Source organism: Pipistrellus kuhlii, unplaced genomic scaffold (genome assembly GCF_014108245.1).
Source record: "Pipistrellus kuhlii isolate mPipKuh1 unplaced genomic scaffold, mPipKuh1.p scaffold_m20_p_2, whole genome shotgun sequence".
Taxonomy (NCBI): Eukaryota; Metazoa; Chordata; class Mammalia; order Chiroptera; family Vespertilionidae; genus Pipistrellus; species Pipistrellus kuhlii.
In genome coordinates this window covers 121,929,897-122,074,075 of record NW_023425515.1, presented here as the reverse complement: position 1 = coordinate 122,074,075, position 144,179 = coordinate 121,929,897, and the positions used below count along the sequence as shown (strand labels likewise).

Below are 144,179 nucleotides of genomic sequence, written 5' to 3'. Positions count from 1 at the left end.
CTCCAAGTACAGTAGCATAAACTACAAAAATGTCCCCATAGCCCAGCCAGCGTGACTCAGTGGTTTAGCATCAACCTCTGAATCAGGAGGTCTTGGTTCAAATCCGGGCCAGGATATATCCCAATGTGGAGCCTGCAGGAGGCAGGCAATCAATGACTCTCTCTCATTATTGATGTTTCTATCTCTCTCCCTCTCCCTTCCTCTATGATATGAATAAAAATATATTTTTTAATGTCCTATAAGCTAGATGAAGTTAGTCCAGAGGCATTAAAGTCACAGATTTCCTATTTCTGCCCATTATTATTGGTTAATAATACCTTTGTATAATACCTGTATATTAGTTTTACTTTCCTTCTGAAGATTGAATTGTTTACTATAGTTTAGTAGGGATTTTATCCAATACTGGGAATTTATTGGAATGAGGGTGAAGGCTTCTGGGCAGGAGAGAAATTTTAAAGAACAAAAAAATGAAGAAAAAGAATGCAAACTTTGCTAAGTTTATGATTTGACCTAGGGCTGGATGTGGATGCAGACCTCGTGCCATCTGGCAAATACCATTGTCTAAAGATGCTTTCTAAAACTGGTGTTATTTTTATTTTTTTAAATATATTTTTATTGATTTTTTACAGAGAAAAAGAGAGAGGGATAGAGAGTTAGAAACATCGATGAGAGAGAATCATTGATCAGCTGCCTCTTGCACACCCCCTACTGGGGATGTGCCCGCAACCAAGGTACATGCCCTGGATCGGAATTGAACCTGGGACCTGTCAGTTCGCAGGCCAAAGCTCTATCCACTGAGCCAAACTGGCTTCGGCACTGGTGTTGTTTTTAAATAAAAGTTAACACAGCGCAATGCCAATATAGAATAAAAATGGTTTCATGGAGTTCATTATTAAAATATTTGTACTTGTTTTGGGTTTGTTTTTCTTTGGGAAGCAGGGGAGGCAAAAGTTATACTTAGTGTCTTTGCCATCAGTTTATTTAGCAGAGGTTCATGGTGGAAATTACAACAATTTCACAAGCCAATAGCATACAAGATAACTTTACTAAGATAACTTTACTTAATATCTTTACTAAGCCAAATACAGAAATAACATACTCCAAATAAATGACATATTAATCACACTATTTTTTCAGGCAAAAGGCGATGAGAGAAATAAAGTCCAAATTTAATACCTTTTTAAACTCAGGACAATCGATGATTAACCAAGAGCTGATTTCCAACTGTCAGGGCAGAAGTAAAAGTCCCTAGTTGCTAGAGCATGTTGCTAGGGAATGAAGACTCTAATGTTGGTAGGAGGTCTGACCCCTTTCACAGGGCCATGTGTGGTTTGTCACCACTGTCTGAAGAGTGTCTTGTCAAGAGGTATCCAGAGAGCTTTTAGGTTAAGTCACCTCACCCAAACCAAAACTCTCCAATAGTCCTCACAAACTCTCAATATCTGTAGTTTAAATGTCCCCTTGCTTTAGTTACTCTCCATGGGTTCTCTATTAATAAGCTGCTGACTGCTTATCAAAGAGCAGAAGTAGAATGATGACATCCTGGTGAGACTTACTTTATACTTGTATCAAAGCAAATTTTGTCTTTGCCCTAAATAAATGGATTAAAACAATTTGAGTCATAAACAAATGAGTTTGAAACAATATTAAACCAATACACAGAACTATATACAAATTGGATTATTTGTACTGTATTTTTTCAGCACATTTGAGCTTCAGAGTTTCAAATCCAATGTCAAAAAATTCTAAATGACAAAACAAAAAAAATGTGTCCTTGGTTGCTTTTCAGGATATGAAAAAGATTGCTGCTTCTGAGTAAGTATATTTTGGAACGCATTGCAATTAGTTCTATTCTTGTTCTGAAAGTGGATAGGGGTGAGGGGCCCCACATAAATGACACTCAGCGACAGCAGCTGATGCAAGCTGGGCACCCATACTTACATAGGAGAACTGGCTCACTCTTGCCCTCAGAGCCCAACAGAGGCAGGCTAGCAGAACATTTACATAAGAATTAGTGTTTCCTTGCTCTTTAATTTGCTTTTATTTTGAAGTGGACAAACTTTTTTTTTCCAAATGCCAAACCCATCTCCTTATGGTATTTAGGGACAGTTACTTAAGTGTGTTGTGAAACCTCTCAAGTGTGAGTGAAAAAAAAAAAAATCTGCACTTAACTCAAAGGAGAAGTAAGTAAGAATATAGCTCATTCCCTTTGTGAACAGTTGCTGAGCTAAGAAGAATCTTATGGGTCTTTTAAGTGAAAGCACAGAGTTGGGACTTTCTAATTATTATCCATTGGACTTGGAGCACATGTGTCAAACACAAGGCCCGCGGGCCAAATCCGTCCCGCCAGGCCTTGCAATGTGGCCCGCACCGCGCTGTCATCACTGCACTCTGCTGCGTTTCCATCACAATGACAGTTGATGACTGTTCAGTAAACCATTCGGCCCGCGATTTAGGCTGGATTTTAGATTTTGGCCCCTTCTCTGATTGAGTTCGACACCCCTAACTTGGAGAAATGGCTATGATTTTAAAAAAATCAAGCAAACAACACTACTTGTTTTTCCTTTTGTTTTGCCTTTGTCAAAGATAAAACTATTTTAGCACAAAGACCTAGAAGCAGAATCAAGGATGGGAGCAACCCACATAATCCAGAAGTCAGAAAATTCTTCATGGCATGTGTAGGAAAAGCAGTCTCCTTTGTACGGCTTTTCAACCTCTGCTCCCTATTAATGCGGACGGATTGTGAGAATTCTCGCTTCATATTACACAGTGTTTTACAAAGTATCATACTTTAAAAAGATATTAGTTTATAAGAACATGTAATAAATAACTTCAAAATACAATGGGTACTTAATTTTAAAGTGTGCCTTTAACATTTATGTAAAATGCTTTTTGTACTCGTTCAATAGAAACTTATCTGGCCACTGGGTAATGCTAGCAATGAAACTACTGGTCCGCAATGTGTTAAGAATGGGGTCAAAACACTACCTGAGACCAAGTGATAAAGAGCCCTCAAGGTCCAGCCTGTGTGGGAATAACTTTTCCTGCTTCAGGCTCAATGTGTACACCTTGGTTCTGTGTGTGTGTGTGTGTGTGTGTGTGTGTGTGTGTGCCAATAGCCCTCAGGCATACCCCCAGTTTAGGAGTGCTTGTAAAGCCAACTGCACCCACTGGCCATGCAAGACAGACTCCCACTACTTGCTCTGTCCCTTTTTAATTTTTATTTTATTTTATTTTTTACTTTTTAATTGAATTTATTAGGGTGACATTAGGCTAAGAAAGAATGTCTAAAATAGCAAGTGTTCTACTGAAAATAGTCATGTAAGTGCACATCTCTCTCATATCACTGAATCTGCACACATTTCGGGACATTCTCTGTGCTGCTGCATTCCATCGGGTTCACACTCCTCACCAATTAAGCCACCCAAGTTGTGACATGTGGAATCTGGCTTAGCTCAGTGGAGTGCTGTGGGCCTGGTGGCACAGAGGAGTCAATAAAATACCTCACCCTGCATACCTCTCATACCTACCCAGAGACCCCAAGACTGTGGTTCTCAAATATACAGGAAGCTCACAGTGCGCTACCTCAGCCCGGGGGCTCACACATTCCTCAGCATTCACTGACATCTGGAGGCACCTACACCTTTTCTAACACTGTGCTCCACTGTGAGTGGCCAACGTTTAAGATTAGGTAAACGTTGAAGATGACAAAACTGTATTGCTAAGATCATCCTTCTTCAACTTTTTAAAGCACTGAATGGCGCTTTCTTACACAAGAGTTTGAGCTCTATGAATTCTTGGAACCGAGTAATGGTTGTATTTGTGTTGTTTTCATTTCTTTGGGTCATTACACTGAAAGTGTCTTTATATTTAAGCTTCAGATGAAAGCAGAAACAAAAATAATGTTATAGAAATACTAAATAAGTAACAGTACTAAAATATCATGTGACTTCTTTCTTAAAAATCAAGTTTTACATTAAAAGTATTTTATTTGCCACTGAATTAACACAAGGTGCTGGGAGTTCAGTGCCATAAGCTTGTATTTTTAGGCAGTTTTTGATTCTTACATGTATATTTTACAGCCAAGAAGAATGACAATCATTATGGGTAACTTTCTCCATCATTAATATATGCCAAAGTAAAAGAATACATGGCCTGGCCAGGTGGCTCAGTTGGTTGGAGGATCATTCTGTACACCACCAGGTTGGGGGTTCAATTCTGGCTAGGGCACATACCTAGCTTGTGGGTTTAATTCCCAGTCAGGAAGCATATGGGAGTAAACTGAATGATGTTTCTCACATCCATGTTTCTCTCTTTCTCTCTCTCTCTCTCTCTCTCTCTCTCTCTCTCTCTCTCTCTCTCTCTCTCTTTCTCTCTCTCTCTCTCCCTCCCTCCCTCCCTCCGTCCCTCAAGTCAAAAAACAACAACATCCTCAGGTGAGGTTTAGAAAAAAATAATACATGCTAACATACAACTATATGTTACAAAAAATAATAAGTAAAAATAAACAATTCAGAACACTGTATAAAAGCAAACAACTGAACTGGTTTTCATAAATTACATAGTCCCTTTACCAACCTATTAGGTAGCAATGAAATTAATATACTTTCAATGGGCACCTACTAAGTAGGGGCTATGGCTCTGTGGCCAGCTTACCTTTGGCTCTGAGAAAGCAGAAATCAAAAGCCAGAGAAAGAAACCTGTGACAATGCATCTGCCATTAAACAGGCACATGGCAACTGATCCTAAAGGCTTTGTCCTTGAGCCTTCTACCCAAATTCACTGCAAACAAAACACTCTGAGGGTTTTATAGCTGAACCTTTAAGTGCAGCCACCACTTCACTTCCGCCAAAAGGACCGGGTGATGCTGAGCCTGCCAACACTTCCCAAGGCCTTAGAGCTCAGGAACAGTGTGGCAAGTTTAGACCAAGTTGGCCAGTCCCTGATAAAGTGTCAAAGATGTTGGCATCCACATCTCTTTAAGAAATTGGAGCCAAAACCGGTTTGGCTCAGTGGATAGAGCGTCGGTCTGCGGACTGAAGGGACCCAGGTTCGATTCCTGTCAAGGGCATGTACATTGGTTGTGGGCACATCCCCGGTGGGAGGTGTGCAGGAGGCAGCTGGTCGATGTATCTCTCTCATCAATGTTTCTAGCTTTCTATCCCTCTCTCTTCCTCTCTGTAAAAAAAATCAATAAAATATATATTTTTTAAAAGAAAGAAAGAAAGAAAGAAAGAAAGAAAGAAAGAAAGAAAGAAAGAAAGAAAGAAAGAAATTGGAGAGATTAAAAAAAAATTAAAAAACAGCCACAACCTGTTTGGCTCAGTGGATAGAGCATTGGTCTGTGGACTGAAGGGACCCAGGTTCGATTCCTGTCAAGGGCATGTACCTTGGTTGTGGCACATCCCCGGTAGGGGGTATGCAGGAGGCACCTGGTCGATGTTTCTCTTTCATCAGTATTTCTAGCTCTCTGTCCCTCTCTCTTCCTCTCTGTAAAAAAATCAATAAAATATATTTTTTAAATAAATAAATAAAATTTCAGTTTGACTTAAAAAAAAAAAAGTTAAATAAAACAACACCGTTCCACTGCATCCATAGGAAACTTTTTTGAAATAGCAAAGTAAAAAAAAAAAAAAAAAGAAGTTCTTAAATACAAAAAAAATAAAATATTTTTAAATGTCAGAAAACCTGGGGTTTTTATAGTTATTATTATTATTTTTGTTAATCCTCACCCACCCAAGAATATTTTGTCTATTGATTTTTAGAGAGAGTGGAAGGGAACAAGGGAGGGAGGGGGGAAGAGAGAGAAAGACAGAGAGAGAGAAACATCAATGTGAGAGACACATTAATTGGTTGCCTCCCACATGTACCCCAATAGATGTACCCCAATAGGGCAGGGATGGAATGTGCAACCCAGGAACGGGCCTTTGACCAGGAAATGAACCCATGACCCTTCAGTGAGTGGGCCAATGTTCCAGGGCTGAAAACTTTTTTTTTTTTAAGCTATGAGTAGCACATTCCAAAGAAATCAGACTCTGAAAGTACAGAATATCATGTTCTGAGACAGTTCATGTTTTAGATTACTTAAGTATCACTTATTCCTTCAACTGTTATACTAACACATACTTCGACCGGGTTCTTATATTTTAAAATTATGTTTAAGATCCCCACCCCCAAAATAGCTAGCAGCATGTGACTCGGATTTCCTGGAATTACAGATCAACAGGGCTAGGAAGATATTCAAGATGATTTGTTTCAACACCTATTTATAGATGTGAGTCCTGAGACCCAGACAGCATGAAGGTCATACCATGGAATATGCAAACTACAACCCTGATTTCTTGGGTTTAATTTACGGAGTCTTGCTTGTGATTTAAAATGACAATAGTTCAAAAAATGCTGAGATTGGTTGCAGCAGTCATTCCATGTGTAGTTGGTCAAGATAATGACACGGAAACAAACCCCCTCTCCCCAAATATTCTCAAACTCTCAATAAGGAGAAACAAACAAACAAACAAACAAAACAAAACAAAAAAAACCACTTATCATTCTTTTTGCCCTAAATTGTCAAAAGTGTTACCTAAATTCTTCATTTTCCTTTAATCCTACAGTCTAAATTAGAAACATTTTCTTCTTTAAAACACCTGGTCATCTGGTCTGTAACCGGAGGTTACAGATAAGCCCCAAATCTCAGTGGCTTAAGACAAAAAGGGCTTCTCATTCATGTTCAGCAGGGGCATTGCATGTCACTATAGTCCAAGAACATAGGCCACTGGAGTAGCTACCATAGACAGAGCCCCACAGGGTCTCCTATCATACATAGGATTAAACACTCCCCTTCAGAAGTGACACAAAATTATGCTCAAAAATCATTGATCAAACTGTTCACATGGTTGCATCTAACCACAGAAGGTCAGGAAAGCCAGAAATATATGAAGAATAGCATTATTGAATATCCTATATTTCTGAAACACAAAAAACTGGATATTGACCTTCTTTGATTAAGTACCTAATTTTTTTTTAATTTTTTTAAATATATTTTATTGATTTTGTACAGAGAGGAAGGGAGAGAGATAGAGAGTTAGAAACATCCATGAGAGAGAGTCATCGATCAGCTGCCTCTTGCACACCCCCTACTGGGGATATGCCCGCAACCAAGGTACATGCCCTTGACCGGAATCGAACCCAGGACCCTTCAGTCCCCAAGCCGACGCTCTATCCATTGAGCCAAACCGGTCTCGGCCTAATTTTTTTTTTTTTATCTTAAGTAGAAAGAAGCAAAAAGAATGTCACTAAAAATTAAGAACCTTCACCAATAGCCTTTGTTCAGCTACTAGATAACCAAATACCCTGGCAAGATTTCTCATTTATCAATAACAGGGGAGGCTGAGCATCATCCTATGAACCAGGAGGTCATGGTTCAATTCCCCGTCAGGGCACATACCTGGGTTGTAGGCTCAATTCCCAGTAGGAGGCATGTAGGAGTCAGCCAATGATTCTCTCTCATCATTGATGCTTCTCTCTCTCTCTCCCTCTCTCAAATCAATAAAAATATATATATTAATTTTTTAAAAAAACAGATGAGAAAGGATGACTACCATATTTTCTGGCATACAAAACGACTTTTGAAACGAAAAAAAGTCAACCGAAAAAAAAATAATAATAATAATAATAATAATCCGGGGATTGTCTTATACGCCGAGTATATCCCGAAAAACATCTCGATATGCTGCTGAACGAATTTTCCAACTCGATCCCGCACCAATCACTGCAAGGCTGCTCGGTCCGCCTCTCTAACTCAGCCAATCCAAGCAGGCTTTTTATGCATGCAAATTATACATGTTCTGTACCCAAAGCTACACTGTGTTCTAGTAAAAAGCCTGCTCAGATTGGCCAGAGTCAGAGAGGCGGTCTGTTATAACCTTTGAACCTTTGCTTATTGTGATTGGCTCACCGTGGTACATACAGTTGCAGCACAGGAACGTTCTGTGTAGCCAAAGCTGCTGTATCAGGACACATACAGTGAGTTAAAAGGTACCGTAATAGAACATTCTGTGTGTAGCTGATGCTACAGTACTGTATAACCCCGGCCTAAAAGATTAGTGGGTGTACAACAAATGGCTGGTAGAAAAGAACCCATCATGGCTCCAGCAAGAAGAAGGAAATTTGAAGCCAGTTTCAAACTGAAAGTTGTAAACTTTGCCAAGGAACACAATAACTGTGCTGCGGCAAGACAATATGGAGTAACAGAAAAGATGGTCCGAGACTGGAAAGCAAATGAAGATGCATTAAAGAGTATGCCAAGGAGTAAGTGTGCATTAAGAAGAGGTACCCCTTATTGGCCAGAACTCGAAAAGCACGTAGCAGATATGGTTCTTGAGCATTGACAAAATGGTTATGTAGTGACAAGAAACAAAATACGTATGTTTGCACTTCAGAGGGCCAAATCTAACCCAGATAACAGCAAAGGATTTAAGGCCACTGTATCCTGGAGTAGTAGGTTCTTGGAAAGGCACAATCTGGTACTGAGGCAAAAGACCAAAATTGCACAAAAATTACCTGCAGATCTTGACGGCAGAGTAAGTCTTTTCCATCGATATGTAATTCAACAGCGCAAGAAACATGGCTATGCATTAAGTCAGATCAGAAATATTGATGAAACTCCTATGAATTTTGATATGGTTGGAAATAAAACTGCTAATCCAAAAGGTGCAAAAACAGTGTTAATTAAAACAACAGGACATGAGAAGTCCAGTTTTACAGTGTTACTAGCACGTACAGCTGATGGTGCCAAACTAAGACCAATGATTATTTTTAAAAGAAAAACAATGCTGAAAATCAAGTTCCCTGTTGGAGTTTTTGTACATGTGAATGAAAAAGGATGGATGGATGAAGAAGGGGTAAAGCTATGGCTTGATAATGTATGGAGTAGGCGACCAGGTGTACTTCGTCAAGAACGTAGCCTACTGGTGTGGGATATGTTCAGGGCTCATTTAACTACCAGCACAAAGAACAGGCTGGCAAGAATAAACACAGATGCGGCACTTATTTCTGGAGGATTGACATTATTGGTACAGCCACTGGATGTGTGCCTAAACAAGCCATTTAAAGATCGCATTAGAGAACAGTGGAATGAGTGGATGGTTAGCGGCAAAAAGTTATTCACAAAAGGAGGAAACATGCGTGCGCCACAATTGGATGTTTTGTGTAACTTTGTCATAAAAGCCTGGAATGATATTACTGAAGAAACAGTAATCAGGTCTTTCAAGAAGTGTGGCATATCAAATTCTTTGGACGGTATGGAGCAGGCGTCCTCAAACTTTTTAAAGTGGGGGCCAGATCACGGTCCCTCAGAGAGCTGGAGGGCCTGACTATATGAACTACTAATTCCTACTGTAACACCTTGGCTGCGCTCACTGCCCAAAAAATCTGGCGGGCCGGATCAGACTCCTCTGCGGGCCGCATGTGGCCCACGGGCCGTAATTTGAAGACGCCTGGTATGGAGGATGACTTCTTGTGGCAAGATGAAGGCGAAGCCAAAGCTGAAGCCACACCATCTGATTCGGAATTTGATCCATATGATGACTGTCTTAAAAATGTACCACAAGAGGTCATTGATGAACTTATGATGTCAGAAGAAGAACATGATGAGGATTTTGAAGGATTTTAAGCTCACAATGCTCCTCTGCCTAGAAAAACCTCTTATCATCCCAGTCAGTCACAAACAAGCGTTTTCTGCAAGTTCATGTAATTTTCTTTCCAAATGATGCCATCATTGTTAATGTTCTCTTTTGGATTTCTTGTTTCTCGGTCAAGTTCATGGCATTGCCATTTGTGAAGAGACTTTCCATTTATCATATCAATGTACAGTATATTACAGTATGTTCGAAAAATGTCATTCATTAAAAATTTAATTAAAAAAAGAACTGGTGTTGCCTTGGAAGTGGGAGGTAGTCTTATACAGTGAATATAGGCCTAAACCTATGTTTTAACTGTAAAATTAGGGGTCGTCTTATACGCCGGAAAATGCGGTAGTTCTAAGGTCCATCAAATCTTATAAAACCTATGATACTAATTTATTGAGTTTCTGAAGTCTTCTCATTGGTTGCATTAGCAATGATAAAATATGGATATAAACTCTTGAAAATGCAACATTCAAATACGGAAATCTTACTCTCAAAAAGACATTGGGGTGTGTGTGTGTGCTTTCTTTGTTATTTTGGTTTGTTTTATTTTTTCCAAAAAGTCATATAAGTAGAAAATTTTACTTTTCCAAGGAATTATGGCATATAGCATGCATAGATAGGGCTTGTTTGAAAACCTTCTATAGCAATATCCAGGAGTAGTTTCTCTAATCAAAGAAAAAGTCTTCTGTTCATTCTGGACCTCTATTTTATAACTTAGGTGTACAATCATTTATTTCTTCTGCTTACTAGTATATTATAGGGTTGAGAATTCTACAAAGAAATAATGTAACATTACACTTCCTCTTACGAAGATCAGCCCATGACATTTTATCTGTACTAAGGTCATTTTGTACAACTAGTTGAAGAGAATGGACACTCATATTACTCCTTATCATTAAGAATAATCGTAATAAAAAATATTTTTGCATACTATGGAATAAGAACAAAATAAGCTCCTCTTTGAGAAAGGAAAATGTGAAACTAGAAATATGCCTCCCTTTAAAAAGCAAACTTGTTTTAATAAAAGGTAGATCATAAAGCAAATCACTTGAATCCAAAACACTTTATTTGTCTTATATGATACTAAATATCTTGATCTGTGCTATTAAGGAAACTGAATTTGGGAGGCGAGGGAGCTAATGAATGAAGACTCCTGGTTAGCTATTTGTCAACTATGGTGAATAGTCTTAACTAAGGTTAAAATTAACTATGTTCTTTTCTCTTCCACAAATGATAGATTACGCCTTGAGTTTCTTTTCCAACTGTCCAATGTAAGGAAAAGACACTCCTGCTTTCCTGCTGTCTCCTCATTTGCCCATCTAAAAAAAGTAAACTTTTATATAGGTATAAACCTCAAAAATTGTGAAATCATGTTCAAAGTCATTAAACATGACCAGAGTTGGAGATGATGCCAAGTCATAAATCACTTCAGAAATATATGAATGTAAAATAAACAGTGAGTTTTAAAAAGTTATTTTCCAGCTTTGAGCTAAGTCTTGGCCTCACAGACACTGTACAAAATCCAGTGTGGCTTCAGCATTGAACCAAACAGCTCTGTCTGCTCTCTCCCTGCTACAGCTGTTTGCAACTAACTTGAATTATTATCATTAAAGCGCTCCTCGCAATTTCTGGACCCAAAACACAGTGCAGAACATTGTTCATTCATCTACATTATAAACAGAGAGAGAGAGAGAGAGAGAGAGAGAGAGAGAGAGAGAGAGAGAGAGAGAGAGAGATATTTGTATTGAAAATAAAGATTTACCTACAGCTCCAAGTCATTAAATCAAAAACTAAATTGCAAGTTGATGGTGGTAAAATACAAGCTCAGAAAGAATTAGAGAAACAGAATCATTAAGGTTTAAATTTTCTAACTACCCAAGCTAACCAAGGCAATCTTAAATTGGAAGCATTTTTGTGCCTTTCAAGAAAAACGCTTTCATCTACACAATTTAAGGAGTTGCACTAGAAATTATTCTAAACCACACCAGATTACCTAGGAAACTTTCCCAAACACACATACCCTTCCACACCCCAAACCTACTAAATCAGAAGGCAGTATGTATATTTTGAAAATGTTCCACAAAAAGGTTTCTGTTATATACCTTCGTTTGTATATTCTACTCTCTGAAGGCCCGTCTGGTTCTCAGCGCTACATTAATAAATGGAGCCAATGAGAAAGAGCTCTACAAGCAATAATGATGTATTGGTTACATGGTGGCATCGTGGTGAAAGAAGAACTGCACGTGGTTCCCATCTTGTGGTACAGCTGCTGATTCAGCTTTAATATTAGGTTTGCATTTCACACATACTCTTGTGTAGAGAAGGGAGATGAATATGCATTGGTCCAAGTGCAAATAATTTCTTCTTCATTAGTATCTGGGTAACTAAGCTCACAAGTAGTTACTAAACTTAAATCTTTTGAGCCTCAGTTTTGCCAAGCATAAAATGAGAAGAAAGGTCCCTCTGTCACCTGCTCACAGAACCTCATGCAGATGTTGACAAAAAAAAAAAAAGGTCTGGGTAAAGTTACTATCAAACCCACCACACTTCCTCCTGCTTCTGCCTCCTCATTTCTCAAAAGTTAAGCCTTTTCCTATGTTTTAAAAAGCTTTTCTCATTATAAAACCAATAAAACACTTTGATTTAAAAAGAGAACTATGAAGTCTTAATTATTCACACCAGTGATGCAAAGGTATGTCACAGATAGATAAAATCGTATACTCCATCTACAAACCTGTTTATTTATTACTAGTATTTCCTAAACCACACACCTCACTATAGGCATTTCTATCTCAGGACAAGTTCTCCACCTTTCCAAATACGGCAGGTCCTGGAATAATGCTGTTCGAAGTTGTTTCATTATAACATTGATGAATTGCATAGGAACTTAACTCTTGTTTATACCAATCACCTATAGCAACGATTTTCAACCTTTTTCATCTTGTGGCACATATAAACTAATCACTAAAATCTGTAGCACACCAAAAATATATATATATTTGCTGATCTAACAAAAAAAATAGGAATAATTTTAATTCATTCCCACCAGACAGCTACTGTTGGTTGTTGTCATTTTTTTAATTTGACAAGCTAAGGGAAAGAGAGGTAAGTGTCCCCTACAAAATAGTCAGGTACTGCATGTTTTAAAAATTCCTGCAGCACACCAGTTGAAAATCACCGATTTATAGAAAAACTGGTTTCTTGCCGAAACCGGTTTAGCTCAGTGGTAGAGCGTCGGTCTGCGGACTAAAAGGTTCCAGGTTCGATTCCGGTCAGGGGCATGTACATTGGTTGCGGGCACATCCCTGGTAGGGAGTGTGCAAGAGGCAGCTGGTTGATGTTTCTCTCTCATTGACATTTCAAGCTTTCTATCTCTCTCCCTTCCTCACTGTAAAAAATCAATAAAATATATTTAAAAAAAAAAAAACCTGGTTTCTTTAAGTTGCAGAACCTATGGAGAATGTTAAGTGAAGATTTACTGTATAAGGCCCTGGGCAAGTGACTTTATCTTGTGGGCTTTCCTTACGTAAAGTACTTTTACTAAAATCTTCACCATTCACCATCTGCTTCACAGGTTGTTGTGAGATCCAAATGAAAACATACATCAAATTTATTTAATGTATATTTAATACTAGAGGCCCGGTGCACAAATTTGTGCATGGGTGGGGTCCGGCCAGCTAGCCCCAAAGAGGCTGATCAGGATAGAGCTGGCCAGGGGGAAGGATTGTAGGAGGTTGGGGGGGGGGGCGCGATTGGAGCCCCAATCGGGCCAGTTGACCACCACAGTGCACATCATAGCAACTGGTCATTCTGGTCATTCTGTCATTTCGATCGCTTGGCTTTTATATATATAGATCAGTGGTCATCAACCTTTCGGACTTCACAGACCACCAGTGGTCCGTGGACCACCTGTTGGTGACCAGTGCTCCAAAGGTTTCCTTAAACCAACTGTCACCAACCTTTCGGACTTCATAGACCAACAGTGGTCCACGGACCACTAGTTGGTGACCACTGATATAGATATGCAAATATAAGGGGCTGATTATGTAGCAACTCTTAGCCTTTCACCAGGCTTCTTAAATGTGACAAGTTTGACTTCCTTTTACTCTCATTTTCTTTCTTCATTCCCATATTGTAAGGGAGATGGTAAAGACAAAAATAACCAAATGTGAAGGTATATTTACCTGATGAATATGTTGATTTAGAACCATAATATCATATACAAGTTCCAACCTCCATAATGGATATCCTACTTGTTTGTCATATATGCATTTCACTTTAGTAAAACACATACTGAGGCATAGTTTCCTATGCCTCCCTAATGTATTCTCTGATGTGTTCTGTGGAATCATAATTAAATATGTATATTTAAGAGTTTATACTTTAAATGTTTTTCCAACAACTGAAAAACAATAAGAAAAATAAATAGCAAAGGTGAAATTTTCTAAAATGAGCAAATTTTAATATAGGGGCAAAGCATACCAGAATTAATAAAGATAACAGAGAATATTGTGGCCCAGAAATACCTAACATATTTGAAGATTTGCCCATTTAGGATTGGTTGATTTGGGGATGCCTCCTTAAATTCTTGTATCACCTGACATGTCATGGCACACATTTAATTTTTTTAATTAAAAGAAATAATGAATTTTCACAATAATTTTGCAAAATCCTTTAAAACTGAGAGTGCATGAAACCAGAGTAGACAGTTATTATGTTGCCAAAAGGGTGTGGTCCCAGAGTTTCCACTGACGCCTCTACAAGGCCTCTTCAGGCACTTAACATTTCTGTTGTGTCTGAGTTGACTTTTACCATATCCTAGCAATGAAACGCACTCAGCTAACTTAATGTCTGCTGCCTAAAGCTCAGATCCCCTGTTTAGCATCAGACCTAGGTTCCACAATAACTTCTTTCAACCAATGATTTTACAAATCTTGAATCCAGCCTGCATCAAGTAATAAAACCATACATTTAATTTAACTTACTGCTCTATTAGTGATTTTATTTTTATTTATACTTCAAAATGTTTTATTTATGTGCATTTTGAGCAACTTTGGAATAGAATATGCAACATCTTTGTTGTATGGGATGATGCTCCAACCAACTGATTGGAGTATCTATTTTTTTCTAAATATACTTTAATGATTTTTTTACAGAAAGGAAGGGAGAGAGATAAAGAGTCAGAAACATCAATGAGAGAGAAACATCAATCAGCTTCCTCCTGCACACCCCCTACTGCAACCAAGGTACATGCCCCTAGCCGGAATCGAACTTGGGACCTTTCAGTCCACAGGTCGACGCTCTATCCACTGAGCCAAACTGGTTTCAGCCTTAATTTTTAATTGCACAATTTCAGTAGGACATTAAAGAGAAGTCTCAATTAATTGTTGAGATATATGTCATATTCATAGAAAGATTCAATATCATAAATACATAAATTTTCTCCAAATTAATCTATACACGCACTGTCATTCCCATAAAAAATAAAATAAAATTTGGGGCTGGAAAAGTTACAAAATGTATTTAAGGACTTCTAGTCAATAAGGCATGTTGAGCTGACTTGGGAGCCCTCCATTCCCATGCCTTGCCACCCTATCCTATACCATTCTCTGCTAGCAAATAAGCTCTACATAAAATATAACAAATTATTTTAAAATAATGGAGTGAAAGCAAGAAAGGAAAACCTCCCAGAAGCAAAAAAGAAACTCTAAACCCACAACGGTGATTAGGAATTGAAGACCTAGTGTAATATAAGAATAGGATATTCATTTTGGAGTGAAGTTGATCCGCCATGTGGAAATAAGCACCTTACATAAACTCTGAAGGGATGCAATACAAAAGCATGCTACTGGCCCTGGGCTAGAGATACAAAAAGAGACACTCATGAGAAATTACTAAGTCTGTTCAAGGCACTGGAAGAAGTTCAAATGCACCCTAACTACACAGGATTGGAAATCAGCTCCCAAACTGAGGAAACATGCAGACCTCAACAAATGAAATGGATACATAGAATTCAAATGCTGAATTCCCAGTGAAAGATGATAAGACACATGAGCAAGCAAACCACCATGAAAAAGGTAAAATTAGTGGATGAATCAAAAAGGAGAATTCACTGCACCTGAAGTACAGATAATAGAGCACTCTTAAGAATTTTAATATTTTTAAGGTGTTTGACAAGATAAAAGATGGAATACAACATATCCATCAAGACTAAGACACTATAAAAGAACAAGGCGAATTCAAAAAGAAACACTTAGCTTTATGATATTGCTTATATATAGTGTTAGGTATGAATAGTTTTAGATCAAGAATTTTTGGGGGCTGAGTAAAATGAAGGACAACCATGTTATATGATTTTAAGAAAAAACTGTACACATATACACATATGGGTATGTTCACCCTTCTTTTCCAATTTGTTTTCTAAACCTTTCTTATACAACTTGTATGTACTTTTGTGTGGCAGTGCTAGGAGATGTATGTTTATTTCCAATTAGCCTAGTTGCAGGCTCCTCAAAGATGTCCTATGTCAAGTTTTCTGTCATTGTAATGTTTTTTAAGAACAACAGAATTAAAAATATTGCTAATGAAAAAACATACCAATTTAATAAAAATTGTATTTGTTGTTTAAGAATTTTCTTCTCCACTGTGTAGATGTACCATAGTTTTCTGATCCAGTCATCTGCTGATGGGTACCTAGGCTGTTTCCAAATCCTAGCTATTCTAAATTGTGCTGCTATGAACATAGAGGTGCATATATACTTTCTGATTGGTGTTTCTAGTTTCTTAGGATATATTCCTAGAAGTGGGATTACTGGGTCAAATGGGAGTTCCATTTTCAGTTTTTTTAGGAAATTCCATACTGTTCTCCACAGTGGCTGCACCAGTTTGCATTTCCACCAGCAGAACACGAGGGTTGAATTCTTACCATTGGCAGTAGCCTGGATGGAACTGGCGAGCATTATGCTAAGTGAAATAAGCCAATCAATGAAAGAAAAATACCACATGATCTCACTCATTTATGGATAATAAAGAACATTATAAATTGATGAACAAAAAGATAGATACAGAGGCAGTAAAGCGTCAAACAGACTGTCAAATTACAGCGGGAAGGTTGGGGAAGGGTGGGAGAGATAAGAGATCACCTGAAGAACTTGTATGTATGCATATAAGCATAACCAATGGATGCAAGACACTGGGGGGTGAGGGCATGTATGGAAGTGGGGTGGGGAAACAATGGGAAGATATGTACACATATGTATTACCTTAATCAATAAAAATAAAAAAATGTTATTCATTGAAAAGAAAAAAAGAATTTTCTTCTCATTTTCCCCTGGTGAACACACTAGTTCTCCACATCATTGATGTCGGGATTGGCCATTGACTTCCAGCTATGAGTAGAGGCTTTAGGAAGCATTACAAGTCTCAGTCAACCCCCTTGAACATCATTTTTTAAAAAAAAGAATCATAAGGGTAGAATAAGAATGTCCAGCATATACTTGTAATAACTCTGAGAGTACAGACTATAGAAAATGGGGAATGTATTAGTTTTCAGCAGTCATGAAATAGCTTACCACAAATTTAGCAACTGCTCTGGGACCTAGTCATGTGGCCTTCTGCCAACGTGGCAGCTTGCTTCTTCGACATCAGCAGGTGAATCTCTCCAGTATTTTATTTTTTTTTAATGTTTTTATTTATTTTAGAGAGAGGAAGGAAGAGGGAGAGACAGATAAAAACATCAATGATGAGAGAGAATCATTGATCGGCTGCCTCCTGCATGCCCCCTACTGGGGATTGAGCCCACAGCCCAGGCATATTCCCTGAGGGGAATTGAACCATGACTTCATGGTTCATGGGTCAACACTCAGCCACTGAGCCACGATGGCCAGGCTCTCCAGTCTTATATAATGTAATGTCATCATGGGAGTGAGTACCTTATTCCATCATCTTCACAGACTCCAGACACTCTCAAAGGAGGGGAATTTGCAGGGCTGTAAACCAAGGGGGAGAATCTTGAGGACAACTTAAAATTTTGTCTACCATCAGGAAATAGCATTTTTAGAAGATATAACATGACCAACCTGGCCAGATAGCTGAGTTGGTTAGAGCATCATCCCAGTATGCCAAAGTTGTGGGTTCAATCCCCAGTTAGAGCACGTACAAGAGTAAACTAATGAATGCATAAATAAGTGGAACAAATTAATGTTTCTCTCTCTCCCTTTTCTCTCTCTCTCAAAATAATAATAAAAAGAAGATATAATATACCCCAGGTCACACCACTTCGATTACTTTGGCTCATTACTACTCTACAGGAAGTCCACATAGTATTTTTAACAGGGCAACACATAATTGCCCTTGGGATCCTAGGGGCACAGCAAGGTTTCCTCATGAGCATGTAAAACTTGGCTGCAAGTTTTGACATGCTTGCTCTAGAGCCGTAGAGGACTGACTGGAGACCCCATGCCAAGTTATCACCTTTCTTCCATGTTTCAGGTCAATCTAATATCCTACTTCTAGATCCAAAATCCCACTTCTGTGGAATAAACTGCACTTGTTCTCCGTCAACATAAATACTTCATGTGTGGCTCAATGTATTTTTCAAATTGTCTTTTCAACCTTTAGAAACACATTACTAGGAATGTTATTTAGACCGTTTCCTCATCACTCTTTCACTATTAAAAGACTTTGATTGAATAACATTGCATATTCTGGAAGATAACATGAAAGCTAATAATTTAAAGCTCTTTTAAAAGTCCCCAAAGCTGATATGAGAAATCCATTAGCATTGTGTTTATTCTAGAGTTTATGGGCTTGTGGGCATCATCTTTATTGTTTTATAGGACCACAAACTTTTTAAAAATTGATCAATGACAGTCTACAAATGGTAAACAATTAATCTTAGCTGTTTTTGTTTCTGTGGTTTTCTGGAAACAGAAGGTGGAAAATGTCTTATGTGCTTATGACATAGAGGCAATATCGCAGCTCATTTCCCAGCTGTGGAACAGATTGCAAACCTCATTGTTAAATTACCTAGTGTATAGTTTAATTGATTAATTAAGATTCTGCTAGGATCATTTTAAGATATGAAAATGGTTGTGACATTTCTGTGAAGAGAATGTTTAATTCCTGTAATAGCCATCTCTGCCCTTCCCTTCTACACTCTTGTCAATTACATAGCACTGAAAAACTGTAGGTGGTTTTGCATGTGTGACCCCTATAATGAACAACCAGGGCTCCTGGGTCATAATCAGAAAGTTGTCTTATCTATTTCCTCCATTGCCTCTTTAAGTTTATGGTGTGGGGATGGTTCTTCCCTTGTCCTTGGATAAAAATCAGAATAGTTGTCAGGGTTTCTAGTCACTCTTAAATAATGAAAACACTCCAAGTCAGTCTAAGTCCAAAACTCAATCCCAATTGTCATCAATGTGGTCGGCCTAATACAGCCCTCAAACTCTTTCAAAAGCATGGAAAGTTAAACTTTTCCCTCCTGCAGCTATGGCCTGCTGAGCACTGGCCACCTGCACTGGGGTAGGTGGACAGGGATAGATTCTTCTCTCTTTAGCCAAATTGCTAATGTGGGTTATCCTATTTTCTGATACAAAGTAAGGATGAGAGAGGGGGAAGAAGGGGCAGCAGCAATGTTTTTCCATGACTAAGACAGATATAATGACCTAATGCTGGTGATCTATGAACTTGGTGGGCATTTAAATCTTACTTTTTCTCTCGAGCCAAGGGTGGGATGGTGATGAGGGCAATAGGGTATGGAGAAGTAGAGAGCCTCCACTCCACCCCCATCAGGAGATCGTCCACCTACAGATGGGAAGATATTTGCAGAAGGTTACTTACAGCTCTTCCCTCAGTTTACTCTGCTAGGGTCCAGGTAGCCCTGTGCACATAACCTGAGCTGATCCCAGGCTAGCTCACTATACACTGTGGTCTACCTTTGGTCCTCTGTGCTACCAAAGTCTGGAGCAATGCAACTATATCTCTTTTGATCCGCCACAGAGGACCTAGCCAGCCAGTCTCTGTCCTTTAGATTTCTCAAACATCAATCTCTGATTCACTGTGCCTCAGAGTCTGGAGGGCAGACACATGAAGCACTTCAAATGGTCTGCATAAAACCCCTTCCTCCAGGCTCAAGATGAAGAGGCAAGTGCCTCATACCTCTCTCTCATGGTGGCAGGAGGGGATACTCAAATCCACTACCAACTCTAATTAATGATTATTTTCATAGTCTCTATTTTCATAGTCTTTTTTAATTAATTTATTTATGTTTAGATAGAGAGGAAGGGAGAGGAAGAGATAGCAACATCGATCAGAGAGACACATCAGCTGCCTCCTGCACACCCCCTACTTGAGATCAAGCCCACAACCCTGGCATGTGCCATGCCCAGGAGTTGAACTGGGACCTCTTGGCCCATGGGACAAAGCTTAATCCAGTGAGCCACACCAGCCGGGCATCTCCAGCCTGTTTTACCAGCTGGAGGTGGCAGATGAGCTAAACTGGTTCTCCTTATTTCTTTTCCAGTCTGCATTGTAGAATTACACCAGACTTTGGAATGTGACCTCTACTGTCTCCAGCCACAGCTAAAACTGAAAACTCAGAAGGTTCCATTTTAACATCCTGTTACATGTGTACTCATATTTCTATCAATTGGTTCATTTTTAATTTTTTTCCAATAGAAAATACAGGTTCAGTTGGTTCACAAACTTCTGCAAGCAGGGTTTGAACTCTCCAGAGTTAAGTAATTGCAGAACTGAGGTTTAAACACCAACCATGGGGATGAAATAGCAATGGCTGGGGAGATGGGGTGTTGGGGTGAGGGGAGGGCCTTGTCAGGAGCAAGAATACAGTCTGAGTTCCCAAACTAGGAAGCCTCCTGCCCATTGAACAGAGTCCTTGAGTATTTCTTCTCCCAGCCCTGTTCCTCCTCTATGACAGCACCCTGGGGGTATCTTAGATTCCTCACTGTCTCTCACCTGCCAGATCTAGTCAGTCACCAAGTCCTATTAATGCTAGGACGTTATAAGATGTCCTTCTTCCTACCCAACCCCTCATCCCACCTCCTCTGCCACTGTTTTCCTGTAGGTCCTCATTAACTCTTACCTATGTTTGTGTGTGTGTGTGTGTGTGTGTGTGTGTGTGTGTGTGTGTGTTTTCTTACCTATGGTTTTAAGATAGGAGGGTGGAACATACCTATATGTTAATAGAAGAGACTATAGAGAAGAATAGATTGAAAATAATTTGAGAGAAAAGACTTCTGGTGAAGCCAGACCCTTAAAGGAGAAGGAGAGATGGAAACTTAAACTCAGGAAAAAAGACAAATCTTGGACAGGAAAAGAAAAGCTTCACTATGTGAGATACTGACTAGCTCACAAAGCTAAATTTATTCAGCTTTTTAATGTTAGTGTTTTCTTTTCTTTTTTTCTGAAACAAGTTACAAATAGATGGTAGTATTTTGTTGTTATTAATCCTCACCCAAGGTTTGTTTCTTTCCCCATTGTTTTTTGTTTGTTTGTTTGTTTGTTTGTTTTTAGAGAGAGTAGAAGGGAAGAGGAGCAGGAAGAGAGAGGGGGGGAGAGAGAGAGAGAGAGAGAGAGAGAGAGAGAGAGAGAGAGAGAGAGAGAGAGAAAAGAGAGAGAGGAGAAAAAAAGAAAGAGAAGAAAGAGAGAGAGAGAGAGAGAGAGAGAGAGAGAGAGAGAGAGAGAGACACAACAATGTGAGAGAAATACATTGATAGTTCCGTCTAGGGCTTGGCATCAAACCTGCAACCCAGATACGTGCCTTTGACCAGGAACTGAATCTGATATTCTCCGGTGTCCTGGATAACTCTCTAACCACTAACCAGGGCAAGATGATAGTATTTTTAATGTTTTTATTTGGGGGGGGGGATTTTTAACTTGACAAATTTTCAGTCTCTAAATATTTTTATTTTACTTTGCTATTTCTTCAAGTCCAAATCCAATTCTGCAATCTTGAGTATCTGCCTATTACTGACTTATGTCTCTCCTATCTTTACCTTTTCTCCTAAGGGCTAAACTTTTTTATCGGCTGTTTATACTTTCCTGTCTCCTTCACTCTCATTAATCATTCCACTGCAGTCTTCTTCTGGCTGCAGTTTCTTCTGAAAATGCCTGTGGTTGAGGTCACACTAATCTAATCACCAAAGCCAATGGTAACTTCCAAACCCAATGGTAATTTCGTTGTCCCTGTGACACTAATGATAGTTCCTTTCATCTTAAATTTCTAAATTCCCTGTGATTCTCCTGTTACTCTCTCCTGATCTTTGCCCTTCATTCTGACCACTCCTTACCAGTCTCTTTTTGTGGGCTTTTCCTCTGTGTCCAGAGTTTCATTGTGAAAGGCCTTGCTCTACCCTTCCCAGGGGCCATCTCATCTTTGCCTTCTACCACCATCTGTGTTCTAACAATTCCTGTATAATTGTCTCATAAAAGGTATAACACTCTATGAGATAAATATTACCTTTTCCCGGTAAAGGAAATGAGGATAAGAAAACTAAATTAAAGTAATTTGCAAAGTTTCCATTAATAGCACTAAGGAATGCATTTAACCCACAACCTTCCCAAACTGAAGCCATGGCCCTTTGATTCAAAAGCAATAGTGTTAAGGATAAAATAAGAGAATGTAAAAACTGAGATAAAGGTTTCTATTTTAATGTATTTTTGGCCTTGTATAATGAAGAACACTTTGTAAAAGTAAACCACAGCACATTTCAACATTTTCCATATCCTTTCACTGACCATGGATTCAGCCAGGTCCACATTGTGTACAGGACACATCTTAAGTCCTGATTTTGGATTAACAGGGATTACTTCTCCAAAGGAGAAAAAAATACTATATATATGAAGAGACTGTATTTCAAAAGGAGACTCTTCTAATAAATTACCATAGATAGAAATTATTTGTATTTAAATAACATTGCTGTACAGTAGCGATTTTCATGGATTTTCTATTTAGTGGATTCAACAAAAAGCAAAAAAAAAAAATCATTACTATGAAGCCAAAGGAGGCAGTCATAAATCAGGAAGGATCTGAGATTAGGAAGGACAACTTGGATACTAAAACTGTCATTGCTACATAAAAAAGTTGCAATGGAGACAGTGAGTAACAGATTGGAAATGAATGAAAATCTAATCAAAGTATATGATAAGCTTAAGAAATTCTGCTAATATTCAGAGAAACAGAGAAAAGGCTACATTTATAAATTAAAAGATTATATAGGAGATTAATACATAAATGTACGCATAACCGCAAAAAGAAAATATCAATAAAGAATCAAAAAAAATAATTGAATGTTGAGATAAAAGAAGATTTAAGTCTTCAAACCAAAACTACTCTCAAAGAGTGTCACGAAAAATTAATAAAACGTATTATCGCCATGATATAGTCTGGTTAAAAAACATTAATGTTAGAGAAAACAAAACAATTTTAAAGCATTCAGGCCAAAAAAAAATAAAAAATAAAAAAAGGTTACCTACAAAAACAACTTCTTTTCTGCAACCCTAATGCTAGAATTCAGTCAAGCAATATCTAGAGTATCGAAGTAACAACTGTGAGCTAAGCATTTTATATAAAGCAAGAAAAACAGAAAAGTATTCTCATCTATATAAAGCTTCCTGAAAACAATTTTTTAAAAACATTCTCAAGTCTATATTGCCTCCTAAAAAATTACTTAAATACATACTTAAATGTGTTGTGATATGAATTTAAGAATGAAGGAACTGTTCTATTATTAAGCTGATATAAACAGTAGAACAACTTAAACAGAGTTAAATCTAAATAAACTTGATCAATATGGGCATGACCCTTAAATGTGAAAAGTAGTTCTTTAAATAGAAAATAAATTATTTCAGCATTTATTAATAATAATAACTTTGATTTTAATAATCCTAGATTATATCAACAAAAAACTAGGAAACAAAAGATCTGGAGAGAGATGGTAAAAGTATCAAATTTCTCATCTTTACAGAAAGAAAGGTCATAAATACCATTACTTCCTTGCACTGATTAGGGAAGACAAGCATAACTAGATAGATAGATAGATAGATAGATAGATAGACAGATAGATAGATACACACATACAAACAAAAACCTTAAATGCAGCAATTGTTAGATTTTTTTAAATATAATTCACATCTTTCAATATATTGGGGGAAAAAGTGAATAAAATATAGCCCAGATCGCTAAGAAAAATGGTGAAAAATATGGGCTATTCTTATAACATTGTTAACATTTTTTTAAGAAAAATAATGCATAGAAAAAAAACCTTAATTTTGTAACAACAGCATTCATACACATAAATGCCTACATGCATAGTTAAAAAACTGGAAAAGTTATGCCAAAATGTCAGATGTGATTGGGTGGTAGGAACAGAGGTGATTCTGATATTTTCCTTTATACTCCTCCGTATTTTCCAAAACCAAAATGTAAAATTAGTCAATTAAAATTTTCCAAAACCAAATGTAAAAAGAGTCACACAAACTCTTTAATCTTTCATAAACCTACTTATAAACGTAAATATACTTATATGCAAATGTTTATGAAAATCCAAACATTCTTATCTCTTACTGCTGATATTGTTTCTCAGAAAACATTTAAATAATTATAAAGTATTGAAGTATACTAGTGGAGAGTATTATTTTAAAAAGAAAAAAGTCTGGACTAATTAATTTTATGAGTAAGAAGTAGTAAGTTATGATAACTTACTTGAAATTCCTTTTCTTTTAAACATTTTTCTCAATTACAATTTACATTTAATATTATTTTGTATTACTTTGAGGTTTACTGCATAGTGGTTAGACAATTGTATACTTTACAAAACATTTCCAATATTTCCAGTAGCCATCTGGCATCATACATAGTTATTATAATACTAGAGGCCCAGTGCACGAATTCATGCATGGGTGGGGTCCCTCAGCCTGGCTAGCAATTGGGGCTGATCGGGGCCAGCCGGCCAGGGAGGGAAGGACTGTGGGAGGTTGGCCAACCGTGGGAGATTAGCTGTGGGAATGCACTGACCACTAGGGGACAGCTCCTGCATTTAGTGTCTTCCCCCTGTTGGTCAGTGTGTGTCATAGCTACCAGCTGGTCATCTGGTCATAACAGTCGCTTTAGCTTTTATATACATAGATTAGTGACTGTATTTCCTATATTGTACTTTAAACCCATAACTATTTTATAATTTCTCAATCCCTTCACCTTTCTCCTCTCCCCCAGTTCCCCAAACTTCTCCCCTCTGGCAACCATAGTCTGTTCTCTATGTTGTTGAGTCTGTTTCTATTTAGTTTGTTCATTTATAAGTCAGAATTTCTTGAGGCACTTTTATTCTCTCCAGGGCTGAGGTGAGGAATGGAGCAAACATTGCCCAAGTTGCTCACAGATACATTCCCAAACTGTAGACTAAAAAACTGGGCTTTGCCAAGGGTGTGGCTAAGGGACAATTGTGTGCACTAGACCTAGCAGTGGAGTCTTTCAAAGAATTGAGAAAGATTTTCTATGAACCAACTAATTCAGAGAATAACCTCTGCCTTTGGGGACATGAAAGAAACTGCAATGGAGAATGGTGATAAAAGAGGAAGGGAGCCTTTTACAGGTGCAAAGACTCTCGCTTGGGGTAGAAGTTTCAAGGAGACAACTCTTTACCTTTTGATGTAAGGCTAATATAAATCAAAAGCCAGAAGAAGCTGATTAAAATATAAGAAACTAAAGGTAAAACATCTACTGCTAAATAGTTATATTTGTGTCAGATTCGGTAAGTAATATTCTTCATAGGACAATGACTCTCTACCCTATCATACTAAAGTTCATTTTATAATGAATATTTTATAAGTTACCCCTTTACTATCTAGAAGTGAAATTCTTAGAAAATATAGCCTAATTACACAATAGTATATACTTTCTAAACCAAGCAAATATAACATCCTAACTATAATATAAAGGAGACATAAAAGAAAGTAAATTTAATAAAGTAATACCCATTTTAACTTACACTTCCACTGACAGGATGACACTGTTAAAGAGGGTTTTTAAAAAGCCTTGAAGGAATTGGTACCATGCATTGGAAAATCACTTGTTGAGAGCAATTTAGAGTGTGCCAAATTAGTCATATTATGGATGTCTTGTGAATCACCAAAATTTCATGGAATTATAAAGAAAATTCTTATATTTTAAAAGACATTCTGATTATTAACCTGTTAACCGGGGAGTTCCCTTTTTAATTACACAACCTGTAACTGGCACGTACTCTTTCACTAGCACTTATCAGTATGTCACACCCAGAGGACGTAATTTCATATTATTATTTTTTTTATTTATACTTAATTAAAATAAATGAAATATATATTTTTTCGTTTATTTATATATAAAGCACAAAGGAAAATACAAAATTACAAACAAATAGAAATAATACCAACAAAAAAATGGAAACATCGAATTAAAAAATTATAAATTTTACAATTATAAAATTACAAAAATATATACCGTCCCTCTCAGGGCACAACATATATTTCAAGGACGTATTCATACGTCCTACCCATTCCCGATATTGTTTACGTTTGACGTATTTATAGATTCCACTCGGTTAACAGGTTAAGGATTAATTTCACATATTTTAAATGTATTGATGGTATTTAACCACTAAATCAATGTCAATATGTTGAGCTCCATACTCTGAATACACCTAACCTGAAATATAAATCTATATAAAAACTTTATAGTCTTTTCAGAATTAGGAAACTTGTCAGATACCCCAAAATAGCATCTATCATCTATAGATTGAATCAATAGCTTGCACAAGTTAAGGAAGCAGTGTGAGGTAATGAAAGTGACATATATCCTTGGTCAAGATGCTTAACTTCTCTGAATCACAGATCCATGTAAAGGGGATAATAATTGCTACCTGTTAGGGCTGTAAAGAGTTGTGCGTGTTTTTTTAACTTGTGTAAAATGCCTCAATAAATAAAAGTTGAAGCACTAGCAAGAATACTTCCCTAGATTCTATATGGTTTCTTAAGATTAGATGCAACCTTGTGCCTACATGACAAGACAAATTCTTTTACAGCTGGTGACCAAAAAAAAAAAAAGGTCTCAACACTAAAATTTGAGAAAAGAGATACTTTAAGAAAGAAGATCTTAAAAGACAAACATCAAGTGGTGAAACCAAAATGTGGGGTTTGAGTCAGAGTTCGTTGTCACAAAATCGAAGAATGAAGTCTCAGACAAAAACAATTAACAGAACCAAAGTTTATCAAGAAAAGACAATCCTGGAAAAGGTACAACAAGTATTCCAGGAGCTGGTCAGGGTCCAAAGCTTCTTTTCCATGTTACAGTCCAGTATTAAAATCTATTAGTCCATGTGTACAGTCCTACATTGCCATAAGCCACGTGGATGCAGGGGAGTATATCTCTTGCCATCAATCTAAGAATCTATAGTGTACTCGGAAAAGAGAAAGAGCGAGAGAAAAAAAGCTCGCACTTTTTAATTTAGCCTTGCTAGCTTCTGATTGGTCCTTTCAAAAATTTTTGCCTTAGTAACATCCTTAGGATTGGTTTGTATGTTTCACTGCCTAATGATTGGTTATTTGCAAGCTGTTTCTTAGTAATATCCATCCTTTTAAAAATCGCATCTTGGCCGAGACCAGTTTGGCTCAATGGATAGAGCGTCGGCTTGGGGACTGAGGGGTTCCGGGTTCGATTCTGGTCAAGGGCATGTACCTTGGTTGCGGGCATATCCCCAGTAGGGGGTGTGCAAGAGGCAGCTGATTGATGACTCTCTCTCATCGATGTTTCTAACTCTCTATCTCTTTCCCTTCCTCTCTGTACAAAATCAATAAAATATATTTTAAAAAAATAATAAATAAAAATAAAAATCGCATCTTGGATGTACTCCTTTCTCTTCCTGCCCAGTTGAGTTGTCTCAGTAAGTCTGCCTGGTTGGGTAGCCTGCTTCTATTTCCTCCTCCTCCCATGGTCCCCCTCCCTGTCTTACCTAGTTTCCCTCTGTCTCCTCAGTGGAACTTCCTAAATCAAGCCTTAGCTCAATAGGGTATTGAGGACTAGAAACTACAATGATGATTTGCATTATTCCAGATGAAAATCTCTGGGGAGGAGTCTAAAGGCCAACCATTCCTGAAGGATTTGCTGATTTAGTAAGTTATGCTTTTCACACACTTCATCATCTTACTCTGCTCTGTTTATACTCATCTTTCTTAGTGTACTCCTTTTCTTCTGTCAGCCAGTAGTAGTCCTCCCACCTATTGTAATGAAAAACCCAGGATGCTAGCTTAGAATAGTTCACTATCTTTGTAAATGATCTATATTGCTTTTAGCATCACACTTTGAGTTTCACTGGAAATCTAGCTGAGATTAGCAATGTACTTTGCTGCCATTCCTACCTTATTGAATTCGTATGTAAGTTCATTTAAAATTAGCAAAATCCACATTAGTACAAGAATTGGAAAGAATATAAAAATGTACTGGGTATTCTCAAAGTATGGAGTATGGTATGAAGTGTTTCAATATTCATCTGTAGAAAGAAATAATTAAATCTAGTTGACTTCTAAAGTGCCTTCTAATTTTAATACTCTATGACTATTATTTCCATGTAGTTGAATCATTGGAAATTAACAAAGCAATTTAATAAGGCGGTTTGTGATCTAGGTTGCACTGAGACTACTCTCTTCACAGCTAAAGGTATTTCTTAGAATACTGAGCTAAAAATGTACTGTAACTGCATTCTGCAACCAATGCAAACGTGTTCTAATTGATGGGAGGGGAAAAAATGTTCAGTCCAGAGTGCCTGCAATTCCTCTGTGAGCTAGCGTGGCAGGGAGAGTGTGGGGTCAGCGAAGCATCAAGTTACAGACCAAATTAAAGGTCTGGAGAAGAGTGGTAGGGTCTAATCATCCACTGTCGACGCTGCCAGAATTGGCTCTACCACCCATACCCGCTCACAAAAGACTGCTCCACGTATCCTAAGCACACAGAGTAAGGGCTTCAAACACGCCTTATTAAAGGGCCTTCAGTTCCAAATAGATCTTTATGGAATTGCTTCCTTGAAGTTTTTAGTTCTGTCATATTAAAATTTCCATGAAAAAGTAATCAAAACCTAATGCTTACAGTGTTCTTCCATAAAGAAAAATAGTGTGGGCTTTTGTTCCTATTAAAAACATGTGTTACATATATATACATAATTATGTAAGTCCCAGACCCAGTGTACACACATATACACAAAAACCTTAGGGAAAAAAAGTATAATAGTTTTGCCCAAGCCACAACATTCATAATATAATTTGTATTCTGTCCATAACTCCCCTCATTAAGCCAGTGCTTTGAAAAGGTCAGCAAGCAATGAATATTTCTGCCTATTGTTTGACACAGGCTGCAAACAATAGATTTATACAGATGAGTTAAGGTCACTTTTAAAATTCAAACAGTATTTTCTGGACCTGGTTAGCTGAATCATGTGCATCTGCACTATTTTTCCTAAGGGAAAGTTAATTTTAGAAAGAAGAAAAAGTTTGCCAAGGAAACAATCACATTGGCTCAATACCTAGACAGTGACTCTTCTTCAAGTTCAAAATGCTTTACAGAAAGTCTCCTACTTGTCCTTAAAATCCTTGAAAGCAGGTACCAAATACCATCCCTATTTCATAACAAGCATATTGTTTCATTAAAAGTTGTATGATTTCATTTTATACCTCCTTTATGGTATTTTTAAAAGTTAGTGCTTCACCTCAATTTTCCAAAAGACCAAAATCTTTCTTTTCCCAGGTAGTTACATTCTGAGAGTTTGTTAGGTGCTTAGAATAGTTCCGGTACATATACATAGACATATATATGAAAAGCAGCAGATGTACTATGGCAAAGTACAATTTGGAGAAACATTTAGTTACCTGTGTAAATTTAAATACAGTATAACTCACAGACACTCAACCAATTCAGGGTAGAAGAGCTTGGTTTAAATATTTAGGAATGTAGCCCTAGCTAGTTTGGCTCAGTGGATAGAGCTCCAGACTGAAGGGTACCAGGTTTGATTCCCCGTCAGGGCACAGGCCTGAGTTGTGGGCTCAGCCCCTAGTGTGGGGTGTGCAGGAGGCAGCGGATCCGTGATTCTCTCTCTCCTTCGCTGAATCAATAAAATATATCTTAAAGAATAATTAGGGATGTAAACAGGATCCAAATTATGAAAACATGACCATTCTTCCTGTTTCCTAGAGATAATAGGCCACTTGGCTCCCTAGCCTTAAAGTAACCAACATATAAAAATGCCAGTAGCCACTGACAGAGAAAGTCAGTCAATGCAATCAAATGAAGATTTTTTGATTCCCACCAGCATAGGTCTCATTCCTTTCTAATAGCCAGAGTACTTGCAAAGGAATTCTTACATTTTTTTAACTGATGTTTAAAAAGCTAACTCTTTAATGGCGGCTCTTAGAAGTGGTATTTCTCTCCATCCTATATGAACTTTAACCCTCCCTTCCCAAAACTGTCATCTCTGAACCAATGGTACCCCACCAAATTCATCATCAACTTGAGGGGAACCAGCTTTCACTCTGTTTTTAATTCTCTATTCACACTTCTACTTCCAGGTGAGGCTTACAAACAGTTGGGTGCCCCCACTCCTACGCGGACCCTACAGATACTTTCAAGTGGTTATAACGGAGGAGCGCATTGCTGTCACCTAAAGTGGTTAATGGACAGAAGCCCGCAAACACACACACACACACACACACACACACACACACACACACACACACACACCGATTTCCGAATCAGGATCTCAGCAGCGGTGGACTAGGAACTATTGCTCTAGGCTGTGATAAAGTTCTAGCTTCGTAGTCACCCAGAAAACCTTGGAAATTTATCACATGTTTGATTTTCAGGAAAATTAAACCCCAAAGATCTTCAACCAACCATTTGGCGCAGATACAACAGAGGCTATACCGACCTTGGCCAAGAGTGAATACCGCTTCTCCCCCCCCCTCCCTCCCCCGCCCCCCGGCCCCAAGTTAGGATGGTAACAGAAGGAAAGGAGCTGTGATATTGCAGCTGGGGCATCATTGCACACTGTGCGGAGGGCGGGGGTGCCGGTGTTTGCGCCCCACACCTGGTGTGGGTGGAACACCCGCCTCCTCCCCCAGAGCCCGAGGTTCGGGGTTCCGGGAGCTGCCCGGGGGCGAGGAAAGTGAGAGAAGGAAGGAGACCAGGATCCAACGTGCCGAGGAGTAGAAGCCGGGATGGCGGAGGGTCCCGCTTCCTTGCGGGCAGCCCTCCCAGAGCCCCAGGATGCCGAGGAGACCCGGGAAGGGCGGGAGGGGGGGTAGGGGGAGAGAGAGAGAAGGTGACAGCCTGGGGACGCCGAACCGCACCTGGTACGCCGGCCGGGCCGTGCTCGGAGGAGGGCTGCGCCCCGCGCCCCTCCTTACCTTGCGTGCGAGGTCGGAGTGGGGAGCAGAGGACGTGGGAGCGCAGGGCTGGCGAGGGGTGCGCCGCTCGGAGTCCGCTGTCAGCTCCGCCCCGCAGCTGCCCCGGTCTCCGAGGCGCTGGGATCTCCTGCAACCTGCCCCCGGGCGTGTCTCAACCCTCTCCTCCCGGCCCTGCATCAGCCGCCAGAGTCCTCTCCCCTCCCTCGGACCTCCGCCGCGCTCCCCTTCTCCCCCTGCTGTTTATTCCGGAGATCAGTGGCCCCTCTCCAGCCTGCCCCCCCCCTCCCCCGCGCGTGCACGCACCGCCTCCCCCAGAAACGCGCTCTGAGCGAGAAGGCAGCGACTAGGTCCTTGAAATTCTGGAGCTGAGCCACCTCAAAACCCCTTTTAAAAATCTTGATCTGCCCAATGAGGGGAAAGATAGGCACCACGTCCATTCATCCCCGCCTCCGTCCTCCTGGGTCCTCACCACAACATCACTTAACTCTTGATATCAATGTAGATTGTGCTCTGAGAATCTCCTGCTAGTCATTTTAGTTTTTTTCAAAGTAATTTCTTCTGTTTTATTGTTTTTTAAATGAAGACGTTCCCACTATTTAAACTTAGGTTGCCAGGACATTCGAGTGGCCTAGGCCCTAGGGGAAAACACGTTCAGCTGTACGAAACAGGGCATGTTTCCTTTGCCAGACAGCGTTGTGGACACCTGCCACCTGTCAGGGTTCCAAAGCAGGGCCAGGGCAGTAAATTACACCTGGCTTTGTTTACTGAGCATGCTCTGAGCCTCTGCTCTTACTTAGGAGAAACGCAGTTCCGAAGCCAAAGTTCTGGAAAGGAACAGGTGGATGCACTCAAAGACAGTTCTAATGGCCAGAGAACTGGCAAGGGGCAGAGCACACTAATATAAAAGATAACGATGCAAGGGGGTCCATGAAAATATTGCTGTATCACTAATATGCAGGAGCTGGAGTGACATAACCCCTACTGGGGATGTGGAAGGTGATTAGTTAAGTTACATTGCATTGCATTCACTCATTCACTATCCATATTCTATATATTTATGGAGTAGGTTAGAGGCAGTGTAGCATTATTCCTAATCAGTCATGCTATAATTTAAAGAATGTTAGGAATTAACACGAGAAGCAACCAGTTTATTATAGAGCCCTGATCATGCAGATACCTAGTAAAGATTGATCAGGTAACTTCTAATCTGAGGGCTGGGGGCGAAAAATGAATACTTATTAGAATTGTCAGTTTTTCTATCAGGCAAAAAGTGGATATTGGAAGATAAACTTACCAAACAAGTTATTGCAAAGAACCAGCTTAGATGGCATAGGAAGAGGAGGAGGGAAAGGTTAGCTCAAAGACTTTGGCCTTCTCATTCATTCATTATTTATTGAATGCTTGCTAGTTAAAGACACTGCTGGGTGCTAAAGATACAAAAGTTAATAAGAAAGGCAACATCTCCAACCTCACCAAGCTGAGTAGAGGGATAGACAAGTAAATATGCTGCTAAAACTAGACACTTTGATGGAGGTCAGCACACACAGAAGAAAGTATACATGAAGCCCAGAGGAAGTGACTTTTACACTAAGACCTGAAGAGTAGGTGTAATTTTGACAGGACAATGATTGGGAGGAGAGTGCCGAAAGTGGTTTGGCTCAATGGATAGAGTTTGGCTCAGTGGATAAAGCGTCAGCCTGTGGACTGAAAGGACCCAGGTTCGATTCCGGTCAGGGGCATGTACATTGGTTGCGGGCACATCCCCGGTAGGGGGTGTACAGGAGGCAGCTGATCGATGTTTCTCTCTCATCTATGTTTCTATTATAGCTCTCTATCCTTCCCCTTCCTCTCTGTAAAAAATCAATAAAATATGTTAAAAAAAAGAAAAGAAAGAAAAAAAGAAAAGAAAGAAAGAAAGAAAAAGGATTAAGAGGAGAAAGATTTTTTTTCCGGTAGGGGGTATAGCACTGAAAGAGAGCCAAAGGTAAGAAAGACATGTCAATTCAAAGAATTTAAAGAATTTTTTAGCCCTAACAAGTTTGGCTCAGTGGATAAAGCGTCAGCCTGGGGACTGAAAGGGCCCAGGTTTGATTCTGGTCAAAGGCATGTGCCTTGGTTGCTGGCAAAGTCCCAGTGGGGGGGGTGTGCATTAGGCAGCTGATCAATGTTTCTCTCTCATCAATGTTTCTAACTCTGTCCCTCTCCCTTCCTCTCTGTAGAAAATCAATATGTTTTTTTAATTAAAAATAAAGAATTCTTTAAAGCTCATTATGGCTAGAGGATTTTAAGGGGTAGGGATGAGAATGAATCAGGGAGAATTCTAGAAAGGAGTACAAGATCAGTGAACAGCAAAGTATAGATCCTCCTGCCTTCGTGAAATATAAATTCAATCCCATAATAAATCCCTAGAGAGAGAAACTTTTCCTGAAGTGTGGAGGGAGGAGAGTCAGTGGTAGAAATAATAGAAGTAAATAGAAATTAGATATAGAAAATGGTGTGTTTGGGTTTTTTAATGAAATGTTTTATTTTCACAGTAACTCTAGTATAGTTCAAGGATTAAAATAATGTTGAATTGTAACTGAATAGTGGAATGAATTAATGGAAACTTTGACGTACAGGAATCACTTTGATGATTCCCAAATTTCCTATTATGTAAGAGCTTGCCCCTACTCCAGCTTCCCTCTCCTTTTGAGAATTTTATTATAGCTTTCACTCCTCCCATCTAATTGTTTTATGGCCTTCCTCAGTCTGGACCCATCTGTTCATGCTACTTCTAGGAGGCCATGCTCTCTAGATTCACTAAGCGCTAGACATCTATGGCTGCTATCGGGAGCTGAATTACTTGGCTGTAACTATTGTGGGCTATAATCAGAAGATCCCATGGAAATCCTGACTCCTGGGCAAGGGTACTCTGAGGTACTAGGGCTCCCTGCTGGATCCTCCCACCTGACTCTGAGATAAATGAGCAAAGGTGAAGGCAAGAGAGAAGTGCCCTGGCCAGTGTGCCTTAGTTGTTTGGGCGTCATCCTGTGCATCAGAAATTGCCAGTTCAATTCCTGGTCAAGAGTACGAGTCCAGCCGGGACCGGTTTGGCTCAATGTAGAGCGTCGGCTTGGGGACTGAAGGGTCCCAGGTTCATTCCAGTCAAGGGCATGTACCTTGGTTGAGGGCAGATCCCCAGTAGGGGGTGTGCAAGAGGCAGCTGATCGATCACTCTCTCTCATTGATGTTTCTAACTCTCTATCTCTCTCCCTTCCTCTCTGTACAAAATCAATAATTATATATATATATATATATATATATATATATATATATATATATATATATATATTCAATATATATTTTTAAAAAGGAAAAAAAGAGTACAAGTCCATGCTAGGGTTGTGGCTCAATCCCCAGTAGGGGGCCTTTAGGAGGTAGACAGTCAGTGTTATGCTCTCATGTCTAGTTTCTCTCTCTCCCTTCCCTTCCTCTCTCTCTAAAAGTCAATAAACTATTTAAAAAATATATAGATGGAAGCAAGGGGGAAGGGCTGGCTGGCCTTAGGAGAGCAGAGCCAGAGTAGAACAGCCAAACATTTTAACTCTAGATCATGCACTTCATTATTCTTTTGTTGTTGTTTTAAAATTATTTGCTGCTGCTCTCTCTCTCTCTCTCTCTCTCTCTCTCTCTCTCTAGTTGAGATCTATTTTCTTCAATTTTATTTTCTATTTTTTATTTCTATTTCTCTTCTCCTCTTTTTATTTTAAATTTCTTATCACTTCTCTGACTTTTGCAAGGCTAATCACCATTTCCCTCATTTTTTCCTACTGCTCACTCTGAATAGTCTTCCCTGGCTATTGTCATTAACAACCAACTGGATATTGCTGCATTCACATATTTTAAAACGAATCTCATAATACTAAAGTGTGTACTTAGGCTAATTCTTTTGACCAAAATAGAATATGATATCTAGTTTTTAGAAGAAGCAAATGTGTCCCTATATTTATATTTATGAACAGGTTTAAATAAGAATCTGGTCCTCAGCTTATTCAAGCCATGTTCATTTACAGAATTAGTATTGTTGGAAGGTCTTTAAATAGCAGCCAGACAACACTCATGCCACTGTCTAAGCACCAAAAGGGGGTGCATTTCAATTAAAGAAATATTTTTAAGGTATTGCTATGTGTCAGGCACTGTGCCAAGTACTGGGAGAGAATATATAGCATGAACATGGTCTCTGTTCATGAAGCTTATAGTCTGGGAAGGATAGATATATGTATGTAAGAGCTAGATATAGTATGAGAAAAATAGATATATGTGTGCAGTATATATAAAAACTTCTCAAAGCAAAATGAAAAAACATTAAGAATCAGGGCTTAGGAACAGGGTGGGGCAAAGGTAGGTTTATAGTTTTAAGTATCCAAATTCTATCCTTGCATTATTATTTACTACAGGCCCAGTGCACAAAATTTATGCATAGAGGATTCAGGGGGTCTCTCAGCCCAACCTGCACCCTCTCCAATCCGAGAGTCCTCAGGGGATGTCCTACTGACTGCTTAGGCCCACTCCCCGTGTTTCTCTGCTATCTGCGGAGCCTGCTTGGCCGCTCCCAGGTCACTATGGCAATGACCAAGCAGGCCCTGCTCTCAGAGGCCGCCCCCCAGGACTGGAGGACTCCAGTGGGGCTGAGAGGACTGGACGCTGCCATCTTGTGGCTATGGGCGCCGCCATCTTTGTGTCAGAATGATGATTAATTTGCATATTACTCTTTTATTAGATAAGATTAATTATCATATTATTTTCTATAGGAACAATTATAAACCTACTTTTGCTTCACCCTGCATTTCCAAAATAAAACTAACATACTTTCAGGCACATTCCCTCTTCACCTCAACTGTACCTTATCTAATGGCAATTATTAGCCTCTTCTGTGCAGAGACAGCTATGCTCACCAACTGCTCCATAGGTGCCCTATAGTGCCTAGATTCTTTGCAATTAGGTGAGGTCATAGGACTGATATGGTCACTGGCCAATGAGCAGACTCACTGAAGGGCAGGAATGAGTTCTCCTGCAGTCTTTCTCCCACTCCCCCATCATGAACACCAAGGACTTGTGTTGATATAATGGATCTATAAGATCAAAGTAGCCTAAATAAATAAATAAACCACATGAATGGAAGCCCTGGGGAGTTGCTAGTGCCAACAGAAAGCTTTACCGAATAAGAAATAAACTTTTGCTGTTAAACAAAATTGTTGAACTGCTGTTAAATAAACTTTTGCTGAAATAACTCACCCTATCCTTATATACCATTTCATTAAACAAAAATCGTTCTGAATCTTCATAAGAGTTTAATAAGATTGGTTTGCATTCATTTGGCAAATAATTACTGACCACTGCTATTGTTTGGCATTGCTGCAGGTGCTGAGAATACCAGGATGAATAAGACAGAGTCCCTGGAGCTTTAAGGAACTTAGTTTTACCCAGATGATAGACATTTTCAGGTAATGATAAATGCAACAAAGACATCAAGATCTTGCCCAATTTCATTAAGTGTCTTTACTTTCCTCCTTACTCAACTCAGATTCTATGCACCATCATGTTCATTGTCCTGCCCATATATCACCTCACTTACGCTTCTCTCATCTTCATACTTGCCTGGCAAAATCCTAACCTGATTAAACCCAAACCTTTGCCATCTTCACATCTCCTCCTGGGGAGCTGAATATGTCTGGAGAAAAACAATAATCCTAACTGGTCTCACTTGGACTTCATGGTCACTATTTCCACTGGGTGCACCTGGCAGCTTCCCGGCAACCATATTACATCCCCTGATCCATCCATCCCCATTCTCCTACCAAACTCATGTGTCCTTTCTCCTGAAACTTGCAACAGTCCTCTCCCACACTCACTCATTGACAATGATTTTGCTCCTGACTTCACTGAAAAACTTAATGGACTTCTAAAACTTCCACCACATCTGCCAAAACCCACATAGTGAGGGTACACATATACTCCGTGTTTAAAACTGCCCATGTTCCTTCTAAGGACAATTCCTCCACTTGTGCACTAGATTCTGTCACCTCTCATCTCCTGTGGGAAACATGGAAATGTGCCACCCAGATCCCCCTTCCAAGGCCCAGTTGCAGAGCCTGCAGTCAGGAGCCTCCATCTGTCAGTTCCTTCAGGGTCTGCTACGGCTGTGGAGTCACTGTGTCTGAGGTCATGCCCTACCTGGGACAGCTTGCATGCAGTAAGCAAGGTTGGCATATAAAAGCCCAGCCAGGCAGAACACTCAGAAGAAGAATACTCACTCCAGAGCTCCCACAGGGCTGGCTGAAGCTTTGTCAGATCTGATTCACAGTTGGATTTCTTCCTCTGTACAATCCCGCTTCCTTCCCTTTTTGTTTCACAGGTACTAATCCCTAATAAATTTCTAGCTCCTCAAATTCTGCTTCAGCATCTCCTTAGAGAACCCAACTTGACATATCTACTGTAGGTCGCTCAGTTCCAGCTGTTGCCCCTCCATCTTTCATCAGTGTTTCCCTCTCACTGATTCATCCCCATCATCTCATAAATATACAATTGTATCTTCATTCTTAAACATCAGACTCCCTTTGAGCTAACTTCCCCATTTCTCTGCTCCCCTGAACACCAACATTTCTGAAAAGATCGTCAGAATCCATTCCTGGCCTATCTGTCTCTCTATATCCCCACTCCTGGCACCGTCATACTCACCACCCCACAGAAATAGCTGTTGTCAGTTATATATAATTCATCATTGTTATATCAGATGGCCAATTCTCAGTTCTCTTCTCAACTGACCTTTAAAAGCAGCGTCTGGCCCAGTTAACCAACCTCTCCCTCTTAGACAATTGTTCCCTTGGCTTCCGAAACACAACGTTCACTTGATTTTCCTCCTACTTCACTGGCTACAGTTGCTCCTTCTTATCTCCTTTGCTGGTTCCTCTTCCTCTCCTGAACCTCTAAACATTGAAGAGCTCCAAGGTACAACCTTGAACCTTTCCTCATCTATACCAATATTCAGTTAGTGAACGCATCTGGCCCCAGGGTTTAGAGACCATCTACATGATGACAACTGCTAAATTTATATCTTGAGCTAGAGATTCTTCCTCTGAATGCCAGACTCTTGCATCCAGCTGCTATTCTGAGTCTCCATTTAGATGCTAACGGGAATCTCAGACCTTACATATTTAAACAAAACAGCTGATCCCCATCATTTAACTCTATGTGCAAATGCATCTCCTTCCTCACTACCACCAGGCCTGCAGGGGAGGACGGTTAGGGGCAAGTGATGGTATTGAGGAAGGAGAAACATTTGAGCATAGAGCTAAATGATGTGAAGGTGCAACAAATCATTTGAAATTTCTGAGGGAAAAGCAGTCCTAGCAGAAAAAACTAAGTATAAAGGTCAAGGTAGGAATGAGCTTGTCTTTATGTAGAAACATGAAGGCAGGCTGTGTGGCTGAAACAGCCAACTGTGTTGGAGAGTTGAGATCAAGGCTGTCAGCAACTGCATTACTCAGGACCTTATAAACCACTGTACTTGAATTTTACTCCAAGTATGAGGGAAGCCATGGAAGAGCTTTAAGCAAGAAGAGTACCCAATCTGATTAAAACAATACGTCGGTTGCTTTGTGACTAGTAGGTGATGGGGTGACAATATGGAAACCACCTGACCAGTGAGTGGCAGGCTGTGTGGAAATCCATGCAAAAGAAGAGAAGGGACGGGATTCAAATGGCGTCAGTGGAGTGGGAAATGGTATAAAGTTTGAGGATGGAATGACAAGATTTGCTTATGTTTTTGGTAGGGGCTTAAAAGGAAAAGAGATTCAAAAGAAATGTCTAATTTTGCGCTGCAATCCGAAGTCCATCCAGGCACATTTATTTTTGTCTTTGGATGTATCCTATTTCCATTAAGTCCAAGGATCCTTTAGGCAGCTAGTGGCTTAGTTGTTGGGGGAAAATGAAGAGAATCCCATACAGAACTGGAGAATATTTGAGGAAGAGCAATAGTGCATTCAGTTTTTGAAGTGTTGAGATGGAAAGATCTGTGGAGATGGCCTAGGACCATGGTCGACAAACCACGAGAGCCACAGGCGGCTCTTTGGCCCCTTGAGTGGTTCTTCCACAAAATACCACAGCCTGGACGAGTCTATTTTGAAGAGTGGCTTTAGAAGTTGTTTAAAAAATGTGGCTCTCAAAAGAAATTTCAGTCGGTGTACTGTTGACTAATGAGTTTGCCGACCACTGGGCTAGAACTCATGAGGGAAGGGTCTGGCCTGGACAATGCTCATTTCCTCTATTATAACCAACACACCATTCCCCCTTCCAGTTACGGGTCTGGAAATCTACTTGTCCCCAGCGACGTGGCGGCGGGGTCCTCAGTGGTGGACAGCAAGAGCTCTGTGTCCTAACCGGGAGCGCTCATTTCACGCGAAATACTGCAGATAGCGACGCCAAGGTTTGCAAACTTCTCTCCCGCCGGCGGCCCGAGGGCCCGGCCCGTGACCACGCCCCTTCCCCCCCGCGCCGGGCACCCCCTCCCTCCCGCCCCCCACAGGCCCGGGAACGAAACCCACGCAGGCCCTTAGCGCCCGCCCAGCGCAGCCCCGCGCGAGAGCGGAGCGCGCGCCTCCAGGCGCGGCCCCACGACCGCTCGCGGCCCCGCTCCGCCCGCCGCCGCTTTCCCGCGGAGGCGCCGCCGGCCCCGCCCCCCGCGCGCGCGCGCCAGCCCCGGCCCGCGCCCTGATTGGCCGCCGCATTCCCGCTTTCTTGCCCGAACCGCCATTTTGAAAATCTTGTTGATTCTGGGGAGCGGGGAGTGCGGCGCGAGCGCCAGGCCAGACAGCGTCCGCGCGCCCTCTCCTCCGCGCCCGCCGCCGCCGCCTGCCAGAGCGCCCCCGTGCCCACGCGCGCCCGGCCCGCGGCGGCCGCGACCCCTGGTGAGGGCTGCACCGGGGCGGGGGGCCGGAGGGTTCCGTGGGGCCCGCCCGTCCGCCGCGGCCTCGGACAGCGGCCTGGGGCGGGGGGAGGGGACGCGGCGCGGCCGGAGGGGAGGAGGTGGGAGGGGCGGCTCGCCCCTCGGTTCCCGCCTCAGGGGCTCCCGGGCCGCGGGCGGAGTGCGAGGGCCGGCCCGGGGGAGGGAGCGCCGTTGTCCGGCTCCCGGAGGGGCAGCTTTGAGGGCCGGGGGCGGGGAGGAGGGTGTCCCGCGGCCCCGGGTCCTGGGCCCTGAGGGGCGGGCGGTCGGGGTCGCCTGTCCCTCCCGCCGGAGGCGCGGAGACCGAGGCGCCCGCGTCCTCCTGCCCGCAGGCCGCCAGCATGTCGTCCCCGGGCCCTGCGGCGGCGGAGGGAGAGGGAACCCCCGAGCAGCCCGCGGCCGAGAAGGAGCCCGAAATCCCCGGCCCGAAGGAGGAAAGCGAGGAGGAGGAGGAGGAGGAGGAAGACGACGACGAGGAGGACGAGGACGAGGAAGAGGAGAAAGGTGGGCAGCCCTGTCCCTGAGGGATGGGTTTTACAGGAAATAATAAGATTTCTGGCTCTTTGGCGCTCAGAGGCACTACATTGGCGTGTCCGGCTAGAAAGCGAAATCTCTCCGGCTTTGTGTTGAGCAACCGCAGAGGATTAACTTGGTGGATCCCGGTTTTTATCAAACACACTGTAGGTGTTGTGAGTGTGCCTTGTGGGGTGCAGTTGACGCCTCAGCATCAGAATGCTTTTGTAAGGTTTCTGCCCTTGGGCTGGAAGTTTGGAAGTTTCAGACCTGTTTTTTAAAACTCGAAGTCTCTTTTATGTCAATAAGGTATTGTTTTATTTTTAAATCTGTTGCCTTTTGAGGCTATTGTAAAGTCTGGAGTGAAGCGACACGCCGAGCTGAAGGTTAGTCCTGGACCCGTTTAATCTGTTTGCTGAGTTTCTAAGGCCTCTGGGGCGTTCCTTTCTCGGAGAAACTGGTGACGGGGCAGCTGTTGCTCCTTGAGAAAGTGGTTGCGAGTGAAAGCACTGCGCTCTGAGCTGCGAAAGAAAGTGAAATGGGAGCTCAGCGCCGCCTGGGTTTCGGGGTTGAGGGAGAACATCCGTCACCATTTGATGGGAGGCGTGAAACAGGAGAACCTGGGGGGTTGAGGAGAGGCGCTGGCTGCATCAGCTCATCCAGAGGCGAGGAGGCAGCGCCCAGGAAACCTTCAGCCACCCGAACATCCCAGTGAGAGATCTTCACATTCTGAGATGCTATCAGCCCAGTCTGGGTTCCATATGTGGCTACAACGCAGCCACGCTGGGGGAGACGTACACGTGAAGTGTTTAAAAAAGCAGGTTCAACTCTTCATTTCTTTTAAGCCAAAACCATTCAGTCCACATTCAGCGTTTTATAAGTACAGTCTGGGTTGAGGGGACACAGAATGGTCTGTCCTTTGTTTGTGTAAAGTGGTAAGTGCTCTAAGAAGGGAGCATGTCCACATTTAGGGGGGAAAATGTTATTTTGTTAACTATGCATAGTCCCATAACAAAATGGGTTGTAATATCTACTGGTCCAAGATTTTCTCAGCATTTTTTCCTCCAGCTTTTTTTGTTTTGTTTTTAGTCTTTTATTTTTTAGTTGTTTTTTGTATTTGTTTTTTTTATTGATTTCAGAGAGGAAGGAAAAGGGGGAGAGAGTTATTTGAAACATCAGTGATGAGAGAGAATCATTGATAGGCTGCCTCCTGCTCGCCCCCAGCTGGGGATCCTGCCACGCAACCTGGGCATGTGCCCTTGGCCAGAATCAAACCCGGTACCCTTCAGTCTGCATGCCATCCAGCTAGGGCTTGTTTTTAGTCTTTTTTAAAAACAGGGTTTGAGCCTTAGCCGGTTTCACTCAGTGGATGGAGCGTCGGTCTGTGGACTGAGGTGTCCTGGGTTTGATTCCATTTAAGGGCTTGTACCTTGGTTGTGCCCCAGTGGGAGGTGTGCAGAAGGCAGCTGATGGATGTTTCTTTCTCATCAATGTTTCTAACTTTGTCTCTCCCTCTCAATTAAAAAAAAAAAAAATCAATAAAATATACTTAAAAAATAAAATAAAGACAGGATTTAGATGCCACAGAGATCATGAATTTCAACATGAAAATTCAAAAATATATATTCCCAAGTAGTTCTGATTTATTATTCCTCAATTTAGGTTTCAATGGAACAACTAAAATTTCAGACGTTTTTATCCTACTTAGCCCTGAAAATTTAAGTATCCTACTGAGGCATAAAAAAAAGGCAATGAAGTCTGTACCAAATAAGGGATTAATTGACTTTTAGCAACAGTTTTCTTGGCAGGACTTGAGGGGAATGCCTAGTAAAAGATGATTCCTAGATTTCTATCTTTGGCATCTGTATGGATAATGTTACCATTTTCTGGAAAATAGAATTCATGAAGGTGAGTGAGTTTGGAGATGATTATGACTTCTATTTTTGATACATTTAGTGAGGTGTCTATAGGACAGGAAGTAGAGCTGTCTAGTGGCAGCCCAGTTTGTTGAAGCTGGGGAAAAAACTCTGGACTTGAGATAGACCAGGAAAATTCTTAGCTTATACATGGTATTTAACTCAAACCTAATGGTTTAAATCACTCAAAGAAAGAAAGTAGGGTAACAGGAGTTGCTTTTTGGGTGCTTTCCTTTCTGTATACCATTGCCAGAATTTACCTGCTGGAATCCTCTTTCCCTAATGCTTTCTGTGCAAATCCTTTTGATTTGTTAAAATCTTTATTGTTGAAAGTATTACATATGCCCTGCTTTTTCTCCCATTGACCCTTTTAGCCCCCTTGCCCCAGGCTTTTACCACACTATTGCCTGTATCCATGGGTTATGCATACAAGTTCTTGTTAATCTCTTCCCTCCCACCCACACCTTCCCTCTGAGATTTGACAGTCTATTCCATGCTTCTATGTGCAAATCCTTACATCTCCAAATCTTAACTGTCCTTCAAAGCCAGTTCCAATGTTTTGATCCTCATTGGATTCCTAATCCAAAGATATTCTTTCCTCAACTCTCAGAATTGTTTGTGTCTTTATTAAAAGTGTCCTGGCCCTGACTGGTTTGGCTCAGTGGATAGAGCGTCGGCCTGTGTTGAAGGGTCCCAGGTTCGATTCCCGTCAAGGGCATGCACCTTGGTTGTGGGCACATCCCCATCGTGGGTGTGTGCAGGAGGTGGCTGATCGATGTTTCTAATTCTCTATCCCTCTCCTTTCCTCTCTGTAAAAAAAACAAACAGGAGGTGGCTGATCGATGTTTCTAATTCTCTATCCCTCTCCTTTCCTCTCTGTAAAAAAAACAAACAATAAAATATATATATTGGATCCCCTGTGAGATTGTCAAGTTAGTATAATATTACTCAAAAATTTGGTGTTGCTGTTAACTGATCAAGTATTTTCATCTGTTAATGTTATATTCTCAAAAATCCTATTAAGGAGAGGAGTATGGTATTAAGTTTCTGTGATTATTTCCTATATATTTATACAATAGTTAATATATTTCAACTTGTTAATCAAGAGGTATTAATTTCTAGAAAAGAGTCTCATCGTGGAAGGCAAGAGGGAAAAGAAAAAAGTAGAGAGGTTGACAATGCAAGTCTCTTCTTTACAAAGAGAGCCATTTACAATTGCACAAGGTAAGTTTATTCTGTGTTCTTTCATTTTATGATGAAAATGCCTAAATACAAAAATGATGATTACCAATGCTTAGTTTTTAGTGTTTACTAAGTAGTAATATAGCATTGGTATTATTTTATTTAGTTTGCCATATTAAAGCAAAAGTTATGTAAATTATGTTATAAAATATTTTTCATTAAGTTTGCAAGTGCATTAACACATAATGGTATTTAACTTTAATTATTATGGGTTTTTTTTTTTCTAGGAAAGGGGCAGAAACTGTGTGAAATTGAAAGGATACATTATTTTCTGAGTAAGAAGAAAACAGATGAACTTAGAAATCTACATAAACTACTTTACAACAGACCAGGCACAGTAAGACCTTTTTATACCTTTAATCTAGTAGCATATTTATGTATTTATTAAAATACTTTACAATAGAAGCAAATTTTAGTCCTAGAAAGGACTTTTAGCTAACAGCTAGTTTAATTTCCATACCATAAAAGTGAACGAACTGAGACACATATTTTCTAAATGATTTATCACAGGATACATAGCTAGATATTAGCAATTAGGATTGCAATATCTAGGACTCTTTCTACTGAACTTGTTTTTATGCCTTTCTGAAATGTCAGATTGTGATGATTTTAGTGGGTTTTTTAATTGTATAAGAAATTATTTTTTTTGGATTTTTTTTTTTTTTAGTCATCCAGAATAAACAGTATAATTATATGTCTTTTTGCGCAAATAACTGATAAATTAGTTGGTACTTCTTTTCCAATAGATTTCTTAAAATCGGTGTTTCATTTACTGAGTTATTTTACTGTAGTCACCTCTTAACTGCATGGGATGCATTCCAAGACAGTGGTTGCCAACCTTTCGGACTTCATGGTCCACCAGTGGTTCACAGACCACCAGTTGGCAACAGGTGCTTCAAGACCCCTAGTAATTCCTGAAACCAAGGATAGTATTGGACCTATGCATATATACCTATGATAAAGTTTAATTTCTAAAGTACACACAGTAAGAGTTTAACCCTATGCAGTAATGAAGTAGAACAATTATAACAACACAAGAGGCCCGGTGCCGAAATTCATGCATGGGTAGGGTCCCTAGGCCTGGCCGGTGATCAGGGCCGATCAAGTCCTTCCCCCTGCTGCCTGCTTGGGCTTTCCTTAGTGTCAGCGCATGTCTTAGGAGTCTGTCAAACTCCCAAGGGAACAATTTGGTTATTAGCCTTTTATTATCTAAGATAGGATACTATAATAAAAGCTATGTGAATGTGGTCTCTCAAAAATATACCTATAATACATTATTCACCTTTTCACGTAAAGGAAGCACTTTATGGCTTCTCTTTAGTATGTCTGAATTGCCAACATCACTCTTCTAGTGCTTTGGGGGCCATCCTATATAATCCTATATATTAAAAGGCTAATAGGCAAATCAACCGAATGGCGGAATGACCGGTTGCTAAGACGCGCACTGACCACCAGGGGTCAGTGCATTCCCACAGGGGAAGCACCACTCAGCAAGCTGGGCTCATGACTGGCGAGCACAGTGGCAGTGATGAGAGAGGGACTAAACATCCGCCAAAGGGTCCTAGTCTGTGAGAGAGCACAGGCAAGGCTTAGGGGACACCCCCCCAACCCCCACCGCCTCATAGGTCATGCACAGGGCATCTAGTTAATAAATAAAATAAGGATTATTTGAATGCAAGCACCAAGATAACACCACTGTCCATCTGAGCCAACTACTGTGTTTCCCTGAAAATAAGACATCCTCCGAAAATAAGACCTACTTACAGGTTTCCTTCTGAGTGAAATATAAGGCATCCCCCCGAAAATAAGGCCCCCCTAGGCTAAACATGAGAGATTTGGTCCACTGATTCTGAAAGAAATGGAGTCACAAGAAATTCACCAGGAAATTCAGGAATTGGATTGTTATGATGATGTTCCAGATGATGACATGATTGTCATTGAATAAATGAGTAAATTCTTGATACTGTAGGATTCAGTTTGTCTGGTTTATGTTGACAACTACCGTACTACCGTACCGTATACAGGTAATAAATTTCTTTTATTTTCATTTAACAATAAATGTGTACCGTATTCTTCTTCATGGAAAAATAAGACATCCCCTGAAAATAAGACCTAGCGCATCTTTGGGAGCAAAAATTAATATAAGACACTGTCTTATTTTCGGGGAAACAGGGTACTAAGTGACTAATAGGCAGGGAACATATATAGTAATCCTCCCTTATCCACCGTTTCCCTTTTTTATTTTATTTTTTGTGTGGATTTCTTTTCCTTTTATTTTTTTTAATTTGTCCAAAATCAAAATTTATATACACACACACACACACACACACACACACACACACACACACATCGTTTAAAGTTTTACATAATGTCTTCCTTTTCCCCAATTGACTCAACCCTCCCCCCAGCCATTCCCACCCCAGGCAAGCCCCCACTGCCCCAGGGTCTATGTCCATTGGTTATGCTAATATACATGCATACAAGTTCTTTGGTTGCTCTCTAACCTTCTTCTCTCCTGCCATTTATTTCTGGATCTATGCTTGTTCAACAAATTATGTTGATCATTATATGCCACATATGAGTGAAATCATATGATATTTATCTTTCTCACTGGTTTATTTCGCTTAGCATAATATTCTCCAGTTCCATCTATGCTGTTGCAAATGGTAAAAGTTGCTTTTTTTTTTTTTTTTATAGTGGCATAGTATTACATTGTGTAGATGTATCACAGTTTTTTAATCTAGTCATCTGCTATTAGGCATTTAGGCTGTTTCCAAATCTTAGCTATGAACATAGGAGTGCGTGGATTGTTATGATGATGTTCCAGATGATGACATGATTGGTGTTTCTGGTTCTGATTGGTGTTTCTGGTTTCCTGGGATATAGTCCTAGAAGTGGGATTACTGGGTCAAATGGGAGTTTCATTTTTAACTTTTTGTGGAAATTCCATACTGTTTTCCACAGTGGCTGTTCCAGTCTGCATTCCCACCAGCAGTGCAGTAGGGTTCCTTTTTCTCCACATCCTCGCCAGCACCTGTTGTTTGTTGATTTGTTGATGATAGCCATTCTGACAGGTGTGAGATGGTATCTCATTATTTTGATTTGCATCTCGGATGATTAGTGACTTTGAGCATGTTTTCATATGTCTCTGGACCTTCTACATGTCCTCTTTCAAAAAGTGTCTATTTAGATCCTTTGCCCATTTTTTTATTGGATTTTTTATCTTCCTTTTGTTAAGTTGTGTGAGTTCTCTGTAAATTTTGGAGGTTAAATCCTTATTTGAAACTAAAGGCCCCGTGCATGAAATTTGTGCACTTGAGGGTGTCCCTCAGCCTGGCCTGCGCCCTCTCGCTATCCGTGAGCCCTGGGGGGATGTCTGACTGGTGGCTTAGGCCTACTAAGACATTCTTTGCATTGCCATGGAGGCAGGAGAGGCTCCCACCACTGCCACTGTGCTCACCAGCCATAAGTCTGGCTTCTGGCTGAGCAATGCTCCCCCAGTGGGAACACACTGACCACCAGGGAAAGCTCCTGCATTGAGTGTCTGCCCCCTGGTGGTCAGCACACATCATAGTGACCGGTCATTCCACCATTCGGTCATTTGCATATTAACCTTTTATTATGTATGTTATCATTGGCAATGTTCTCCCATGCAGTGGGCTTTCTTGTTGTTTTGTTGACAGTTTCTTTTGCTGGGCAGAAGCTTTTTATTTTGATGTAGTTCCATTTGTTTATTTTCTCCTTAGTCTCCATTGCCTAGGAGCTGTGTCTGTAAAGATATTGCTACAACATGTTTGCTATTTTCCTGCCTATGGAGTCTTGTAGGATTTTTATGGTTTCCCATCTTACATCTAAGTCCTTTATCCATTTTGAGTTTGTTTTTGTGTATGGTGTAAATCAGCGATCTAGTTTCATTTTTATGCTTCTTGGTGAGCCTGGTTGGAGGTTCATCAATCTTGTTTATTCTTTCAAAGAACCAGCTCTTGGGATCTTTTGTATGTTTTTTTTTTTTGTTTTTTTTTTTCTCTATGTCATTTATTTCCACTCTGATCTTTATTATTTTCTTCCTTCTGCTTACACTGGGCTTTTGTTGTTGCTCTCTAACTCTTTGAGTTGTAAGATTAGATAATTTATTCACATTCTCATTTTCAAAAAATTATCTTTATAAGCCTTTTATAATGGACCTGGAGATTATTATACTAAGTGAAAAAAGCCAGTAAAAGACAAATATCACATGATCTCACTTATGCAGAATCTAATGAACAAAGTAAACTCATGAACAAAATAAGTCCAGAGATATGAATGCATGGAACAGACTGATAGATGTCAGAGGGAAGGGAGATAGGGGAGGAAAGAGAATGGCTTAACCAAAGAACTTATACATTGTATGCATGGCTCATGGACACAGACAGTTGTGTGGTGAGGGCATGGAGTGGGTTGGGTTCTGGATGGAGGGGAATAAAGGGGGAAAAATAGAGGACATCTAAAATATTGTCAATAATACAAATAAACTTTAATAATTATGTATATAATATTTTAGTATTAAGTATAGTTTTCAATTGTGAATAAGAAATTTTGCATAAACCAGTATTGTAGCTTAGAGACAGATGTGAAAATAAAGATGCAGGCTTGAACTTTTTCTTGTGTACATTACTGAGTAATAAGTAGTAGTAATAATAAGAGAAACATTTTCAGGTTTCCTCATTGAAGAAGAATGTGGGTCAATTCAGTGGCTTTCCATTTGAAAAAGGAAGTACCCAATATAAAAAGAAGGAAGAAATGTTGAAAAAGTAAGTTATTTTTTATAAATATCATGTTTTGATCAATGTGGGGTTTTTTAAATATATTTTTTATTGATTTCAGAGAGGAAGGGAGTGGGGAAGAGATAAGAGGAACATCAAGGGTTAGAGAGAATCATTGATCTCAGCTGCCTCCAGCACACCTCACACTGGGGACCCAGGCTTGTATTATGCCCTGACCAGCAATCAAACCTCCTGATTCATAGGTCAATGCTCAACCACTGACTCACACTGGCTGGGCTGATCTATGTGCTTTAAATTTTATTTTTAAATATTTAATATGGCCACACATACGTAGACTGCTAATTCTTTGCTTTAAATGCTTGGATCTGATTTATCTTCATAACCATTAACTTAGGATCTTAATTAGTTTTCCATAAATAATGGGTATCAAGATTATTGAAATTGCAAAGATGATTTTATTTCTTGGAAGAACAATATACACAGGCAAATCATTCACAGTCAAAATTTCAAAAAGTCTGAAGGGAATATAGTGAACACTATTCTCTCACTCCTGTTCTGTCAGCCATTCTGTTCCTCCACTTATAGGTACTATTTAATTGTCTTAAAGATAAATTTGATAGAAACAATGTCCTTCACCATAATGCAAACAAGATAATATATGAGAGTTTTTACTTATTAAATTCCCTGTAGCTTAAGAACTCTAATCCTCTTCCTCCATATTGCCTATGGAGGTGGCAGCCATCTCCTACTTGTCATCCTTGGCTGCACTCAAACCTCTCATAAAACCAAAGATTATCAAAAAGAAGTTCATCAGGCACCAGTCAGACCAATATATCAAAATTAAGCAGAACTGACGGAAACCCAGAGACATTGACAATAAAAAGATTCAATGGCTAGATCTTAATGCCCAATAACGGAGCACATGCTGCCCAGTGGCTTTCGGAAGTCTTTGGTCCACAATGTCAAGGAGCTTGAAGTGCTGCTGATCTGCAGCAAACCTTACTGTGCTGAAATTGCTCACAGCATCTCCTCAAAGAATGGCAAAGCCATTGTATTGCGGAAGGAGAAGCTCAGTTGGCCATCAGAGCTACCAGTTTCAATGCTAAGCTGCACAGCGAAGAAAAGGAATAGATAGATTGTGTACACGTTTTATTTGTGTTAATAAAATAACAATTCTCGCATTAAAAAAAGGAATTATTTATTATCTTTTCCTTCCTTAAAACATATAGTAGGAATGTTAAGAGGGAAATGTAATATTTAGTCACAATCAGCAGCCTAGAAAAATGATCAAGTCCATGAATATTATAGTATTGAAACTTTTTACATTATTTCCTAATGAATTAACTTAGGTATTGTTTTTACTATATTTAGAATTTAATTGGTAATGCTGTTTTCAATTTTTAATACTCTAATCAAAAATTATTAGGAGTACTTCTAAGATTCAGAGAAATGTTAGCTAAATGTTTGTAGCCTAGCAGTTTGGTTAGCTATTGCATTTATATTGTGGAAGACGCTTATAAACTTTCCTACATAATCACCTTGGTTTCTTTTATTTTCTTTTTCAGATTTAGAAATGCCATGTTAAAAAGCATCTGTGAGGTTCTTGATTTGGAGAGATCAGGTGTAAATAGTGAACTGGTGAAGAGGATCTTGAACTTCTTAATGAATCCAAAGCCTTCTGGCAAAGTGAGGACCAATTTGTATAATTTTAGTAACAAATCAATTATTTACAGCCTCTCTTTTTTAATTATTCTTTTAAAAATAGTGGTCCATGAAAAAAGTAGCTACCTTAGGTCATAGTTCAATAGTGCAAGCTTGTTTCTTGAGAAAACCAGTGAATTTCAATTTATAGCCAAAGTTACTCTGTTGTACCTCCCATTTTGTTACACAGATATTTTAAAAACATGTACTCAAAAGTTTAGAGTAAATACAATTAGTATTTACTGCTTCATCAGAGACACCTTAAATGAAACACCTTTTCCCTCCTGCTAGTGCGTGATTGTAAGGAATATGACTAGCAAGGTTTGCTGCCTCTGCTTAATTAGTAAGTACTAAGATGACAATTGTTTTACCTTTGCTTTTCCATAATCAGTGAAAGACCTAATAAATGTCTTGGTATTAGAAAAATAGTTTTGACCTGCAAGCTTCTGAAAAGTTCTCAGGAAACCCCAGGATCCATGAACCACACTTTTGAGAAGCACTTCCTTAGAGTTTCCTTGGGGTGTAGAGCGGCCTGGGTGAGGGGCCTGATGTAGTTTGTAGGCCAGCCAGGCCCCCCCAGCAACCCAAGAGGAGGCATTGGTATCTGGGATTTATTTATCTTCTATAATTGAAACTTTGTAGCATTGAGCAGAGGCCAGGGCGGACAGAAAGCTTGGCTTTCTCCATCGCTGGGGAAACCTAAGCCTCCTATTCTCTCCGGTCTGTGGCTGCTACCATTTTTGTTGGGATTTATTTATCTTCTATAATTGAAACTTTGTAGCCTTGAGTGGAGTCCAGAGCTGGCCATTGTGTGCAGGGAGCTTGGCTTCCTCCATTGCTGGGGAAACCCAAGCCTCCTGCTTGCTCTGTGGCAGCGACCATCTTGGTTGGGTTAATTTGCATACCCATTCCTGATTGGCTGGTGGGTGTGGTTGTGTTTATAGTGGAGATACGGAAAATTTGCATATTACTCTTTTGTTAAATAGGCTGTATCTTGAGGTTATATTATGGCATTTTTCTTTATGTGTCTGTTTATTGCAGAAAATAACAGGCAGAAACAAAAGATACCTATAATTTTCAAAAATAAGTAATTTTTAAAGATAAGTTAATCTTTTCACATCCATTTGCAGGATTATTTATGGTTTTCAATTTTAGAAGTTAGCAAATTCTCCCCTAAGAAAGCACTTAAAAGTTAAATTTGTTGGTTAATATAATAATTTTCTTCACATGATCTTTTTTTAAATGTGTGTGCTTTAATTGAATGTCAAAGTAAGAGCAATGCATTGATTATGTGGTTCTTAATTTATCAATTAACACATTCAGTATTTATTACATATTTACAATCATTTGAGAATATAATACTGACATTATGGAAAGTAGAGCCCAGAAGTAATATGAATATAAACTACATAGTTCATAAATTCAGGATGTATTAATGGATGATTCTTCCCAGTCCTTTCATTTGAGGGTCCCCTAAAATAGGAACCTTCTTTGACAGCAGTTGATGTTTATAGGAAGGAAGTAATAGTAAATTATAATATTCAAAGTATTATCTTGATAAAGTGTAAATAACTGAGCTTAACGTGGTGTATATTTGCGCTTCTAGTCCCATGTCAGACCATAGAATACATATTTAAACATTTGTGCAGAGTCTCTTGCGTAGGTGTTTATAATACAAATGAAAGGTATTGGTAGTTCAGACAAAAAAAAATTAATTTGACACATTGTTGAAGATGAATTATTCTCTAAAGCTACTAATCTTGAAAATATACCTTGAGACAAACAAGAATTGAGTTGAGAAGTAGGTCTCAGAAATAGTTGATTGACTTGGAAATACCTCACTGGAGTTTATTTTATTTTATGCAGCCATTGCCAAAATCTAAAAAAACTTCTAGCAAAGGCAACAAAAAGGAAAGGAACAGTCCTGGAATGGCAAGGAAAGCAAAGCGAACCAAATGTCCTGAAATTCTGTCAGATGAATCTAGCAGTGATGAAGATGAAAAGAAAAACAAAGAAGAGTCTTCAGAGGATGAAGATAAAGAAAGTGAAGAGGAGGTAAAATTTTAGCTTTTTGTTTTTTCATTTCTTTTTCTGGGGAGAGTTAAATATTTCTGCTGTATAATAGGTATAGCCAGAAAATAGATTTTAGGAACCACCAGTTCTGAAGACATGTAGTTCAGTTTAAACCCTTTTTTCCCCTTAATATACTTTTAGTTTTGCTGACAGGCCAGAGTGTAAAAGTTGGAAAAGAGTGAAGTTGGAATTGAATTTTAGCCTGGGCCTTGACTAGAGTAGGTCAAATGGGAAGGGAAGGCACTGGGGAGGGGTATGTATCCTGAACAGAAACACAAAGAGCAGATTTTTTTGAGAATTTTCTTTAAAGTATATTAATATATTATGAAGATCTTGAATCATTTTATTCTGTTTTATACAAAAAAATAGGTTTAAGGACCACCATTTTTTTTTCTCAGCTTGTTGAGGATTATTTAATGAGAATAACAGGATTTGAAGTTTGATTGTTGGGCATAATTTATATCACTTAGGAATGTCTGCCACTTTACTTATAAATCTTAGTAAATGTTGAATATTATTAGTTTTCAAAGTGAAACTTTAGGAAACTTTAGGATGCTGAACCATTTATAGGGTTAACTTTATACATTCCTTTTTGAGTATCTTCAATCAAATAGATGGGAAATAGATTTTCTATTATTGTTAATAGTCTTTTCATAGACTATTCACTTGCTCTATAAGTTGGGTAATGTACTTGATTTTAGTTAAGACTTGATGAGGCTTGATATTTTGGGCCAAAATGATTCTTCATTGTAGAAGACTGTCTTATGTATTATAGAACTTTGCCCACTAGGTGCCAGTAGCATACTTCCCCAATGTCCATTTGTGAAAACCAAAAATGTCTCCAGACATTGCCAAGTGTCTCCTGGTGGGGCAAAATTACTTCCAGTTGATTCTAGAGGGAGTAAGGATGTTGTGAACTCTGGTTTTATGTGTGTCTTGTATAAATTTGCCTTTAAGTATTTAAAATCCATGCTTGTTTTAATGTTAAATTTTATAAAGACTTCAATAAAGCTAAGTTTGAAAAGCATAATTCAAAGAATATTATAAAGCTAGCATATATATATTGCTAAGTTGACTCACACATGCGCTATACATATAAAGCTGTTGTCTCCAGTCGCATGTGTGTGTTTCGATCTGTCATTGTCGATGGTGAATTTGGTTGACACTTCTATTATAGAAAAAGGTGCGAATAGCAATATTAAAATATTCTAAATAATTTCCAATGTGCACGAATCCATACACCAGGATACTAGTCTTAATATTTATTTTTGGTGTAAAGCAGGATGAGTAATCTGAGCATTAAGGTTTTTTATGATTGATTTTAGAAAAGTCTGGAAGGAAAACATTTGTTTATATGTGAATATGCAATAATGCCAGTTTTTCAGTAATAGTGTTATTCCTCATTTAACAAATTTTTGGTTATCTACTTTAACCAACTGTCTGTGAAGCATTTCCCATGCCTTATTTGATCCTTACAGAATTCCTGGAGAAGGTAGATAGGAGACTCAGTATAATCTTGTGTGGTTTTTTTTTTTGTTTGTTTGTTTGTTTTCATTAGACAGAAAATGGAGATTTAGAAAGCTTAGAAACTTAAACCCAAATGAAATGGAGTAAGAAATGGTGGGCCTTGAAAATGACTTCAGATTTTCTCACTGCACAGAATATAGTCAAACACTGCTACAATTAAATATTTTACCTTTTCTTCTCCCTGTGAGATCTACAATAATAATCTACTTCATGTTGATATTTGCTGTGTTGCTTACAATTACCTAAAAAAGAAGTTAGGATGCTTCACTGGGCTGGAAAAAGTTTAGCTACTAGTAACTCAGAAAGCAAGTCTAATTAAGCAAGTTTAATTATATATATAAAAGCTAAGTTGACTTGCACATAAGCAATACATATAAAGCTCTCGCTGCTGTCAATTGTATGGTGTGTTTTAATCTGTCGATTGTGAATTTGGTTGACACAGAAAAGATAAAAAGCAATATTAAAATATTTCTTCTAATTTCCTTTCATTGTACACGAATTCATGCACTGGGCCTCTAGCTGTTTTTATTAAAGCTGTTTTAAACTTCTTTATCATCTCAGCTCTGGACTATTTGCAGAAGAGCAATTTGGAACCAGGAAGAAACTGGTAGATGAAATTATGGGTTTTTTTGGTTTGGATTTTCTGTAAACTTACTCTGAAAATGAACTGGTTCCCATATCAGATTAGCATCTTTAGGGAAATTCTGCTAAAATGAACCAGTGAGATTAAATCATATTCAGGCAGGCCTTTCACAGATATTAAGTGTTAGGCACAGAGAAATCACTGGAGAGTACAGAGAAAAGGGAGAAGCAGTGCTTCCCAGGTTGGAGAAAATGAGTATTAGAAATTTTTTAGACCCTTAAAGCATATATTTTTTCTTCATTTTATCTATTCTGTAGTTTCTTTTTCCCTAGTGTTTTTCTAACACTCTTATCCCTAGAAATAGTATAAAACTGGATTTTTACTTTGTGAGTATTGATAGTGTATCTGAATATTCTACAATAATATGAGTGAGGAATGTCTTTAGCTATACTTAAAAAACCTCACTAATATGTCCAAAACAGAAGTTTATTTTTCTTTCATGGCAGGAAGACCACAAATAAGCAGTTCTTGGCCAGTATACCATCTTCAAGATAAAGGTATCAAGAATTGGGGTACCATTTTTCTTCTTGAGCCATCATCTTTATATGTGGCATTTAACCTCCCTATATAATAAAAGGCCAGAGGCATCACAACCGGACCAACCAGAGACTAGACCACCATAGCCCCTTGCAGGGCTGGCCTCACCCCCAAGCAAACAGGGGCAATCAGGCAGGCAGAGTGGTTAGGGGTATCAGGTAGGCAGGCCAGCGGTTAGGGGCGATCAGGTAGGCAGCCAGCCCCTTGCAGGGCTGGCCCTGCCCCCCAACAAAGAAAGAGGGTGGCCCAGGCCAACCAAGGCATTGCACTCCAGTCACCTGCAGAGGGAGGCCACTGGTGGTGGGGAGGGGAGGTAGGATGCAGTGCTGCACAGATGGCAAGCAGTGGCAGCAGTTGGGGTGGGGCCAGCTGCCTGCAGCCTGGGGAAGGAAAGCCCCAATAGGCACTGATCTCAGGCCAGGCCTAGGAACTCTACCCAAGGGGTCCTGGATTGTGAGAGGGTGCAGGCTTGGCTAAGGAACCCTCCCTCTCCCCCTCAAGTGCATGAATTTTCGTGCACCAGGCCTCGAGTAGGATTATAAAATGGTTGTTTTACCTTTAGGCACTGTTTCTCTGTTCTAGATAGGAAAGAACAAAGAGCTTTCTTTTAGTGATTTTGGCTCCCCTCTATCCCTGAAAGAATTCCTTTTACTAGAGATTTCCATGTATATCAAATTGTCCAGAACTTTTATATGTGGCCACCTCTAGCTGAAAGGAAAGCTATGAGATCCACATGTTATTTTCCTCCTTCTATAGGAGAAAGGCAAATAAAAAGGGATGTTGAGTGAGGTCTTCTACAATGTTTGCCAAATAAGAGAAATTTTGCATTATAATTTCTGGTGAACATATATTTAGACCAAATACTGGGAAGTTGGTAAGAAGGTGAATGTGAAAGTTTTGTTAGTCCTTAATTATGTTCTAAAAACAAAAAAAACACAAGAATTGCCCGGCCAGTGGCTTAGGTGGTTGAGCATTGTCCTGTGCCCCAAATGTTGTTGGTTTGATGCCCATTCGGGGCACATACCTGGGTTGCAGGTTCAATCCCTAGTTGGTTCATTCATGGAAGGCAACCCAATTTCTCTCTTTCTCCCTTCCTCTCCCTAAGCTTGTTCTCAGGTAAGGATTAAAAATATAAAACAGAGAATTTCTGCATCTCATAATTTGATCAGAGGGATTACAAAACCTTATAAACTATTAAGCCTTTTGTTGGAAGGCAAAGTTGAATAAGCACCATAATAAAATCTACAGTATTTAGACTTAAACTTGTTTTTATAATCTTTTGTGAAATATAACGAGACTTGCACATTCTTTACTCTTGGCCCTATTGAGCTTTCTCAGCCAAGTTGTTATAAGAATAGTGTATTTTAAGCTAATTTTAATTTTGTTCATCTGTTCACCCAGTACAACCTTTCTGCTGTGAGGACAGGATTCTGGCTCTGTGACAGGCGTCTTTTTGGAGACCCTTCTTCAAAGAGCCCTGCTGCCTATAAAAGATAGGTAAGCCTTCTCTCCCAAGATTTTTTTGTTTTGCCTTCCTTCAAAAAGTGCTCTTGTCGTTCCTCTGATTTTATACCTTCAAGGTTATCAGAGACATGGAAAACCCCTTCAGTTTTTTTTAAAAAATTATATTATTAATCTTTTAAAAATGTATAGTACATTGTACTATCTAAAATTAATGGCAGCTGTCAATTCTTACCTGTTTTCCTTGAGCACTTCAAAAATACCTACAATAATGGATGGTCCTGATTGAATCATTCAGCATATTCAAAAATAGCAAGCCAGGATCTTAAAAATAAATCCATGACAATTTGGAAACTAACCTTTCCTTCTTTTTGTTTTAAACTTAACCTAATTCTTTCCCATACATTTTGTTAAAAGACCCAAGTTTGGGTAATTTGCTAAGTGCTATTGGCATTACAGAAGATACTTTCTAACCAAAATATAGTTTGAGTAATATAATTTTAGAAAAGAATCTATCTGTTGATGAGGGGAACCTTTGGGGAGAAATGGAAGAAGTACCAGTTGAAATGGAAGAAGTACCAGAATGGAAGAAGTATCTATTTCTTGGGACTAGAAAGCTCAACATGTGAACAAAGACGGGAGCAGGAAAGTACAGGGTACCTTTGACAAACATTCGCTTATGGTTAGATGCTATGTCCAGAAGTAAAGCAATGAGGTGAAGCTAGAGTAATGTAGGTTGAAGGCAGACTAAGAACTCATGAGGTTGGGCATTGTGTGAGTAATAAAACCTTTGGGGTTAGATTCATCCTCATCCATTCACAGTAATTGTCTTCTACCTGAGCTCTTTGCTATGTGGGAAAAAGAGGGACATTGCCTCTGCTTTCCAGGAACTGGCAGTCTACCCATGGAGAAGTACCACTTGTTCAATAAGCATTTGTTGGTATATTCAAGGAGGAGAAACTATTGAGACATGTACTCTCATGTCTTGCATCTCATTTAGCCTTAACTCCATGAGAGAGGAGTGTATATCCTCTTTTTTGTTCTTTGAAGGTACAATAAATATATAATGGTTTTTTTAAAATGCCTTCTATGTATTACTCTTTCCAGAGCTGCTAATTCATGTATTTTTGTCTTCAGAATTGTCTATGTAGAACTAGTGCTTTAGATGCAAATTCGACTTTAAGCAATGGTTTTGGAAAATTAATATGAGTATAAACCTACTTTTGCTTATAAGAACTTAAAAGCTATTGACATAAACTTTATAACGAGAAATTATCCAATTGATTGCTTCATTTGGTTGCTAAACAGTGGTCTGTACACCCTATTCGTCTTGTGGTCTATCTTTGTACAGCCTGCAGGCTGAGAACATGGTTTTTCCATTTTATTTTATTTATTTATTATTATTTTTAATATATTTTATTGATTTTTCACAGAGAGGAAGAGAGAGGGATAGAGAGTTAGAAACATCGATGAGAGAGAATCATCGATCAGCTGCCTCTTGCACAGCCCCCACTGGGGACGTGCCCGCAACCAAGGTACATGCCCTTGCCCGGAATCAAACCCGGGACCTTTCAGTCCGCGGGCCGACGCTCTATCCACTGAGCCAAACCGGTCCCGGCGGTTTTTCCATTTTAAAATATTTGTAAAAAAAAACAATTGAAGAATGTGCAATAATGACCATATATAGCAAAGAAAGTTTAAAATAGTTACTATTTGGTAATTTATAGAAGAAGTGTGGTGACAGATCTAGACCATAAATTTATATCTCATGGTTTATAGCCAGGAGAGTCAGCTATGGGGCTTTTTAAAATATATAGGTGCCAAGGCCCCATCCATGATGATTTGATTTAGTAGTCTATTTTTGTTGCCTCTTAAATGTACACTCAATATAGGTAAGTTGTGCCAGAAGGCAATGCTATTAAAAATCAAGTTTGCACCGAAACCGGTTTGACTTAGTGGATGGAGCGTCGGCCTGCGGACTGAAGGGTTCTGGGTTCGATTCTGGTCAAGGGCATGTGCCTTGGTTGCGGGCACATCCCCAGTGGGGGGTGTGCAGGAGGTAGCTGATCGATGATTCTCTCTCATTGATGTTTCTAGCTCTCTATCCCTCTCTCTTCCTCTCTGTAGAAAATCAATAAAATATATATTTTAAAAATAAAGTTTGCTAATTACTTTTAATAGAAAAACATGTTTATCTTAGCAAGCAGAGTAAACTAATAAAACATAACCTCGGGGTTGGAATATATCTTTAAAGGTTATCTAGTCTCCACAGATGTTTTCCCACCTCAATTTTCAAAATAATTACATAGTAACTACTAAGTGCCAGTCTTAAGCAATACTCTGGAGACCAAGAAAAAAGACAGGGTCTCTATCCTTACGTAGTTCAATTTATTTGGTAGGAGGGCTAAGGTCATGGACTGAAGAGAAAAGTATAGTAGAATATAACAGCTAAAAAGAGCTGTGGACCAGGTAGTGTGGAAGCTCAGAAGACAGGGAGTATTTACCTCTTTCTAGGGGCATGGGAGCAAAGATCCAAATAGGGAAACTTCACAGGTGTTAACAGTTTGATATGCATCTTGAAGGATAAGCAGGAGAGGTTGGCATAGCAAAAGAAAGGTGTTTGGAGAATACTACTTATACAAAATTGTATTATACTATTTTAGCTTAAAAAATTTTTTTAGAAGAAAGGATCTAGGGGCCCATACAGGGTTTGGAGGTAAACTCAAAGACAGCCCTAATACAGAGTTTGGTGGTGGTTTGCTGCCATTCTATATTATTTGTCAACAATTTTTATTCTTTGTCATCATTAGTAATTTTGTGTGTAATGGGAAAAGTTAACAGTATGATAAATAGGTTATGGTATCACTGGCTTATTCCTATAACTTAGTAGTTTCAACTCTGGCTTAAAGAAATATATAAGTAGGTTAGTCATTTCTATATGCAACTAATATGGTAGGAGGCACACTGGACATAATTAAAGGTCTTAGTTTTTAATAACTCTAAGACATTAGCTTACATATACTGTGTACGTGCTCTTGACCGGGAATCGAACCCAAAACCTCTGAGGCATGGCACTCTAACCATTGAGCAACAAAAGCATGGCACCTTTTAATTATATTTTTAACCACATAAAACATACTCTGGGTTCAGAATAAACCTGATCTTATAAATGATATAGAAGTGAACATGACAAGAAATATTTAAATGGCTACTTTATACCAAACACTTATAGTTGCTAGGGACATATAGGACTAAATAGATAGTTAGGTGTCTGTTATGAAGGAGTTAGATCTATCCTTAAACTTGAGGTGAGGAAACTATGTAAACAACTACAGTTTAATAAATTATATATATATATATATATATATATATATATATATATATATATATATATATATATAAAATGCTTATTTTCTCTGCTGCCTTATGTGTATTTATGTATTCTCACAAAATTTGTACACCGTGGCCATAGGTCATCAAATCTACAATGCCTAATTGTAATGTAAATTATAAAATGTACCCCAATATCAGAGAAACAAAAATGTGAAAAAGAGTGTTACATTTAGCCTTGTCTGTATTACCTTTATTTTACAGATGAGGAAACAGGCACAGGGAAGGGTTATTTGCATGAGAATGCAGAATTAGTCAGTGGTGGAGTCAGTTCTTCAACCAGGAAGTTTGGCTCTAAAACCTGTGTTCTTATTCACTGCTTTACAATCCTTCCATAAAGAAGGTATAAATGAATTATAAGCCAAGTACTGTGGGACTATGGATTAATCAAATGGGTGGTATTATGAAAGATTTAGAGGAAGTGATTGATCGTTAAGTTGGACTTAGAACCATGAGTGAAATTTTTCTAAGTAGAGGAGAAATGATAGTAGTAGTGATTTGGAAGTTCATGCAAATGTTAACTGGGCATGATTTAACTTTCCTTCTCAGGTGTCCCAGGCCTCTTTCCATTACCTACAAAATTTCAGATTACCTGTATTTGCCTTACCTGCCAAAAATTATCTATACCTCCTATACCTCATAACTTATCTTCAGAGCGGCTGGTGTGGTTTTTTTCATACCTGTAAGACCAGAGCACAAGATATGAGTTAATGAGTTATTTGATTGCTTCTCAGCTTGAAATGAAACCTTTAAATATGCATATCTACACAGTTATTTTACTCTCTAGCTTTTGTTCTTTTCCTTGCCAACCTTTATCAGTCTAAAAAGTGATACTTTACTGAATTCATATCTTTGTCACAGAATAATTTATAACTGGTTTTTGAAGACAAGTGAAATTCATTATAAATAACAGTTTGCATGTTGGGTCCAGTCTTATCAGAACATAATGAAATAAATTTGATGTATCCTGGCTAGTTAATAAAAGTGTCATCGAGTCTATCTAATAGCATTTTATTCTATGTATCTATTATATATATCTGCTTTGCCTTTAAAGAAAGCATGCACTTCACATTTTTGTAGGAAATTACATTTGCATAATGAAAATATTTTACAAAAGGAAGCACAATAGTAATAATATTAACACTTTATTAAGTGTTTTTTTGTATGCAGGACACCATTAAAGTACTTTCATGTATTAATGCATTTACTGTCCATGAAACCATAATTGCTGTTATTTCCCTTGTTTTATAAATGAGGAAACTAAGGCCCTGAGCTGTGCTGGGGCTAGAATTTGAAACTAGGAAGCTTGCCTCCAGATCCCACACTCTTACCTATTATTTTGTGCCTCTATAGTATTTTTGCAATCTTTTTGTTAATAGGTAATAGACTATTTGTCTATTAAAAAACTAGAGAACACTATTTCTTCTAGATGATGATAAATATAGAATGAAGCATAGTTTTGTTTGTATTACAGTAATTTTATGAAGATGGTTTGATTATCCTTTATCACTGCTAACTTTAAACTATTATTACTCCCAACTTGCAGGTTTTAAAATAGTGCCATATTGTTGTGTCCCTTTAAAAATTTTAATGACAGCCTTAAATTATCTAATTTGAATGAGGATAAAACAATAATGTTTATAACATTGTTACCCCTTGCTCACCCTCTCCAACCCTTTCTATAATAACTTAGTTTCTTGTAGAATATTTGAATGTGTTACAGGTCCAGATTTTATTACCCTCTAACTGAAGAGGGGTTTTTAATAGTGATGATTTTATTCTATGTATTGTATTAAGTGCATCAAAAGAACTTAGAAATTTTCAGTATTCCTTTTCAGCCTCTATTGTGGTTCTTATGAATTATGTGGATGCTTAATAAACTTAAAACTTAATTTAATTATAGAATCAATGACGTTCTAGCCCCCCCCCCCCCACTACCTAAAAACCTCTGAAAATTAGGAAATAAGTAAAAATGACTTTAAATAACAAAAATCCATAGAAAAACTCATATACTTTACTTCTTGAAGTATGTCAGCCCCTCCTAAGTGCATTTTTTAGTGGTTCCCAGCTGACAGTATTACTGAGTTAATTCAAGGTGATATTAGGCTTGCTTAAGTAAATATGTACAGTGATGGCAGTGGAGCAAGAGAAAAGGTAAACACTAAAATCCAATGAATTGCACTTAGAAATCTGGGCCCACTTAATTTTTGGAACAGGATGGTCTGTACACTTGAATTTTTCTTAAGAATAAATTCAACCCAATGTCTCTGTCCTTCAAGGAACAGATTGAATTATGATGATGATCAGAAATTGAGTATAAAACGTTTGCAGAAACGTGATTTATAATATTTTTGGTATATAAAGATCAGATTTTAAGTTATCTTGGGACATTTGCTTATATAGAATACTTTTACCTTTGGAAGTATTAATTCATATTTTCTAATTTCATAGACCCTGGTTGAGACAAAGTAACTATAAATCAATATTGTCATTTTAATTTATCCACATATATATTCTTTGCTTTTGTCTTAGCAACTATGAGTTAGTATTTAAGAAAACAGCTTCTGAAGTCAGACTTATTTGAATCTCACTTTATTAGTTATGTGGCTATGGACAAAAATATAACTTCACTGAGCTTTAGTTTCCTCATATCCTCCTATCTAATAAAAGGGTAATATGCAAATTGACTGTCACTCCAACACACAAGATAGCTGCACCCATATGGTCAATGATGGCTGCCCCCATGTGGACACAATATGGCCATCACAAGATAGCCAGCAGGGGAGGGCAGTTGTGAGGGACCAGGCCTGCAGGGGAGGGCAATTGGGAGGGAACAGGCCTGTAGGGGAGGGCAGTTGGGGATGACCATGCCTACAAGGGAGGGTAATTAGGGGCAATCAGGCCTGCAGGGGAGGGTAGTGGGGGAACCAGGCCTCCAGAGGAGGACAGTTGGGAGGGACAAGGCCTACAGGGGAGGGCAGTTGGGGGGAACCAGGCCTGCAGGGGAGGGCAGTTAGATGTAATCGAGCCAGCAGGGGAGTGGTTAGGGGGTGATCAGGCTGGCAGGCAGAAGCAGTTGGGGGCAAATCAGTCAGGCAGGCAGGCAAGCGGTGGGAGCCAACAGTCCTGGATTGTTAGAGGGATTTCTGACTGCCCATTTAGGTCCAATCCCACTGGGCAGTCAGGTATCCCTTGAGGGGTCCCAGATTGGAGAGGGTGCAAGCTAGACTGAAGGATATTTCCCCTCCTCCCTCCGCCCCATGCACAAATTTCATGCACGAATTTCATGCACTGGGCCTCTAGTATTATAATAAAAGCGTAATATGCTAACTAGACTCTGTTCCTTCTAGATGACCTTCTGGACAAAGCCGGGGTTGCAGGGGCCAAGGCAGAGGCAGTGGCCACAGCTGTGGGGGCTGAGCCCCTTGCACAGATTTTGTGCATCAGGCTTCTAGTATATTCATAACTAGTTATTTAGCAACTACTGTGCATCATGCACTATTTTAGGAGTGAGGGGATACATAGACGAACACAATGGTCAAAAAAATCCTGTCTTTATGGAATTTACATATGAGTTGGGAGAGACTGACAGTAAATAATGGCATAGTAATAGTATCTGTATTTGAGTCAGGATCATGTGAGGTAATTAATGCACATAAACTTTTCTAATAGTGTGGAATAAATGTGGGCGTCTGTTTTTATTTTATTTTTTCCTCCATTTTTTATTAAGGTATTAGATGTGTACATATCTTACCACTGTCCCCTCCCCCACTCCACTCCCATACCCCCCCGTGTCTTGCGTCCATGCATACAAGTCCTTCGCTTGATCTCTTATCTCCCCCACCTCTCCCTAACCTTCCTGCTGTAATTTGACAGTCTGCTTGATGCTTTACTGCCTCTGTATCTAACTTTTTGTACATCAGTTTATAATGTTCTTTATTATCCACAAATGAGTAAGGTCATGTGGTATTTTTTTTTTTTTTTCATTGACTGGCTTATTTCACTTAGCATGATGTTCTCCAGTTCCATCCAGGTTGCTACAAATGGTAAGAATTCCTTCTTTTTATGGCAGCATAGTATTCCATTGTGTAGATGTACCATAGTTTTCTGATCCAGTCATCTGCTGATGGGCACCCAGGCTGTTTCCAAATCTTAGCTATTGTAAATTTTGCTGCTATGAACATAGGGGTGCATATGTCCTTTCTGATTAGTGTTTCTAGTTTCTTAGGATATATTCCTAAAAGTGGGATTACTGGGTCAAGTGCGAGTTCCATTTGTTGGTATTTTAATGGGGAGTGCATTGAATCTATAGATTGCTTTGGGTAGTATGGACATTTCAATGATGTTGATTCTACCAATCCATGAACATGGTATGTTCTTCATCTGTTTATATCTTCCTCTGTCTCTTTTTTTAGTGTCTGGTGGTTTTTTTCGTATAGGTGTTTTACCTCCTTAGTTAAGTTTATTCTTAGGTATCTTAATTTTTTTTGGTGCGATGGTAAATGGGATTGCTTTTTTAGTCTCTTTCTGTAAGTTCATTATTGGTGTATAGAAATGCCATAGATTTCTTGGTGTTTTAATTTATTAAGTCTGTTAGTGTTTTTATGGAGTCTTTTAGGTTTTTTATGTACAATATATCACCTGTAAATAAGGACAGCTTTATTTCTTCTTTTCCAATTTGGATGCCTTTTATTTCTTTTTGTCTAATTACAATGGCTAATATTTCCAGTACTATGTCAAACAAGAGTGGTGAGAGTGGGCATCCCTATCTTCTTCCTGTTCTTAGGGGAAATGGTTTTAGTTTTTGCCCATTGAGTATGATGTTGGCTGTAGGTTTGTCATATAAGGCTTTTATTATGTTGAGGTATGATCCTTCTCTTCCCACCTTGTTGAGAGGCATCTATTATTTTTAGCGTTTGATTCTTGACTTCATATGATTAGTCCTATGTTGGCATAAAATTAAATTTATTGGGCATATTAGTCATCTTAAACATTAATAATTAGCAATACTCTATTATTGGTGATACTGAATACATTCATTTTCTCCTTATTGTTGATGGGTAAGGAGAAGTAGAGATAACATTTAATCTCATCAATATATGTACTTTGCTTTCTTTTACAACAGCCACCGAAAAAGACATCTAAAAAAGAAAAACCTAAACAGAAAGCCACTTCTAAAAGTAAAAAATCTGTAAAGAATGCTAATGTGAAAAAGGCAGATAGCAGCACCACCAAGAAGAATCAAAACAGTTCCAAAAAAGGTATGTTAGAAATTATACATTTTTAGCAACTTTAAAGATATACATACTGTAACATACTTTGTAAGTGTTTAGAAAATAGTTAAGCCGAAACTGGTTTGGCTCAGTGTTTAGAGCGTTGGCCTGCGGACAAAAGGGTGGGTCCCAGGTTCAATTCCGGTCAAGGGCATATACCTTGGTTGCGGGAACATCCCCAGTGGGAGGTGTGTAGGAGGCAGCTGGTTGAGGTTTCTAACTCTATCCCTCTCCCTTCCTCTCTGTAAAAAAATCAATAAAAATATATATATTAAAAAATAAATAAACTAGGAAGAACATTGGGAAAAAAGTAGTATACCAGTTTTTTATCGTTTATAATTTTTCAAAATTGACATTTGTATGTTTTATAGGTTATTTGTAGAGTGGTGATTTATAATTCCTTAAATCTAGATCCCTTTGAGAATCTAATGACTGCTTATAGAATTTTTCCCTATATATGTTGAGTGGTAATTTACTATGTAAGAAAAAATTTTATTCACATGTAATGTCTTACTTTTAGAAAGTGAATCTGAGGATAGTTCAGATGATGAACCTTTAATTAAAAAACTGAAGAAACCTCCTACAGATGAAGAGTTAAAGGAAACAGTAAAGAAATTATTGGCCAGTGCTAACTTGGAGGAAGTTACAATGAAACAGATTTGCAAAAAGGTACTTGGACAGGTGCTTGGATAAGTTTGCTTTTATTTGAAAATTTCTTTCACCCATTGTTCAGTTTGAAGCCAGATTCTAATATGCATTCATTCATTCATCGAACACATACTATTGAACTACATGCCAGGCACTCTGTTTACATGTCTGGAGTAACCACATTAAATATAGTAAGTCAAAGCCTCTGCTCTTTGGAGTTGTTTCATAAATAACAGTAGAATGTATACAGTGAATAAAGTGCTACATTCCAAACTGCATAGGAAACTATCTTTTCCTGATCTAGAAACATTTTATCGATGCATCTTTAGATTGTTAGTTTTACAAAGCAAAAATCTCAATATTGGGAAATTTTAGAATTTGGTTTCTTACAGTAAAGTGAAATTGAAATTAGAAATGTATCAGTTGTGAAATATTCTATACCTTCTGAAGACATCTTTTTTTAATTTATTCGTTCAGTACTCACTGAGTCTTTACTACATATCAGGCCCTGGGATAGATGTGGGAGGTAGAACTGGAGAAGAGATTACTTCGCTTTAGGGAGATATAACTTCACTTTCAGTCCAGTGGAATTGAAAGACATTTGTTTTGGTAATTAGAGTACAACTAGAGGCCCGACGCACGAAATTCATGCAAGGGGACCGGCCCTCAGCCCTTGTGGCCCCAGCTTCATCCGGAAGGCGTTTGGCTATCCCATCTAATTAACATATTACGCATTTATTATTATAGATGTTTGAGGGCTGTGTTGGAAGAGTGAAAAAGGTGCTACAGCTTTATCCAACTTGGGATTGAGGGAAAGGGGGTTGTGGAAACCTGGAAAAGCATCTAGGAAGAGATCTTGGAGGTTTAGCTGTGCCATACAATTGAGGAACATTGACACATTCACAAAATGTGACAAATAATGACTGTGAAGAATAGTGATTAGTTTAATTTGGCTGAAGACTAGACCTGGAAGTAAGTCACAGGTTAGAGAATACTAGTTTTTTAGTTTTTAAGTATGCCATGTTACAGAGTTTGGTTTTCTTCCTGAAACTAATGGAGAATTGGGAGATTAGGTAGGTTATTGAGAGCTATTTGGGTAAATTGTAACTCAATCAGGTTTTTATTTTTAATAGTCATCCCAGACACATCAAGGACAGATTGGTGAAAATAACAAGAAACCCAGTTCATGTCATAGTCAAAGTTACAGGGTTGGCATAATCCAAGTCAGATATCAAGAGAGCCTGGTTAAAAGTGGTAAAAGAATTGGGTGCATTAATCACAATAAGGAATAGAATAAAAGGTATACTTTTTGAGAAAAGATGAGTTTTGTTCCAAACATATTGAGATGGGGGTGCTTGGAACATCAAAGTGAGAGAAATTCTTAACATTGTAGCTCTCAAATTAGGAGAGAAACCTAGACTAGGATATTGCTGCAAGTTAAAACCAGAAATATAGATCGGCTGCCCACGGAAGAAGACAAAGGGTGAGAAAAGCAAAGGACAGAGTCCTGGAGAGGTAATTTCTACAGAATATAAGAAACTATAGAGTTAGTGGTAGAGGGAAGGCCAGAGGGTGGTGCTATGAAAGCCACAAGGAAACATTTTCAAGGGCGAGGCGTACTGCCAGTTAAAAGGAGTCGGCTTACATGGGGCAGTGGCTATGGAAAAGCAGCTACTTCACAGAAAAAAGCAAGCATGGCCTTTAAACAAATGAAAATGTGCATAGCCTTCCCTAAACTGATGAGGACGATAGAAATTAAAAGGGAATATTTTTATTAGCTTGACAAAATATTTATGAAGAATAAAAGTTTTCATGGTTGGCAAGGATATAGGGAAACATTTTCTCATGCTTTAAGATGTGTAAAAGCTTTGGAGATCAATTAGGTAGTATCTTAAAATTTAAATTGCAAATACCCTTTAACCTAGCAATTCCATTTCTAGGTCTCTATTCTAAAGACATAGTCACATCTGCACAAAATGATTATGATAATGTTCAGCATGTCCAATACTGAAAAGTCAGAAACCACATAAATGGCCTTCCATAGGGAAATTATTAAGTTGGTAACCACATCCGTATTTTTTGAATACTTTGTAGCAGTTGAAAAGAGCATGGAAAAACTTTTCAGGTATTGTCAAAATTTTAAAACATGGAATATTCCATTTATCTAAATGCAGAAATACTATATTTCCATTGATACGTTTGTGTATAAACTCATTTTTCAAGGAAGATCTGGAAAAATACACAGCAAACTGGTAACTGGTTTCCTCTGAGAAGAGGGGCATGAAGGCAGAGTAGAGGGAAACTAGTTCTGTCCCTTTGAATGTTTGTTTTTTTTAGTACATTCATGTAATTTTAAACAGGGATTATTAATATGGAGAGGTCAGGTGAGAAGGACTTGAGGGTTTTTTGGACTGGACAATTAGGAGATAATTGTTTACCTAAGAGCAATTTAAATGGGTGGTAAATGAATAATGAGGAAAGTGAATGAATTAAAGCTTCTGTTTGAAGCATCTTACCTAAGGAGGGAAATAGATGAGGGAAGTGGATGCAAGTTAGTAAAATATTAAAGTCAGGGAGAGAAAGTACAAGCATGTGTTAGGCTGCTGTGAATGAAGCAGCTGAAGGCCAGGAGAGGATGGCTGTCTGCAGAAGGGCAGAAGATGGGAGTTGAACCTAGACACAAATAAACTGGAGGGAAAGAGATATGTCAGAAAGTAGAAAAAATTGTAATAATAGCTTCTTGGTTGAGAACAGGAATGTGGGACACTTGTGTAAGTGGATGAAATTGCCATTGACAGGAAGAATGAAAGGACCTGCTTAGAAATATTTGTGATTGCTGGGGAGGCTCTGACATGGAATACCATGGACTTACAACAGTATCAGTCTTTTCAAAGTGGTTAGCTGTTCCCACAGCATTCTTTCCTCTGGTCCTAACCATAGAAAAGTTGGTAGACCAATTCAGATTTGGAGGTTTGTAGAGAATGAACAAAAGACAGACAGAGGAGTGAAAATGATTGACTATATTATTTTCAGGAATTGGCAAACGATAGCGAGCAGGCCAATTCTATCTTGCTGTTTTTGTATTGTAACCTGGCCATGCCCTTTCATTTAAGTATTATTGCCTAGGGCAGCTTTCACGCTACAATGACATAGTTGATGTGACAGAAAATGCATTGTTGGAAAAGCTGAAAAGATTTATTAATCTGGTCCTTTAAAGAAAAGTTTGCTGACCTTGAACTACCGTATACCACAGGAGTGAAGATGGCAGGGTGCATTTGGAGTCAGGATTAGAAGTCATTGTGAAGTCAAGCAGCAGGTATCAGGTTGATAAAAGAGGGGAATTTAGAGTAAGATTTTAGGAATAGAGGACTCTTGAGACCAGGTGGGTCTGAGTGATTCAGATAGGAGGAGGGGATTGCGCAATGAGTAAAGGATAAAGTACACTAGAGTACAAGTTGAATTATAAGTAATTGGATGATATAACAGAAGAAAATGAGAATAAAGAATATCTGGCCTGCCAATATAAAGAATTCAGTTCACTTAGTTAAGATCTAAGTAGATGTTTTCCTCACTCATGTTTATTGTTAATTCAACTGATATTCCCAGTTTAAAACAAAATCCTTGCATGCTACTTTATTTTCTGCTCTATATAGAGTATTATTAAAACTCATTTGCAATGGAATTCTCTTGTGAACTAGAGTACTATTAGAACATACATGCAGCTATTTATATATACATTTCTTTTTTATCCAAAGATAGAGCATTATTGGATTTTTAACATAGTTTTTTATTTTCACTATAGGTATATGAAAATTACCCTGCTTATGATTTAACTGAAAGAAAAAGTTTCATAAAAACAACTGTTAAAGAGGTAAATATATCCACTGTTTCTAACTTTGATCATTTTAGACATGAGACAAAAAAAGTCTATATCAGAATTGCATCCTTTTCAAACTATCATACTAAATAACACATTTGGTCCTCAAATTTCCTCAAAATAGATGGGGGAAGATAGTTTTTATTCCCATTTTAGAGCTTAAAAAATAAAACCTGCACATTAGTGGCAACACCTGACCTTGGATGAGGAAAATGCAGGCTCGGTCTACTGGGAATCTCAGAGCACTCACACACTATTTGAGCACACCTTTCTGTCCACCAGTCAAAGGCAGGAGAAAATCAACAATAGCTATAGTTTCTGTGGATCCCAGCTAATTTTCCAAGATCACAATAGTAAAATAAAGTTTAAAAATGAAATAAAGTTTTATGCCTTATTTATACCTAATAGTGTATGTTTGGTGTGGGAAAATAATGTTTCTCTTTTCATTACAGCTAATTTCTTGAGAAAGAGGGCAGAGACAGATGACTTGTTCCATGGATTTGAAGATTTTGTTTATACCATTATACCAGCAAAGAGAATATTTCCTTTTCTAAATGCTTGCAAGCATTGTGTTGGTAGAATTTACTGACTTTTTTTTTTATCTTGGGTGTTAACGTAAATTTGCATTTGCCATTTTTTAAATTGCATTTCTATGCAGTTTTTAGTTTAAATTTTTGCATGGCAGTAATTGTTTCTTGCTTTTATAGTTCCATTTTGTACATTTTGAATTTCTTTATATAAGGTCATAAATTCTTGAACTGTTATTAGTGCAGTTAATATTAGCTTAAGACATTTTTAATTGAGTAGGACAGAAACTATTATAACTGGCATTTATACATGCAAAAACCAATGCAGTATTTAGAATATGACATATTTTGAATACAACACATGTCAGTGTAAAAACTCAATGGCAGTGTGTTCATCATATTAAGAATGTACAAATGTTAGCTGTCCAGATGAGTAAATTGGAACTTTTCTCCTGCATGTATAGATATGTCAATTTGTCAGCATGACAAAAGGGACAGATGTTATTTTTGTATTTTCCAAAACAAATTGGTTGTATATAGTTTTTTTATTTCTTGTGAGATCAATTTTTAAACCCATATAGATAGGTATCTTTACAGTCATAAACTGAAATGTCAGTGTTCAGCCAGATGGTATTACAGAGCAGTGGAAGTCAGAATTCAGTAAAGAAAACACTGAAGGACACAAACAGATAGTTCTCTACTTTGCTTTCAAAGTGTCGACTTTTAGTTTTAGTTTCAATTCTGCAACCATTGTCTATAGACACATTTTCTATTAAGGATAGGCCAAAATCAATAAATCAGAATTTCAAAAATTTAGGGAAAATTGGGATTAAGTATAAGAACATTGGCTTACAATAAATGACTGATTTTTTATTAACTGCTTTTGCCCATATAAAATGCTGGTATTTACAGTAAACCTGGATCTTTATAATTATGACAAAAATTACAAGATATAATGCTAGAAGATAATTGTGTAGGCAGTGTCTCTTGACAAAATATTTCTCAAAAATTGTAAGACTTTTTTTTTTTTAATATTTTTTATCGATTTTTCAGAGAGGAAGGGAGAAGGATAGAGAGCTAGAAATGTCAATGAGAGAGAAACATCGATCAGCTGCCTCTTGCACACCCCCTACTGGGGATGTGCCCGCAACCAATGTACATGCCCTTGACCGGAATCGAACTGGGACCTTTTAGTCCGCAGACTGATGCTCTATCCACTGAGCCAAACCGGTTTCGGCGGTACGACTTATTTTTAACATTAAAGAAATTTAATGTGTCTGTGGAATTAGAGCTATTGGGTTTTAAATTTTGGCTAAATCAGGATTCTAAGTGATTCAACATACAGGCCACCCCTGAATGAAACTAATTTGTCTTTTAAATTGACTGTCTTAATCAGTTTAATAATTTTTGAATTTTAAAACATGCTGCTTATGAGAGAATTAGGCCTTTTGATATACCAGTTGAGTATTTAAAATAAAAATATCTTTGCATCATAGAACAGAAATTTGTAAACATCTGTTGGTTGTTAACAGGTATTTTCACAGTTTGATTTGTTTCTTGATAAAATTGTTAAGACGTTAGAAAAAGATACACTTAATAAATGAATGAAATAAACTAAGACTTAAGAATTGGCTTTTGATTTTAAATATAATTCATTCCTATAAACTTTGTCAATAAAAGTAATGAACATGCTTTTCTCTCTCACATTTGATATCTTAGAAGTTTTTATAGCATTTACCCTCTGTATGAGAATTTCAGAACATGGGTTTTTAAGTGGATTTAGTCCTAGAGACAAGTAATGAGGATTTTAAAAAATATACACATTTACCATACTTAATATTAAGTAGGTTTTTCCTTTGTTTGTAGCACAAGTTTAAGCACCCAGAGACTAATAATTTACTGTGAGCCTTTTTAAATGAAAAATATTTTGCATTTATCACTTAAATTATAGCCTATGTAATTTAAGAGTGTTGTGCAGTGATTAAGTACACTACAAAGAAATTGCCTGGGAAAACCAGCAGTGATTTGCAAAAGTTGATCAAGGTTAACAGTTGTAATTGAAAGGGGCTATAGAGTAATGCTTATGACCTAAAGGTCTAAAAGAGGGTTTGGAGGTGAAAGGATTGAGTTGATGAGTGTAAAGTTCTTGATGAAAATGTAACTACTTAATAAGTGTGTTTTCATTACTACAGTGCACAGTGTATTTGAAAAACAAGTCTAGTTTTTATTATGTGATTTTACACAACAAGCTGTTCACAATCTGCAGTTAAAACACGGTATATTCACAGTTACTTAATTACAAAATCTCCCGAACAAAGAAAAACATATTCAAAGTAACTCAAGAATTTAAAGGAAAGTACCTTAAAAAACAAAATGTCAGATGTAGATACTTGAGACAATGAGGATCTTTTTATATACATTTACCATACTTTATTAAGTAGGTTTTCCTTTGAAGCACAAGTTTAAGTGCCCAGAGACGAAAGTAATAATTTACCGTGAACCATTTCAAACGTAAAATATTTTGCATTTATCACTTAACACATGCTATTCTTTAAATGTTTAACACCTTAAAGCGGGACACTCCTTAATAGTACCGAGTCATCAGATAAATACCAACATTTCCCTGTGTTAACACAAGCTAATATCCTTTATTTTTCTTTGATTTGTATCATACTTTGATGGGAGTGGAAGTGTGTCTGTGTTCACCAAAAACACCACACATTATTTGCACATGATACTTTGTATTTATAAGCTGACTCTAAATTTAAAAAATACCTATTTTGAGAAGTGGCTTTAAAATTATTTTGCATCCCTTTGTTTTTGAGTCCTTTTTTAAAGCAGACGGATATAATTGAAAAACCTGTTCAGAGACTTTAAAACAAAAGAGCTTATCCATGTTTTACCTGTAAACAAATTTCTTGGCAAGTTAAGCATCCTGAAGACCCTGAAAGCAATGTCTTATTTTTAATGACATTTTTTTGGTCATGAGTGACAAAAGAAGAAAGGAAGTGTTTGCCATGTTCTCAGACTCTTAGGATATGGCTTAGAAATTATGTAATATTTATCAGGATATCACATTTTCCTGCAGTTTTCCAGTGGACCTGCCTATGGAATACTGAAAACATAATTTTGTAAAAAAGACAGTGCGAAGAGGTTTTATTATTCTGACAAGGTATTTTGCTAGTAGTTGCCAAAATTAAGGCTATTTAAAGTGTGCCATTTGCCCAAACTTGGCTCAAAGAGAAATAGCCCTGTAGTTTATGTCTAGTATGAAGACCACAATGTCTCTACCCCATTTTCAATGGTATAAACCTGGTACTGCTGAAGAATTGAAAATTTTGCTCTTTTGCCAATGAGTGCACAAATCTAAAATGTTTTATCACAAAAGATACCTGAATTTAAATTTCTTTTGAAAATCCAATGGGAAGTATAATATAGTCTAGAAGCTTCATTAATTTTTGACTGAAAAGTTTGTGCTGTATCCAAAAAGGAAAGATTTCTATCTAAATTTTAAATAAAAGCTCAATACTGGAGCTATACAAAAATCTTAAGGCTCATTGGCAAAGGTAGTGATAAGTTGTCATAGAAGAAAAATACATGGCTCTATCTGTTTTTTTTAATGATTTCTCAGTGTCTGAGAACTGATCAGCTAAACAAAAGGTCAAATTTAAGGGACTCTCCAACCACGGAAGAGTCATTTTCAAGTTCTTAATTTAAGCCTATATCCTACCTTTTTCTGAAATTCAGAAGATTTAGCACTAGATTTGTGGAAAATGCAATAAAAAGTAAGTGCTTATAAATTGGTTCTTAGGGCTAATGCTTTCAGAGTGGTGACATGGGTTTACATTATCAAACCACCTTAGGAACAGTTCAGTTTTGTTATCCACAGAGGGTTTTGTTTGATTTTATGAAAGTGAGGTTAACATGTTTCAAACTTTCCCACTTGTACAGAAGAAAGCTGGGTCTAGACAGAATCCATTTAAAATGCTGCAATCTTGCTTGCTTCTCGAACGCCACTCAAATAGGCCCCTGTAACCGTTTGTGGGAAATGTCTGTTTGTTGCCTGTAAAAAATAATTGCACAATTTGAAGTCACGTATAAGGAATTCAGGTGATAGTCAAAGATGATACAAACTTATGCCTTCTGATCCTCCTAAAATAAAGACTAGTGCCACTCCTGTGTGCTGATGCTAACGGTACTCACTCATATAGCACTTGACCTTTTCTGGTGATCTTACATGCTTTACCAAACGCATTCATTCTATAATGTGAAGTATTGTTTGGCATTCAATAAGGTACTTACATATGCCAAATGCTGGAATTAAGTACAGTGAATAAGATATAGTGCTTCTCAATAGACAAATAATCTAGCTCTTAAGTCAGCAATAAAAACAAGCACAGAAATTGAATCACATTTAATCCACAGTTGATACTTTGCTAGATGGGTGGAACAAAAAGATGGAGTTGAGGTAATAGAAGAACAGAGTAGTAAAACACGAAGGGAAAAGTCAAAAGGTTGAGGAGCTGTCAATGGGATAACCTCACTGTCAAGGAGTTTGTAGTGGGAACAATATGCAAACCTAGAACTGGAAAGTAGGCCTGGGATATGGCTACTTTCCCATAGGGTGAAATGGAGTGAGCAAGTCTTGGGAAATGGGTAAGAAACAACATTCCATGTGAGCTACATGGTTAGGTTCCATGCCACCTAAATTGACGGCTGGGGTGAAAGGGATGTGACATGGAACCTAGAAGTGACAAAAACTCCAATCAATGGAAGGATCAGGTCAGCAGGAATACAATTACTATAGGAGGAGAGAGTGACTGGTAGCAACCACAAAAAAATGGCTTTTATAAGAAAATAACTATCAAAGGAAAGCAAAAAGGTTCTATATCCTGCTCATTATCTAGGGCACATAAGCATAATACGGCCATCACCTGGAAGCAGCTGACTGTTGCCAGGTATGCAGCCGTTACACCCTGTTCCTACAAAGCTGGCTCTTCACAGGCCAAGGACTAACCAAAGATCACTGGTTTCTATGCCAGGACCGGTTTGGCTCAGTGGATAGAGTGTCCGCTTGGGGACTGAAGGGCCCCCGGGTTCGATTCAGGTCAAGGGCATGTACCTTGGTTGCGGGCATATCCCCAGTAGGGGGTGTGCAAGAGGCAGCTGATCGATGACTCTCATTGATGTTTCTAACTATCTCCCTCCCTCTCTGTACAAAAATCAATAAAATATATTTTTAAAAAAAAACAAAGATCACTGGTTTCTAAATGATGGTCTTTTGTGATCATTTAAAAATTATTAGAGCCGAAACCAGTTTGGCTCAGTGGATAGAGCGTCAGCCTGTGGACTGAAAGGTCCCAGGTTCGATTCCAGTCAAGAGCATGTACCTTGGTTGCGGGCACATCCCCAGAAGGGTTGTGCAGGAGGCAGCTGATCAATGTTTCTCTTTCATCGATGTTTCTAACTTTCTATTCCTCTCCCTCTCTGTAAAAAATCAAAAAATGTTTTTAAAAAATTATTAGAAAAAGTAAAAACACCCACTCTATTGTAGCGAAAGCTATAGACTGTGATAATTCCAAACTATAATATAACATTCTAAGAATGAAAGCAGATAAAAGTGCTGAGAAGTCACTGTTAAGTTTTTGGGGGTAGGAGAGGATGAAGTAATAACAAAAGCAAGCCAATTCACCCCAAAGAATCCTTAAAAAGTCTCAGCCACTGAGCACCAGGAACCATGCAGGCAGAGAGGTTTGGCATAGGTGAAAACAGAATTAAAGGCTATGAAGAGCATTCTGGTCCCTCCCCAGGTTTCCCACTGCATTTGCTATATTCCAACAAACGCCAGTGTGTCTGATGGAGAGGGCAGAGGTAAGTGCCAAACAAAAGGGTGATTAAGTGAAGTCTTCATAACTAAGGCTTCAGACTCCAAGAAGTAAAACAGAAAGAAGATCACTCACATTAGGATAGTTATAAAAAACACTGTGGTATTGAGGATGTGCAGAAACTTGAACTCCTGTGCCCTGTTGTTGCAAGTGGAAAACAGTTGCTGTGGAAACTATAGTGGATCTAAACCTTAAAAACAGGATTAGTATATGATCCAGCAATGAATGTCTCTTCTGGGTAAATAGCCAAAAGAACTGAAAGGTTGTGTTTTTTTAGAATTGAAAGGTTCTTGAAGAGATATCTGTACACCCATGTTCACAACAGCATTGTTCATAAGAGGATTTTTTTTAAAAGGGTAGAAGAAAGGTGTCCAGGACAGATTAATGGGGAAATAAAATGTGATATCCTATCTAATAAAAGAACAATATGCAAATTAACTATCACTCTGCTCCACAAGCCACGCCCACCAGCCAATCAGAGCGAGTATGCAAATAAACCTAACCAAAATGGCTACAGCCACAGAGAGCGTGGAGGAAGCCAAACTTTCCACCTGCCCTTGCAGGCCTAAGCCTCCACTCAAGGCTAAAAAGTTTAAATTATAGAAGGCAAACAAATCCAAACAGAAACTGCTGCCGCCACTGAGCAAGCAGGAGGGTTGGCTTTGCTCCAGGCTACAAAGTTTCAATTGTAGAAGGTAAATATATCCTTGATACCAGGGCCACCACAGGCCTCTTGCTCAGGCTGGCCCATGCCCCAAGGGAACCCCCACCCTGATCCAAGACACTCTTCAGGGCGAACCAGCTGGCCCCCACCCCTGCACCAGGCCTCTATCCTATCTAATAAGAGTAATATGCAGATTGACCATCACTCCAACACAAAATATGGCTGCCCCCATGTGGTCAAAGATGACTGCCCCATGTGGACACAAGATGGCCAGCAGGGGAGGGCAGCTGGGAGGGACCAGGCCTGCAAGGGAGGGCAGTTGAAGGCAATCAACCCTGCAGGGGAGGGCAGTTAGGGGTGACCAGGCCGGCAGAGGAGGGAAGTTGGGGGTAAATGGGCTGGCAGGGGAGTAGTTAAGATATCAATAAGGCTGGCATGGGAGTGGTTAGGGGGTGATCAGGCTGGCAGGCAGAAGTGGTTAGGGGCAATCAGGAAGGCAAGCAGTCAAGCAGTTGGGAGCCAGCAGTCCTGGATTGTGAGAGGGATGTCCGACTGGGATCGGGCCTAAACGGGCAGTCAGACATCCCTCGAAGGGTCCCAAAATGGAGAGGGTGCAGGCTGGGCTGAGGGACAACCTTCCCCGGCCTTTCCCGTGCACGAATTTTGTGCACAGGCCTCTTATATACATATAATGGAGTATTATTTAGTCTTAAAAAGGAAGCGCATTCTGACACATTACAACACAGATGAAACTTAAGGACATTATCCTCAGTGAAATAAGCCAGTCACAAAAGGAAAAGCCTTGTATGATTCCACTTATATAATGATGTTCCTTGAACAAATCCATAAAGACAGAAAGTGGTAGCTGCCAGGGGCTGAGGCAAGGAGAGTTATTTAATGGGGACAGAGTTTCAGTTTTGTAGGATGAAAAAATTCTGGATATGGATGGTGGTAAGGGTTGTACAATAGTGTGAATGTATTTAATGTCATTTAACCGTACACTTAAATAGTTAAGACAGTAAATTTTGTTATGTGTGGTCTATCACAATGTTAAAAATAGATATATAAAAAGAAGAGAGGGGTCCGAGCCCTACACTAGGCTCCCCAGCCAGGGATTCCAGTGCCAGGAAGAGAAGTCCCCATAATATTTGGTAGTAAAAACCAGTGGGGATTGTGGCTGTGACACAGAGGCAGTTCTTCTTAAAGGGCTCATGCATAGATTTATTCAGACTCATTTCCTCTGAGCTCCAGCACCAGGGCAACAGCTTGAAAAGCACCAGACATAAAGAAAGGAACTGAATTGCTTGGCATTAAAGCAAGAACTGGAAGGGCATCTTTCTTCCCAACAGAAGTGCTGGCAGAAGCAATTGTTCCTTTTCTGAGCCCACCGCTGAGAGCTAGCAGACAGCTGCCATATATGAGTCTCCATCAACTTGGCTCACACTGTTGGCCCTGTCCTGGTGATTCCCTGAGACCCTACCCCACCCAACTGCAGGCCCACTCAAGCATTTCCCAGTGGCTTTTCTATACAAACTGCTGTCTTGACTCATATACTTCAGACTTTCCTAAAGTTTCGCAAACAAGCAGCATCTGGCCTTGGTGTGCCCAGTATTTCTTGCTAAGTGGCCCCAGGCCCAGCACACTAGCAGCAGCAGGCCTTGGTTAGCAACTTGATTTCACCTGGACACCTCCAAGCCAGCACAAGTAGCAGCAATTTTCCGATCACTTAGTATCTTATGCTGGGGGCCCCAGGCAGAATACAAGAGGCGGCTAACCTAGGCTTGCACCTCCAGGGAGGCCTCAGAGACCCTGCAACTGGTGGACAGCTTTAGGCCATGTTGAAGCACCACCCAACCACATCTGTAATACTTTCAAATAATAAAGATAAATAAATAAAAACAACACACACACAATAACATACAAAAGGTTAAAGACAAAAAGAATCTTAAAAACAACAGGAGAAAAACAGTTACCTACAAGGGAGCACCCATAAGACTGTCAGTTGATTTGTCAACAGAAACTTTGCAGGCCAGAAGGGAGTGGCAAGAAATATGCAAAGTGATGAAAAGAAGGATCTACAACCAAGATGACTCTACCCAGCACAGCAATCATTTAGAATCAAAGGACATTTAAAGAGCTTTCCAGACAAGAAAAAGCTAAAGGAATTTATCACCACCAAACCATATTACATGAAATGTTCAAGGGTCTTCTTTCAAAGGAAGAAGAAGAAAGATTAAAAATATGAAAAAAGCAATAAATATATATCTATCAACAATTGAATCTGAAAAACAGAAACAAGCAGAACAGAAACAGACTCATGGTACAGAGAACATTTTGATGGTTGCCAGATGGGAGGGGGTTGGGAATGGCTGAAAAAGGCGAAGGGATTAAGAATTACAAATTGGTAGTTACAGAATAGTTATGGCAATGTAAACTACAGCATAGGGAATATAGTCAATAATAATTCTAATAACTGTGTATAATATCAAATGTGTTTGAAATTTATCAGGATCTTTTAGTAAGTTATGTGATATCTAATCACTGGGATGTATACCTAGAACTAATATACACTCAATGGCCAGATTATTATGATCTCTGAACACATAATAATCTGGCCACTCAGTGTATATCCTATATAATAAAAGGCTAACATGCAAATTGTCCCCTCGACCAGGAGTTGGACCAGTAGGCAGGCCAGCCAACCGCCCATAATCCCCACTCCTGCATGAATTCATGCACCAGGCCTCTAAAACACACACACACAAACACACACACACACACACACACACACACACACACACACACACACTAGAGGCTCGGTGCACGAAATTCGTGCGGCGGGGGGGATTCATCCTCAGTCCAGCCTGCACCCACTCCAATCTGGGACATCCCTCTCACAATCCAGGACTGCTGGCTCCCAAATGCTCACCTGCCTGCTTTCCTGATTGTCTCTAATTGCTTCTGCCTGCCAGCCTGATCACCCCCTAACCACTCCCTTGCCAGCCTGACTGATGTCTAACTGCTCCCCTGCCAGCCTGATTGCCCCTAACTGCCCTCCCCTGCAGGCTTGCTTGCCCCCAACTGCCCTCCCTTGCAGACATGGTCCCTCCCAACTGCCCTCCCCTGCTGGCCTAATTGCCAACAAGCTCCCTCCCTTGCAGGCCAGGTCCCTACCAACTGCCCTCCCCTGTTGGCCATCTTGTGGTGGCCATCTTGTGTCCACATGGGAGCAGCCACCTTGTGTGTTGGAGTGACAGTCAATATGCATATTACTCTTTTATTAGATAATATATATACACTAAGTGGCCAGATTATTATGCATTCAGAGATCATAATAATCTGGCCACTCAGTGTATATTGTATGTCAACCATAATTGAAAAATTAAAAAATTTTTAAAGTTAAAAAAAAAAAGAAATAAGCTAGTGGGGGAAAAAAGGGGGTGGGGGCCTTATTATGACTACGTAAGAATGGAATCAATGAACACCCTGGCTTGGCAGTAAGCAACATTTACCTAGTCATATCACATAAACACTGACAGCAACTTCATTGTGAAATAACAATGTTGTAAAGTGAGTAAATGGGCTAAATCTTTAACCTGATAGAAAGTCAGTAGATACTGTCTAATTTGTTAAATCAGAAGACAATATAAATATTTTAAAACATAAAGTTAATTCCAGAAGATATAACAGAAAGAGTTAAAAACTGCTCTAGGATTTTAAGAGGACATCTGTTGTTTGTCATCATAAGTCTTAACAGTATTTGACACAGGTTTTAAACTCTGGACATATATCACTTTAATTAAAGTAGTCAAAATAAAAGTACTTGGGTTCAGGATCATGATACACACCTCGCCAGCAAAGAAGAGGGTTCCTTGTATTTCTTCAGCAATGATGTCGTAGGCTTCGCCGCTCCCACCTGTCTTCACAAAACTGTATGCCATTTGGATCCAGGGGTCTGTGCTCCACCGAGTGACAAAATACTTTGTGGGATCTGGGACTTCCTGTATTGATGTGAAGCAATCATAAAATGGGATCAAGAAGGGAGATGGACATGATGCAACACAAGAACAAACATTCAGTCTTCCTTCCCGTTAGAAGTTGAGCTCCTTGTAGCCATTCTGAAACAGCCACTCTCAGTATGTTCCTCTGACCCCAGTATGACTCTCCCCGTATCTGTGCACTATTCTCTACCTCTTGCCCCAGCTCTGCAACCTACCCCCAATTGCATCTCCTCATTTTTCACTTTATCCTTCTGCCAAACACACGTTCTCCCCCACCTACCTGGGCCATCACCACTGGCTAAGCGTTTGGGCATTCCCTTCCCACCGCCTGGCCTGTGCTACAGAGAAAGAAAGGGCCGAAACCGGTTTGGCTCAGTGGATAGAGCGTCGGCCTGCGGACTGAAAGGTCCCAGGTTCGATTCCAGTCAAGGGCATGTACCTTGGTTGCGGGCACATCCCCAGTGGGGGAAGTGCAGGAGGCAGCTGGTCAATGTTTCTCTCTCATCGATGTTTCTGGCTCTCTATCCCTCTTCCTTCCTCTCTGTAAAAAAATCAATAAAATATATTTAAAAAACAGAAAGGGGTCTCTGGCCCAGAGCCGGAAAGGGAAGACTGGAGCTCTAGGGCCTGAAGGTGAAATTCTCAACAGGCTCCCCCACAGAAGGCTATCCTAGGATCTGTTTCACACGAAGTTTTAAATCGTTTTATAGGCTGACTTCTGACAACCACCACCATCAAAAAGATTTATATAGAAACTATATCCTTAGATCTGAATAATTTGAAAACAAATTTTGGACAAAGACACATAGCTAGAGACTACAGTGAAATACAATCACATCATGCATAAGTTAACACCCCTCGTGCCTCTCCCTAATTTATGTAACTTCTGAGTCATTTCACTTCTTTTGACTTCTGTTCCTTTAAATGAAAAAGATACAAGCCACACCATTTATAAATCTCCTGAGACTGTGAGATTTAGTAAGTTGGCAAATAAAAAAGTATCCCATCTCCTTTGAGAGAAGACGGAAAAGAGACTGGCTACACATGTGGGGTACGAGAAAATTTCGGACAATGTCCCTTTAAAAGGGAAGTTGTTGCCAAAGACTACTGGGGTTTGGGTAAATGCAGACTCTACGGGAAATCCTGAGCCTTTTACATCCTTAGGAAAGAAAGGGGGTGTGCATGATGTGAGGGAAAGGGAAGGAAGATAATAGTGTAAGAAGGATTGTGTACTGTTATGAGCTACATTTGTGTCTGCTAAAATCCTTATATTGAAGCCCTAATCCCCACTACTTGATAATGTGACTAAATTTGAGAAAGAGCCTTTAATGATGTAATGAGACATTAAAATGGGGTCGTTGGGGTGGGCCTTAGTCCAACATGATTACTGTTCTTAAGAGAACACAGAGAGGCAGCCATGAGAGGTCACAGCAAGAAAGCAGCACCTGTCAGCCACAGAGAGAAGCCTCAAGGCAACCAAACATGACAACACCCTGGTTCTGGACTTCTAGCTTCCAGAATGGTCAGAAAACAAACCTCCATGATCAAACCACCCAGGCCATGGTATTCTGTTATGGCAGCCCAAACACGCTAATGCAGGAGAACTTGGGTGGACAGTTGAATATCGGAAGAGAGAATAACGGGGCCCATGGCCTTGATTCCTTTCGCCTGGCAGCGACGGCTTGCTCTGGCTCCACCGCGCTGCAGGGCAGGGGTCTCTGACCTGCTCCTTGAACAGCTCCCGGAGCGTGGCCATGCACTGCTGCAGAACCTGCTTGTCGTCCAGGCTCCGCAGGGAGGCCACCGCCTCCCCAGCAATCACCGACATCAGCACGCTGTGATTCTTCTGGACGCACGAAAGGGAAAAACAGTTTACACCTTCTGCTTTGGTAAAATGTTCAGTTCTAAAGAAATGGCGTCACTCTCACCAATAAAATTTCATTATTTCCTACTGGCCCCTATAAAGGGGACAATCTGTTTTCCTCACAAGCACTCGTTGTTCACCTACGCATTTTGTTATTGTTCCCTGCTGAAGAGACTCAAGCAGCAGCATAAGTATCAAATTCAGGGTTCTCTTGGCTTTTCCCTTATACGAACTTGTTTTACAAGTGTTACAAGGTTGTGTAGGAAAGGCTATGGATAAAAAATGGAAAGAACTCTCTCAAATGGTAAAGAAAATTGCCCTGGGCTCTGATGTGAAACCTTTTAAGATGTTTCTTGCAATGGAGACAGAAAAGAAACAACTGGGATTCTTTTGCCTGATGTCAGCACTGCCATACATTTCAAGTGGTGAGTATGCCCTCCCCTTTTTGATGCCCACCAATCATATCTACTGGCATGGAGACCTGCCTTCACCCGGGCCAATCACATCTCGCCCTTCACAGCCCCACTGGGGGACCAGTGGAGAGTGCTCTCCAAGCACCACTCATTGCTGTGCTGCTGTGGCCTCTCCCTGAGGATTCCCCCATCAGCCTGAAGTAACAGTTTCCACAAGTGACTAACTCATTTCCCAGGCAGGAACATTAGTACTTCGAGAAAATATGGCAGATATTGGGGCGCCTCTCCTACAGGAAAACATCCCAGTCCAAGGATCCTCCCAGAATATAAACAAATATCCAGAGTGTCCATAATGTCATTAGTTTCCGAGCTTGATATGTAAATAATTACCACAGCAGATTTTAAACTGTGATAAGGGAGTTCAAACCATACTTCACCAATAACTTTACCTGGGGGTCCATGTCATAGAACACAGCAAAGAGCCCTCGCTTGCTGGCACTAGGAGGAACATGCCCGAAAAAGTCCGCTCCTTGAACTTTACTGTCCCAAAATCGATAAGGAAATTGCAAGGCAATCTGGAAAGTGAGCAAGAGGAAGATGGCTAAGAGTTTCTTGAATCAAAAATACAGCGATCTCTAAGAAGTAACCTATGGCTCGTAACTAGCACTACATTCAAAAAACCCTCACTACTCCCTTACATTCTCCCACCCCCTTTCTTCTCTCCATGAGCATCTGGCCTTTTATGCCCCTCACTGACAGCCTCTAGGCAAAACTAAAATGCAAAGCACCCCGAGACATGTCCATAAAATACATTCTGACTCCTCATAGGTATAGGTCTGCAATACCTGCTGCAGCACTGGCAGATTCCATTGAAAGAGATTTTAAAGGCAGAGAGGAAAAAACATTCTCCTCTTTGGGGCTAATTAATGGAGGGCAAATGTGGGAAAGCAGAAAAAAAGTATTTACTTATATACCAAGTTCGAATTATGAATAACAAGATTCATCCTCCTGAGGTTAAAATTCACAAACCTCAGCTAGCTCTCCTTATCCTATCTAATAAAAGAGTAACATTCAAATTGACCATCACTCCAGTAAACAAGATGGCTGCCCCAATATGGTCAAAGATGGCAGCCCCCATGTGGACACAAGATGGCCACCACAAGATGGCTGGCAGGGGAGGGTAGTGGTGGGTGATCAGGCCAACAGGGAAGGGTTGTTAGGAGGGACCAGGCCTGCAGGGAAGGTCAGTTGGGGGTGGGGGGACTCTGGCCTGCAGGGGAGGGAAGTTGGAGATGACCAGGCCTGCAGGGGAAGGCAGTTGGGGGGAACCAGGCCACCAGGGCAGAACAGTTAGGGGCGACTAGGTTGGCAGGGAGAGCAGTTAGGGGCAATCGGGCCAGTAGCAGGGCAGTTAGGTGTCCATCAGGTCGGCAGGGGAGTGGTTAGGGGGTGATCAGGCTGGCAGGCAGAAGCAGTTAGGGGCAATCAGGTAGGCAGGCAGGCGTGCAGTTGGGAGCCAGCAGTCCTGGATTGTAAGAGGCATGTCCCAGATTGGAGAGGGTGCTGGCTGGACTGAGGGACACAACCTCTGTGCACGAATTTCATGCACCAAGACTCCAGTCTTTTCATAATGTCCTTCTGTATTCTGCAGGAACAATTACTCAAATGAAAAGGAAAGCTTCAAATTTTACTGGGACACAAAAATTACCCACTACTTCTCAATACCAGAATCTAAGGAACTCCTGTCATCTGGCATTAATCTCTGTGGTTCTGGTTTAGGATTACACTTAACTAATCACCTTTTCAATGATGCCTGCTCCTAAGCTGTTGATGGCCTTCATCTTCTTGTCGGACAGCGGTGGATTAAACTGAAGGGCGCCTTTCTGCAGTAAAGCCAGTGGGACAGTGACTAACGCCTGTGAGGAATAATTAACAGTTAAAACGCAAGTAGCAACTGGACCTCATGCCCCTATAACTCTCCAAGGAAAATCAGAACATTCCTCTCTACTGCCAGGCATCAGCTAGTCAACATCCCAGGCTGTTACACTCATAAGCCCAAGGGCTGCCATGTACACTCGTGGGTTGTCACCACACAGGGTGCGTGGCTGAGCAGACGTGGACCCACGTGGAGGAACTTGCGGAAAGGACTTGACGATTTACAATAACCCCAGGCTCAGAACAGTCAACAGATCCCAACCCTGAAAAGCAGTGCTGTAAGAAGAAATGTGCCTAATGTAGAATGAGGAGAACTCGACTAGGGTATCATTCCTGACATTTCTAAAGTGTGGCCAAGCTAATACCTGCCCTCCTAACCTCAACAGACTGGGGTCATGCTTCAAACAAAAACCCTTACAATATACATCCATATGCTTCATAAATGATAAAGCACTCACAAACACTAGAGATTATTATAATCATGTAAAACCACATGACATTTTTTTAAAAAAAAGAAAGCAATTTATTGCAGGGTCTCTAATGACTTACGGAAGTGAAGTAAAAGCCAGACTATACCTTCCAAATCATACAGGTGCATTTGTATGACCAAACCATTTCTTATTGAGAGCCTCAGCTGCAAAGGAATCTGGGAAACTCTGTGTGTGTGTGTGTGTGTGTGTGTGTGTGTGTGTGTGTGTGTGTGTATGCATGCCACTCGCTGACTTTCCATCATCTACAGTGCAAGATAACAGGAGATGGGAGTGGAATGAAGCTGAATGCCAAGCACTATATCTACCGTGGCCTTCATCAAAGATTTAGTATATTTGGCTTGAACTCCAAACTCCATGATCACAGGAAATTCAGAGTTCTCCCTGGGATTTTGGATATATAAATAAAACTACAAGAATATAAGGTCTAGAGGCTTTCTTAACAAAAAAGCTTTCAAAGCACAAAAATGTGTGTTAATTAATAGGCACAAGATATGAACAGACCCTGGTAATGAATAAAGCTAGATTATCAGTAGAAGCAGCCTAGATTGAATTACAGTTTGTCAAATGTTTTATCCGTGCATCCTGTTGGGTGGGAAATCTTTCACTTATAAACTGGGAAAACTTCCCATTCAAACCATGTGATGTGTGCTGACAACCATAAATATTTGCTTTCAACCTTCAGGGCAGGCTTTGAAAGGCAGGCTGAAGCTATGCCCTCATATCCCTGGAGAGCCAGAACACAAAGAAAGCCGAGCTAGCATGCCTGATCAGGGCCAGCAGAGGGGGCCCAGCAGGGCGAGTCTAACTAGCATGTAATCCTAGATGCCAAAAGGCCAAGTTACAAAATACCAAAGGTTGAAGTATTGGCTGACTTGCAATTTTAAAGAAGAGGATTTTTATTTTATTTTTTTTTAATTACCACTAGGTAGAACTTGATAGATTAGCCCGATTCTCTCTGGGCTCACAGATACGAACACTGTGGCCAAGGGTGCTCCACTCTGGCTGCATGTTATAATCACTTAGGGAGCATTACAAACACGACCAGACCATTTCAGTGAAAGTCCCTGCAGGGTCAGGTTTTGCAGCTTTTCTTTAAAAAAACAAAAAACCACAAACATATTTTTATTGATTTCAGAGAGGAAGGGAGAGATATAAACATCAATAATGAGAGAGAATCACTGATAGGCTGCCCCCTACTGGGGATCAAACCCTGACCTCCTGATTTATAGGTCGATGCTCAACCACTGAACCACGCCAGCCGGCCCTCGCAGCCTTTCTTTTCAAGCACCTTTCAGGTGATTCCAGTGTGCAGCCAGGACTGAAAACCACTCTCAGTCCCAAGTCTGTAGCACCACTGCTAACTACCCAGCTGGGTAAAGGCAGGAACCCATCCCCTGGACTCAGACCTCGTCCTTCCATTTAACATGCAATCCTTTATTTGTATGTGACTATCAAGGATTGTAAAAATACTTTTAGATAATTGAAAGGTATAAAACATAGCTAGGTGATAGTCTATCAATTGTACTTTTTGGTAATCATTTCAGACATAACTAAGTTTAAGTACACTTATGAGTTTATTAGTCATCCTCCACTCCAAGTAAGCACTTTGTTCTCCAACACTACAGAAATCTCTGTGATTTCACATATTACATTACAGCATTTTACACTGTCCACCTACATAAGTGGTTTACAAAGAATTCAAATAATACCGTTTCCCCGAAAATAAGACAGTGTCTTGTATTAATTTTTTTCTCCCAAAGTTGCGCTAGGTCTTATTTTCAAGGGATGTCTTATTTTCGGGGAAACACAGTATAGAAGTACAACTGCAGTTTCAAAATGAAAACACAGATCCTTCTTGATTTTGAAAAAATGGTTCCATGATAAAACAAAGAACAATAAAAAGCCCTACCAACCTGGAAAACACTGAATTAAAGTAAAATAGGTTTTTTTGAATGCAGGACCTTTCAGAATCTTTAATATGCTTTTTAGCCCTAAAACTGAACTGTAGCAGACAATACTTTCCAAACTTATGTGGCCAAAGAACTTATTTTTCTTGTGCAATTACCAGTACTGTTGTACCACAGAACCCAGTTTAAGAAACACTAATCAGAATTCTATCTGCATGAATCTGTATTGTGTTAGATTAGTTAAATCAGATTTGCATATTCACCACACAATTACATGGACATACAAAACTCTTCAGAAATCAAACAAGGCTCCAGGCAGGTTGCCAAAGGCCAACTTCTTGGTAGAAAAGACATCTTCCCCTTACTGCCAAGCCCCTGAAACACCTAGAAAGATTCTAGCACTTACCTTCTGTGCTGTGTATGCTGTCCCATCTGTCGTGGTAACTTGTACTTCATCTCCAGAATAATCAACCTTCTGTACCTGCTCGAGCAAAACAGAAAAGCATCATGGAACCACATGACCCAGGACCCTTCCCAGTTCTCGTAGTATGTGAGTTTGTCTCCGAGGCAATGGGAAATCATTTCCTGGCATTCAGAGATCGAAACAACAGTGACAGCCTATTTCAGGGAACTACCGCTCAGCCATTAAAATTCATAAACACTATGTCAAAATGTGTCAAACCTTTATAATGTAGTGTAGTATTTGCCTTTATGACAATGTGTAATACACATGCACAGGGGCAAAGATTTAAAAGGAAAGCTTTAAAGTGAAAATAACTGCTTTGGGTCAGGAATGTAGTAAGCAACTTGGACACTTTATTATTAATGAAAATGCATCTGCGCTACTATTGTTCCCAAACAGTAGCAACTACACAACTGACATGGACGGTACTAGGAGCGTATCCCAGAAATACGTGGAGGCACCGACTGACAGTCACTGCAAGTCCCTGTCTCCTGTGTCAACCACATGCCCCAAACTTCACATCCTCCATGACTAAGGCCAAGCCAGAGCTGTCGTACTCACTGGAGATTTGAGCCGAATATCTAGTCCTTCAGCCAGTTTTTCAATGATGACAGAATAGCCAGGAGTTAGGAGAGTATGGTCACCAGCAAACTGGGCAAAGAACTCGTTGTGGTCCCAGGAGCGAGCAGACACCTGGGAAACAATAGGAGAGGCTGGGAACAGAAGAGGGGTTCCCACCTCCTCTTGAGGCTGCATGGAAGGGACAAGAAAGAACTCCAAGATGAGAAAAGCCACCTGAGATAGGAGGGCAGGGCTGTCGTGAATAGGGCAAAAACACGATTGGAGGGAGGGGACACAAAGGCCAACCCAGGTGAATCCCCTGTTGAGGAAGGAAACTGCTCACCAGTGCACAGAAAAGCTACAAAAGATAGACATGATTTGGGTGTGGGTACCACTCCTCATTAAAAATAAAATCAAACAACCCCAGAAAAGGGGAATTCTATGAGACTAAACTGCATTTGATCAACTCCATATAAAAATATACCAACTATAGGTCTTCAACATGGAAACTCTACAGAGGTTGAAATGCAGCATGATTTTGGAAAACAGTGCTATTCCAATCACCACGAAGAATCAAATGAACATGAAGAGGTCCCAAAGAGGACAATTCGGTCAGGGGCCATCCGTGGAGTCACTATTCAAAATATAGAATATTTAAGTGTCAAAATCACGGTTAGTTAAATAAATTAGGCAAGTTTAAATTTATTTTAGCAAAATAAACAGACCATCACTGCAAGGACACTCTTTCTGGGTCTTTTGGGAGCAGTGTTTTCAGACCACGCAGGGTTCCACAGAACGCCCCAGAGGCCTCACTGAACACGGGAGGAGGGGCGAACGCACAGGCCCTCCCCACTTCAGCCCAGCAACCCCCTGCGTTAGGGTTCCACACTGAGCTTCTTCACAGGCATTATTGGAGAGAAAAAAAATTTTTGCCCCCCAAAACCACTGTGAGGTCATTAATATGTTCTGAAATCATGGTTTTCGAACTTTTTAAAAGAAAATATATCTTGACTGTTGCAGCAAAACCACTGTTTCCTGTTTATCCAAAGCAGCCCAGGCTCGATACTGAGATGACATAAAGTACACACAAAACAAGCACCCCGAGGCGCGCACGGGGCCAGCCCACCTGGTGGAGGTTGCTGCCACAGGCGTACTCCAGGTTGCTGAGGTGGAACTGCAGCACCTGCTCCTCCAGCTCGCTGAAGTGGATGCCGGACTCCTTGATGAAAGCTTTGTAGATCTCCTCGATCTTCTCTGAAACGGGGGTGGGCCAAAGCGGAGAAAGCAGCTTCAGCAGCGTTCTCTAACGCCTTACCTTTTGCTCTCAACCTCCTTCAACCCACAAAACCCAAAACTTCGGAAGCCCTTTTCTGAGCCAACGCAGGGAAAGGACGTCTGGATGAGGTTGGCTTCTCTCGGGAAGGAAAAGTGCATCTTATCCGGGAACAAAGCTATGTAGGTTCTGTATCTCCAACCACGTCTCATTTCTGCTCAGCTGAGAAGTGGTTTCTTCTTTTGCCCAAGATACAGAAAAGCATGGCAGGACAGACACTCAGAGAGGATGCCCAAGCCTTCTGGTCACACTGCCATCACCTTCAAATCGAGTTTTTACAACATCTCGCCTCAGCTGGAGGATGTGTGATGCACTGGCCATTGGCTAGGTTCTCTCCGCAGTAACAATACTTCACCATGAACTGCCATCACATCAGCCCTCTGCCTCAGCACCTTTAATTACTGGTCCTCGCTGCCTGTGTAATAAACCCAAAACCCACAGCCAGACTGTGCCAGCACGTTTTTAGCCTTTCCAAACTCAGCACCACCACCTGCCCACTCACAGGCTCTGCTACAGAATCTCTTCCTGGCCCTGCGGGGCCTGGACTGCACCCCTCACCACAGCCCCCTATCCCACCCGCTCCCAGGCCAGCGGCAGGGACTCTGCACGCTCAGAAATCGCGTCTTATCTAACCCCAGGCACTTAACTATCCCACTCAACTGGAACTTACAACTACACACACACACACACAGCACTGTGAAGCCATTCCGTCTTGAGGACTCCTCTCTGGGGGGGGGTGGGAGAGACTCACGACTGACAAATTGTAAGAATCTTAGGCCCGGTCACTTCTCCATCCCCTTCCTGAGGAGATGACCATGCAAAGCACACACTGTAGACACACAGCTTCTATGGAGCACTGCGAACTTGCTTGACTAGCGACAGAACTGAGTGCCAGTCGACTTTTTTGTTTTCTAGACAACTCAAGATTCTCATTCAAAATTTCCGTTCTCCCACTGGACTGTGACATGGGGATGCCACGGCACCTCTGGATTTGGGCCAGGCTGTTGGCCATAGACCACCAGGTGCTTTTTTAAAAAAAATCACTTTCAGAACCATCTGTAGCAATCCCATTTCTGCCTCCTGTTGTTTCTATTTTCCTTAGGTGTTGTAGAGGCCAAGAACCAAGATTGTTAGAAAATATAAAAATTAAGTATAAATAGGTTGAGAAAAGTCTAAACGCAACTTTTATGTAAATACTATCTAAAAGCTTTAGTAACATGCTTTGTGAAATTAACTAACTTCCTAATATTTATATATATATACACTAGAGGCCCGGTGCACAAAATTCGTGCGGGGGGGGGGGGGGGGGGGGGAGGTGTCCTTCAGCCCAGTCTGCACCCTCTCCAATCTGGGACCCCTCGAGGTATGTCCAACTGCCCCTTTAGGCCCATCTTCCCGGTGGGGATCAGGCTTAAACGGGCAGTCAGACATCCCTCTCACAATCCAGAACTGCTGACTCCCAACTGCTTGCCTAACTGCCATTCTTATTGCCCCTAACTGCTTCTGCCTGCCAGCCTGATCACCCCTAACCACTCCCCTGCCAGCCTGATTGATGTCTAGGTGCTCCCCTGCCAGCCTGTTTGCCCCCAACTTCCCTCCTCTGCCAGCCTGGTCACCTCTAACTGCCTTCCCCTGCAGGGTTGATCACCCCCAACTGCCCTCCCTTGCAGGCCTGGTCCCTCCCAATTGCCCTCCTCTTCTGGGCATCTTGTGGTGGCCATCTGTGTCCACATGGGGGCAGGATCTTTGTCCACATGGGGGCAACCATCTTATGTATTGGAGTGATGGTCAATCTGCATATTACTCTTTTATTAGATAGCATGGGTGGGGGCCAGCTGGTTTGCCCTGATGGGTGGGGATTCCCTTGGAGCATAAGGCGGCCTGGGTGAGGGGCCTGTGGTGGTTTGCAGGCCAGCCACACGCCCAGGCAACCCAAGTGGAGGCCCTGGTATCTGGAATTTATTTACCTTCTACAATTGAAACTTTGTGGCCTGGAGCGGAGCCAAGCCTTTTGCTTACTCAGTGGCTGCCACCATTTCTGTTTGGATTTGTTTACCTTCTATAATTGAAACTTTATAGCCTTGAGTAGAGGCTTAGGCTGGCTAGGGCAGGCAGAAAGCTTGGCTTCTTCCATTGCCTGGGAAACCCAAGCCTCCCTCCTGCTCTCTGTGGCCACAGCTATCTCGGTTGGGGTTAATTTGCATACTCGCTCTGATTGGCTGGTGGGCATAGCTAGTGGTCATGGCTTGTAGGTGTAATGGAGTGGGCATGGCTGGTGGGTGTGGCTTGTAGGTGTGTGGTCAATTTACATATTACTCTTTTATAAAGGTAAGATTTTTTTTCAGCTAAGTGCTAATAAAGATCTAAGCTGAGATGCTACTAGCAGGATATAATTAACCTTATATAGTGATGTGTGCATTATTAAAGCTTTTCAAAAAATATATTATAAAACAACTACTTACACAGTAAGTATTGCTAACCCTCCCTTATTTTAAGTAAGGCCAACACAAAGCTACATTATTACATTTTTACTTGCTGACACTGAAAGAAGTCTAAAGAAAATGCCGTCCAGCGACCACCTCACATGTGAAAACCAATACCAAATCCTGAGAACTCCCTGAAAGTCAGCCTCATAACTATCCTCAATCCCAGAAAATTCAACCACTCGCCATTTAGTCTGGTCACTACGGCATAAAATAAAACGGCCCCTGTTGATCCCAGTAAGTTTCTGAAAACATTCTGTTATGGTCTATCAGCACTCACCTAGGTGATCAAAGTGCAGGTCAGTCTCAGGGGAGGGCGGTTAAACAACAGGAGACAGCCTGCCCTGCTTCTGAGAAGTTACCCCAAACAGAGACCAATACCATAGTGAGGAACTAAAAATCCTCACAAAGAAACATACAGTTGAAGCAAATTAACAGTCTAAATGCTTTCAACAATAAATAAAAATATTTTTAAAAAAGCAGAAAAACAAATTCTAAAAACTGAGTTCAAATGTTCAAACTTTAAGAAACTCCGAATTGCTTCCAAAAATGACACATGAATTCACTAGGTCATAAAACTGTAGATTAAGTAAATACCAACTTAAGAAGCAATAGAGTAAAATCTCAGCTAGTACCTTCATGGAAATGAGTCATGATACACAGTCAAATTTTCTAAGAATTGTGATAAATACTGTCTATGTAGGGCCAAAGCCTAAAGAGTTTGAAGTAGTCCAATTGGTATGGCTCAGTGGCTGTGTCAACCCATGAACGAGGAGGTCACAGTTCGATTCCCAGTCACAGCACATGCCTGGGTTGCACGCTTGATTCCCAGCAGGGGATGGCGAGAGGCAGCTGACCAATGATTCTCATCACTGATGTTTCTATGTCTCTCCCCTTCCCCTTCCTCTCTCTGAAATCAATAAAGACTTATTTTTTTAAAGCATTTGGAAATTATTAAATTATAACACACATTCTTGCATTCTTAAACAATATACTGAACCTACTGCGCCCCAAACGGAAAGGAAATCCTGGCGTACAGAAACTCTTACCTAGAAAGGACATTATGTTGGTGACTCTTTATTCACATAGGGCTTACCACACCTTGCTTAAAAGGAAGCACCTCTGGGAAAATGAAAATTAAACATTCACATCATTTTTTTTTAAACACCAGCTTTTGTGTCAAGTAAGATTTGTGTGGGTGCACACACAGGCAGCTAACAGTCCCTGAGCAAGTTCTGCTCCCTCTGCAGACCAGTTGGGGGAACTCATCTGTCCAAAATGAATGCTTTGAAAGACTATTCTTATTGCACCATCAACCTCATGGATAAATGGTACTACTGCTGACCAAGCTGGGTTAGAATGAGACTCAGAGGAACAATCAGAACACCGTTCTCCCCATACCTCCTAAAGGGACATCTTGGAGCTGAGTCTTATCCTTCCTCCACTCAGAGACAACATCCAAGAGAGCATTAAAATGAAAATCCATGCGCTTGTCAATAGTGGGGTCAGTAATTCTTCCACCTTCCTGAATTAAGTCACATCTTTCTCCAAATTTATGCATGCTGATGCCAAGCTTCAAAATAATAAGAATAAGAAGGTGAAAAATTTTCCCTGGAAAAAATATGTACATATTCTAAGCTGAAATTATAGACAGAGCTCTCGTGGAGAAAACGGCCTAGTACCTCCCAAAGATAATGCTAAATATGCTTAACCGAAAATGGCAGCAAAGGCAGGCAGTGGGGAAAAATAGCTTGACGTCTACGAGGCCTCATTTTATGAGAATGCGAGGGGGACAGCAGCAGCTTCTGTGCCAGGCACTGTCCGGCCTGTCGGCCAAGGTTTATCAGTGCTGCTGCTGCTGCTGCAGCTGTGCACCGCCTCTCTTCACTCTGGCATCCTACCTCCTCTGTGGACTCTCAAGTAAATGAGCACACAAACACACAATCACTCACAGGGGGTAGAATTGATTTTACTGTCAATAAATATTTTAGGAAAAACCTTGGACCTACAAGATCTTCAAAGAAACTATGCAGGGATGCTCAGTAAAAGGTAGGATGTCCAGTGAAAGCTCTCAGATAAACACCAAATATTATATATATATATATATATATATATATATATATATACATATATATATATATATATATATATATATATATATCAATCAGTATAAGTATGTCCCAAATATTGCATGCAAAATACCCTGTGTAACAGCTGAGACAAACTTACACTAAAAAATATTTGTTATTTGCCGAGACCGGTTTGGCTCAATGGATAGAGCGTCGGCTTGGGGACTGAAGGGACCCAGGTTCGATTCCAGTCAAGGGCATGTACCTTGGTTGCAGGCACATCCCCAGTAGGGGGTGTGCAAGAGGCAGCTGATCGATGACTCTCTCATCGATGTTTCTAGCTTTCTATCTCTCTCCCATCCTCTCTGTACAAAATCAATAAAATATATTAAAAATATACATATTTGTTATTTATCTGAATTTAATAGGGAATCCTATATTATTATTTGTTTAATCTGGCAATCCTAAAACCACAAGCTAATCCAGTGGCCAGCAAATAACACAAATATAATTAAAGATCTTAGAGAAAGAAAAAAATATTCTAAGTCCTCTGGTAGCACCTTCTCATGGAGGCAGCACTATACCTGACTTTATTTAATTTTCAGAGAAGATGAAGGGGCAAAAAGTCATTCTGGAGTTGTTACCTATTACTTAAAAAACACATTACTACTACACAGAAGCAAACTGAGAACTTCTTCTTTTCTTTATCTACAATACAAGTCTTAAAGAAACCCACTTGTTCACACATGAGTGCTACTGGGTTGTTAATACAGCCATTGACGATCTGGGCTCCTCTTCCCACTGTGATGCCTTTAAAAGATTTATCATCCCACACTCGGCCTCCAATTCTGTCTTTGGCTTCCAGCACAGTCACCTAAAGAGACAAACAATTGGGGAAGCTAAGTAAGATAGAATAGTCTTATCAAATGCGCTACTATCAATGTAGAATAATACATTGATAAGTAAGTCCCATATTTGGTTAATTTTTTTTATTACATTACTAGAGAAATGACTTGGAAGAGAAAGCAGTGTAAACAGAAGCCCAAGTGGCTGTAACACAGATTCTAATGACGAGTGGGTGAGTGGTCGGTCTGTTTGTGAAATTTTCAAATTATTCCCTCAAATCCCATAATGATAAGATCTGATGAACTAGCACATGAAATGCAACTGTAAAGCTTTTACTAAATAATATTCCATAAATTAAAAAGCACTATTAGAAACTAGGTTCAAGAGGAGATTTTGAACATTCTTTTACAGGGGAGTTATTACAATCCAGAGTCTTTAATGTTTAGCTGAAGGTTTCCCAAATAAAAGCAAACAAGAAACCTTGGCCCCAACATCTAACACTGAAATAATCAATTAAAAAACCTCATATTGTAATAGCTCTAAGAAAATACTTGCAAATGCAAACACGCGTCCTATAAACCCAACTCAGGTACTTCTACTTTGTCAGCAACACAATGTAATTCAAGACTTAGGTCCTCCATTCAAACAAGAAGAAAACCTCTCTCAGGCACAGCTACTAAAAGCTTTTCTTGTCCCTGAAACCTCCATCAGAGAAGATTTTGTGAAAAAAGAAGTCGTCATTTCTTCTCGCAAGATGGAGAAGAGCAAAAAGACTAACTCAATTTTACCAAATTAATTACCACATATGGTTTAAGTGAAAACCAAAGACTTTGCAAAATAAGTTTTTAAAAGGGAGATATGTGTCAGATTTAGGAAGTCACAGAAACCTAAGGTTAATTTGAATGACCCTAATACAAATTAGACATTGAACTGCACAAATGGTTTTTGTATTAGTTTCTATTTTGGCTAATTTTGAACAACTGGAATAAAGCAATATACCAGAGGAGGGAAAAATAATATCCCACCTTAGGGAAACAGGCAACCTCAAATATGTACAGTACTTCAAAAGTCATGTAATTCTGTCTCAACAATGGATTAAGTAATTCAATCTTGCTCCCAAAAGCAAAGATTTTTGTTTCTCAGGATATAAGATTCACAGGGTTCCTTTAATTTGCATTAAAAAATGTAACTGGGTATTTCAGAAACTTTTATAAAAGAAACAGTGAATTTCCAAACTGTTATCTGTTGTCTCAAACTATTGCAGGAATAAAGGATTTTTCCCAATAACCCCAACTTAAAATCTCTTCTGGGTTGCTCAATAGAGCCTAAAACTCCTTAAAGCTGTGGAAATTTCTATCTTCCTCTACTTTTCTCTTATTAAACTAACTTCAAATTTTGTATCTTTTCTTGGATCGAGTGTAAAGACATAAAGATATGATGTACTCAGCATTCTTTGCTAAAATCAGGAAGTGGTTTCTAAGTCTTAGAAAATCTGGACCAGAGAAGCAGTTAACCATCTGTTTCCACCTCCATGAGCCAAAAATCTCACCTTAATTCCAAAGTTATGCAGTTGCCTAGCAGCTGCTAATCCTGCTGGACCAGCCCCGATAACGACGACTGATTTCTTAAAAAAAAAAAAAAAAAAAAAAAAAAAAAAAAAAAAAAAGGAACAATGTTATGCTAAGTGAAATAAGACAGTCAGAGAAAGAAGTATCACATGATCTAATTCATATGTAGAATCTGATGGAAAAAATATACTGATGAACAAAATAGATCCAGAGTCATAGAAGCATGGAAGAAACAAATCTCTGAGGGAAGGGGGTAGAGATAGATTAACCAAAGAATTTATATGCATATATGCATTACCCATGGACACAGACGATAGTGTGGTGAAGGCCTGCGGGGGTTGGGGGGAGGGGCATCCTTAGGAGGAAAAAGGGACATCTGTCATACTTTCAACAATAAAGATAAATTTTTAAAAATCTAATTAGAGCAATGAAAACAGTGTACTGTTTTAGTTGTTCTCGAAGGTACTAACTACCAAGCAATGTTGGCTCATCTACATTTTTTTTGATGCCCTTAGCAGAAAGTTATTTTCCTAAAGAATACTGTAGTACTTTTCTTAAGCAATCCCTTCCTCTTTTCTATAGTTTAGGGAAACAGAATCCTCTCCAGAGAAACACATACTCCAGCAAGTCTTATTTTACAACTTTTATGGCAATAATGTGACTTTTGCTATAATAGTATCATCACCAATGTACTGGCCTTTATCCTGACCGAGGGGAGTTATTGCTAGAGCTGGTCACCTACACTGTGGTAATCTTTAGGAAGAAGACGCTGGTCAGTGCCGATGCTGAGAACTCCTGTGTTGATGAGACCTTTCCTCGTCATAAAGTAAAGGATCCTCTCCACTTCCTGAACACACCGAATGCGCACGAGACCCCGGACAATGATGTGTGGAATACATTTATGAGGAGTAAGAGCTTCCTGTGTTTGAAAATAAAACCAAACTGTTAAGGCAAATAAACAAAAAGCAACTCTTGGTTCCTGAAAAAGTTAAACATAGAATTACCACATGACCCAGCAATTATACTCCCAGGTATATACCCACAGGAATGGAAAACAGATGTTCACAGTAGCACTGTTCAAAGAGCCACAAAAATGTTCATCAAGAGCTGAACAGAAAAATGTAGTCTACCAAGAAGGGAATATTACTTAGCCATAAAAAACACTGAAGTACTGATCCATGCTACAACAGGCATAACCTTTAAAACATTATGCTAGGTAAAGAAGCTAATTGCAGAAGGCCTCATGTTGTAAGATTCCATTTATACAAAAAGTCACGTATAGGCAAATCCAGAGACAGAGAGTGGATGAATGCCGGGTGAAGGGAGGAATGGACTGTGGGGTGCCTCTATGGATAATGAAAAATTTCTGGAACTAAATAGTGGGCATGACTAAACAACATTGCATATGTACTTACTGTCACTGAAATATACATTTTAGAATTGTTTAAATAGTAAATATTATGTTGTGCGTATTTTATCACAATAAAAAGAAACTATCAGGGTCCTGGCTGGCGTGGCTCAGTGCGTCCATAGAGCATTGGTCTGGGCACCAGAGGGTAGTAGGTTCGATTCCTGATCAAGGGCACATTACTGGGTTGCTGGTCCAATCCCTGCCCCTGGTTGGGGAGTGTGTGGGAGGCAACCAATCGATGTGTCTGGGTCAAATCAATATTTCTCCCTTTCCCCCAACCCTCCTTTCCATTCTCTCTAAAAAGTATCTTCACTCCTTGGATGAGGATTAAAAAAAAAAAAAGAAACTCAAAGTCATTCAAGTTCATTATTTATCATGAAGAAATAAGATCAAAGGGAGGCTTGCCTGGTGAAGGGACAAAAGGCAGATACCACAAATTGTATCTTATCACATAAGTTTCCCTTTGCTAAGAGTGACAGTTACAGGGAGTGTGGGGGCAGACTACATAACAAATAATATATTCCTGACTCAATAAACAATGCAACAAAGGCCACTGTTGAAACCCAGGCTGCTCTGTGCACTGGCAGCAGGAAAAGTTGGATTTTTATCATGGATGAGGGGGGGCTGATGGAGGAACTTGGAAAAAAAAAAAAAAAAAAAGATATCACTGCCTTTCTCCACTTGGCCCAGCTTTGGCAAGGCCTTGATCCACTTCAAAGATCCCAGAGTAATGCGGCCTGGGCCGGGTGTGAAGCTAGAACGGGCACTGGAGGTGGGCGTGGGGGTCCCTACCCCTGGCCTCTCTCTTACTTGTCCCCAGCCCCCAGCTCCACCAGAACCTGAAATACAGGAAGATAACTACACACTTGAAGGAGTCAAAAATAACACAACATTGGCCTTCATTACTTCAGAAGACAAACTGTTTGTATTTATGAAATTTAAAAACAATCCTTTCAAAGTCTTTGATTCTTCCATTGCAAATATTTGTGTTTTACCACTGGAGTATTAAATATATACAATATATAAACCATGTAACAAAGGCCACTGTAAACACTCTTCTCATTAAAATGAAAATGGGCCCAGCCAGCATGGCTTGGTAATTGAGCACTGACCTATGAACCAGGAGGTCTCAGTTCAATTTTCTATCAGGGCACATGCCCAGGTTGTGGGCTCCATCCCCAGTGTGGAGCATGCAGGAGGCAGCCGATCAATGATGCTCTCTCATCGTTGATGTTTCTATCCCTCTCTCCCTCTCTGAAATCAATAAAAATACATTTTAAATTTTTTAATGGATCCAGGCTGACAAGTTCAAGGGTTTTTTCTGTATGACTCATCCCCAGTATAAGTTAAAATTCAAAATTTTTTAATATGAAGAAAAATTAATCTGATGCTGTTTCTAAAAAGTGTATCTTTATAATTATTCACAGGAAATTCTGAGCACAATTTTATTCAGTTCAGCAAATATTTATTGAGCATCTGTATCAAACCTGTTGGGGATGAAATGAATAATTAATTCTTCTACCTTGCCCAGTCTACTCACCAGGGTATAATTTGTATAAGTGGCGTTAACACCCATTACTAAATCAGGTCACCTCATACTGGAGTCTAATCCAGTGAAATACTAGGGTGGAGCTGGCATATCGTTCTTGGTGGCTTTCCAAAATGATCAGCACTGAGAAGCCACTTGATAATTGCAGAAGAAATTAATAAGTCAGAAAAACACTGAGGTCAGAAAGGCTTGATTTTTTTTTTTAAAACCTGTATTTCCACCACACATACCACACACACCGAAAATTTATCTCCACCCCTTTCAAGGCTGGTACTGTATGTATAAAGCCCCTAACATTTATTCAGTCCCAACAGAGAGCAAAGGTTGTTTGAAGATAACAAGGTGAATATGAATCCTGCCCTCAGCGCTTTAATCCAGTCTTTCGTGTTTCTTTCACCTTTTCTCCTGGCATAACCATCAGAACTGTTTGAACCAAACTTTGCACCTCACACTCACTCACTAGAGAGTTAAGACTCCAATAACACACAATCTAAAGTGGCGGTTCTCAGGGAGGAAAGACTTTGTCCCCATTGGCAGGTTGTCACAATTGGGAGTGCTCTGTCATCTAGAAGGCAAAGAGGCCAAGGATGCAACTAAACACACTATAATGCACAGGACAACCCCTCACACAAAGGCTCTCCTCCCAAAACTTCCAACGCTGCTGAGGTAGGGGAACCCTGGTGGAAAGGCTCTGTCCATGGGCCGCGTGGCTCCTCTCTTTCACGGGAAGTCCCTGTCGCGTGCCGAGCGCTCCCATGCCCTGCACTTACTTTGCAATTGGTGTACCACAGGGCCAGGATGAGGTTCCTCAGGGCCAGGTACATGGTGGGGTCTCGGGAGTACTCCGGGAACTCGTAGAGCTCGTCCAGCTCCATCACGTCCGGCCTCACGCACAGGGCTTTGCCGCACTCGTTGGGCTGGTAGAAAGGCTGGAAGTACCGGTTCATGCCTGGGACTGACAGAAGCACAAACAGGCAAATGCTCCACGCTGTCACCTCCACATGCGGGTGAGTTAAAGCGCAATATCAAGCCAACAAGGACAGCCAAGTCCAGCTCCACAGTCTGTCCTGCTGTGTTTCTGCTTCCTCCCTCCAGTTAGACAACATATGTGGAAATTAAACACATGTTTTCCCCTTCTTCACAAGTTTAATTTCGATGATATGGACAATTCTTTAAAAGCTGTGATTGTGGTTTAAAAAAAACAACAAAAAAACAAAAACCACCCCACATACTATAAAATTTACCATCTTAACCATGTTTAGGTATACAGTTACCATCTTAACCATGTTTAGGTATACAGTTCAGTAGTGTTAAGTATATTCATATTGTTATACAACAGATTCCAAAACTTTACAACTTGCAAAACTCACTCTGTACCTACTGAACTCCAACTTCCCATGGAAAAATATTTTAAACTTTTATTGGAATTTTTCTGATTATAAGTTTAACAGGTTCATAGGGGAAATAGCAATCACTAACTCCTGATAATCCTTGAGGGGGGTTTACAGACCACCAGTGCTATTTCTCTGAATGGAAAATTTTAATATTATAGAAATTTGTTTTAACAAAGCCAGAAAAAATGCTATTTTATAATATTTTCTAACTTGTTTTTTTTTTTTTTTTCTTAATGTATGACATCAAGAACAGTTTTCCATGTCATTTACTAGGACTTTAATGGACATAATATTTTCTTATCATTTAACCATTCCACTAATGCTGAGCATTGAAACTTTATCCAATTATTAACTATGATAAGCAATTCCACACAAATTTCTTTGCACCAAAACCTTTGGACTTACGTTATAATTTACTTTGATAATTAGCTGGATACATTCGTAGGATAAAAATTTTTGTTCACACTGCCAAATTCTCCTTCATAAATATCCAAATCCACTAATTTGAGTGCCTGTTAGTTTAGTTCCTTAAACTAACACTGGGATTGTTTCTCTTCTGCTTTCATTTCGACCACAGCTACATTTTTAGAGGACCAGTGTTATAAGTTAAAAACCTTAAGACAGAGCCACAATGTCATAATCTAGTTAGTCACATCATCAAAAATGAAGTTGGTAATTAAAACATTAAAAAAGTGTTCCAAGCAGAAAATCTAGAATTCCAATGTGGAATTTTAAAGTCATGACCAACAAGCATGCCTGTCCTGACCTAAAGCTTTGAATTTTTTTCCAGAGTGAATCATTCTGCTGAAATCCTCAGTGACATCATTAGAAAGACCCAGAATAAAAAGAAGGACGCTAAGATAGTCAAATATTTCTTCTGGCATGTTAGAGTTTGCATTATCATCAACTTATCCAGCTTTCAAATACATACTCATTAAACTCTGTAGACAATTCCTGAACAAGTGTTATAGGCTTTCCAATCAACTGAGGGAAAAATTAACTGCACAATATACACAAATGATAGGATGTCCACAACATAACCAAATCTACGATATAATGAGGTACTTTATAGCACACTAAGTCTTTTCCATTCTGCTCACCCACACATTTCCAGGGACTGGGGGGAAGGGGGAAGGGGAAGGGGGGAAAGCAGAGAGTGTCAGGACCAGCTCTCACCCAGCACAGAGGGGACTGCCTTGGAGTGCTCCAGCTTCCCGGGGCTGGCTTCGCTGGCTGCGCGGTGTGTGCTGGTGCAGGAGGGGCTCATGCCAACGCAGTCAGGGTAGTAGGCAGAGAGCAGGGGTGCTGCCACGCTGTCTTTCAGCAAAGGAGGTAGAATGAGCATGGAGTACCACCAATGGTTGGAAACTTCCGACACTCTCTGGAATGGGCAGAGCAAGACGAAGAGGGACAATGGCAGACAGGAAATGGACATGCAGATTCAGCCAAGGACAGATGACTGTCCCACAGTATTCACCCGTAACCCCTCTAGTCTGCCTTCTCCCACTCAGCAATCCTACTCCAGAGCTCAGCACACTCAGGTTCAGAAACAAGAGCGGCCGGCGATACCTGCAGAGCCATGTGTCCAAGGCAGCGTTGTTTCAGATACACAGCAACAGCTGCCCCGTCTCTCTCTCCCCTCCCGTCTCTCCCTCCTCTCCTGTCTCTCCCTCCTCTCCTGTCTCTCCCTCCTCTCCTGTCTCTCCCTCGCCAAACCCACATCTCCAGGTCAGTCTTGAAGCTGCACCCACGGACTACACGCCGGTTTAAGTGTGACAAGACAACTTTCTATTCAGTAACCATTTTATCTTCCATTCCTCCTCCTCTTCTTACTAGAACCTAAAGATAATTTAAATAGAAAAGCTAGACAGAAAAAAAATAATTCACCTAAAAAGTAGCCAAGCATTTCCACTTTTTGCCAGAGGCTACAAAAATATTTTCAGAGGGGAAAAGTACACTACAACCACTGAAATAGATGCTAAATATAGGACTGAACAAGTAAAAGCTATTTTTGGTCTTTAAATGTGTGATCACATTCCAGAGTCGGTTTAACATATGGAATCATTGGATCAAAGCATCTCCATGATGACTAACTCTTGCAATAACAAGAAAATCTGGTTGGCTTGGAAAGTAAACTCCACACATCCTACGGTAGACAGCCTTTCTAAAAGTGAGCCTGAATACATGCCCCAAGAATTCTAAGAATCTGATACAGGAGAACCGTGTGCTCAGAGCCCCTCTGATGTTAGTTTTCTAGGCTCCCAGCAAATGCCAGCTGCCATCAAGCAGGGGTTTGTGAACGCAGGGTCCACAGAGTTAATCCAGATTGGAGATGCATTTTGTTTGCCCTTCAAATTTCACAGAGTCCGAATCTGGGACGATCCATTTTCAGTTGACTATAAGCCCCAACACTCCTTATAAATCATCCCCAGCTTCTTCACACATTCACTGTGCGTGCCTTCCCCCCAAGGCATTTCTGTGTACAATCTTTGTTCTCAAGGCCTGTTTTGGGCTTGGTCCCTGACCGTAGAGCTGTACCAAAAAGAAGGGAAGCTTCAGTCCCTTCCTCAACACACCAGGGCTGCCTTTATGAGCCCCTTTCTGAGCAGAGCGCCAAGGACAGAGAAAACTGAGGGTTCAGACACTCCAAATAGACCATCGAGAGGGCAGAATGTAGGTGACTTATAAAACATTCAACCTAAGCTCTTCCATTCTCTTATACTTCTTGGGTCTTGCAGCTATGTTGGTAAATTGAGTCAGGACCCGGCAGAGAGCGCCTGCCATCCTATTAACTCCCCCCAGTTTTGCTCCCCATAGAAGCCCACGTGAGGGTGCTCCAAACCCCTGGGTTGGAACAATGAGAAACGAAAACAGTGGCCAATGAACTAGCATTTGATCTTGCTATTCAAAGTGTGTTTGCTCAACACATTCGCCATTCCTGGACACCAGGCTCTAAGTTTGTCCATACACCATTAAAAAAATCCCACTGTCATCTTGAATACACATACCAATGAAGAACTTGTACTTGATAAAGTCAAGTCTATTAATGTAACAAAATGCCCACTATCCTAAGTTAAATAGTTATCCCCAGAACCTCAGAATACAACCATTTTTGGAAACAAAGTCTTGCAGACCTTGTCATACTGGATGGAGCCTTAGATTCACTATGACTAGCATCCTTAGAAGAAGAGAAGAGACAGAGAGCCAGAAGACACACAGGGAGAGGGGCATGTAATGACAGAGGCAGAGATTGGAGTGATGCGTCTGTAATCCAAGAAATGCTAACAACTGCTGGCAACACTAGAAGCTGGAAGAAGCAGGAAGGATCCCCCGCCCCCCACCCCTTAGAGCCTTCAGGGGGAGCACAGCCCTGTTAACACCTTGATTGCAGACATACAGTTATGAGACAATAAACTCCTGTTGCTTTGAGCCACCTAGTTTGTGGTAATTTGTTATGGCAGCCCTAGGAAGCTAATATAGGCACTCAAAAAATTAATAAATTGCTTTAAAATGACCCTAGAATCCATAAAAACAGAAAAAGGGTAGATAGGTGATATGACTAGATGCCTGCTCCTGATCCCTCCTTAATGAAGCGCAAAAATAAATGACTAGCAGATGAACATCAAGGGCGTCTTCCAAACTTTCAAAAGTTCATGTATTCCAAGAATATGGCATCTGCCCGAAGCTCAAATTCTTCTGCATGTTCGATGGTCTAATGTTAGGGGTCAGATTCATAAGGTACTGTGTTTACTTTTCCTTCCTTTCTATAATCTCATCCTGTTTATCCTAATCCCATATTATCTGGGCCACTGGTTTACCATAGCAATGTTTTAGGGAACAACTAATTATTTAAAAAATGTGTGTGTGTGTTTCATACACCCCTTTATATAACAGGATGGTTTTAAGGTAGATTTTCTAGATGTCAATTCTTCCATTGCCTGAAAAATCACCATAGTCCTTGAGATTCAGAAATCTAGAAAAACTGCAAGGTAACAATCCTGAACTACTGAAATGCAAAAAAAAAAAACCAGAATCTCAGAATTTTTGAAAACCCAGAGTCTTAAAAAGGCATTCTATGAAAGAGCCATTGGCTCTGAGAATGCAGCCCACGGATTGTGAAAGCAAAGCTCCATAGGAAATGAAGTGTGGCCCTAGCTGGTTTGGCTCAGTGCACAGAGCTTTGGCCTGAAGACCAAAGGGTCCCAGGTTTGATTCTATTCAAGAGCACAAGCCCAAGGCTGCAGGCTCAATTCCCAGTAGGGGGCATGAAGGAGGCAGCCAATCAATGATTCTCTCTCATCATTGATGTTTCTATCTCTCTCTCCCTTCCTCTCTAAAATCAATTAAAATATATATATTATTTATTTATTTATTTATTTATTTATTTTTAAAGAATGAAATGTGTGAGGCTTCGAGAGCTGGAGACGCTGTTCCCTCCACGCAGGGCCAGGACAAAGCAGTTACATCAAGATCTGAATATACAAGATCACTCTCACAGCTGAATCTGGGCCAAGAGCATCAGACTTTAGACCCCTATTCTTTTCTTGGAAGGATTCAGAGTTGTAAAGTCACTCATGAAAAAAAAGTATAACAAGCCTGATCTTTATCGTAAAGCAAGGTAGCAGTTTCTTCCTCTTTATTTCCTTTTAATGCAAAGCAATATAACTTTTTTAAGTTAGGGAGGATCATCTATAATACCACTATTGCTAGCATTTTCATCATATCATTATCATGTTAGATTAAAACTGTTACTGTCAATTACATATAGTATTTATCATTGGAGATGCAATGAAGTTCAATCTAGAACATGTAGAAATACTCACTAGATCCTCTGGGAGGGAACAATGGTCTGGATTCTCGGGCTGAAAAGGAAAAAAAAAACAAGTGTTAATTAGCTTTACTTATAAAATATAGTCTTCAGTATCCATTTACCTTCAAGAAGATAACCCTTTTCACCTTTTAGAATGGCTAAGGAAAAAGTGTGATGAACCACTGAATGCATGGAGGTGTGGGGAGGGCAGCTACTCTCACAGGAACATCCGGGTGGAAAGCAAAAGAAATAATGACTCTTGCCCCGCCAGCGTAGCTCAGTGGTTGAGTGTTGACCTATGAACCAGGAGGTCAAGGTTCGAATCCCCATCAGTTCACATGCCTGGGTTGTGGACTCGATCCCCAGTGGGGGGCGTGCAAAAGGCAGCCAATTCTCTTTCATCATTGATGTTTCTATCTCCCTCTCCATTCCTCTCTCTGAAATCATTAAAAATATTTTTTTTTTTAAAGAAAGAATGACTCTGGAGAGCAACAAGACAAAATATGAAACTTTTAAATGAACCATAATTTGGCATTATCTTGTATAATACTGTATGTCCAGCAACCTAACCTTTGTTATATTTTCCAGAAAGGCCCTCATACACGTGCACCAACAGAAGTAGAAAATGTCCTAAAAAGGATTGTTTGTAATAGAAAAAAGCTAAACACAATCCAGAAGCCCATCAAGAGCAGAACGGATAAAAGGTGTCACAGTCAAACAATGGCCACTTTCTGATGATGAGAACGAACAAACTATTATATAACCACATCCTATAGCACGGATGCACCTGACAAACACAATGGTGCGAGAAAGCAGCCAGACCCCAGAGAAAACACTGTGTGATCCCATTAACATGAAGTTCAAAAGCAGGCAAAACATCTGTAGTGTTTTAAGTCAGAATAGCAACTGGGGGAGCGAGGGATGGAGGCTGTGAGTAAAAGGGGGTGCTGACCGACTCTGAGGGGCTGGTAAGTGTTTCATTTCTCTACTAGAAGCTGGCTAAATGGGGACTTTGTGAACATTCAGAGCTACATGCATCTTCTTTTTGTGTATTTCAAGTAAAAAAGTTACCTACACAGACTGAGGATTGGCATTCCATCTAGCCCCGCAGATCTGGCCCTTGGAATACACTCTGGAGAAACTTTGCCTGTGCCCCAGAGAGGCATGCATGAATGCTCACAGGAGCACAGTCAAGCCCATGAACAGGAAAACAGACACATCGTGGCACAGTCACACACCGCAATACTATACAGCAGGGGAAACAGCTCAGAGCTCTGGCATCAACATGGATGCACGTGAAAATCCTCTGCATGGAGTGAAAACAGCAAGCTGCAGAATACAAACAATGTGATACAATTTACAGCCAGTCCGTAGTCGGGAGTTTTGTAAATATGTAACAAAAAGCTGAGGAATAACAAATACAAAATTCGGAACACTGTGTCCTGGCAGTGAAGGACAGGACGGGCACGCAGGAAGTGACAGAGGCTTTGGTAACAACGCTCAGCTTCTAAAACTGTTGGATACGTGAGTGTTTGCTTTAATTCTTTGCTTCTTACACACAAATTACAAATCCTCTTTTGTGTTCTAAGAATTATTTCATATTAAAGCAATGGTATGTCCTCTTTGACACAGAAATGTTATAACTAGGAAATTACCCTACAAACATACTGAAAAGATATATAGTTATTCATCATAGCACTGCTAACAACAAACATTTAAAAGTGACTTAAATGCTCTCAACCCTGTTAACCATTCATCATGATACATCCGCTCAGAATAGTATTATACAGGCTTTAAAGAGAAAGAGGTCTTCAGGTCCTGAGATGGCAACATCTATCAGACATATTAAACGAAAAGAGCATGCTCCAAAACAGTGTGCAGAGTTTGCTACAATTCTTTTTAATGTTGTTTTGCAAATAAACCTTTCCAGACTTTGTCCTTGACAGAATACCGAGCTGAAAACCAAAGGGACTCTCAATCAATAAACACCATTTAAATAAATATTTCAAAACTTCAGGCTACAGACAGTAACAGACTGGAGCATTAGCTCTCAAATGACAATTTGGGAATGGAAGGGGGTGGGGGGTGGAGAAGAGTAAAACATGATACTCTACTTAGGAGCTGGAATTTAAGAAGACCATGAAGCCTTCAACTTTAAGAGGGTTTGGAAGGAGAGAAAAGGCAATTAAGTTTTCAAAAGCTTAAGGAATCTGAGGCCTCCAGTCCTCCTGGAAAAAAAAAGTTATTGATGTTAAAATACATTCAACTACATGATGAAATCAAAATGAAGCCGAAACCGGTTTGGCTCAGTGGTAGAGCGTCGGCCTGCGGACTGAAAGGTCCCAGGTTCGATTCGGGTCAAGGGCATGTACCTTGGTTGCGGGCACATCCCCAGTAGGGGGTGTGCAAGAGGCAGCTGGTCCATGTTTCTCTCTCATCGATGTTTCTAGCTCTCTATCTCTCTCCCTTCTTCTCTGTAAAAAATCAATAAAATATATATTTTTTTTAAATGAAGAACTTAGGACAGAAGGAACTGTGGTGAGAAAAATTGTAGGGAGTATTTTAAACCCCGTATATATAGAAGCAAGAGTAAGCAATGGAGGGATGATGGTTATGGAAAATAAATGATACGTTTATTCTGACAGAGTACACTAAACTAAAACACGAAACACTAACAGAAATTTGGAGCAAGGAAAAGGGGAGGTGGGCTAAAGTGTGACATAATTTGCTTTTCCCACTTTCATGGCAGGGTGTCAATTAATATCTAAAATTGAAACAGGCAACTAAAATAAAGTGATTCTAACCTCCTATCCTTCTCATCATATATTGTATATCCATAACCTTTTAGGAAGCTTCTTTTAGAAACTACTATTTCTGGAGATGGAGAAGTAATTATCCTATGTTCAATAACTTCTTATTTCACTTTGGCTTCTTTTTCTGGTTTTAAATTTTGCTGTACGCAATCATTTTACATAAAATGAGCGTGCATAGTAAGTACTATTTCTTGACATGGGAATTTATTTCTCAGCCAGGTCTTTTGCTTGAAATACACGAATACTGTTAAGTAAATCTCATTTAGTATGGTTATTGCATGATGATATTGCATGTGTTTTCTTTTGTTATCATCTTTGTCCTTTTCTATATTGTTTGACTTTTTTCAGTAATGAACATATGTAATTAGTCTAAAAATAACCTCATTCTAAAGAAGACTTTAGACTTTTCAAAAACTACTTAAATTAAAATTAAAATAAAAAATAAATGGAAAAGGAAATTACCATCCCCCCAAAAAGTCAAATAAACAAAAAAAGGGGCATGGGCCATTTGAACAATTTGCAGAGATAAAGTTAAAGATTTCCATTCTATTGTCAGCAGGTAAAAGAAAGGAGGGATTATGTATAATTCCAAATGATAATTAAACTAAAGCTAGTCAAAGCATAATACAAAATGATTTTAATATAAACTTTTTATGTAAAATTATATCCAGTATTTAATAACATATATGAGTAAGCAAATCATCCAAAAATATTTTTAATTGTTAGAATAACTATTTAGAAACTTCAGAAATAGGTTGAATAAAAATGGCCCAAAGACTAGTAATATTTATTAAAATAGTCTGCTATCTTTTACTGCTCTTGGTTGAACTCTTCTTTTAAACATTATAATGAAATGCCACTGAGTCTACTTTTGGCTTGAGAAGTAATCTTGGACACAGGGCCTAGTTAAATTCAGTGCAGCCATGACATTATTTCAGTCAGCTTCCCCTTTATCACACAAGCTCCATGTACTACCTTCATTACTCAAACCCCCAATTCCCAGCAGTGCACTCAGCCTGGAAAATGAATTACCCACCGCCTCAGTGTCAGCCCTTCCGATTGTTTTCTCTTCTGTCCCTCAGAGAGGCCTTCCACTCTGAAGACTGCACTCAAAAATCAATTAAAAGGCTAAACTGAAAGGTTTCAGAACAAGATTTGTTCATTCCGGACTCTGGTCCCAAGCTTAGATCTGTGCTTACCATCCTTCACTCCCAAATTACCAACATCCAAAATAAAAACAAGGATATCACCACAGAGCTTGTTGACATTAAATGGAGAATAAGGGAACAGTGCAAACAACCTTAAGTTAACAAATTTGACAATGCAGATGAAATAGGCATATTTCTTGGAAAGACACATACACATTCTAAAACGGGTAGAATAAAACCACCTACATTGTTCTATATCTGTTAAAGAAACTGAGTTTATAATTTTAAAACTTCTCACAAAGAAAACTGACCCAAATTACTTCACTAGTGAATTATACCAAATGCTAAAGAAGAAATAATATCAACATTACCCAAACTCTTTAACAAAACAGAGAAGAGGGATATGCTTCTGAATTCATTTTATGGTGCCAGCAGATCACAGACAAGAACAACATTACAAGAAAAGAAAATTGTCATCATGAACACAGATGCAAATATCCTTAACAAAATATTAACAAACTGAATTCAACAATTCATTAAAAAGGATACTATATTAAGAACAAATGAGATTTTTTTTTCCAGGAATGTGAGGTAGTATCAACATTCCAGAATTGGTGTAAATTCACCACATTCACAGATGAAAGGAGAAAAACCACATGGTCATCATAAAAGATGTAGAGAAAGTATTTGACAAAGTCCAACATCATCATACCATTCATAATACTAAATTATCAGCAGGCTAAGAACAAAAAGGAACGTCTTTGATCTGATAAAAGGCATTTGTGAAAAGCTACAGCCACGCCAGCATTATACATAATGATAAAATACTGAACACATTCCTCCTAGGTCAGGACTAAGACAAGGATGTCTACTCTCCAACTTCTATTCACGGTACTGGTGGTCTGACCAGTCCAGTAAGGCAAGAGAAAGAAAGAGCAAAAAGATGATTAAAAAAAAAAAAAGTAAAACCATGGAATTGTATACTTTAAAATTGTAAATTATATCTCAATTTAAAAAAAAAAAAGTTTTGCCGGGACCGGTTTGGCTCAATGGATGGAGCATCGGCTTGGGGACTGAAGGGTCCCGGGTTTGATTCAGGTCAAGGGCATGTACCTTGGTTGCGGGCATATCCCCAGTAGGGGGTGTGCAGGAGGCAGCTGATCGATGACTCTCTCTCATCGATGTTTCTAACTATCTCTCTCCCTTCCTCTCTGTATAAAATCAATAAAATATATTTTTAAAAAAAATAAAAATAAATTTAAAAAAAAAAGTTTTTTACTCCCAAGATTATGACTTCTAACATTTTTTAATGTTTTGAAGGAACCAGGGACATTTGTATAAATTAATGTTTTAATCCAGTGGTCAGCAAACTCATTAGTCAACAGAGCCAAACATCAACAGTACAACGATTGAAATTTCTTTTGAGAGCCAAATTTTTTAAACTTAAACTTCTTCTAACGCCAATTCTTCAAAATAGACTCCCCCAGGCCACGGTGTTTTGTGGAAGAGGCACACTCAAGGAGACAAAGAGCCACATGTGGCTCGCGAGCCGCAGTTTGCCAACCATGGCTCTAACCCATTAAAGCAATCACACACTTTAAAAACTACTTAGTTTTTAAAATGTAAAGAAAAGCATATTATACTACCAATGGCAGATCTTTAATTGTCCAAACGTATTTAGTCATCCCTTTTTCCTCAGTACAAGGATCCTGGTTTTGTTTAACGTTACAACTTGCTCAGTTATAAAATACTAGAGGCCCAATGCATGGAATTCATGCCCTGTGCGGGAGGGAGGATACCCCAGCCCGGCCTGCACACTCTTGCAGTCCGGGACCCCTCGCTCCTTACTGCCCGCCTTGCAGTGGAGGCGGGAAAAGCTCCTGCCATTGCCGCTGCATTCACCAGCCATGACCCCGGCTTCTGGCTGAGCGGTGCTCCCCACATGGGAATGCACTGACCACCAGTGGACAGCTCCTACATTGAGCGTCTGCCCCTGGTGGTCAGTGCACGTCATAGCAACTGGTCATTCCATAGGTCGTTCTGCCGTTCAGTCAATTTGAATATTAGGTTTTTATTATATAGAACTAGAGGCCTGGTGTATGAAATTTGTGAATGGATAAGTCCTTCCAGCTGCATGCAATTTGTGAACGGGTAGGGGCCTTCCAGCTGCTGGCCAGGGCCTTCCTTCTCCCGGCTGCTGGCTGGGGCCTTCGTTCCTTAACTGCAGGCCGGAGCCTTCCTTCATTCCAAGCTTCCCCCTGGTGGTCAGCGCACATCATAGCAAGCAGTGAAACTCCAGGTCGGTAGAACTCCCCAGGGGACAATTTGCACATTAGCCTTTTATTATATAGGATTTCCTTCCTTTGTCTCTACTGCTGGTGAGAGTAGCTGCATGATCTTATTCCATCCAATGAGACATAAACAGAAATCTATTGTTGGAACTTCCAGGAAAGCTCCCAATAAAAGAGGGAGAGTCGCAGCTGGCACAGCCCTCTTGCCCTGTGATTCCTTTCTTTACTGCTTAGAATTTGGAAAGAACGGCTGATGGTGCAGCAACCATCTTGTGGCAGATCTAGAAATGACAAGACTTCTTTGGGCAACTATACCAACCCTGGAGAGCCTATTTCCAAGTTGCTCATAATGAGAGAAAATAAAACCCTCCATTGGGTAAGCAAGCCATTGTAGTTGGTGTTCTGTTATATGTTAAGTGGACCAATACAGTACTGATACAATGAGCAATACAGTACACAAGAAATACATATCATTACTATTTACTAACAACTAAATTAACCTAGCAAAGAACTCAAAAGGAAAACCAACAGAGATCGTACCTTAGCAGCAGTGTTTGGTTTCAAACCACAGCGGTAGGTCTTTGCTATCTGTGGAGTAAGCTGGATTTCCTTGGTAAGTTGCCTCCATTTTCCACACTCCGGTTTTGTGCACTGAACCTAAATGGAAAGTAATATGCCAAGGTCAATCAGTTGGCTAATCTTGAGCCTGCATTTCTCTCCTCCACCACTCACTCTGCCATCTTCGCCACATGATTTGATCAACTTCTAGCACTTCTAAGTACTTTTCCTCTCCCTTGCATGACCATCACCCATATAACACACTTTTACCCCATAATTTCTGATTCAATACTAGCTCAAGCACCAAAAAAGTACAATAGATTGTGACAAATACTATTGTCAGAAAGGTCTTCCAGCTTTAACTTAAGGAAATAATCAGTGTTAAATTTAGTTACAGTAAGTCAGAAACTATCCACTAAATGCAATGTGGTATCTTGAAAAGGATCCTGGAACAGTAAAAGACACTACTGAAAAAACTGATGAACCCCATAAAAAGTCCATAATACAGTTATTGGTACTGTATTAATGTTAATTTCTTAGTTTGACAAACAACCATGGTGTGATAGATGATAGAAACTAGTAGAGAATATACGGGAATTCTCAGTATTATTCTTGCAACTCTTTTGTAATTTTAAAATTATTCCAAAATAAAAAGTTTATTTTTTTTAAATCATGCAGATATCCATATGCAAAAGAATGAAATTGGATTCTTATTTCACACATATCCAAAAATTAACTCATAATGAATCAAACGCCATATTGTAAGGGCTAAAATGATAGAACTCTTAGAGGGAAAATTAGGGGAGTCAATCTTCATGACCTCAGATTTGGCAATGGATTCTTACTAATAGATATAATACCAAAAGCATATGCAACAAAAGAAAAAATAGATAAACTAAACTTCAAAATTAAAAACTTATGTGCATCAAAGGACACTATCAAGAAAGTGAAAAGATAACCTATAGGAGCAAATATTTGCAAACCTAATAGCTGATAAGGGTTTAGTATCCAGAATAAAAAACTCTTACAACTCAACAAAAGACAAACAACCCAATTTAAAAATGAGCAAAGATTTGAACAGATATCTCTCCAAAGAAGATACAGAAATGGCCAACAAGGGCATGAAAAAACACTTTAGTCATTAGGAAAATGCAAATCAAAATCAACAGATACTACTTTATATCCAATAGAATAGCTAGAACCAAAAAAGATGGGGAGACATAAATTGTTGAGGATGTGGAAAAATTTAAATCCTTATCCATTGCTGATGGGAATTAAAGATGCTGCAGCAGTTGCTAAGGAAAACAGTTTGGTAGACCCCCAAAAAGGTAAACATAGAATGTGACCCAACAATTTTATTCCTAGATATGTATTGAAAATAATTGAAAACAGATGTTAAAATATTTGTACATAAATATTCATAACAGCACTTTTGGATAACTAAAACATAAAAGCAACCCAACTGTTCATGAACAGATGACTGCGTAAATTAAATTTGGCAAGTTTATATAATGGAATATTATTCACTCGTAAAAAGGAACAAGTAACTGATAGATACTAAGACATGGATGAACCTCAAAAACATTATGGTTAGTTGAAGCCAGATATGTTAAGCCACATACTACATGATTCCTTTATATGAAACATCATATAGGTAAATTCATAAAGACAGAAATCAATTTAATGTCTGCAAGGTACTAGGGGATAGAAAAATGAGAGGTGACTTTCATCATTTGCTTTGTGAATGATGACTATACTTTGAAATTAGATAAAGGTGGTGGGAGCAGAACACTGTCAGTGTAGTAAACGCTACTGAATGGTATACTTTACAATAGTTAATTTTATATTATGTAAATTTAATTTTTTTTAAATTAATTTTTAAGTGTGCAAGAGAAGCTCGAATTTACCTATGATATTAAAAATTTGGCAAATTATTTGTTAAATGACTAAAGGCCTGGTGCACGAAATTCATGCACTCAAAGGGGGTCCCTCAGTTCGGCTTGTACCCTTTGCAGTCTGGGAGCCCTTGGAGGATATCTGCCTGCCGGCTTAGCCCCACTCCCTGTGGGGATCAGGCCTAAGCCAGCAGTCGGACATCCTCTTAAAATTCGGGACTCCCCACTCCTTACCGCTCAGCTCACTGCTCCTTGTAGGTGGGAAAGGCTCCTGCTACTGCCACTGTGCTCGCCAGCCATGAGCCGGGCTTCTGGTTGAGCAGCACACCTTCTGTGGGAGCACACTGACCACCGGGGGACAGCTCCTGCACTGAGCATCTGCCCCTGGTGGTCAGTGCGCATCACAGTGACTGGTCATTCCTGTCATTCTGCCATAATGGTTGCTTAGGTTTTTATTACTATATGGATAGGATATTTATCTAATATATGCAACACTACAATTTATTTTCAAAGAATGGTTAAATGGAAAAATAATATAAAGTTAAATTAATAAAAAAGCTAAAAGTTAACAAAATTATATTAAGAGTAAAATGTTAAACCTTATTGGAATTTGAATATAAAGCATGAAATTGTCTTTAAAGATACCCTTAGACAATTAACAGAAGAAAAGGTGAGAGATATGTAAGCTTAACAATGATTACCACCAGCTGGTGATAAGTCCTTAGTTTCTTTTTCATACTATGTTCAAGTTTCCTACAAAAATAAAAAATGTGATTTGCTTCAACAGACATAAAACAATAAACGTAGTAAAAGAAAAATTCCCCCAAAATCAGTGTTTTTATCCATTCTTCTTGCATTTAGGTGCACAAGTGCTTTTTACCCAGTAGGGGAGTTGCTGATCTGCCATGAAAGCTTTGGGACTGGGTTCGGTTTTTCCATTGCTAGTCCATATTTTTTTCCATGTAGTATATTTATCATATCCATCCTTATGGCTGAAAAATAATAAAAATAAATATATCAAGCTAAGTCAATAGGGTTTTCAAAACAGAAGGCAGATTAGAAAATCTTATGTAAAGGACCTTGTCATATTATGAAGAGGGGGAAATTAGTATGGTACCCATAAAAGAGCCTGTCAGGTAAGGTGCATTCCTATCGATTTTAAAATCTAAAACTATTAGGAAGGGACAGCTGCTACCTGTCTGTCCAAGCTCCCCCTACTTGTCAGTACCTTCCCCCAAATCTTGGCATTCGTCCCCCTAGGCACTGTCACAGAATAGTAAAGCAGCTCCTAGAGCTTTCCAATCTTGCAGACTAAAGAGAATAACTGTCTCATTAAAGCAGATAGTTTTAAACCTTGAATGTGCACATATGTAAGCATGCACACATGCCAACTACAGCATAAAAGTCTGGCAAGTTGTAGTCAATGGAGGCATGGATGCAACAGTGGAATAATTCAGAAAGCCTGTAGGCAACAGTGGAATAATTCAGAAAGCCTGTGGCCTCAGCCTTAACCATCTGACCCCCTCCACTACAGAAACCTCCGACGATGAGAGCACAGACCTTCTGTAGTAATGGTCAAAGCATTCATTACAGAAATGCTCCCCACAGGAGAGGTGATACCATCGGGAGGTGTAGCCATTCTTGGCACATCTGAAAATAGAAAAAACATGCAGCTTTGGTAATAAATAATATTTCTCCCTTTTTTTTTTTATTTGCCTCCTTTCTTTTAGCAAAAATAACAATAAAGTTTTCCCTCTGTTTCACCAAAATAGATTTCTCCCTTCCCTCCCAACCAACCCTATCTCCTTCACTTTAAAAAACAAACATGTATCAAGCATTTCCTATGAGCCCATGTTGCATTCTCTCTTTATAATCCTCACAACCAGTAGGTAATAACAGGGGAAGTGGAATGGATGATTGACAGGTGATAACACATGGTGAGGACACAAGGATTTAGACCAGAGGACCTAACCTAGCTGGTTGTACACCAAGGGCCTGAGACTTAAGAACTTTATCAAGACTCTCTGGAGCAGGGATAGAGTTTTATGACACAAAACAGGGGATATCACTGTGCTTGCTGCAAGCTGCACGTGGGTGAAGGAGAGAAGTATGGTCTCTAGTAAGAACATCTGTCCCAATACTGAGTAGTGAATGAATCTGGCCAGCTGGAATAGAACCCTTGAGCAGGCAATCTGGCAAAGAGGACCTGTCCAACAGTCAATAATGTAGTAAAAGAATGAAATCTAATGCCACAGTGAAGACTACCACTACCATGCTTTGTGATTAAAAAAATGGGATTTGTGTTCCAAGTTTTACTGAATCTTAATCTTGAAGATTCTTCTCTGGGAGTAAAAGGCAAGCTTGTGTCATCCCAATAAAAATGGGAAGTGCCGTTAGCCCCAGAGCCTCCATGAGACCTGTTTATGTCTGCTGGAAAAAGAGGTACATTATGTGAGGGAGAATGGAAGCCTAGAGAATGTGAGCAAAAACTGCAACACCTGCTGGTCTACAGGAAGCTCACAGTTCTCTCTGCTGTGTCCCCATCCCTGACCCTATTCCACTCTCAACTCACAAAAGTAAAAGTAGCTCAGCTACGGTCGGTGGGTTCGGAGGACACTGATTGGCCACTGTGCAGAGCTGATATGGCTATGTCTACAGGAGGATCATATAGGAGGGTGCGGTATGTACAGAATGTTCGGGCAATGTCTCTATTATTAGATGACTTACAGTATTTGTATCTATCTTTAGTAAAACTATCTTTGAGGATGATGTTCCCACAAAGAACGCTCTCACAGGCAGGAATACAAGGCGAAGACATTTTATCTAAACAAACCTTTCAGAAGTACTCGCAAAGCACACAGGACACGTTGCAGTACAGCCTGCCTTTTCACATTTCCTGTACTTCTTCTCCGACCCACCGTCCTCATCCTCATCCATCATCTCTGATGCTTTTTTCTTTGCCTAAGAAAGAACCAGCTGGGGTTAAGATTTCACCACAGTGGCCAAGGGTGAATGTGACCTCCATGTTCTAAACTTGTAGATTAACAACACCCTGGCAGAAGGTTAGGGGCTAACAATATAGCAATTTCCTTGGCATGGTTCTGTGCAAATAATTCACTACTTGCCTGAAATACAGAACCAGCATGTTAACAATAGATCTCTAAGAAGAGAACTGAAATGGATGCAAGCCTTTTTTGGAAAAAGCTGTATCAATCAAAATAAAAGCTACTTTCAAATGGGAATTTTTTTTTTCTTAGAACAGTGATACCCTCTCAGAATTGCATATTAAAAAAATAATAAATAAATAAATAAATAAACAAACAAACCTAGGACAATCATTACATCATTCCAGTTTTTTCTTTAGTGGGGGAAAACAAAGCCCTACAGAAAAAGATGGCATTAAGTAAACCATCACCAGCACCCAAACAGCTACAAACTGATGTCAAATTCCCACCAAGCATGATCTGACCACAGCTCACATCCTGGAGGCAACTACACAGCTGCAGTTCTCTGAACATCTCCATGTCCATTCAAATCCTATGTCTGTATCTTTGCAGTCCCCCCTGCCAGGATGCTTTTTTTCTACAGTCTGTCTCTTCATCATCCTGTACTGTGACTGTTACGGGGTGAATTTTTCAACTAGACTACAAGTTTATAATCTTTTCATTTATAATTCTTTGGTGCCAATCAAAATAATTCTGTGTGCTCAAAACAGGTGCACAGAATGAACAAATGAGTAATACCTGCCTACCGGAACTCCTCAAAGGAAGGCTATCTGGAGAATGATCAAAAGATGCTTTTTTCTTTGTTCTCCCACGTGCAGTTGCCATTGTACCAGATAATCTGAAGGGGAAAAAAATTTAAACCATTAAACATTAGCATTTGATAATACCTCCAACATTCTAGAACAGTTATTATACAGTACTAGGTAATAATATATTCTCTGCAGTTAGACTGCCTGAATGTGAAGCCATTGCTTTCAAGTGAACTCAAGTGTTCTCATACATAAAATGGCCATGGCAAGAGTCTATTATAGCATCAGTGAGAGCTACTTAAACAGGACTGGAATATTATAAGTATAAATAAATATTATCCACTACTGGTATATACATTTAAAAATACAAAATATAGAAAAACACTACACAAGTGACCAACAGACAAATCACACTGTAAAATTCAAGGAGTAAAAACACCTCGTTTTTGTCTCTCTCTCTCCATCTTACTATGTCTTCTTAGCAGTTCCTGAATTTTTATCTATTATACTAAAAAAACAAAAAACAAACAAACAAACAAAACACATTCATTCCTACTCAGTAAAACCCCAACAAATAAACCTCAGGCACACCAAATATAGGAATATGGGTTAGTTAACTGTATCTTTTAATTTTTTAAAATTTATTAATTGATTTAAATAGAGAGAGGAGGAGGGAGAGGGAGAGAATGATGGATTTTTTATTCCACTTATTTATGCATTAACTGGTTGTCTCTTGTGTGTCCTGACCAGGGATTGAACCCACAACCATGACCTATCAGGATTATGCTCCAATCAACTAAGCTACCTAGCCAGGGCAGTTACTGTATCTTCCACTAGAAATTTTTTTTTTTTAAGTTCTCAAACTAGTCTAAGAACAGCATGGCTAAACAAACATTAAAAAACAGAAGTCTAGAAGAAAAATATTGCATGGTAACCATGAAAGATTGAGTTATCAAATTAGTATATTTTCAATTAAGTTAGATAAGGAATGAAAAAATGCTTAACAGAAGTAAATACTGAATGATATGTGAATTCTACAATTATCACACATCTCCTCTGATCCACTGTATTTACTACACACACATACACTCACACAAAATAGCATGTAAAATATCACATTGAACACACCTATAGATAAGAAATTTAAAAGTGGAAAAGTATTATCATTAGATACAAATTCCACACATAGGCATATCTTTGGAGATATTGTGGGTTTGGTTCTAGACCACCATAATGAAGTGAGTAACACTATAAAGTGAGTCCTGATCTTTTTCTGGTGGGGGTCTTGATATCAATCGGCAAAAAAGTGCAACACTTCTGAAGTGTAATAAAACAAGGTATGCCTGTATATGATCCTCATCTTGAAGAAAAGCTTTGAGGGGCTTGTAATCCTACTGTTCCCTACATGTGAGTTCTGCTAATGCTCCTAGAGTATTTTTAATAGATTATTAACATTGTGTGAAAACTTTTTAGTTTTTTATCTACATTGACTCTGAGAAATCTTGACACCAATGTTATGGATGATTTTAACTTTAACTCACTTTTAAATCACTATTCACTTTCTCAAAACCATCATGTCAGTTGTGAACACATAAATTCTACATATATTCTGAAATGCATTATAGTTCTTTGAGCATTAAATAAGTTGTCATTTAGTTCTATGGCACTCTGGATACAGATGGATAAAACACTAATGATGTTAAAAATACTACTACCTAAGCCCAAAGAAGGCTTTCTGGACCACATTTATAATTTTAAAATGCTGTCCAATGTAACAAATCAATTTGAATAAAACATATATCCCACGTTATTCAAAAAGTGAACTACAAAAAAGGCATATGTAAATATAGTGTTTGTAATTGTATAGTATACTACTACATAAGTATTGCCACAAAAATATTTGAATTTAGCCTGGCTGGAATGTCTCAGTGGTTGGGTATTGAACTATGAACCAGGAGGTGACGGTTCTATTCCTGAGCAGGGCACATGCCTGGGTTGGGGGCTCAATCCCTGGTAGGGAGCAGATAAGGATTCTGATAATTATTGTTTTTATCCCTCTCATTCTCTCCCTTCCTCTCTCTGAAATCATAAAAATATATTTTAAAAATAAGTAAATATTTTATTTAATGTGGGGTTTATGAACATAATCATCCTAGGTTCATGCAACACTTAACCCTACGAAAGCAAACATTCTAAAAACAAAAAAAGCACAGAAATTTCATCAAACATTTAAGTCCAACTGTATACTGGAAAATATGTATTTTAATTTCAATAAAAAATGATGGAAATCAAGAAATGGTTAAGAGGAAACGAATACATTAGCTGTAAAAGCCATTATTAAGTCTGTGTTGTCTGGGGAAAATATAATTGAAGATTTTTAGGGTGGTACATTTTCACCATTATACGATTAAGTTCATGTGCCATCATCCTTTATTGACACTTGCTGTAATTTCTGTATTTTCACTATTGTTGGGTTCTTGGGGCTTAAAATGTAGGGAAATTTCAAGTAAAGTTGGAAGGACTATAATCTTGGAACCCTCGCCAAGCATTTCAGTTGGTCGGAGCATCATTCCACACACCGAAAGATTGTGGGTTTGATTCCCAGGGTACAGGGTACAGGGTACAAAACTAAGTTTTGGTTTCAATCCCAGGTCTGGGCGAAATCAGGAGGCAACTGATTGATGTCGTTCTCTCTCAAATCAATAAAAAGATATCCTTGAATGAGGATTTAAAAGTAGATAAAATCTAGAAATATTGATCAAAAGTGTCATTAAAACAAACTAGTATATTGGAAGTGCTTTCTCACATGCTTCTTCAAATTAATAAACACGTCTAACTTTAAATTTACTCATTATGATTCATATTCTATATAATTTTATAAGCATACGTCTCCCTAATTTTAAATTCAGAACCTTGGTTTTCTTTTAATGTAATATTTAAAAATTGGGTTTTTTTCTGAATTATTCAAAAACTTTTTAAAAAACACACACATTCATAAAAATAAGTATCAAAATGACTCCATGTTAGAATAAAAATTTGTAGGGGCATCAGCATTTCTAAGAATAAAACAAACACTACAAACATCTTCAGACAACAGAAACAGGAATTTCCCTTTTGGCCACTTAAAATAAAGCAGGACTAGTACCTTACTGCACCCACACTAACACAATTTTCCAAAATATGGATCCTGTTCCAAGTCCTGAATGCTTTACTTTCCCTGTCTGAAAAACTATTAATTATTGATGGTCATTTTCTCATGTGCCTCCTTAAGAAACCTTCCCTCCCGATGCCTTTCTCCCACTAAAATAGCTTTAAATAATAAAAAAAAGCTAAACAAAACACAAAAGTCTTGAGTTGTGTGTGAATGTGGAGTGATGGGCTGGTCTATGGACTTCAGTGCGCTCAACCAAGGGAAGGCTTGGGCCTCTGGCTAGGTTCCATGTCACTGAACCCCAACTTTCTACAGCTGGGCCTTCCCCTTCCTTCCTGTTTCACTTGCCAGCTGCCAGGTTGTTGACTAACATCCACCGCAAAGGGGCTGCCTGCTCCGGGTTCCCGGCCCGGGAGGAGTTACCCCAGCACCTGGCAATGCCCATCGAGCCTCCACGCGGGGTGGCCACGCTGGAGCTTCGCCAGGACACCTGCAGGGCGGTGCGGGCTCCTCCCCGCCACCCTCCCGGCCGAGAACCAGCCAGGGAGTTCCTCCTCGGGGGGGAGGGGTGCCGTGGGTTTTCCCCACCGCAGCACACCCGCCCCGGTGTCAGGGCTCTAACAGTCCCCGGGAGGGATCCCCAGCGTCCCCTGGTGCCCGCCGCGGCCGCCTCGCTCTCCGAGCAGCTTTCTGGGTCTGTTCTCCGCAGTCGGAGAAGCAACCAGCTCGGGGCTCACCTGCGCGCGGAGACGGTGCGGGCGGTCGCGGGGAAACGGCGGCGCTGGAGAGGAAGGAATTATTGTGCAGGGTTAGGAGAGACCCTCCGCGCGACGAATCGGGGAACCCCGTCGCCGCCGCAGCACCCCGGCCCGGGAATTTCTCTCCCTCGAGCCGTGAACCCCACCCCGCACCCCGCTTCCAATCCCGAGAGGGAGGGATCAGCCCCGAGGGCATCCATCCGCCTCCCACCTGGGCGAGGGGGCGCGGCGCAGGGGGCGGAGAAGGGTCTGCACCCCGGCCAAGCTGCTTTGTGCAGAGCGGACACCCCAAATCCGCCGCAGCCCCTCCGGGCGCCCCGAAGCCGCGTGCGCCTCACCTCCGGGGGCGTGCGAGGCGGAGCGCTCCGCCCCGGGCCGCCCGCGCCCCTCCCGAGCCGCGCGCCGCGCGCACCAGGCTGCACGATCCGCGCCGCGAGCCGCGGCCCCCGCTCGGCCGCCGCCGCCGCCGCCGCCGCCGCCGCTTCCGCCCCTGTGACGGCGTGACCCGGGGTGGGAGGAGTCGGCGGGAGCAGGGAGGAGTCGGGGCTCCGCCTTCGCCCTCGCGGTGAGGTTCGCCCCTCCTTGCCCATTTCCGCCACCGCGCCAGTCGGAGCGCCGGGGAGGGCGAGGGCGGGGCCTGGACGCCGGTGAGAGGCTGGGCCGGGGGCTGGCGCCGGGGCGGGACGTCCAGGGAGGGGGCGGGGCCAGGGCGGGGACCGAGGGGGCGGGGCGCGGGGAGGCGGGGCTCCTGGGCGGGCGCGCGGGCTGGACGCTGGTGCGGGGTGGGCCGGGGTGTGGGGCGGGGCGGGGCCGGAGGCAGGCGCGAGGGCTGGACGCGGGGGCGGGGTGGGCGGGGGCGGGGGCGGGGGCGGGGCCTGGTCGTAGGCGGGGGCGGGGCGGGGCGGGGCGCCGCGGAGGCGTGGCGCGGAGGCCTTGACCTGCCCGCCCGTGGCGGTTCGCAGCTAGACCGTGAGGCAGCGGGCGGCTCGCGCGGTAGGTGCCTGAGGTCTCGGGGAGGCGCGGGCTGCGGTGGGATGAATGGTTCGCCGGGTGCGAGGCTGGGATGGGAGGCCGGAAGCGGCGGCCTGGGAAGGATGCACAGCCCCGTCAGCCCTGCGCATCCCGAAATGGGGTGCAGGGAGCAGAGTGAAATCCGAGAATAACCAGGCAGGGAAGTAAAGGGGCTTGCTGTGAGTCCGTTATGGAAAGTTAAACCAAAGCATTCTTGTGAATCGGTGATTGTTAAGAGAAGTACTTGCCAGAATAGTGAGGGATGCACTGGGGGTGATGTAGGTGGGGGGTGGAGTAAGGAAACTGGGGTGCTTTAAGTGTTGTCTTGCTGCTTGGTGTTAACACAGGTGTAAAAATCCTATGTAAAAGTTCGCTGAGCCATACTCCTAAAATTTGTGTACTTTAGGAAATTTAGCAAAAATTTTTAAGAAGCAGTAACATGTTTTTGTTTAAAGGTGGGGGCCCACCCGCAAAAAAATCAGCGACCAAACTGGCACATTTGTTTCCATGTATGGGTAGAAATACTAGTGAAACTTGCCTTTCCTGATATTTATAACTTGCGGTTTTATCTTGTTTTAGATCGAAACTTTTTAATTCTCCAGAAAAGGAGGTGAACAAGTTAAGAAACTTAATCTTCTCAGAATTGATTAGGTTATATTCCTGGTGGTCAGTTACATTTCAAGTTTGTGTGAGAGGGATAGGGTCATAAAATCCTGCCCTGCCTCTATGATAAAATTTTGCTTTCCTTTTGTTTTAAATAGAAAACTGCTTAGTGACATCTCAAGCCCAAAATTTCAGCTGAACATGGAGATAAAAAATACTTCATTGCTTTTCTATACCCAATATCAGGTACTTGCCCCTAACCTCTCAAAAAACTCTGAGAGCCTTGTAAAAGTCATTTGTTAACAACTATTTGTTGAGAAGTGAATTTATATTCCCAATTACAAGGAATGTGCCTTAAATTCTAAGCACATCAAAGCCAAAATTTGCATTAAAGGGAATTTTTCCTGAAATACCTGCTTTTATGCTTTGTTTGCTATTCTCAAGAAAAAAATAATTAAATTAGAACCACCAATAATAACATACTAATTCAAACTACTATATAGAAATTAATCCAAACTACTATGTAGAAATTTTATAAATAAAAAAGTAAGACAGTTATTAACTACAGAATAAAAAATATTGTACAGCAAATTAAAAGTAATCACAGAATACTAAGCTGTGGAAAGTATTTACTGAGTCAGAACAATGTGTACTCCATATATTTAATCAAAAATCTGCTATGTCTCTTGAAAGGACAGGGAAAATGAGAAGGGTATGTGTGTGTGTGTGTGTGTGTGTGTGTGTGTGTGTGTGTGTTGGAAAGTTGAAAGAGGGCTAACTGCTTATCTTCTCTAGAAGCTACCTAGAAATGAAAAGCAGGAAGATACAAAATACACTTGTTATTTTGAGTATAGAGTTAAATTTCAAGACTTAGCTATAAAAGTTAAAGATGGTTGGGAATGGGAGCTGTTATTTACATAACTGTTGAATCTTTAAATTGCATGCATTGTAGCATTGATTAAAAAAAGTAAACATTTAAAAATACGTGGTATATTTACATCGTGGAATACTATGCAGATCTTATAAAGAAGGATCTCTTACTCTTTGAGACAGCATAGAGGGACCTGGAGAGTATTGTAGTAAGGAAAATAAGCCGGTCAGAAAAAGACAAGTACCACATGATCTGACTCATATATAGAATCTAATGAACAGAATAAACTGATTAACAAAATAGATCCAGAGACATAGAAGCATGAAACAGACTGATAAATCTCAGAGGGAGGTGGGGGAGATTAATCAAAGAACTTATATTCATATATGCATAACTCCTGGACATAGACTATAGTGTGGGGAAAGCCTAGAGGTTTGTGGGCAGGGTGGAGGAGGTCAATGAGGGGGGAAAAGGAGGACATCTGTAATACTTTGAACAACAAAGATTAATTGTTTTTAAATTTTAAAGAGGGAGATGCTAGGAAAAAAATTACCTTAAGTTTACAAAAGTTATAAAGTATGAAATGTCTGTTTGTTTTTTTCTCCTTTTCCTAACTTAAACCCTTTTATTCTAATTTTAAAATGTAATTCAATTCATTTAAAGATCTTTCCTAATGTGTAAGATGAGGTTGCTTCTGAAAGTAAGTAATTTTTGTATGGCTTTTCCTGAGATGTTGAAATATTTTTTAAGAACCATACTTCTGAGGAAAATAGTTTTTATTTCGTTCTTCAAGAGAATTACAGTGCCCTTAAATGTCAGCATTGCAAATATTTTCCACTTAGGCATTAGAGACATCTGCTTGTAAGGCAACAGTACCTACGAAACTATGGATGATACAAGAACTTCACTTGATGTTAAAGAGTACCCCGATACTGAGGTACAGAAAAACCGAATATTAACCCTGGAAGAATGGCAAGAAAAGTGGGTGGAGCGCAAAATTGCTTTTCATCAAGAACAAGGACACCAGTAAGAAATGTTTGGTATATAACAGAGAAATGCTCTATCAGAGACTGACTTTGGCAATAGAAATAACAGCATAGGCACACATTATTTGACTGATTTTTAAGATGCACATGTTAGCATCTCTGAAAACAGAACCCTTCTATGTCATGTCATAGGTGATTAGCAATGCTTTCTCTTCCCCTGGAGTATAAATAATGGTGTGACTTACAATTGAAGGCATCTTAGGTTTATGAAATAGGACTTTTGTTAAGCCCTTGTAGCATCTTGGTATCGGACATGCGTGTTTATACATGCAGCAGATGCTTAAGTGACATGAATGCCTGTATCTATACTGAAAAGTGGTGTTATTACTTTGCTATCCAATAACATGTGTTCAAATGTTAAAGTATTATATGTACAGGGGAAGAAAAGTTTAAAGCAATTAGCAAGTGAACCAGCATGTTGAGCCACGTGTTAGTAGCAGCAGTAGGCTTCGAAGCAGCGACAATAAATCTCAGGCCAATGCTGAGTCAAGTGGTCATGTCAGACTTTCCTTGTTCCAGTTAGCCACCTGCCCTCCCCACAACATTATTATTGATTGCATTTGCACATGGAGGGTAGTGGGGGCACCCTCCCAGAATCATTGAATGGGTTATCTCTGTCATGTGGACGGCCTTAGAAGAGCTGCATCTCTTACAGAGGAATTAACTACAAGAATAGCTACAACTCCTCAGAGCTCCTTCTGAGACCTGAGTACGCTTTTAGACAGCTTGAAAAGCTCAGTGCACCCAGCGTCTCCCCTGCATCTCACACACACAGGTAAACACATACACATATGCCTTGGAGAGAGTAATAAGTTTGAAAACATCAACCAAAGAAATTCGTATTTTATTTTTAATTACTCATCAGGACAGCCTCAGATTTAAGTTAGCTATGTTACTGAGCAAGTTACTTAACCTTCCTGTTTCTTTTTATGTCCACCGGGGATTATAATAATTAATGCTAACTGCTTTGTAAAGTTGTTGGGGATAGTGAGATAATGCATGAAAAGTACTTAGCGTCCTACAGCTGTAGTCCTTTCCCCTGCACTGGCTAATTTAAATTTTTTTGTCTTCCTCCCCAGGCTGTTAAAGAAGCATTTGGATACTTTCCTCAAAGGCGAGAATGGACTGAGGGTATTTTTCCCTCTTTGTGGGAAAGCAGTTGAGATGAAATGGTAAGAGCAGATAAACATTAACTCACTTTCTTGTCTTGGTGCAAAGTACTTGAAGCTGAGAGCATTTGTAAAATGGCTGCTGTGGCTTAACTGTGCCCATGAAATTGAGGGCATTTAAACTATTATGATTAGACTTGATCCTAACCAAGCTGGTTCAGTTGACTGAACCAGAAAAAAGAATTACTTTGAAAACTACCTGCATGAAAAATATTAACTTTATTCAGAGATTGTCTTATTGCCATGTCATAAGTGATGAGAACAATCTAGAGTGCCGGGGAGTAGCAGCACCCCCCACAGCAGTGGAAGCAGCAGTTTATCCGTGTGCAGACCCAGTATTGGAAGAAGATGTTAATTAAAGTGAAGACACTGACCAGAAAGGAGACTGAGATTGACAGTGAATCCATAGATAAGGCAGAATGAATCAAAGAACCCGTGGAAAAGAAAAAGGAAACCCCCCCTTTCCCCCCCCCCCCCGCCCCCCCAGCAGCAGAGGCTTATCTGCAGTGGTAAACAGATGGATGATGAGAAGACTACCCTCAGCTGATTATAAAGTTCATAAAAGATGGTTGATAAAACTCACTGGAACTCCAATAAACAAACATTATCTATATCCTCATGCTGTACATTACACCCCCATAAGTCATTTATTTTAGAGCAGGAAGTTTGTACTTTTTGAACCCTTCACCCTTGTTGCCCCCCAGCCTCTGGCAACCATCAATCTGTTCGCTTTATCTGTTAATTAATTTGTTTTTTATTTTTAAATGAAATCATATGGTAATTGTCTTTCTCTTCTGACTTATTTCAATTAGCATAATGCCCTCAAGGTCCACCCTGGTTGTCACAAATGGGAACACTTCTTTTTTTTTTTTGTAGCTGAATAATATTACATTATGACAAAGTGTTTAATGTTGCTCATCAATCCTTATCTTCTCCATGAGCCTTGTGATTTTTATTGCATGATTTTGCGAAGTGCAGTGATTATTAGGTAGGCATATGTTGCATTATAGCAGAACTGATTGCGTGTGTGTTTAATTTGACATAAAATCAATACTTTGCCTATGTATTTTGTGCCACTAGTAGTGTTTTCTCTGGAGTCCAGAATTCCAAATCTATGAATTCTGTAATTATAAAGCTTACTAGGAAAATACTAGTTATTTGCATACGATAACTAAATAAATTTCTGGATAGAATGTATTGTAAATGAAAATTATAAGAATGTAAGTAAATGAAAATTGTAAGATTTTTATAGAAATGGTGCTAGTGTTCTAAAGCCATATGCTCCAGTACCATAGCTACTAGCCGCAGGTGGCTATTTAAATTTAAACTAAATCACACTGGCCAAGACTCAAGTGTGGTTAGTGGCTGATGGACAGCGTAGGTGTAGACACGTCCATCATCACTGAAGGTTGTAATGGACAGAGCTGATTGAGAGAAATTGGAAAGTATTTTTAATCCAAAGGATGCTTTTAAATCAGAAACTCTTCTAATAAAATCCATTTGTAATAAATCAACACTTTAAGGAATAATTTTCCAAAATTAAAAATTATTTTCCTAAAGTCATATAAACAAATTTTTCAGAGTTTCATATAACATATGGTTTGAAAATATATAGATTCAGTTGCTGTGGATCTATATGTTCTATGAAATTCTATGAACCTGAATTCATCTAAATCCCTTAAAGTTAAGGAAAATTTACTCTTATTGGGCATATCTTTTTATTTAGTACTGTATTTAAAATAACTTAAGTGTAAATATATGGTTTTATGCAGGTTTGCAGACCGGGGACATAGTGTAGTCGGTGTGGAAATCAGTGAGCTTGGGATACGGGAATTTTTTACGGAGCAGAATCTTTCTTATTCAGAAGAACCAATCAAGGAAATTCCTGGAGCCAAAGTATTCAAGGTTTGTTTTGTTTTTTGTAAATAATTATTTCCATACTCCCACAAAAATGTTTTTCAATATGAATGAGGATACTATGCAAGATTCACTGTATGTAAGATTCACTTATAAGTTAAGGATCCAGGGCTTTAAAAGATTGATGGACAGCCAGCCAGCATGGTTTAGTAGTTGAGCATCAACCTATGGAACAGGAGGTCATGGTTTGATTCCTGGTCAGGGCACATGCCTGGGTTACAGACTCCATCCCTGGTGTGGGGATGCAAGAGGCAGCCAATCTATGATTCTCTCTCATTATTGATTGTAGGGAGCAGATATAGGGTTAAGCCTGGGACTGACCTGTTGGCAAAGCCAGAAACAAGTCCCAGCTTAGAGGGTACAGCCCTCTTAGCATGATTAAGCCTGACCTTATGCTCCCCCCCCCCCCCCCCCAAGTTCTTCCTGGGTAGCTAATGGGCTGTGGGAGATGCAGCAAGTTCTGCCACAACAAGTGAAACTCACGAGAACATTGTAACTATGGTGACCACTACCTTGTTTTCCTCTGGCTATAAAATAAAGGCTCAGCTTGCCCTCTGGATCTTTTTCTGTGGCCTTAGCCATGCACCGGAGATCCACCCAGACCCAGCTTATTCTCTTTGTCTTTTCTTCAATCCTTCGCTACCCCTCCTCAGGCTCGCTGAACCCTTGGCTGTGCTGGCATGGCACAACTTATTTTATTTGATTTTAAAGACAGAGTAAGGGAAAGGTAGAGAGGGAGAAACATCAATTCGTTGCCTCTAGTGTTCACCCCAACTGGAGGTCAAACCCACAAAGCTGAGTATATGCCCTGACCTCAAGTCAAACTGGTGATCTTTCAGTGCACAGGATGATGCTCAACCAATTGAGCCACACCAGCCAGGGCCTATATGATTTTTTTTTTTTTTTTAATTTATAAATTGTCATTTCTGAAACCTGTCTTGAGCCACATCCTGCATGAGACATTGAGAAGATAATACAGTCCCTGCCCTAAAGAATCCTTTAGCTTAGAAGAGAAAAGAGAAATGCAGAGAAAGCTGTCATAAATGGAGTTAAGTGTAATGAATGGCACAGGTATTAAGGGAACAGAGAGGAAATTACCTAACCCAGCCTGGGGGAGCTTCCTGAATGAAGCTTGGTGACTGATAGGGTTGGGACAGGCAGGGCGTCACATCCATGGTCTCAGATGCCCTGCGAAGCTGGTATATTCAGACTGTACAGCAAGGTTTTATTTATTATTATTATTATTATTATTATTATTATTTAAATACCAGGTTTAGGACTTCTGGGGTCCCCCCCATTTTGTCTTGCTTGTTTTTTTAGAGAAAGGGAAAGGAAGAGGGAGAGATAAAAAGATTGATAAGAGAGAAACATCATCGATTGGCTGCCTCTTGCACAACCCCACACTGGGGATCGAGCCCACAACTCAGGCATGTATCCTGTCCAGGAATCAAACACACTGGCGGGACATGTGCATCAAGGTTTTACGTAGGAACATGACAAGGTCAGATTTTTCTCTGAGTCAACAGACCCTTGTGGCCTCAAGAGCAGTGAATTTGAAGGGAAGGAGCCTCCTCACAGATCAGGTGGGAGGCTGTGAACAAGTGGTCTGGGAAAGAGATCTTGAAAACTTGAGCTAGGAGGGTGACAGGAGTGCTTAGAGAGCACAGGTGGATTAAAGAAATGATGAGGATGTCAAACTGGGGGTATTTAGTGATTAACTGAGAGATCAAGAGGATGATGAGTTTGTATTTCCAGAATAGATAACAGGTTGAATGGCAGGGAATAAAGCGAGTTGTAGAGCAAGAAAAAACGAATTTTGTTTGGAGATACTGAGTTTAAGAGACCTGTCGAATGGCACAGGTGTAGCTGGCAAATGGTTTTAAGTCTCTGAAAGGCAGGACAGCACTTAGGTTGGAAATAATAGATTTGGAAGTTGTCATCCCATGACCAGAATGGTCCAGTGGCACTGGGGTAATAGTGTGGGAATAACACTAGTAAAGGCCCTCATGTGAACAAGCAAAGGGGCGAGCCACTTGCATGTGGAAGAGCCTCAGAAGACACGCACGGGAGTGGGGAAGCGAATAGTGAAAAACAAAGGCGTCGGGTGTGCCCTGATTGGAGGCTGTTGGGGTTGGGGAAGCCAAAGTGGGACTGACTGGAGGGGCCATACTATGTGAGGGGTTTAGGTTATATCTTTGCCTTCCTCTGGTTGGTCTTGAGTGAGAAGGGTAAAAATTAAGGAAGCTGGCAGTCATTGACCGCACAGGCTGTGGTTTGGCTTCCCAGACTGGTTGCTGGGAGCTTATGGGTACAAGTTCTCTTGTCTTACGTGGTCTGGCCATTGTTGGTACTTTCAGTCTCTCACAAAGCACTCTCATTTTTAAATACTGAAATTAATTGCTCAGGACATTAGGAGGCTTGCTAGTACTTTATTTTACAGCTTCCTCCCATCCCATTCGCAGTCATCTAAGAATCTCAGGAGATTGCTCAGTCCAAAGAGGTTAGTCCTGCTTCCAGATGCCTCTTGGAGCAATGGTTCTCAGCCCTCATATTTGAAGTCACCTTAGAGCTTTCAAAGTTCCCAGTCTGAGGTCTGACCTCAGGCCAAACAAGTCAGAACCTCTGGGTGGGGCTGGCATCAGTACTATTGAAGGTTCCCCAGTGAGTCCAGGTAAGATGCACTGGCTAGCCTTTGGTTCAGTGCATAGAGCGTCAGCCTGGGGACCAAAGGATCCGGTTTGATTCTAGTCAAGGGCACGTGTCTTGGTTGCAGGCTCCTCCCCAGCTCTGCTTTCCCTCTCTTCCACTCTTCTAAAAATCAATGGAAAAATATTCTCAGGTGAGGATTAACAGGAAAGGAAGGAAGGAAGGAAGGAAGGAAGGAGGGAGGGAGGGAGGGAAGGAGGAGATAGATGCACTGGTTGTTCTCCCTGCCTCCAGGCCCAGCCCCCCAGAGTACTTCTGAACTGGTCTCCAAAGACCCTCCCTCCTGTGTTTATAAACCTCTGTTGGCACCTCATTTCAGAATATACCATATTTTTCGGACCATAAGACGCTCCGGACCATAAGACGCACCAGTTTTTAGAAAAGGGAAATGAAGAAAAAAAGATTCTGAAACAAATAGTGTCCTAAAATATTTTATGTGCATTAAAACCCAACATCACAGTCATAAACACATGTAATCAACCCTGTAAAGTAAACAGCAGCATTTAGAACCATTTTAGAGCCGGGCAAGCACACAGAGACCACACAGAGCCGGGCAAGTAAAAAAACTTTTTTTTTAAAGTATATGTGTAGGCTATATTTGGACCATAAGACGCAGGGACTTTCCCCCCCCCCACTTCTGGGGGGGGGGGGAAAGTGCGTCTTATGGTCCGAAAAATACGGTAATCTAAGAGTTTCACATCCTGATGCACTTTGCTAACTTGCCCTTCATCCCTGCCTGCACCCCACCTCTTGACTTCCATCCTCTGGACATGATGGAATCCGTGTCATGATACTCCCCCTTGACTGCACCCCAGCCCAACCCCTGTAATGTAAGCAGATGCACCAACACCATTTTAAAGCCGCCTCTTGTTCAGCCTTTCCCCAGTCAGTTCCCTGCTCTGCCCTCTGTTCCTATAGTTCTCAGGCACACAACCAGAACAGGACAGGCCGTTCAGCAGTGTCATGTTTCTCTGTGCCCACGCCTCTCTGCTCCACCAGGCTGTCCCCATTGTGGTCAGAGACCGTGTCAAATTCACACCCCTGTCTAGAACCAGGTTGGTCCTATCCGCAAAGCACTCAGAAAGCAATGCTCATTAGACAAATGAATGAAAGAACAAAGGGACGTCACCCCAACTGCACTTTTCATGAATAACTTTTAATATATTTTACCTTTCTCTATCAGCTTACCAGGTCATTGATTAAACTGGACTCTGCTAAGATATTGCTAAATTTTAACAAGTTAATGAGGTTAATCTCTCTTTATTTTCTCCTTCAGTTGATTCAAAAGAACCAGGTTTTAAAAAAAGTACATCATTAAAAAATGTTTTCCAGTAAAAATTTATTTTCAATAAAAACATTATTTATAGTAAAATTGCATCCTTTATATTTAATTGTGCATTTTTTTCTCCACCACTTTTGTTTTTCCCCTCTTTTCTTTCCTTTAGTACACAGATATCTCCTAATAAGTAGCAATTTTTTTTTCTTGACTTTTTCATTACAGAGTTCTTCAGGAAACATCTCATTGTACTGTTGCAACCTTTTTGATCTTCCCAGGTAGGACTGAATACTACCTTTGCACTTTTAAAAACCTCAGTACTTGCTGGCAGTGCTGGGTATGAGGGCAGGTCTTTCCTCTCCCCCATCCACTTGTAGTAGCACTCACAAAGCATTGATTTGAGTCTGTTCTGCAGTTATTTTTATCGTAGGCTACATGTCTCACAAAAAAAAAAAAGTCAGTGAGGCCGGCAGTCATTAAACACGTCCTACCTCCCACTATTTTTGTCCTTGGAGAGCTTCCAAACTATGGAAAACATTATCATGACCCTAGATAAATAAGTAAAAGGAAGGGGAAGCAAGACAGGTGTCACCTTCCCACCCAGGTCCGTCACACCTGGTGAAGTACCAGCATGCACCGTGGGAAACACTGTTCAGTGTGTTAAAGATCTGATGTTTCTTACATAAAATGTTGTAATTGGTTTTTCTTTTTTTTTCTTCTAGAACAAATATTGGCAAATTTGACAGGATTTGGGATAGAGGAGCATTCGTTGCTATTAACCCAGGTGATCGTAAACGGTTAGTAATTTGGTTTCTTTAATTATGTTGGCTTTTCATTTTTTTCTTCCTTTCTTTATTTTTTTAATTTATTTTTTGCCTTCTTTAGTATGCAATGCTTTTTCTGGATTCTAGATAATTAGCTAGACTTTTACTGGCTTAAAGTAGCATTTTGTATTTGGAATTGTAGCTTTCTTTTGCATCTCTTTTTTTAAAAAAATGTTTTTATTGATTTCAGAGAGGAAGGGAGAGAGAGATAGAAAAATCAATGATGAGAGAGAATCATTGATCGGTTGCCTCTTGCATGCCCCCCCCCCCCACTGGGGATTGAGCCCACAACTTTGACTGGAATCGAACCCAGGACCCTTCAGTCTGTAAGCTGACAGTCGATCCACTGAGCCAAACTGGCTAAGGATGCTTTTCTCTCTTATACTTGCTCCTTTAATGACACTGCAATTCTTCTGTTACTTTCAGTTATTCAACAAATACATATTCAGTTCCTACTATGCTCTAAATATATCCTACGCCAGATATTGGAGAAATAATTGGACATGGCATTTGCCATTACCATTTTTATATTTCCAGCTCTGTTCTCTCTCCCAAACATGCACATCACATTTCCAGGGTCTGCTTGGCATTTTCCATGTGACATCGGTGTCCTTTATCCACTCAAAATTTCGCCTGAAACCTGTCTGTACCCACAAAACACCATGTTTGTGTACTAAACTCAGTTATGCTAAATGTCTAACTTTGTAGGTGTTTCCATTCCCTACAGATGTTCATCGGTTTTATGGTTAGTCCCTCCAGGGGCTTTGGTTTGCCTGGGTAAACTCCCCAGCACAGTGGGGAGCAAACTGGAAGTCACAAAGCTCATTGTACGGGCGGACCATGCCTCTGGTGTGCCAAGAGACAAAGCTCCTCCCTCGGAGCTGGATAGGCTGTCCATCTCTGTCTGTCTTTCTCTCCTGCCTCTCTACCTCCCTGTGTGGATGTCGTCTGTCCTCCAACCCTGACCACCCAGCTTTCTCTGCTTGCTCCTTTTCTGCTCCCACCTATCAGACTTGCTCACCACCCTCAGCCTCTTTACCACACAGCACAGCAGCTCCAGCTTTCAGTGCAATGACCACAGCTAGCCAGCGACTCCTTGTTGGGTCTCTTAATTTCCTTCTCTGGTGGAATAACTTGACTGGTCCCACTCATCGTTCTATCCTGGGCCCGATCCTGGCTCCTGGTCAGGGCTCCTGATGGGCCCTATCCAGGTGAGGTTCTCTCGCTGAACCAAACAGACATGGCTGGGAAATGGTGTAACATGCTCCCTTGCCACCTACCACAAAGGAACTGCTTCAGAAACTCATGGTTTATACCAGACTTGCAGAACCAGATTTCATACTGCCCTGAATCTTTGCCTATTAGTTTTGTCTCTCCCCAGATAAACAGAGGGGGGAGTTTGTGTTCTGTACCTCCTACATCTGCCCTTGGAGAGGTTCCAGTCATCCAGGACACTTGTTACCCTACAGCAAGCCTGTCAAACTCAAAGGCTTAAACTGGCCAAATAAACTAGGCATGCGCCCTACGGGCCTCGAGTTTGACATGCTTGCCCTACAGCAAGCCATGTCCCACAGTAAAGCTACAGAATCAGTCTGTGGGGATGGAGCCCAAGCATCTTTTCTCTGAGCCAGCGCCCAGGTGATTTTGGGACCAGCCTGGGAAGAAGTGTGTCTGCCCCACAGCACCCGCTGGCCCTTTGGGATGAATGTGTTCGAAGTGGCCAGGCCTCTGGGTGCATCGGGGTGGAAGTGGTCTCTGCTCATCTCGTTGTGAAGTCTTCTGGTCTGAGGGGCTCTGGAAGTGGCCTCATCTTCATACCCATCTTTATTATTTCCCAGTTTAGGCAGATGACATAATTTGTGTAACCCATTTCTGACTTTTAGAATGAGAATCGGCTTCGCAGGGTTGTTAGGAGAAATAAGCTCAGTGATGTAGATGAAAGTAGAGGCTGCCTTCCCTCCCTGCCAGGCCTTGCCTTTGAAGAGAATTCTAACGCGCACTTTTTCTGTGTGCTTTTGTTTGTTTCAGCTATGCAGATATAATGCTGTCCCTAATGAGAAGAGGGTTTCACTACCTCTTGAGTGTTTTTTCTTATGATCCAACTAAATATGGAGGTAAAGTCTTTTTGTTTTCCTAATTGCCTCATTTCCTGATTTAATTCTATGACATGAATAGCATTCATTTTCTCCTAATTTATCCCACAGGAAGTATAGTGCTTATACACACATACTTGAAGATGCGTCTAGTTTTGGCTAATGGAAACTATAAACTTTTTCTTTCTTCCCACTGGGTACATATTTTTCTCATATTCCATTCCCATTTTGTTCATTCTCTGCTCAAACGATAAACGAGGGGGAGGAGTGGATGAACCTAATGTAAAAGAGAAGTCTGATGAGTAGGAGGAAGAGAGCTTTGGTTGCTTTGCTATAGAGCGAGCGCAGCTATGGCATCCGTGGTGGTGGGGATGATCTGGGCAGGTGCCTATGGGTGCACGCACACAAGCACCCTCTAGAATGGTGTCAAAATGGGCATGGGGAGGTAGGAGATGTGCAAGAAAAGCTCTAAAACTATTGCTATTTAATTTATGAAATTTTATAATTTATTGATTGAATTTTTTATAACAATCTTTGTTTTGAATTTGTAAAATGCTATTTTTTCTGGACCCATTTTAATGTGTTTGAACATTAAAGCTTAACTTTTGTCATCACTGAATTTTGTCTTCAGGAAGATTTGAAAACCAACTACACTTTTCATTTCTAAAAATTCTGTTTGATGTTTAATTTGCTTTTTAAAATAGTACTGTGTTATAGAAACATTTATATATGTTAGTGTTTTTTTCTCTTTAAATCATCTTAAAAACTCATTAAAAGATGAAACCTGTTGTTCTTAATTAAATCTGGGACAATTGGATGAAAATAGAAATTAATGGAGACAGGTATCAGCTCTGCTAATCTGATTTCAGTTTCACTCCTGAACAGCAGGCTTAGGGAAGGGGCTATGGGAAGAACACACAGCAAGCAGTGCTCAGAAGAGAGCTCTAGAGAGGGGTGGAAGCTAAGTTTCCTTTAAAGCTAGTGGCCCTCAGCAATTTGGAGGGTGTATAGAATGTAGGACTTGCAGAAGCAGGAGACAATCAATATCCCAGACAGTGAAGAAAACTCCAGGGAATTTGATAATGAACTCCCGTATGATTTCAGTGTTCCCAAGTCCCATGGCTGGCTCAGCCACCTCATCTCTGCTGGAGATGGGCACCCACCTCAGTAAGCCAGGCTTTGGTATGAGATGGTAGAAAAGCAGCAGCAGAACCTGTCACATGCTCACCTATTTTGCTAATCAAGTTGTATGTAGAGTAAGTGTACCTGGGTCATTGGAAATAGCTGAGAAGTGGGTCCTGAGAATCTATCTCTCTTTAGGATGAGATCTAACCATGTTTTTCTTTTACCTAGGCCCACCATTTTATGTATCAGACGATGAAATTAAAAGACTGTTTGGTAAGTAATGAATGTATGCTGTAACTTTTTAAATAAAGCCAACAGTTAGCTTTTCTGAGCTATGATCAAACTATTATTATCTAGTGTGCCGGGCCAGCTCAGCCAAGGGTTTGGTGTTCCTGAGGGAGGGGGTGAAGGATGTAGAAAAGACAGAAAATAAGCTGGGTCTAGGTGGATCTCCTGTGCCTGGATGAGGCCACATTGAGATGTCCAGGAGGCAAGCTAAGCCTTTATTTTATAGCCAGAGGTAAACAAGGTATTGTTCACCATAGTTACAGTGTTCTTGTGAGTTTCACTTGTTTGGGCAGCACTTGCTGCATCTCCCACAGCCCATTAGCTACCCAGGAAGAACCTGGGGGGGAGGGGGTCATAAGGTCAGGTTTATTCATGCTAAGAGGGCTGTGCCCTCCAAGCTGGGACTTGTTTCTGGCTTTGCCAACAGGTCAGTCCGAGGCTTAACCCTATAGCTGCTCCCTACAATCTAGAAGTATAAAATTTAAAGGTCAGAAACCATTTTATTGAAAACTGTTTTGTCCTAGAAAAGGAGAGATCTCTTTAATATGCCTTTTATTTTTGTAATATGCCTTTTTAGCTAAGTAGTATGCTTATGTTGAAGACATTTGAATTCTCCCAGAGAGATGGTTTGTTTAGTTTGGCTCTTAAGTGTTATAAGTGATCATTCACAGTTCAGAATTTGTCTTAGTAATACCCCATTTTTATTAGGAAAAAAAGAGAAAAATCTTCAGTACTGTTTTTCAAATCATTTGATGTGTTTTCAGAAGAACCCCCGATTGCATTCTTCATGAAGTTTTAACTTGTTACCCTTTCTTCTTGTTTCAGGTTCAGTATGCAGTTGTCAGTGTCTTGAGAAAGTAGATGCATTTGAAGAAAAACATAAAAGTTGGGGAGTTGACTACCTTGTTGAAAAGTTATATCTTCTTACAGAAAAGTAAATAAGACATAAATAAATAAAAGCAAATAACATCAAGTTTTAGAGAAATTCAAAATCATGCTAAGGCATGAAAATACAATGTATGGCCTTTGAAAAAATTGTTCACAAATTACATCATAGTAATGTGTGTAACTTTTTAGAAAAAAACAAAAAACAACAATCACATACTAAAATGTTAAAGTAGCTGCCTTTGGAAAGGAGAATATGATTGGGGGGTTGTGTGGGTGAAAGATTATATCTATGTGTTTTACTTACAAGTTGATTTTTTACGATCACCATGTTTTACCTCTAAATTTAAAAATAAAAGAGAATGCAATGCATATAACTTAAATATAATAGAAATAGAAAAATTGTTATTCTTTATGAAATTTAGAACCATTGGGGAAATGTAACACTTTGATAGGGCTTAAGGTAAAAGAAAGTGGTCTCAGAAATTATATAAAATAATAGCTTTTCCTATATATCTTCATATTATTTTCATCCTACCACTGCTTTTCACATTTTTCTCTTTATGTAATTTTATATGTAACAGAATCAAGAAAATGTTTTAAATTAAATAAACTGATCTATATGCAACAAAATATTGTTCCTCTGTTCTCTTTGTTGGCTAGAGTTAGTGTCTATAACTTGCACCCATATTTATTTTTAAAATAAAATTTTTTAAGTTTTTTTCTGAATTTGGCAATTTTTTTGTTTATTTTAATTTAATCTTCTTTAAATTACAGTCTTATGAAGTGCAGTGTACTTAGGACTGGATTCAGAACTATTCATAAACGTTTAGATTCAGTATTTCTCAGTGTTTCATTAACGATCATATTTTGTTAAATCAGACATCCCTCTCTAATTGCACTACCTAGATATAATTGATTTAGATTGTTTGGTTCACGTTACTAGGATGGCTTATTATTAAGAATGTGGGAGCCTGTGGGAACCATGCTGCTTCCCCGGGAGGTGGCAGGGAGCCATGCTGCTTTCGTGGGAATCGGGAGGGACCCGTGCTGATTCCACGGGAGGCGGGCCTGCCGTCTCCTTTCCAGGCCTGCGCTCAGCCGTGGAGGCTGCAGGCCACCCCCTGTCCCTGTCCGTGTCTGCTCTGGCTCCAGGGGGCCAGACTGAGCCAGGTATGACAATGAAGCAAGCATTCTGCCAGGCCAGGCTGCTTATGTTGCCCACACTCAGCGGCCACCCCCCTGGGACTGGGGACTCTGGTGAGGCTGAGAGGACTGGGTGCCGCCATCTCGTGGCTATGGGTGCTGCCATCTTGGTGACGAAGTGATGGTATATTACCCTTTTATTAGATAGGACTAGAGGCCCGATGCACAAAATAGGCCTTCGCAATCCAGGCTGCCTCAGCCCTGGCTGCCTCAGCCCTCACAGCCCCAGCTTCATCTGAAAGGTCATCTGGACAATCGTTCAGCTGTTTGGCTGTTTGGTCAATTTGCATATCACCCTTTTGTTGTTATAGACTAGAGGCCTGCTGCATGTGATTCATGCACTGGTGGGGGGCGTGGCCTGTGAGGATCCGCCCGCTGTGAGAGCACTGCTGGTCAGCCGAGCAGCTGTGGACCTGCCCTCTGTGACTGCTCCCTGGACCAGCATCTTCTGTGGAGCCAGAGCACTCGCCTCTCCAGGGGACTCAGTTGAGGCTGGGCCCGGGGACAATAGCACTGAGAGGCAGCGAAGTAGGCCTCAGTCCCACAATGACCACGAACCAGCCTCCGAGGTCAGCTTTGTGAGCCCAGAGGTGGAGGAGGTGGCTTGGGGTTCACAGCAGGAGCAACCGCTCCATCTTCATCAGCCAAGCGGCACTCCCACTGTGGGAGCGCACTGACTACCAGGGGGGGCAGCTCCTGCATTGAGCGTCTTCCCCTGGTGGTCAGTACATGCCATAGTGACTGGTCGACTGGTAGTTCTGGTCAATCTACCATTCAGTCACTAAGCTTTTATTATATAGGACTAGTTAACTGTGTATGTGTGTGTTGGCTGGGTTAAAGGGGGAAATTTATAGACGCCTTGAATACTGATAAAAGTTATAGGTACTTCCTTAGAAATATGTCATAAGGAGGATACTGTGAAAACTTTCTTAGGGTTCAGAGTTGTTGACTTCCCTGCCTCTTCTGCCCCCATTTAGGAATTGCTGCCCTAGATGCTCTCTGGCACTCGTCTTATTCTAGTACACATATAAGTCTATTAATTTGGAGTGTCTCCTAGCTCATATGGTTCTTGCTTCTCTGAAACCTGTCCCCAGTTCATAATGTGGGCTTCCAGAAGCCATGACTACCTGGCTTTGCCTTTGGCACCATTTGAATGGACGGAGAAGGGACTGCAGACCTGAGTTGGGTCAATCAGATTCTCTTCAGAGATTTTTTTTTAAATATATTTTATTGATTTTTTACAGAGAGGAAGAGAGAGGGATAGAGAGTTAGAAACATTGATGAGAGAGAATCATCGATCAGCTGCCTCTTGCACACTCCCTACTAGGGATATGCCCGCAACCAAGGTGCATGCCTTTGACCGGAATCAAACCTGGGACCTTTCAGTCCGCAGGCCGACTCTATCCACTGAGCCAAACCGGTTTCGGCTCTTCAGAGATTTTTAGAACTGGGTTGAGAAAATCAAGTCGGCCACTTAGAGGGGGTGAAACTAGCAGGTGACCCCCACGGCAGTGAGGTAGCCACTTTGTCCTCCAAGATCGGAGAAAAAGAGAATGCTGTCTGCAGATAGGAGCAGAGACGAGGACTGGAGAGAGTCCTGGGCATTTTCAGTTTCCATTTTTCATTCTTCCTGAAGCCCAGCAGCTCTGTGGGAGAGAACAGTGTGTGTCCTGTGATAGAGATCTATTCTCCTTGCTGGCTACAGTTAGTGCCTATAACTTGTACCCAAAGATCCTTTAAAAATACAAAAGATATGCTTTGATGTAGTTGATCTTTTACATATAATGTGTTCTCAGTGGGGGAATACTGACCTTTTTAAAGTCTCAAGGTAGACAATATACTACATATAAATTATTTTAGAGCAATTGTATTATGCTCAGAATTTTTTAGAAATGACTTTGTAGTTTAAAAATTTTTTTAAATATATATTTTATTGATTTTTTACAGAGAGGAAGGGAAAGGGATAGAGAGCTAGAAACATTGATGAGAGAGAAACATCAACCAGCTGCCTCTTGCACACCCCCTACCGGGGATGTGCCCGCAACCAACGTACATGCCCTTGACTGGAATCCAACCTGAGACCTTTCAGTCCACAGACCTACGCTCTATCCACTGAGTCAAACCGGTTTCGGCATGACTTTGTAGTTTAAATAGCAGATTCCCTGAGCCTGTGGCCCTGACACAGTGATGAAAGACCTTGCCCTGCCTAAGCATTAAGACACTAGCATGTGTACACTCTTAATGCTGTCAGTGGCGTACAGAATGAAACAAGAAAAGAGTGCAAAAGTCTATGTGGGTGAATGGGGAAAGAAAATCAAGAGATACAACCAAAGCTTTAACACTTACCTCTGAGGAGCTGGAGTTTTGGTTCTCTAAAGAGTTAGTGGCATGGAGACCACAGAAGGTAGCCTGAAAGGTGCACCTTGTGAGAGATACTATCAGATGAAAGGGGATCCCTGGGTAGAATGAAGTGACAAATACAAACCTCACCCATAGAGAAATTAGTCCCATTTTTTATAATTTTTCCCATTCACACTGTAGCACATATCTGTCATTGTTTTATTTTAATAACAGGGTGTGACATAGATGTGGTTTTATCTTTATATAGTTGATCTTTTATATATTATGTGTCCTCATTGGGGTAATATATATATGGCACACACTCTTACACTCTTTAAAGATCTTTTTTTTTTCTTTTTCTTTTTTCCTGTTAATTCTCACCTGAGAATATTTTTTTTCCATTGATTTTTAGATAGTGGAAGGAAGGAAAGAAGGAAGGGGCGATAGAGAAGAAGAATCACTGATGTGCAAGAGACATATTGATTAGTTGTCTCCCACACACACTACCCTGAGCAGGGCTGGGGTTGGAACCTGCAACCCTTCAGGGGGTAGGCCAGCCCTCTACGCACTGAGTATCACCGGTTGGGGAATGTTTATATTTAAATAATAATAAATTAATACAGCCGAAACAGGTTTGGCTCAGCAGTAGAGCATCGGTCTGCAGACTGAAAGGTCCCAGGTTCGATTCCAGTCAAGGGCATGTACATTGGTTGCGGGCACATCACTGGTAGGGGCTGTGCAGGAGGCAGATGGTCGATGTTTCTCTCTCATTGATGTTTCTAGCTCTCTATCCCTCTCCTTTCCTCTCTGTAAAGAATCATATATATATATATTTTTTTTAATAAAATAAATTAATACGTTCTTACTGAAATTTTGGGAAGTATAGGGAAGTCTTTAAAAAACACACGAAAGGAGATTAAAAATTGTGCTGAAGTAAGTGGATGCTGCACGGATACACTCCCAGGACCAAACTGGGAATTAACAACTAAAATACAGAAAAATTTCCTGAATCATCAACTGAAGACTCACTGGAAAGAACCCTGATAATCGAGGACCAAAAGTGGAGATCGCATAGAGATGGGTAGGAGTGGGGAGGAGCAAAGAGGGCTGGCCGGGTTCCCTCAGACAGCTCCAGAAGTTCCAGAGAGATATCTTAGCTGCAGGGTTGCCACTGAGAACTCTGAGGTATGATGCCCAAGCTGGGATCCCAGCAGAGAGCACCAGAACTGAGAAGAATACCTACATAACATCTGGCTATAAAAGCACTTCATCTCAAAAATGCTCAATTGGATTGAGATCTGGTGATGTGGGGGCCACCTAAGCAAGGTAAAGTCTCCCTCATGTTCTTGAAACCACTTCTGCACAATATGAGCACAGTGGCATGGCGCATTGTCTTGTTGGAAGAAGCCATCTCCATTGGGATACACCATCAACATGATAGGATGAACTTGACCAGCAACGATACTTAGGTTGTGCTATTCAGACGTTGTTCCACACGAATTAAAGGGCCCAAAATCATGCCAGGAAAAATGCCTCAAACCATAACACTGCCCCCACCAGCCTGAAGGGCTGTACTCATACATGTGGGGTGTATGCTTTCATGTTGTTTCCGTGAAATTCTCTTTGCCATCTGCATGATGCAATTGGAAATGTGATTCATCAGTCCACATAACATTTTTCCAATGCTTGACTGTGCAAACCTTGTGTTCCTGTGTGAATTGGAGACGTGTTATTTTGGTAACTGCAGACAGCAAAGGTGTTCGAACAGGCCTTCGGCTTCCATATCCCATCCGATGCACTGTTCGGCTAATTTGCCTACAAATGTCAGGTGGTCATAATAATCTGGTCACTCAGTGTATATTTTAATCCTTACACAAGGATATTTTTTTCAGTGATTTTTAGAGAGTGGAAGGGAAAAGGGGAAAGAGAGAGCGAAATATCAATGTGACAGAGAAACATTAATTGGATGCCTCCTACAAGATTAACCAGGAGCTGGATTGAACTTGCAACCTGGTATGTGCCCTTGACTGGAAATCGAACCCGAGACACTCTGGCTGCAGGCTGGTGCTCTAACCACTGAGCCCTGCAGGCCAAGACAGAAATAATATATTTTAATAATATATTTTAATGTGCTTTTATTGACTTTTAGAAAGGGAGAGGGAGAGGGGAAGGGAGAGAGAAGAAAACATCAATGAGAAAGAAACATTGATTGGCTGCCTCCTGCATACCTCCCACTGGGGACTGAGCCTGCAACCGGGGCATGTGCCCTGACCAGGAATCAAACTGGTGACCTCTCAGTGCGTGGGTCAACGTTCAAACAGCTGAGCCACACAGGCCCAGGCAACAATATTTTTTTAATAGATGTATAATGTTCTGTCAGATGGCAGTGCCACAATCATTTCATCTTTCTCCTGTTTAGAGTAATTCAGCACAGGTAAGTAGTACTCCTGAGAGTGCTGGATGAGGATTCGCTGACGATTGAAGACTGTCCCGTTCCGAGGACTCTAGTGACAGAGACTGAACAGTGATCACTACTATATAATGTGGTGAGGCTGCATGAGGAAGACACACAGGCAGCTGTCAGCCTGTAAGTGGACACTTAA

General features: G+C 40.2%; 3 protein-coding genes and 1 pseudogene across 15 annotated transcripts; 3 read left to right on the top strand and 1 right to left on the bottom strand.

The window, feature by feature from the left end:
- Window positions 1-39,914: 39,914 nt before the first annotated feature.
- DEK (DEK proto-oncogene) lies at window positions 39,915-70,718 on the top strand. 5 transcript variants are annotated; one of them, XM_036448528.2, is made up of 11 exons: window positions 39,916-40,075; window positions 40,443-40,614; window positions 43,662-43,763; window positions 44,009-44,118; window positions 48,477-48,571; window positions 50,110-50,230; window positions 52,112-52,300; window positions 65,002-65,137; window positions 65,670-65,818; window positions 69,600-69,668; window positions 70,127-70,718. In XM_036448528.2, the coding sequence occupies exons 2-11, from the start codon at window positions 40,452-40,454 to the stop codon at window positions 70,136-70,138; spliced, it is 1,146 nt and encodes a 381-aa protein (XP_036304421.1). In that variant the 5' UTR covers window positions 39,916-40,075; window positions 40,443-40,451; the 3' UTR covers window positions 70,139-70,718. The 5 variants fall into 5 exon arrangements, with proteins under 5 accessions (XP_045440272.1, XP_036304421.1, XP_036304420.1 ...); XM_036448527.2 differs by lacking the exon at window positions 70,127-70,718 and adding an exon at window positions 69,831-70,051; XM_045584314.1 differs by lacking the exon at window positions 70,127-70,718 and adding an exon at window positions 69,784-70,051.
- On the top strand, window positions 48,739-49,675 carry LOC118724853 (annotated as a pseudogene).
- A 1,682-nt stretch (window positions 70,719-72,400) lies between the features above and the next one.
- On the bottom strand, window positions 72,401-122,660 carry KDM1B (lysine demethylase 1B). Of its 8 annotated transcripts, XM_036448519.2 has the most exons (22): window positions 122,555-122,617; window positions 122,196-122,239; window positions 118,297-118,396; window positions 117,387-117,514; window positions 116,114-116,203; window positions 115,434-115,545; window positions 112,641-112,757; window positions 105,862-105,900; window positions 102,215-102,419; window positions 100,415-100,599; window positions 97,427-97,603; window positions 96,666-96,740; window positions 95,007-95,144; window positions 93,603-93,774; window positions 89,512-89,639; window positions 88,386-88,517; window positions 87,768-87,842; window positions 84,828-84,944; window positions 83,478-83,603; window positions 82,475-82,597; window positions 80,599-80,751; window positions 72,401-74,264 (listed from the first exon to the last, which is right to left on the bottom strand). In XM_036448519.2, the coding sequence occupies exons 3-22, from the start codon at window positions 118,381-118,383 to the stop codon at window positions 74,181-74,183; spliced, it is 2,463 nt and encodes an 820-aa protein (XP_036304412.1). In that variant the 5' UTR covers window positions 118,384-118,396; window positions 122,196-122,239; window positions 122,555-122,617; the 3' UTR covers window positions 72,401-74,180. The 8 variants fall into 8 exon arrangements, with proteins under 8 accessions (XP_036304412.1, XP_045440263.1, XP_045440266.1 ...); XM_045584307.1 differs by lacking the exon at window positions 122,196-122,239 and having other exon boundaries at window positions 122,555-122,660; XM_045584310.1 differs by lacking the exon at window positions 83,478-83,603.
- Window positions 122,661-123,107: 447 nt separating this feature from the next.
- TPMT (thiopurine S-methyltransferase) lies at window positions 123,108-138,746 on the top strand. Of its 2 annotated transcripts, none has more exons than XM_045584317.1 (9): window positions 123,108-123,209; window positions 125,544-125,727; window positions 126,827-126,919; window positions 128,689-128,821; window positions 133,041-133,093; window positions 133,538-133,612; window positions 135,668-135,753; window positions 137,086-137,130; window positions 137,971-138,746. In XM_045584317.1, exons 2-9 carry the CDS (start codon window positions 125,588-125,590, stop codon window positions 138,081-138,083), a joined length of 738 nt encoding a protein of 245 aa, XP_045440273.1. In that variant the 5' UTR covers window positions 123,108-123,209; window positions 125,544-125,587; the 3' UTR covers window positions 138,084-138,746. The 2 variants fall into 2 exon arrangements, with proteins under 2 accessions (XP_045440273.1, XP_036304422.1); XM_036448529.2 differs by lacking the exon at window positions 123,108-123,209 and adding an exon at window positions 123,272-123,406.
- Window positions 138,747-144,179: the final 5,433 nt, after the last annotated feature.

Excerpts from the sequence above, each read along its gene's own strand:
- DEK (XM_036448527.2), top strand. The coding sequence starts at position 40,452 with ATGTCGTCCCCGGGCCCTGCGGCGGCGGAGGGAGAGGGAACCCCCGAG. Across the intron at positions 65,138-65,669 it reads TCAAAACAGTTCCAAAAAAG|AAAGTGAATCTGAGGATAGT; the intron begins GTATGTTAGAAA and ends TCTTACTTTTAG. Across the intron at positions 69,669-69,830 it reads TAAAAACAACTGTTAAAGAG|AGCTTAAAAAATAAAACCTG; the intron begins GTAAATATATCC and ends TTCCCATTTTAG.
- TPMT (XM_045584317.1), top strand. The coding sequence starts at position 125,588 with ATGGATGATACAAGAACTTCACTTGATGTTAAAGAGTACCCCGATACT. Across the intron at positions 125,728-126,826 it reads CATCAAGAACAAGGACACCA|GCTGTTAAAGAAGCATTTGG; the intron begins GTAAGAAATGTT and ends CTTCCTCCCCAG. Across the intron at positions 128,822-133,040 it reads CTGGAGCCAAAGTATTCAAG|AGTTCTTCAGGAAACATCTC; the intron begins GTTTGTTTTGTT and ends TTTTCATTACAG.
- KDM1B (XM_045584307.1), bottom strand. The coding sequence starts at position 118,383 with ATGGCAACTGCACGTGGGAGAACAAAGAAAAAAGCATCTTTTGATCAT. Across the intron at positions 95,145-96,665 it reads TGCATAACTTTGGAATTAAG|GTGACTGTGCTGGAAGCCAA; the intron begins GTGAGATTTTTG and ends TTGTCTCTTTAG. Across the intron at positions 84,945-87,767 it reads CAGCATACACAGCACAGAAG|GCGTTAGTCACTGTCCCACT; the intron begins GTAAGTGCTAGA and ends TATTCCTCACAG.